The sequence below is a fragment of the Alligator mississippiensis genome, chromosome 2 (genome assembly GCF_030867095.1).
Source record: "Alligator mississippiensis isolate rAllMis1 chromosome 2, rAllMis1, whole genome shotgun sequence".
In the NCBI taxonomy this organism is placed as follows: domain Eukaryota; kingdom Metazoa; phylum Chordata; order Crocodylia; family Alligatoridae; genus Alligator; species Alligator mississippiensis.
In genome coordinates, this window is record NC_081825.1 from 13,828,347 (window position 1) to 13,971,462 (window position 143,116).

Sequence of the window (143,116 nt, forward strand, 5' to 3'; positions counted from 1 at the left end):
CCTTTGGGGAAGCGGCTTGATGTGCAGAGAAGCAATGACAGCTTCCACTTACCACAACGGTTTTGAGTTTTGTGTCTTGGAAAATAAGGCCTAAAAATGGGTTTAGGGATCTGGCAGACAACAAAGCCCATACACAGTCGCCTTAATGCATACCACTGAGACTTTCAGTGCAGGAAAGTGCTGAATAAATTACAACAAACCATTACACAAGCCTACCTAACTATAAAAATATGAGTATGTATGAATATGAAGGCCTGTTATTGCCTCCTTTGATTAGAGTCTATCACATGATTAAGTACAAGGACTCAAGATAACATCCGTTATTTTGGGTAAGTATCCATTTGCTTTAAAAGCTAGCCAAACTCCAAAGAAAGTAGCAATTTTCTTTCCCAAAGACCTTCCTTTAGAAAGCAGAATGCGTTTATTGTTCTCTCCTTCAACACAGCAGCATTTTAAATTTAAAAAAACCCCAAATAAAGAGCCTGAAACCTCAGGCCTCTTCTATGCCAATATATTATCTTACAAACTGTTCCTATAGAATCAGGCCTGTGGGAATCAGTAATATTCCACTGTCCTGACTTTACTGGAAACACTATCACAGGCCAGTTTTTTCAGTACAAAACTGCATTACCATTTTTGAAGGGGCAGGATGGGTGTGCAGGCTTATGGTGACTAAAATTGCTCCTTTCTGCAAAAAGGAAACTCCATCTTACTAACACGTGCCATTTTTAGGCACATACAAAGTTTCAGTTTCACAGATTTTGCATGTGAGTGCCTAAGCAAACAGGTGGGCTCCAACACTTACGTTAAATTTCAACATACTTGATTTTTTTTTTTTTGCCATGTCAAAAATGAAGTAGCGGATTCAGCCTGGGTGACACTGGCAGCATGAAGTCTCACATAAAGTCCTTCAAACTACGCAAACAGGGGAAGATTGTCAGCTGATGCATATTGTCATAGCCCTAGTGAAGTTGATTTATGCCAGCTGAGGACTTACCTTGCTATGGATTAAGTATTTTTATTTTTAAAAAGATGACTTGGAAAGGCAAAAATTCCTGGCATTAGAGTTCTTTATTTCAGAACATATAACAAACCAAGTGATGGCATTGTTGACACAGCACCATGCAAAGACATGAAATACAATATATTAAATGAGTACCTTGTTCGCCTGCTACATTTGCAGTCAGTTCAGGCAGGAAGACTCAGTTTTCCATTGCATTCTGCCCTATCCTTCCCTGAATCGACAGCTATGAAGCCTGGTTTATTGCCTTCATTCCTGACCAAGTGGATTTGCCACAACTGCAAGACACGCTGCCAATTTTTCAAATGCTTCCATAAAAACTGGGTCAAGTCTCCCAGCTTTGCCCTTGTTCACACTGATGCCCATCTGATGCAACTCCATTGATTCAAATAGACTTCCATTGATGGAAGCTACGTGGATTGACAGGAGTGTAACAGAGCAGACTTTGGCCCAGAGGAACAAAGTCACCTCTGTGCAGAGGATCAGACACAGGTCCATGTACCACATGTCCCAGCATGAAGGGACACATTGACCGTGGCCTCCCTCTGCCCAGGGGTGATTGTCACACACGGAAAGTAACTAGGCAGTCTGTACTATTAAAACCCAGGATATAAAAAAATAAAAAGGCATAAAACACAGAACCAAACAGGTTCCAAATAAGGCATCAGCAGATCCAAACTGGCTATGCTCGTATTATGTGCCTCATTCTTCATTCTTCTCCTTGGCAAACAACATAACACAGACTTGTGGTCGCCTCACTCCGACCCCCAACACCGTAAGAGCAACCAGATGGGTTCAAGTTCCGTAAAAAAAGTGTCCTTTTTGGTAAACATTTCTCAAAAATAAACACAAAAGTGTTAAGCAATTTTAGTTCAAATTATTTTTTTTTTTTTAAAAAGAACCTTCCTGTAAAGTAAAAATATATAGATATATAGAAATAGAATATATTTGTTTAAAAAAAAAAAAAAGAGAGAGAGAGAAGAGAGAAAGACATTCAGTATCGTATCAGTGGATTCGGTTGACATTCTATCCATCCTCTTCTGTCACGATGGTCGCTCGTTAAGGCAAAATCTCAGATTGGCACTGATGACAGCAGCCTACAACTGGCCAAAGGCAAAGGAGAGACCGGTGTCAGTGGCTCGGTCTCTCACGCATGCGGACAGAGCCATCCTCCATTCCAAAGTAAACTGCTTCTGCCATGTTGATGAACAGGCCTGTTTCCACCACGCCTGGGAATAGAGAAATCACAGGCAAGTTAGTGATCTCCTGGTCTAACCCGATCTGCTCTAGTCCTTTCATGTTAGGTACTGAACTATTAATTCATTAACACGGCATCCAAAGTCTACCGTCTTCATGTTGCTAAGCTTGCAGGCTACAGGCAAGCCCTCTGTCCTTAAATTATTGGGCATAAACCAACCTAAATTTGAATGGGAATAGAAGTGGGTAATCTACTTCCCTCAAGACAGGCTGTGCCATTCACTCATAGAAAATGAGGGTTGGAAGGGACCTCAGAAGTTCATCTACTCCAAGCCCCTGCTCAAAGGAGGACTAGCCCCAACTACATCATCCCAACTAAAGCTTTGTCTAGCCGGGCATTGAAAGCCTCCCAGAATGCAGCTTCCCCCACCTCTCTGGGTAACCTGTCCCAGTATTTACTACCCTCCTAGTGAGAAAATTCTTAATATTTAACCTAACTTCCCTTGCTGCAACTTGAGATTGTTGCTCCTTGCTCTGCCATCACTGAAAACAGCCCAGCTCCATCCTGTTTCAAACCCCACTTCAGGGAGTTGAAGGCTGCTATTAAGTCTCCTCTCAGTCTCCTCTTCTCTAGACTAAATAAGCCCAGTTCCCTCAGTCTTTCCTCGGAAGTCATGTGCCCCAGCCCCTGAACCATTTTTGTCATCCTTCGCTGGACTCTCTCCAATTTGTCCACATCTTTTCTGTAGCAAGGGCCCAAAACCGAACACAGCGCTGCAGATGTGGCCTCACCGGTGCTGAATAGATTAAAAGGGCTCTTGCACCCTGTTCTGGACCAGAGGCTCCTGGCTAGTAACACCGCTCCAAGCAAGCAGGCCGCTGACACCATGTGGGACAACAGTCCTGTCTTACAGGCACAGCTGGTTGCATAACACACTGTCACCCGTCCAGCACTTGTCACCGTAAAACCCTGTTTTCAGTTGCTTGTGACCTTGCCAAACAAACATTTGGGCAGAAATGTTCCACGCTGAGTTTCTGCCTCCTGTAGGATTTTCTGGGGAATTTGAGCCAAAACGCTTTAGTCATTTTCAAGAATGAAGGTAGGGCAATATACCTTATTTTACCCACTTTGAAAACATGCTGGCCACCTTTCCTTGAACATCTCTAGCATCCCCATGCTTCAGAGCAGAGGCCTGAAACTGGGCACCTGGGAATTTGAATGTAAGGGGATGAAGCTTTGCCAGCGATGCGAACCCGTGCCAAAATCTGAACAGAGTTATGAGACCTTGCGGAAAGAAACCCGCTGTTCACACATAGTTCGCAGAGACTTGCTGGAGTTCAGCAGCTAAACCCGTAGAAGACTCCAGTCTTACTAAGCCAGCTTGAACCTCACAAACCCTAAGCGTGCATCATCCGCACAGGGCAAGCAAGATGCTTTCAGCCCCAGCCTACAAGGACTCGGATGGACTTTCCCAGTACAGGCTGCTGCTCTCAGATGGGATGGGATTGAGATCAGGGGCTGGTCTCTGAGGTGCTCTCCAGGATCATCTGCTGACATCTGGGCAGTGAAGAGGAAGAAGCTGTTTGATTCAAATGCAGTGGGGATGATAAATCAGATCTACAATATTGTAGAGGAAGGCCAGGAAAGTAGGAGTCTGGAGGGGAAAAACAAATTTATTGGGTAAGACCAGGTGCTAGAAGGGACAGGAAGGTGTCAGTGGTGGACTGGATGAGGGGACGGGATGAGGAGCAAGGGGCAGGGGACCAGTAACTGGCTGGGCAGAGATCAGGACATGGATCTGGAGCAGGCCTGGACACAGCACTGGATGAGAAACCTGGGGAAAGAGCTAGTGGGAATAGAGAATATGGTCAAATGAAATGAGATGACAGACTGAGAAGTGAAGGAGAGAAATGGGACTGAGCTGGGCAAGACTGGAAAGGGCAGATGCTGGAACTGGAAATCTAAAGGGAGAAGAATGGAACTAACTGGGTGAGGAGACAGGGACCACATCAGCAGCCTGAAGAGTGGAGCTTCAACATGACAAAATACGGACAGCAGAACTGGAACAAGGGGCCAGGTAGGGGTTGAGACGAGATCAAAACAGGGGCAGGTTGGACGGGATGGGACAAGAGTCCATGCCCAGAAGAGTGCACTCCACTCTGGGACACAGAAAGCAACCCAACATCCCAGTCTCATGTTTCCTATGCTCTCAGCCGCCACCTGCGTAGCCAGCTGGAGAAGCATCTCCTTCCCCTCAGTGCTGCTCCATGAGGTTGTAGTGTCACTGGATACACCATCACTTGCTCCAGGAGCTCAAGGGGCTCTATGTAACAGGTTTAAAGGGTCTAACCCCACAATTATCAGCCTGAAGTCTTGCAAAAGAGCCTGGTTTTCTCAGCTGGTGTTTAGGTAACTAAGTAAATAAAATGTTTTTAAAACACCTGGGAAACATCATGCACAAAATGCCCATGCAAACTCCATTTCACCTCCTTGTGCAGTTGAGCTGTGATTTAATCTCTAGTTGCAGGAGCAGACGCCATCCTTTCTTCAGGATCCCCAGTTTATTCAGTGCATAGGACAGGTGCACTGAAGATGACCGGAAGAGGTCTTGACTTGTCTCCCAAACTGCAGCTTTATTTGCTCCAGGCTTTGGAAGATGTGTAGAGAATAAGGCAGAGATTGCAGAAAGGATGGACTTCCTTCACCACGCAGCCTATGTCACCCCAGATAATCAGAGTCTCCCCCAGTGTCTGCTGTAAGTGTCCTATGCAGTGCAAGTCCAGACCCTTAAGCCAAACCTTGCCCGAGCTGCCAGTCATCACATGTTCTCCATTTTCTGGCTACCTGACTTGGTACCCTGGGGCCTGAACTACAGAAGTGCCCAGGCACCCACAGCTACAACATCCCAAGGGTGACAGTGGTCAAGTACTCGGGTTTCCATAAGCTCATATTGGGCACTTAATATTTCTGACCTGGGTCTCTCACTATTTCTACTGTTGAAGGACATCGGAGGTTCAATCCACAGACTAGGATTTGTGTGCTAGGTGCTTAGCATCTGGGTCCACGTCACCACTTATAATGGGGAAATTCCTCAGCATTTCAGGGGGGAAGGGAGTGAAAACAAACCCATTGGTAAAGTGCTGGAATACTGTAGCACAGAAAAGCCCAAATAAATCATTCAGTCTTCAGAACAAGGTAATTGCCAGCAGTGAACAGGCCTTGGAGCCACTGAACAAAGAGAAAATAAAATGCTGAATAGGTGCTCAACAGGTGAGCACAATCCTGGGTACTAGGTGAGCCAAGGGGTGTGGTAGGAGAAAATATTACACTAATCCATAATCAGGGACTGTATTCAAATGCATAAGTAGACATGAGCCAAAGCCAGCTTGTCCAAGCAGGCTAAATTCTGGTCTTTCCTAGCTAAGCACTTACCTTTGCACCCTCAGTAATGTTCTTTTAACATGGGGGGAAGGTATGAGCTGACTTATTACAAAGGGATCCCTGAGGCTATCTGCAGTTGGCAAGGCTCTGCAATGCTGGAGCCTGGCTACGAGGTTCTCACCAGGCGCAGGGGCTACTTGCTGAGACCCCCTGCTGTCAAAAAGCCATGTGCTCTGAAGCAGGCATCTGTACAATCGAACCCCAAGCTCATGCCTTACAGGACAAGTGCCACAAAAGGGCACAGGAAGAGAGGACAAGGGTAGCAGAAGTATTGTCAGTGGGAGCTCTTCATTATAAGGCTCACATCTTCATAACCTTGAATTTTTACCTCTCCTGCCCTCTCAGAACTCTGGGTTTTTCCTGAGCGGGGCATATTTCTGAACAGAGAATAGAAGACATTGCAAGCATAAAGGGAGATGGATAGCAAAGGATTCTCCCTGCCAGTCCTGAAACCGTCCAGCCCCACCTGTGAAACACTACACACAGAATTAGGGGGGAAAACTTTTCTTCCTAGTTACTTTAGTCTTGTTTTAGCAGCATCTCTTCCTGAGGCTCAAGATTGACATCTACCGGCTGCTGGAAGTAAGTGCAGAATGATATCCAGCTGTCCACGAGGCCTGAACAGGTCAAGATGGGTGAACTCCTATCCCCACTGATGTTGATAATGATTAGGCTGCTGGTGTGTTGAGACTGACACCATTGCATCCATCAATTCAGTGTCATTCTTCCTTTATACGCCCTCATCTACAGACCTATTGAATGTCTCTGGTCATAGATGTCAAACTCTGTGGGGCAAGGATGGCATGTATGGTCAGTGTTCGTACAGTGCTTGGGGCGCTGCTCTATGTCTGGGCTCCTAGCCATCAGGGCCATACAAACATACAATAACTGAAAGCACAGGGAGTTTTACCATGGTCTCCAACGGTGCCTGGTTTTTGCTTGTTACTGTTAATGGGATGCAATGGCAGAGAAGTGAAGGTCACTACCTAGATGTCCAGAGGCGCGAGCTCAAAGCTTTGCCCTGGGCTTGTGCCAAAGACTGCCTCCAGTCAGGCCAGCTGTAAATGGTACCTTATTTGAATGAGAGAGTGAAGGCAACTGGGCATGATGCTAGTTCATAGGAAAGTTGCATCACTCCCTTGTGTGTCATTGGCTACACTGGCATGCCTGAGCCATGCTATCCCAAGGGACCGCTAGCACAGGATGGACCTCTGACCTATCTACAGCATGTCAGAGGAAGCCGATGACACCTTGCTCACTTCCAGCTAGTCAAGTCCTGACCAAACTCAGCACTGTGTAAAGCAAAGATCAGGTCTAGATTAGTTTTGTCCTTCATATCTGTGCATTGTGTGTGAAACAAGTCACATGCCCTGGCTGACACAAGGAAGAGCCTGGGTGTAAAACCACAGCTATGCTGATAGAAAAGGGCTTGCATTACCTTAAATTCCAGAATGCCTCTGTCACCTCCTACCGTATCTCCACTAGAGGGCTCTGCCAAGCAGTACTGTGCCTGCAAAGCAGTACTATGCCTGCAAAACGAGCCCAACGTGCATCTTGCCCACTGCTTATAATCTAGAAGGCGAGTCCAAGCGATGAGACTGGAAGATGGTCACTACTTTGCAAGACTCGGGGTCCCAGGGAACATAATTCAAGATATGTTAGCAAGTGAAGCAAGTCATAATGTGAGTCTGTATGCCAGGAAGAAGTTTTAGGGACAGGGAACTACTGGGGGAAACAGGAAGGGGGCAGGAGGCAGAGGGTGCTGGCTGAGCCCAGGCAGGGTGTGGGCAGGAAAGCAGAGCAAGCTGAGTAAATTAGAAAGGGCAGCAACCCAGGGCTTCAGGAGAGAGGACAAGAGCTTAATGAGAAGACAAAGGACACTGGGGGAGATCCAAGGCAGGGAGGGACAAAAAATAAATGGCTCTTGAGAGCCTGACTGGTAATTAACTTGAATGGGTCACAATTAATTTACAGATAATTGACTTGCTACGCTGGACTGGGGGGGATGGCCACCAGGAGGGAAACTTACCATGTTTCCTCTCTCATGCGCCACAGGTACTTGAAGCAAGACAATGGACTGGTCCTTCTGTAGGATCCCAGGACAAAAAGGCTTTTTTCCCAGAAAAAAGTTATGCTTGTTTACAGCCCAAGTTGGGCAACTCATGGGAGCCATTCACTCAAAATGGACAGTTCAAAGCGTTACGACTAAACTAACAAAGGCCCCTGCACCAGTACAGGCTGGGGGCTGATTGCCTGGGCACAGCTCTGCAGAAAAAGACCTGGGGGTGACAGTGGACAATAAGATGGATATTGGTCAGCTGTGTGCTGTTGTTGCCAAGAAGGCTAACAGTATACTGGGCTGCACTGGTAGAAGCGCTGCCAGCAAATCAAGGAAAGTAATGATTATTCCCTTCTATTCAGCACTGCTGAGGCCACATCTGGAGTAGTGTGTTCAGTTTTGGGCCCCCCCCCACTACAAAAAGGATGTGGACAAATTGGAGAGAGTCCAGCAGAGGGTAACAAAAATAGTTTGGGGGCTGGGGGACATGACTTCTGAGGAGAGGCTGGGTTTATTTAGTTTGGAGAAGAGGAGACTGAGAGGGGACTTGATAGCAGCTTTCAACTCCCTGAATTGGGGCTTGAAAGAGGATGGAGAGAGACTGTTCTCAGTGGTGGCAGATGACAGAACAAGGAGCAGTGGTCTCAAGTTACAGCAAAGAAAGTTTAGGTTAGATATTAGGAAGAATGTTCTTACAAGGAGGGTAGTAAAACACTGGACCAGGTTACCCAGACAGGTAGTGGAAGCTCCATCCTTGGAGGTTTTCAAAACCCAGCTAGACAAAGCTTTGGCTGGGATGATCTAGCTGGGGCTGGTCCTGCTTTGAGCTGCGGGTTGGACTAGATGTGACCTCCTGAGGTCCCTTCCAACCCTCATTTTCTATGATTCTAGGAGTGTGCTCACAGCAAAACCAGAAGTCACCACACCCCCCTATACCTATGATAGACTGCACCACTGGGCCTCATTCAGTCTTAACTCTGAAGACATAAGCAGGCTCGTTAACGTCAATAGGACAACTCACATGCATTAGCACCAGAGCTTTAGGGATGCCATATAGCAGATAACTCTGTAGGGTGGCACAGGGGGCCTCACTGGAATGACAACCATTAAATAAGGGAAAGGGAGGCAGTAAAAAGCTACTGGCCCCACTAGGGACAAGCCTACGACCTGAATTATAGAGCAAGAATCAAATGATCTACTTCTCTCTTCTGATCTGAAAAGGACCATTACAAAGAAATAGCCTAACAATGAGCTTAGTTAGTTTACAAATGGGAGACTTTTCTTTTTCTCTCACATACCACTTACCCTTAAATACGTCATACACCTTGTCTGGGCAAGGCAGAATAAAGAAAAAAAAAATTCTTTTCCAGAGTCACAGCCAAACACTGACCCTTGGAGCAGTGGCAAGGCCTACTCCGCACCTGGCACACCCTCCCTTTCCTGCTTAGGTAAAACCTTGTAATACCCGCTGCTACTGAGCTGTCAGCTCTGATGCTGAACAGTGGACTCCGTCTTTTATAAAAGTAGCGTTAATGCTGCTGTTACAACTATATTCTAGGTAACTGGAATAAAAGTTCTCTTGGAAGCACGCTTGGGTACCTTCTGCCTTAAGCTGCTTTATACAGTCGTTGAGTCTAACTGCTGTATCTGACTTTCCATTTCAGTAGTACATGAAGCAATTCTGTACTTTGGAAGAGTTTCAGAATCAACTTTCAATTATTTGCTTACCACCTTGAACAAATGCGCTATAGACATTTTTGAAACTGTGCTGCCGCTCAGTGGTGGATCTAGTTATTGCAGCTACTTCCATTAAGAAAGCAGCACTTTAATTCATGCAGACAAGTTTCTTTCTGGACCTAAGACTTAAGTTCTGTTTTTCATCTGACAAAAAAGGCCATGTGGAAAATTCACCAGGGCCCTTGTTAGAGCTACACAAGAACAGAGGGGGGAAAAAAAAAAAAAAAAAAAAAAATCAAACAGCCCTGAATATTTTTTTCCTTTAATGTAACCGGATACCCAGAGCGTCATCTTCCTCAAATTCAAAAATCTGATGTTGCGGCCCTATTTCTAGCCTGTATATGCTCTTTCTAAACTTAGGATAGGATTTCCCCAAGCACTAACTGGTGCAGCCTCCAGTATGGACACAGTTATCCCAGCACAGTTTACTTGCTTACTGCAGAGTAGCTGCGCTGGAATAAGCACTTGTGCACTGATCAGCTCTTTGGTGGTGGTGAAGTTAAAAGCAGTAGAAATTCAGAGATGAGCCCTTCTGATCCTCAATGGGACAGTCATCACAGGCAGGTCTGAAAATCCCACTCCTGTGTGTCCCACTCCTGTGTGTTTGAATCAAGTCTGGTCTACATGGGTAGTAGAGTAGGAACTGCTGCTCTTAATGACTTTACAAGGATTTATCTAAAAGCACTGCTCTGAATTTACATCACTGTAAATGAAAATTCACTCAAGCCTTTAGGCTCCAAGTCAATAAGATGCCTGGACACTGGCCTGAGTGAATGTTGTTTAGTCCAAACCCATCAGACCAAGAATACATTTGATCTTAGCCAAAAGGACACATGGCTAGTCTCACTGCAATCACATTCTTAAAGTTTGGCATGTGCCTCTATTCCTTGCAAAACCAGGGCATAAGGACCTGACTGACCAGAAAGCTTTAGCCTCAACAGGTCCTTTAGCTGCTTCACTAGAAGTGACCAAATAAAACCCCGTGTAGATGAAGTTATAGCAGTACACTTTATTCTAGTTGAGGAAGCAAAGTTAGCTGTTCCATTATAAGTGAACTGGGGTTCAAAGCACCTCAACAGTTTCAAAACATAGGACATACACACACACACCCAACTACCCAAAAGAGATAAGTTTGGTATAACTTTTCCAGTTGGAACCAGAATCTCAACAGGGCTTTTTTAAACCAGATAGACTACCTGGAATCATTTTGATAGTTGTGTTCACATCCTTCCACTTGTGGACCATGTCAAACTTCCAGTCCAGTATGAAATTCCCATTGTCCGTCACCACAGGGCCCTAGGGAAAAGGTTGCATTAGTTAGGGTTACCATACGTCCAGGTTTTCCCGGATGTGTCCTCTTTTTTGGCCCCCTGTGCTGCATTGGGACAGGTTTTTTAAATGCATGCCAAATTTCTGGGAGTTCTTCTCCAGGTCCATTTTCAGCACGGCCACCGTTAGGTAGTAGTTCCCAGAATACCTGCACAATCAGGAGCTGAGTTCCTGATTTTGCTTTGCTCCTCTGGTGGGAACAGGGGGAGGGTGATCAGAGGCAGCAGGGAGAACAGAGGGTCGGGAGCGAGGGGCACCGGCAGATCTGGGGGGCGAGGGCTGCAGGTCCAGAGTGAGGGGCACCGGCAGGAAGGGGTGGGCAGGGTATTGCTGTTTGGGAGTGAGGTGCACTGGCAGGGCTGGGGTCAGTGGGTCAGGAGTGAGGGGCGTAGCAGGGCTAGGGGGGCCCTAACTTGTCAGAGAGGAGCAACAAAATGGGCAGGGGTAGGGCATCAGCATGTCACTTGACCCCCCCAATCATATTCCCCCTTTCCCCTTTCACAGGCACCCTCTTTTTTGGACCTGGAAATAGGGTAACCCTGCCATTAGTTAACCATGCAGTGTCTTTTACATCCAGGTGTAAAGTGAGCTGCCCACAAAGCTTTCCACTGAAAACAAATACTTCCTGTGGGACATTAAAGTAAAGAAAGCAGCAATTATAAAAATCTGTTCTTAAGCCACTTGTTATGCACAAGAATTATATTCAGTGTACAAAACGGCACACGAGTCTAATACAATGTGCATGTGTATCTGCATTTGGTGCACTGTGCCTTCCACCCCCTCAAAATCCGACTGGGAGGCAAGCAAGTAAATACACTTGGAAGCTGAATCTGCTCCCACTGGACTTCTCTCTCAGCTTTTGTGGTGCAAAAAAAAAATCTGTTAATGAAGGGCTTTCAGTCAATACCCTGCACATCCTATTACAGAGAGGGAAAGGCACAGCTAATTAATTAACCAATTTAAGTTTGACAAAGGGAGTCCCTTTACATAGACTAAAACTATTTGATTATCTTAAAGCTGATCTGGGCAGTGAATCAAAGAACCTCCCTCCCCCCCAGCATGTAACAATGCCAGTTTGCTGAAAAAGTGCAAAGGGCTGCACTCCAGGAAGGGGTGGATCCAGGATCCAAAGACCATCCCTGCCCCACTAAAGCCAAAGGCCTTGCCCAGCACTCCCTCAGGCTCAGAGGAAGTCATCAAGTCCCTTCCTGGAGGGAAAGCTGGTGGGAGCTCTAGGATGCAAGACACAAAGGCAACATGAGCAAATCAGAGTGAACTTTGGACTGGGGTTTTGCTGGTTGCAAATGCAGGTGCCAGGATATTGGATGCAGGCTGTAATAAGCTGGAAGCAGAGAAAGGCAGGGGAACAAGTGAGCATGGCCCCAAAGGGAACCGTTCTTCCTGGGCACAGGTTGCTGGACGAACAGCCCAGGAGATTCGAAAGCAACCAAGACACCAGCTACTTGTTTCTACTGTATTTAGGGAAACAAATCATGTTGCACCAAAAATACACTCAATTTTTACCCTCAACTCTTCATGAGAAGGAAAGTAATCCAAGAAGACCATGAATTATGCCAACTGCTTGGGCAAACAGAGCACTTTGTTAGGCAACACCTTGCTCCTTTCAATCCTCAGTTATTATCTGAGGAGGTATGTCCACACTGCAGGGGAAAAAGCCTGTTAACCCAAGTCACTCAACTCACATTGCAACACAACAGCAGCAAGAACAAGCCAGTCTGGATTTTGATTGGTGTTAGCAGCTCAAATTCAAACCCAGGGAAGCCTGGGGTTGAACCTGAACTGCTGACTCCAGTCAAGAACAGGTCTTTGGTTTCACCTTTCTTGTCCAGTATAGACATACCCTAATTCTGACAAAATGCCTGAGAAATAGGGGTAGGTACTTAATTGATAAGGCAGTTAAGTCACAAAGAAGATAAAAGATTTTCTTAGGATTGAATAGTTGAATCACTACCGCAGTCAGCATGGAAACTCAAAAGGTTCTGGCTCCCAGCCACTTGGAAAAAGAGATTACATATGGCAGGAAGCCATGGCAGTAAAGTCCTCCCCAAGTTCCTAAAACTGAAGGGATAAAAATGAGTCTAGTATTCCCAGAGTACTGCTCTCCCTCAGATTGCTACCGATTCTGAGAAAGCCACAACGTGTACCTGTTACAGAGAAAAGCTGTGCAACTCCTTATGAATAAGAGTCCTATAGACCTGAATATTTACTTTAATTGATGTCTTGCCAGGATACCTGAATATTAACAGAAAAATCTAGCACTCAGCATGTTTTGTGAAGAGTGGTATGAAAATTTAACCATGGGTCCATGAGCAAAGAGAAGTCATAAGGTAAAATCTGTATCAGACCATTTCTAAAGATTTATTGTACTATATGGAAAGGCCCATCTGTATTGCAGGAAAATTTGGCTATACCAAGACACTGGACGGTCTGAAAAAAGTAACTATAGAGCACTGGGTGAATCGTTCAAGGACAGCTCTGGATAAGGGTTTTGCAATGTTATGTTACTCTTAGAGATATTCAGCATGACGTTTAGACAACTGAAAACTGTCTAAACATTGCGGTAGATTTAATATTTTAGCAAAAAGAAAAAAAAAAAAAAGGTTGATTGTTACAGAATGCCTCACACTCCTTCTCAATACACTGCTTTGAAATAACTGTGAGAAGTCACTGGTTTCCAAAGGGACACACAGATTGTGAAGATTACTTCCCCCAGCCATGTTTCTCACAGACACTGTAGATAAACAAGACCTTACTGTGCCTAGGAAGGATGGTGAATCCAAACACGCCTAGAATAGGGCATGAATCCACACGTAGGCATATGCGTGTACACACACACACACACACCCATCCACCCAGCCCTCATAGAAAAGAATAAGCTACCTTTTGGCATCTTAAGCACTACGAACATATGGGACTGCACCTGATGACCCAGGATGTCCCTTCCAGCCCTATGCTCCTGTTTCACCACACCCAGAACAAACTCACTGCTGGGAGAGCAGCTGGAGAGAGACTTTTGTCTATACTTACTGCTTTGCTAACTGCCATCCTCAGCTCAGCAACACCACCAAACTTCTTTTCCAGGGCCCTGGTGACTGGCACATAGGCCATCGGGATGACTTCGATGGGGATTCCCTTCTTCCACCGCTCTCCAAGGTTCTTGGAATCTTTTCTAGGTGGAGACAGTTGGACGCAGGATTAGTCCATCATCATATATTTAATGTCAGACTGAGTTTCACTATGCATTAACACAGTAAGGCAGTTCCTCTGGATGAAATTCATGTGGGCAGGGCCAGCTCAGCTAAGTCCTCATAAAGCCACCAGTTTGAAATACTTGGGCAAAGAGATCTCTGCTTAATTTTTGAGGGTCCTACAGATTTAAGCAGAAGAGGGCAATGAAAGGCAATAACTAGCCATGTCAGAAAAAAGGGCGCATCAGCTATCTAGATCAACTTGCAAAGACATGGGGGATGGTGAATTTTGAGATAAGAGTGCTGCATAATTTGGCAGTTCTTGAGTTTTGTAATTAAAACCTGAGCCAAATTCAACTCACAATGTGTTCAGCCCACTGAAGTCAAGGGGCAACCTCCCAATGACCACAGAAGCAGAACCATGCGACTACTCAACAAACAGGCTCACTGAATTCGACTATGGCTGAACTTGACCCTCTGTCTCCACCTTGTAGGGATAAAATCCAGCACATTTCACCTGTAGTCTGCAATAACAATGAAGCATTTGGCATAGCCTGCAACAATCTTCTCCTGTGTCAGACAGCCTCTGAAACCAAAGTGAGAAAACAAACACATTCAGTTGGACCTTGTCGTGGCTGGATGGCTGATACAAAAAAAAGCTCCCCAGAATATGAGACAAGATGAATTAAGCTCTTTGATCCAGTGCAAGTTCAAGTGCTTCTGAAAGTTAGCAGACCAACAGCCCTGTACCATGAGGTGTGGGGGGAAGGTGGAGGCTCATAGCTCATTTCCAACATAGGGGACAGTCTCTGTCAATTCATGCTGGGGCAAAGACATAAACGACAGAAGACTGTTCTTTCCTCATTTTGTAGGTAGTCTGCAGGTGTTGGGTAAGAAGCAATACTGGAATAGGACAGAGAAACCTCTGTGGCTAAACCTGCCACAGGGATCACCAGGCCTATGAGCCTAAGACCCTGCACGAGCAGGGAATTCACAGTGAACTTATTCCCAATGGCCCTGCACTGAGTGAGATATCCCCACTAACTGCAAGCAAGCCACCACCCATAGCAATTTCTGCCAGTATTGCTGGACACCAGCCCTACTCCTTGCCCCACGTTTTGTGCCCACCTTGTCTATTTTGATTCTCAGCTCCATGGGCAGGAACCTAATTTTCACATGGCCCCATGCACAGCAGGCCTGTTTCAATTTAAGCCACTCGAGGCCTCAGTTTCAATTTAAGCCACACCAGACCCCTTTCCAATATGAGAATTATATTCCTTGAAGCTGCTGGATTTCATTATTGCTCTGCCCACATACTGGATGGCTTTGCTTACCCACCACCTTTGATAAGATTGAGGTCAGAGTCCACTTCATCAGCTCCGTCGATGGCAACGTCAAGCTGCGAGAAGAGAGAATGTGGCTTGAAAACTTTGGGGAATAAATCAGGCCTTCTCAAGAACTGGCACAAAGCAGGCACCTGCTGTTTGTGCAGCTGTGCAGGGAGTCACAGAGCACACGCCGGCTATGAGGTGCTCGCATCTTGCCATATGGGACGGGTCCAACTGAGACAGGTGGTCAGACACTACATGGAGCCCGCACAGCGCCCCACATGCCAGTGTCTTCATAACCCAAACCCATACACCCACTGCTGCTTTCCAGATGTTTAGGCAGTGCTTCGAGAACTGGCTTTGGGAACAACAGTGCAACTGAATACAAGGCATCTTGATACAAGCGTCTGGGTATGTAATTACACAGACATGCGCCCACAGAAAACCCATCTTGAAGTCCATCTGTAATCTCTTCCACTCCCAAATAGACCACCTCGAGCAACTAATCCTCTTCAATATGAACATTGGTCAGGCTGGGTCAGCACCTGAGGGGAAGTCTCCAAGGGGAAATAATCCAGGGACCACTACAGAAAGGGGGTGGCAATTCTGCAGGTGGCATTTTTCCTTCCTGCTCAGAACTGCACCAATGGCACAGTCACAGGGCATAGGGTTTGGTGGTAGAAGATATATCAGGATTTGGAGATGGGCCACTGAAACTCCTACCTGCCACTGAAGAGCCCTCACGGGATGAGCTGCTAATCCAAAACCCTGGCCAAAGTCCTACATGGAGCATCACCTTTATATAAGGCTTGTGAAACTGGGGGGAAGGAACAGACTGGCTGGACTCAGCCAGTGCACGCTTCCTGCCACTCAGACAGCCAAGCCTGCTCCCAGACTGCACACCTCCACCTACTCCATTTGTCTGTGCTCAAGGGCCATCAGATGGGGCAAGGTTCAGAGACGCAAGCAAACTAGGATTAAGGAAAACCCATTTCTTTGTATTGGGCCTTCAATCACAGCCCAAGCTCTTGTCCCCGTGGGACAAAGGAGGGTGCTTTGTCCCAATATACCATCCTGGCCCTGCTTACACCAAAACATTGTCACTGGAGGCCAGTCAGATAGAGATGAGATCTCATTTCTACAGTTCCCTTACCTCTGGGTGTCTGTCCAGGTCACTTAGGATTAAACCATTCTGCAGGATCAACTGCCGTGCCTAGACAGGGAAGATAGAACAAGTGCTGTTTACCTCCATATGCATACTGTCTCCTAGGACCTGCACCAAGGGCACAGATCAGCTTTGTGCTGTTGTTCTTCCAACTCCACGGAGAATTCCCTCTCCCCATTCTGAGCTTCCCAAAGCACACCGTCCTGAAGCAGGAGCAGCACAGCAAGGCCATGCCTTCCCTAGGCAGAGTTGCAGTGTTCCCACCCCTACTCTGAATTCAAGTGGTCCTGTCTATAGAGAGACTGTGTTTGGACTCCTGGGTCCTACTCTTGACCACACAACCATAGTCCCCACTGGCTTTCTGGGGAAAAGGGCAGATGGGAGAGTCTCTTTCTTCTCCAAGGTCAAGAGAAGAAACTAAGCTCCTAGGCTCCATCCTGGAGTCTTCCACCAACTAGCTGTGCTACCCTGGACAAGTCACATACTCGCTCAGCTTCACTCACCTCTTCTTGGTAACAGGAGGGTAGCGATAGCCACCCCACACAAATACTTAATAGTTAGGAAGTACCTTTTGTTACCATATGGAAATTTTCTCTTTTAGTACAGAAACTGCAAAGGATAAAACAATAGGTTCCTTGACACATTAAAAAGCTTGCTAGATTTTGTTATTCCCTGCAGCAGGGCTCCTATCCACCCTCTGACAATGGTTTCTTGCCCCCTCTAAAAAATTCAGTCTGTTATTGTCTTTAAGTGGATCTCAAACTTTTTAGACTCCAGACACCCATCCATAACTGTTTTTTGAATTTAGCAGCACCCCAGTTCAAAAACCCAATTTCACTCATTTTTTTACTACAATAAATAATAGAGTAATTCTTCCATTGCAAAGGACTCAGAACAACCACAACAAGTCAGAATATTTTTTAAGCTATGGACTCCTGTTTGAAATCTCTATGTTTATTCTTGTGAATCACATGTAGGTGTTTGCACACCTAACAGTGCAAATATGACAAATGACAGAACAAGGAGCAATGGCTTCAAGTTGCAGCAAAGGAAATTTAGGTTGGATATTAAGAAAAACTCTCTCATTTGGAGGGTAGGGAAGCACTGGAACAGGTTACCTGGACAAGTGGTGTAATCTCCATCCTTGGAGGTTTTTAAGGCCCAGCTCAACAAAGTCCTAGCTGGAATGAGCTAGTTGGGGTGGTCCTGCTTTGAGCAGGGGAGGGTTGGACTAGATGACCTCCTGAGGTCCCTTCCAACCCTAAATTTCTACGAAAAATTGTGCAACACCCTTAAAAGGATCCCACAATACCCCACAGTGCTGCAGCTGAGAATCACTGCCCTAAATAACTTGCATTACCCAAAACAAATTCACTCTTACTGTTAACTCTGTTCAAGTCAAAAGTTCCTGCACCACTTTTGGGCATGCTATAAAACAAGGATGTGACACTGCAGAATAATCTGGTCCCTGATTTACAAGCTGCTGCTGACAAGTTAGGTCTCTTGATTATTTTCTCTTGTACTGTAGTTGTGAAAAGGCTGGTTCACGTACAATGAGAGGTGACTTGAATCTTTTCTAGGGCAGTGGTGTTTGCTTTCCACTCCATTCTAGATCAGACCTGGGCAGGCTTTGAGTCAGCACAGAGCCATTTAAGTCAATGGAGTGACATCAATTCCCATCAGCTGACTATCTGCCACACAGGCAAGTCTCCAATGCTACAGCGCTGTACTCCCGATGATGGGATGGGGAAGCTGTTTCAAACAACATGGGTTTGTAGCGTCAATAAACAAATGCATGAGTAAGAGGAAAAGCAGCTGTAACCGCATGGCACTTGCTCAAATCTAGAGGATCAGAATGAAAAGACTTTCCCTGCAGGTACCACAAGAAGCTTCCTGATGTGCCGCAAAACCAAACGAAACTACCCAACAGCTGCAGTCTCACCGCTGGCCTGTTTCTGCAGCTGTTTAATTAGGTGGAAGCCCAGAGCAGCTCTCAGTAGATGGAGACCTACAGATTGTTGCCAGGAAACAGTCCAGTTGCTAAGTTATAAGCTCTCAGTGGATACCTAGTTGATCAACACACACATACACACCTCTAAAGCAAAGTGGCAGATACATTCAGCCCAGTCTCTGTCTTGTTCCAACAGGTGCTAACTCCAACAGGTGTTCACAGCTGTTCCGTGACTTAAACCGGTGTTGGAGAAGGGGAGTGAATTGGGCCCACTGACACCGACACTCCTTTGCCTGGGACCTCAAGCAGTCCTTTATAATGTGCAAAGTGGGAAGGAGGTGTTGCTGTCAGATCTGGAGCCTAACGCTCACTTTGCGCAGGTGTACAGGACTGAGAAACTTGCTAGACAGCAGAGTATCTTTTCACTTGCCTCTGGAAAGTTTCAAACCACAAAGCCAATGAGAGATTTGACATCTACCTTGTCACCAACCCAAAATGCAGGCGAGAGTCAGCACGCTGTCTGGTCTACTGAGCAAAACGAATCCAGCTCCTAATAATCAAAATGTGATCATTCCCTAAAAGATGAGTTTAGCTCTATCTATGCAGCCATATACTCTCCTGTTCTACCTCTCTCCTGTGAGTTACTCCCCCCACCGTCTCCCATGCAATGCGGCTGGAGTTGGACGTCATCCTGGAGCAATCGTTTTTAGGAACAGGTGAAGAGGGATTGCAAGGGGGGGGGGAGGGGAGGAGAATTGGAGGGAGATGGAAGAGGGAAGGAGGGCAGGCAGGAAGCAGTTGCATCCCTTCCTTTTTCTTCATTTCTTCACTCAAGCCATCTTCTTTTGTTTGACTTCTAGTCCAGAAACAGAAGTACAAGTTCCGTATTTATAAACGAAACCCTAACACTTACAGTTAACACTTAGAGGCCTCGGTTGAAAGGCAAAGGGTGGGGAAAGAGGCACAGAGGGGTGACATGACTTGCCCCAGGTCACCCAGCAGCTCAGTGGCAGAGCTTGGCACCAAACCCAAGTCTCTGGACTCTAATCCCAGAACCTGTCCCCAGATCTTTTTAACACTACAAATGTATCACCTGCCATGTGGACCCAGTGCAAAAGAAGAGCCCATGTTAGCAGACAAAGCCTCTTATTTCAAAACACTCTGGCAAGCTGCAGGACTGAACTAAGTGAACCAGCTTCTGTTCAAGTGGAACAGAGGAATGACTTTCATAGTAGCTACAGTCAGGAGGGACCTGACCAGATCGTCTAGCCTGACCCCCTGCCACAGGCAGGAATGAATGCTGGGTTCACAAGACCCCAGACAGGTGATCATCCAATCGCCTCTTGAAATTGCCCAAGGTAGGGGCGAGGACCACTTCCCTGGGAAGCTGGTTCCAGATTTTGGCCACCCTAACTGTAAATTATTGCCTTCTGATCTCTAACCTAAACCTATTTTCCATCAGCTTATTACCATTGTTCCTTGTCACCCCAGGTGGTGCTGGGGAGAAAAGGGCTCTGCCTATTTGCTGATGATCTCCCCTGATGAGTTTGAGGCAGCCACCAGGTCCCCCCTCAGCCTCCTCTTGCTGAGGCTGAACAAGTTCAGGTCCCTCAGTCTCTCCTCGTAGGGCCTGTCCTGCTGCCCTCTCACCAAGCAGGTGGCCTTCCTCTGGACCCTCTCCAGGCTGGCCGTATCTCTTTTGAAGTGTGGCGCCCAGGACCAGACGCAGTACTCCAGCTGTGGCCTGACCAAAGTCGCATAGAGAGGGAGGATCACCTCTCTGGACAGGCCTGAGATGCACCCTTGGATGCATGACAAGGTATGGCTGGCCTTGCTGGCTGCGGTCTGGCATTGGCGGCTCATGTTCATCTTGGAGTCAATAATGACTCCAAGATCCCTTTCTGCCTCTGTGCTTTCAAGAAGGGAACTCCCCAGTCTGTATGTATGCTGTGGATTCCTTCTCCCAAGGTGCAGCACCCTGCATTTGCCTACGTTGAACCCCATCCTATTCCCATCTGCCCACTTTTGTAGTCTGTCTATATCTAGTTGCAGCCTCTCTCTCCCTTCAAGCGTGTCCACCTCGCCCCACATCTTAGTGTCATCAGCAAACTTGGACAGCGTGCTTTCCACCCCCTCGTCCAAGTCGCTGATGAAGATGTTAAACAGTGCAGGCCCGAGGACCAAGCCCTGGGGGACCCCACTGCTCACATCTCACCAGGTTGAGTACAACCCGTCCACCACTACTCTCTGGGTGCGCCCCATCAGTCAATTTTTGACCCATCCAACTGTGTAGCCATCAATGCCACAGTCGCTTAATTTATTGATGAGGATGGGGTGAGAGACAGTGTCAAAGGCCTTCTTAAAGTCTAGAAAGACTACGTCCACGGCGACACCATCATCCAAGGATTTAGTTACTTGGTCATAAAAGGCAATCAGGTTGGTCAAGCAGGACCTGCCTTTGATGAACCCATGCTGATTGCTCTGACTTTGTTCCAGGGCAACCCTGTGTCAGGAGGCCAGCTAATAAATACAGCCTGCAATTCTCGTTATTTAAAGCAGCTGCATAGTCCAGTTGTTCCCTTGAACATAGTTGGCACTAAATTACGCTACAAATGTTTGATGTGGCTCATGACCAGAGAAGAGAAGACTGAGAACAGCAGAGGGAGAAACACGTTTCTTTTGACTGGGAGGAACCCTTGCTCCTTGCAAACAGAAAGCCAAGATTTCATCGTTGTAACTTCCAAGGTTAAACACAAACCACAACCTCTCAAAGCTACGCTTCAGACCAGGAAGCTGCAGAAAGTTGCACGCAATCATTTTAGATGAACTGTCACTGCTGAGAAATAGTATGACTGATACCAGGAACATTTTACCTGTTTTTTCCCATTAGTTCACAGATGGGGAAGACAAATATCAAGGGTAGCATTTTAAGAAAAATTACAATCATTGTTAATTTAAAAATAAAACAATGCCAGCCTGATTTTTTGCAACACACTTGCATTGTCTGTCGCACCCAATATATTTTCAATTCATTCTTACTGTCTGCATTTAGCGGCAACTGCAAATCACCAATTTCTCTATATGTTGTCATTATTCATATTACAGGAGCTAGATTGTACCCCCACTGTGACAAACACTGAATAAAAAAGCCTAGCCAGATAGTCTCTGCCCCCCAGAAGCAAACAAAACGTACAGGCAGGCACAGGGTGGGATGACAGGCAGCAAGGGATGCAGTGACTTGTAAGTGGTTACAGAGCAGATCAATGGCAGAATCAGCAATAAAATACAAATCTCCTTATTCCCAGCCCAGCAGCCTAGCCACAAGGTCACACATATTCTGCTGACAGCCCACGCCCTTCCTGAACCAGGGATATGCCCGATAACACAAAGGAGATGGAGGGGAAGTGCTATGCCTATTCTACACTGTATTTCTTTTTCAATGGCAAGGAAACTGAGGCACAGAGAGCAACAACAACTACATCAAGCTCTGTGCTTTTGCAGCAAATTTCTCTTCGCTCTGAAACACAAAGCCTAGTAATGCAGCTGGCCAGACGTATATTCCCTGCAGAAGACTGCACAGCAAAAGAAAGATTAAGCCGATTTCTCCTAAGGAATTTCACGTAGCAGCCAACTACATGCACTCCTCCATCTTCCTGAGAGCATTTGATCTAGCCTGGGCTTGTGCAGGACAACTGTTACAGCATCTAGGTCTCCAGAGCCTGCTACAATCAATAAGGACCTGACCTAGAGGAAAGGTTCCCAATGCAACAACATTTGCAGTACTTCTGTGCAACACCGCTGAATAGAAGGTCTTGCTCTTCCACCCAGGGACATACTGGTTGCCAAATTTGGGGTTGCCAAATTCTTCCCCTGGATCAGGTTGGTACAGACTATGTGGGTGTGTCAGGTGGTGCAGGGACAGATTGCCTGCCTCCATAGCATAGGGCATAGTCCTTTTTCTAGGATCTTCTGAACACATATCAACTATTTCCCTGCTGTTGCAGTGATGAGGCATTTAAAAAGACCTTGTCTCCCTGACTTCAACTGGGGCAAGTTATAGAGCAAAGGTGTCAAAAATACAGCCTGTGAAACCACACCATCCAGACCCCAGCGCTGGCCCTGGGTCTCGAGCTGATGCACACATGGTGTGCGCCAGACCGGTCCTTTCCACTGGGCCAAGGACATGAGGCTCATGCAGTGCCGGCTTCAGGACCTGCCCTGCACACAGCAGCCATGTGGGGCCAGTCCAGGATGCCCTACTGCATGCTGAATCCAATGTCCACTCTGGGACACGAGCTACACAGTACCCGCTCCAGCCAGTCTAGGGCAGGTGATATGCAGTGCAGTCCCATACTCAGAGCAAATACTGGATTTGGCACTCAGGAAGGGAGGGGGGCAGAATCTGTGGGCCCCCCACATGCCAGATCCCGAACCTGCTCTGGCCAGTCCAGGACTGTGCTGCATATGGTGCCCACTTGAGCCGGTCTGCAACCTGTGCTACATGCAGCACTTGCACGGAGTTGGGAAGGGGGAAGTCCATGGCCCCAATCCAGCCTGTAGACTGATCCCATGCCACACATCTGACCCACGGGTCGTGTTTTGGGGAATGGGGAGTGACTGTATGGTGATTTGGGGGGGTCCTTTGGTTCATGACTGCCTGTGAACACAGGGGCCTCTCCTGCTGTGTTCCCATCTACGTGGCAACCTTTGAATTACAAATATTTGAAACTTAAAGCAAAAACATCCCCAAAGCTGCACGGGTTTCTGCCATGAAAAGAGATTTGTGACAATAAGCACCACTCCACCTGTACATCATGGTTAGCCATTCACATGATCACCTGCCAAAGCTGTGCTTTATTCATGAGCTAAGACACAGGATCAGCTGATTCAGAAAATGCCCTGGTACCACCTCCCACCTAACTGTAGATGCGGGAGTCTTATCTGCTGCAAAGGGGGAAAGTGCTTTTACCTGAAAGGATGTAGGGACGCAAATAACATTCAGGTTTTCTTGCTGAACTCTTTCAGCTGTAGGAAGAAGCAGACAGACACATCAGGTTTCTCAACAAACATTCACAATCAAGGAAAAGGTTTCATTTTAAGAAACACTAACTCAAGACCAGCCTGACAATTACTTGCAAAGGAATAAGCCAGGCACCAATTGCTTCCAAGTGCCACCCTGTGCTGGGTACACCATAGCTTTTATTGACAATATCTAAAGACTGTCTCAGCTAATGACCCATCTCATCTCAGAGCAGTAAAATAGCAAGAGCTGTGTCCCGTCACGAAAGAACAACTCATCACCTGAGGAATGAAACCCCATATCAGACCGATTCTACTGCCTGCCTGTAAATAGAGGAGCTGTTGGCGAGTAACAGCAGCTGCTTAGTTCGTCATTTCAGGGCACCCTAGTCATATATAATACAAACATTTAAATCCATGGCAAGGAATGGTTAATGGAACAAAATCCTGCATTGCCTTTAGGAGATAGGAAATGTTTCCCTCCTCTGGTTAACTTCAAAAAATTAAGTCTACTATTAAGATAATTGCTTGATAATAGTTTGCCCATAATTCAAGTGTAGGCAAATCCAATGGTTCGACTGAGTGAGGGCAGTTCACTGATACCTTATGAAACCAGGGAGGGGGTTGGCGTTTCAAGATCACCGGCAAGTTTTTCTGGTGGCAAAAGTCACGTGGCCTGGAGGCTTTCATCCTACTGTTACAGTCATTCAGCAAAGCACTGCTTTGTGGGCCCCATTGCTCGGGCAGAAGGTGAGAGGGTACATGCAAACAGGAAAACCAATAACCCTTTATTTGTGGATCAATGACCTAGCTTATGTTTGAATTAGAGTAATCTGTCTTCAGCAACAAAAGCAGGAAGCAGAGCTTCCAGTTCTAAAAACATTTTGCAGGTAAAGCATTCAAATATATAAACCATATGCCCCGGAGTCAAATAGGTGCAAACAAAGTCCAGGGTGTGTGCAACCAACAGCACTGGAAGTCGTCAGGGCACATGCAAGATCTCAGAGAACTGGACTGACGGGATATCCTAAATGCCCATGTTGAATAGAGGGAGTCCTCTACAAACAACTCTCTTTATCCGACAGTCCTAGTTCCCAACTGCGAGTCGTTCTGTTTTGTGTCTGAAGACAGTTAAACAGAACTGACTGTCCAGGGTCTCCATAAAAGCAGCACTTAGCTGAAAACATTGTTTGCATGTCCTTCCTTCAAGAACACTTGGATCTACTGAGATTCTACTGAGATCTACTGACAGGACAAGAAGCAATGGTCTCAAGTTGCAGCAAGGGAAGTTTAGGTTGGATATTAGGAAAAACTCTCTCACTAGGAGGGTGGTGAAGCACTGGAACAGCCTGCCTAGACAGAGTTGGTGGAGGTTTTTAAGATCTGGCTAGACAAAGCCTTGGCTGGGATGATCTAGTTGGGGCTGGTCCTGCTTTGAGCAGGGGGTTGGACTAGATGTGACCTCCTGAGGTCCCTTCCAACCCTCATTTTCTATCATTCTGTGATATAGCACTGGGCCAAGACATGGCACTTTCTGGGAAAAAACTTGTCCTAATTGACACCTGATGCAATCTGTGTAACTGCAGGGTATATAAATTACCAGATGGCTTGTTTCAAATCCTTAAAGTACTGATATGAATTACCTCATCAGGCCACTCCATGTCACTAGTAAGAAACTGAGGAGCATCAACAGTGCCCAGATGGGTAAAGCTAAAGCAGAAAAGCTAAGGGAGTAATTCAAAGCCCCACGCAGTGGCAGAGCTAGACGTAAACTTTGGGAGGTTTTAACTCCAAACTTGGGCACAGGTTAATTAATCACACGGTCTGGCTGCATGGGCAGGACAGATGATGCACCCATGCTTAACCATAATTAACAAAGCACCAGGTCGAGTAATGCGTCAGCTTAATGCCTCGGGATTGATCTTACTATGACACTGAGATAAAAGGCCAGTTTTCCACCTTCAGCTTTAAGTAAGACACACCAGCCGGCCTCAAGCACAAGAAAGCAGTTTGTTGAGAAGGCAGCAAGTAATTACACTTGTTGAAATCTGGATTTTATTACCACGGGCTGCCAGACAAAAGGATATTACTAATGCTAGAGCAAGTGAAGGTTCGTACCATACCTAGTCGATGCACAGCATGAACAATGGTTGAGCCGCTCCCAATTCCAAGGACTTGATTGTTCTGCAGATCGGAAAAAAAACAGAAGAATGTTTTTATAACACCCGGCCTGTCACCAAAAGCAAAGAACATATACCCAGGAACCTGGTTCAGCAATGCAACTGGACTGCTCGTTTCAGATACAGAAAGAAAAATACTGCTCCTATGGGCAGACAAACCAGTCGATATTGGAGGTATGGCCTGCTTTTCAATTCTAAGTATCTTACCATACTGCGAAGGGCTGGTGCTAATTGTATCTCTCTAAGATCTCGTTTTCAAAGGCACCGAGCACATGCAGCTACCATTGGTTTCAAATGGATTTTCAGGTATCCACACTTCTAAGTAATCATCAGGCCCACGGCCTCTAAGAGAAATCAGAAGCATCCTATTTAGGCCACTTCAGAACATGTCTAATGCTTGACCTAGGTATGAAATGGTGAGCTCTGAACATAGGATTTGTCTTGGGCCAGAGGCTTATCACAGCACAGAATACAGAAGGGTTGAGGATGTCTATTGTAACTGCTGCCTACAACACTTGTGGGTACTCCACGTTCATGCAGGCTTGCTCTTAAACCAGGGGTGGGCAAAATGCAGCCCAGGGGGGCTGGATGCGGCCCACCAGGTCATTCTATCTGGCCCATGGGGTCCCTAAAAAATACAGAAAATTAATATTAATCTGCCCTGGGCTGCCTGTCATGCAGCCCTCGATGGCTTGCCGAAACTCAATAAGCGGCCCTCCGCCCGAAATAATTGCCCACCCCTGTCTTAAACAGTCCACTGTTCAACATTGAGTTTTTCTAAAGCATCTCCTAAAACCAGCAACTCAGTTTACTGGTGAGAGCAGTTCACTGCTTCCTTGGAAAACTTGAACGGAGGCATCTTTTCCCTCACCCCCGCCGCAGAAACACTGCAGGTCTTCCAGATGCCCATTATTTTGCAGGAGAATCAGTCTATGCACAGGAGGAGGTTCAAACAAGCACCCCATGAAAGAAGCCTACTTTTCAAGGAAGCCACATGGTAAAGCACCGCTTCCAGGAACAATATTGTTAGTGAACAGCACTGTAGCAGTAACTCTGCTATCCAAAGCAAAAACTGCAAGAGCACTCCCTGGAGGATAACAGCAGATCAAAAGAAAAACCTGCTTGCTCTGTAGAAAATACGGTGCACCCTGGGCCCTTCTCATGCACTTAAAATGCATGAGTCTTGCATCACAAGCCATGTTTAAACGGTTCCAAAGCCTTCCGCTTCCAAGGGTGGGAGCCTGCTCAGGACAACGATTAACACACAGCGTGCTATCCACACTGTGGTCGGGCACACACGTATATGTGATAACAAGCTGGAAGGAAGGAAGGACTTACTGCATGTTAACTGCTCCACAGTAACTAGTTCATGTGTCTACTCTATTCCTAAGTAAGTCGAAGTTAAACTGCAGGAATTTAGTAGCTGTTTCACGTGCTCTTTCTATCCCATGGTAAGTAAAACTATAAACCAGGACAGTATACCCCTAAATTAAACAACTGACACATGGCAAATCTCTCCCCCATCTCAATACAATATCATTTGTTGCTTGATTCAGACTTTTAATGCAGAAACGTATTAATTAAATGTGCAGTGAACGGGCACTGCTACGTCACAACCACGACCCACAATGCTGTATTCTTTGCAGTGTAGAGACACTTTACTAGGTAGCTAAACTTGATGAGAATTAACTCTGGCTCATGCATACATACACCTGCACATTTTGTACATAAGCAAATTCCTTGGTGAAAATACAAAGCTTAAATTCACTTAAGAAGCAAAGCATTACCAAAAAAAAACAAAAACAAAATCACAAGATGTTAAAGTTTAATCTTGGCCTTATAGGTTCATTCCTTGCATACAATTTAATGTACATGCATTATTTAATGTAATAGCAAGGTTCTCTGCTGTTAAATGGTGCATCAAGCTGCCCTGCTGTGCCCAATGATCCAACCAAAGCTGGCAGGGACTGCGTGGAGCTGCCTTCAGTCTGCTCTTTTCCAGGCAGAACAACACAGACCTGGTTGGGAAGGCAGAGGGGCCAGCAGAGCACACCCCCAAGGAGTTAAAAGTTTAACTTGTCAGTAATGCCAGTAAGGAAGTTTTTGTTAAACTTTCTGAACATGGCATAAGACTGGGGCCTGCCAACTTTACCTTGGGATCCTGCTTCCCCACCGAGATCCACCTCGGGAGAAGCCCAGGCCAGCGGATCATACCTGGATATTTATTCCCTGTGGTCCCAGGGACAGCACAGCAAAATGAACACAGCCACGTCTCACTTTGCCAAGCGCAGCCAACGCACAAGAAAGCCACGCGCCTCCAAAGGGAGGACAAGGTTAAAGTCAGAAAGAAGAACAAACCGACAAGGAGACACAGGGAGAGGCTTTTTTTGACCTCAGATGTTATCTCCGCATTTGGTAACAGACTGCTACAGAGAAAAAGGTCTTGCATCCACCCCCCTCCACCGCACAAGGATGAAGGGAGCTGCAACAATTCAGGCAAGAAGGCCTGTTTAGATATGATCTAGATTAGGACTAAGTCCTCCCCGCTGAAGAAGTGTCTGACAGTGAGAAAACTAGCATGCATTACCCAGCTCAATGTAAAATCGCAGTGGAGACCAGGCTGAAGCATTTAACTGAGGGCCTGGACAAGCACACCAATGGTAGCACGCCAGACAGGCCTGCAGCTATCCCAGGGAGAGCTGGCGCAGCAGGCAGCTGTTACTGCGCCGCACCCCTAGGAAGCAGGGGAGCGAGTACCAGCCTTTTAGTATCAGGTAAAATTACCCTGGGATGGACATGGACAGACACAGCCGACAGCGGTGTAACTTCTAGGCATGCTCATATTAGCACCAGGGGGCCCCAAACTCAAGCTGGGACCTCCAGGTACTCGCAGGATAAAACGAACCCCAACAAGCATGCATGAGAAGAGAGGCCAAAGCGTGTGGATGAGTTCGGGGAGTCTTCTGGCTGCTGGGCCAACATCCAGAGACACACGACACTGAGCTGAACGACGAATTGGAGGCGATATTCCCTGACACCAGCTCCTGCGCAGCGGTGAGCTGAACCCCTTCACTGACGGACGTTTGCAGAGCATTGAAGCAACAAATATTACGCGAGGCTACGGCCTGCCCGCAGACGCAGCCGGGCTCCGGACTCTCCCCCGGCCTGACACTGCACGCACCTCCCGGACACCGCACGCACCTCCCGACTGGGCAGGTTTCCCCCTGCAGAGGCCCAAGCTGAAGCAATGCATGTTGCTAGCAGGATGCACGCTTGGCCAGGGGTCGCTGAGCCGCAGGTCAGCCAGGAGAGACGGGGCGCGGGTTCGAGTCCCCCCGGGGGCGCTCACCTGCACGTGCCCGTCCACGGCCGCGCGGGCCGCCTGCCTCTTCGCCGTCTCGGCCATGCCGCCGGGCAGGGCGGCTCCCCGGGCCGCCAGCGTCCTGCAGAGGCTGCCGATCCACGCCCCGGGCCGCATACCGGAGCCGCCCGGCCGGCCGTCCGGCTGCGCGCCGAGCCCGCCTGGGAGTTGTAGTGCAGCCGGCGGCGGGGACTACATCTCCCGCCATGCAGCGCGGCTGCTCGCGCCCGGCCGCCCCGCAGCGGTGCGCGCACCAGGTGCAATCCGGACGCGGGGTGTGGGTCGGGGGTGCAGCGTGCAGCCGTGGGTCTTGGGGTGAATCTGATCTCTCTTATTGCACCAACTTAAATTCAATTAAACTAGAACTCTTGGTTCCAAAGTGATACTTTTGATTAGACCAACTGGAAAATGGATCATTTTTGAGGCATTGAATTGATGCACCACAGGCAAAACCCCAAGTCGCTCTCAGAAAGTTTGAACTGACGGCTGGGTTTGCTGCCAGCACTCTGCTAGGATGCCTCACCTCCAAATAAACACTTCAGTTTTGATGACCCAGCTCTCACTCTTTCACTGACGTCTTAACAGCGAGCAATACAAAGTAAAGACGATTTATTTGCAGGCTTCTCTGCATATTTTTTTCACTGGACAATCGTTTTTTCAGCAAGTGCAATCATTTTGAGCCAATATGATACTGTAATTTCATATTTAAGACCTGGCAATGCAGCTGATGCTTGCCCGCCAGGCATGGGCAAGGGCATGTGGGTGCGCCTGGCAGGACAGGATCCGTGTGGGGCATGGCTGGGAGCTGCGGTGCCTTGCCCCAGGGGGTCCCCGGCACTCAGTGCCCTCCCAGTGAGGATGAAGCCCTCTCTTGGCAGGGTAGGAGCCCCTGCGTGTCAAGAGCGTGGCATAGCCTAGCTCGCTCCTGCAGCCATACAGCTGAATGCAAGCAAAACTCAGGGGCATCTGAACCCCAAGCCTTTGGGCTTGGGCCTGCGCGTAGGATGCCTGCCGAATGATTTGGAGGGTTGTAGATTGGAAACATTTGAAGCCCCAGTTTGGGTGGAGGATGTTTGCCAGTAGCAAGGCCACATAAGCTTCTTGAATGACTCACGGATTTGGAATTGATTTTGCCGATTTGTCTTGGAACATGAAAAATTATCCTTTAAAAAATAAATAAATAAAGCATGGCATAGGAGGTGCTAGGGGTAAAGACATCCCCTCACCTTTGCAGGAGGTGCGGGCAAGCCTGGCTCTGACACCCGACAGGATTCACATGGCCACGGCTGGCAGACGTCAGGTGCTGCTGCTCACCTGTCGCTAGATGCCAAGGACAGGCCATAATGCACAACTGCAGTGCCTCTCACTGGCCCCTGCCCAGCTCTGGAAAGGATGGAAATGCCTCTGTGCTCAGTCACCCCTCGCGCCAAATTCCCCCATGGTTTCCGCAGCCAGCTCAAAGCACTCCTCCGTTCCACACCCCCTGCCAGCTTTACCATCTCTCTACCCAACAACCGCCCCCAACCCCCCCATGTCCCCATTTTTGCCTTTTGTGCTGTCCCTCCTCACCCTTTTGCTACTGGGGAGTGACAGCCTCACCCTCTGTGACTTCTGAAAAGTCTCGTCTGCTTCCAGCAGCTCTCCAAATCTCAGCCCTGTGTAACCATTAACTCATGCAGAAGTGGGGCTGGAGGGGACCTCAGGAGGTCATCTAGTCCAGCCCGCTGCTCAACCATCCCTAACTAGACCATCCCAGCCAACGACTGCTTTTAAATACTTCCAAGGATGAGAGTCCACGCTCTCCAGGGGGATGCTTAACCACCCTCGTAGAAGCTTCTTAACGTCCAACCTGAACTTCCCCTGTCGCAAGAGCATTGTTCCTTTTTTTTTTTTTTTTTTTTGGAAAAGGAAGATGTATTTGATCCCTGGAGCAAGTTCCAGCCCAGCTGGGCCATTCACACTCCTGCTTCTCACTTCTCACAATCAGGCAATGAGCAGCACATGGCTCCTCCAAACAGGAGGAGACCAGACAGGTAAATGACCCGGACAGAAATGCATGTTCCGCATGATCTGCAGGGAAAGGTGGCTTTGGGGCTAGGGCACAATGCCACCTAGTCTGGACTCATGGGTCCTGTTTCCATTGTTCCTTGTCCCGTTTCTTGTGGCTACAGAGAATAGCCTCTCTCCTTCTTCTTTACAACCACCCTTCGGGTACTTGAAGACTATCAGGTCCTCTCTCAGTCTTCTCTCCTCCAGACTAAATAAGCCTAGTTCTTTCAGCCTTTCCTCATAAATCATGCTTCCCAGGCCTGTAGTCATTTTTGTTGCCCTCCACTGGACTCTATCTAGTCTGTTTGCATATTTCTTAAAGGGCGATGCCCAAAAACAGACACACTGCTCCAGACAAGGCCTCAACATCTGTGCTTATAGCTATTAACACCTATTTTGTTGCTTGCAGAATACTATATGAGGCCATAAGGTATTAATCTAGCTTTCTGGCCTCCTCTACCCCCAGTTTTTATATGCCACCCAGGCCAGGTCGCATTTCAGAGGCAGGCTTAATATCACTGCTATTAAGCCCCTTGCTAATTACTGGTCTCACCCCTTTACTTTTTCATGTATTGCCTTTTTTTAAGGATAAAGTCAAAGTATATATTTAATTAAGTTGACTTTCTCCCTGCTGCATAGCTGTTTTGCCTGCCATCCTCCAGCACAGCCACGTCACTGGGATATTCCAGGATCACTTCACATGGAAGAGCCATGTTAACCAGCCCAGTGCTTCCAGCAGTCCCAGAACTGGTGATAGTTTGTTCACCAGTGAGCTGCACCTCTTGTACTGAGGTGGAGTTTTAGCCTTGATTTTAATGGGGTCCTGGTATGAACCCTTTCTGTTTCAATATAGGGTAAGACTATAGACAGTCTCTTAAAGAAAAGCACTTTCTTGCAAATATTAGCCTGAGAATCAGCTGCAGGCGATAAGGAGCTGATTGCTTACATATGAGCTGTGATGCCCTTGCTTGTACAGCCAGCTCGCCCTAGGCAGCTGGGGAATTCAGGGTTCAACCTCCAACAGTTCCTTCAGCAGACTGCAGAGAAGCCTCGACACTTCAAGTCCTTTTATGCCCTGCACCAAACTGCATCAGTAGTTTTCCCACTAGTTCCTTCCAGGTAACACCCCCCTCCCCCCCCCCCAAGCTTCAAGTGTAACCCCGTAGCAGCTTTTAGCTCAGCCACTTTAAAATGGCACCTGTTCAATCCCAAACCCAGGGCAGCCTAACAAGTCACTTGTTGCATAGATTAAACCACTAATGCTAAAATCAGTTAGCTGAAGTAGACTGCACAGTCCCAACGGCAAAGTATGACTTTACAGGACAGAGCCAGCCTGCATGGGATGAAGCACAAGGGGACATGAAGCAAAGTGTCATGGGGATGAAATACAGAGCTCCCCAGGAGAGGACACAGGGACAAAAACATGGCACAGGCAAAGAGGGACAGAGCTGTCAGAGACTCTCATTAAACAGAGAAAGGAGCAAAGCCAAGACCCAGACATGAGACATCCTGCATGACCGGATTCAACACGAGAGACAGGAGAGAACGGGGAACGGGGAATCATCGCGTTATGTCAGTGTAAATTGTTTCGAGCGGCCGGAGCCGACCCGAGGATCGGTAGTTTAATCGGACGTCAGGCGGGCCAGCAATGGAGAGGCGAGACAGCTTATTGGTTTTAAAAGATTGTTTTTACTTACGCCACGTAGAATGGCAGCACAGGCCTCGAAGTAGCTTGCTTGCGTTGTCACGGATAGCAAAACGAGTGATGAGTTAACGAGTTTACGAATGAAAAGGAACCTGCAGGATAGCGGGGTACATCAAAAGGACCCAGTGACGGGGAGATATTGGTGGGTGATCAGTCCGCCAAGTTTCCTCGATCGCGCTACAGAGTTCTCCGTGGTTACTCTGCCGCGTGCTCAGAGGTCTCCGACTTGGGCGGAAGTTGCATGAACTTTTATATGTCCAGAGTAGCCAATAATGGACTGAATACTAATGAGGCGGAACATGACCAAATTTAAAAGTAACTGCGGTTATTCAGGACAGTTCTATTGTGCCAGGGCACTCAACTCATTTGGTTATGACATAAATAAGGCTTTCCATAACCTCTGCTTTGTGCCTTGGGGCGCTTTGGTGAACAGATATTCCCCCAGATCCTGATGAGCACCCCTGATAAACTTATAGGTGGCCACCAGATCACCCCTGAGCCTGCGCTTTTCCAGGCTGAAGAGCCCCATGGCTCTCAGCCTCTCATAAGGTCCATTTTCCTGACCTCTGATCATGTGCGTGGCTCTCCTCTGCACTCTCTCAAGCTTCTCCACACTCTTTTTGAATTGTGGGGCCCAAAACTGGATGCAGTACTCCAGCTGCAGCCTCACCAAGGCCGAGTACAATGGGAGAATGACGTCCTGGGATTTGCTTGAGAAGCATCTATGGATGCAAGCCAGCGTTTTGCTCACTTTACTAGCCGCAGCATCACATTGAAGGCTCATGTTCATTTTGTAGTCAACCATGACCCCCAAGTCCCTTTCATCTGTAGTGCAAACCAGCGTAGCACTGCCGAGACTATAAGCATGCTGCAGGTTTTTCCTCCCAAGGTGGAGAGCCTTGCATTTTTCGGTGTTGAACACCATCAGGTTCTCATCCACCCATTTCATGAGCCTGTCAAGATCCACCTGGATCACCCTCCTGTCCTGAGGTGTGGATGCTTTACCCCAGAGTTTGGTGTCATTGGCAAACTTGGTCAGTCCGCTTCTGACACCAACGTCCACAACATTAATGAAGATGTTAAATAGTATAGACCCTAGGACAGAGCCTTGAGGGACCCCACTGGTGACTGTGCACCAAGACAATTGGCTCCCGTCGACCACCACCCTCTGGGTCCTACCGCAGAGCCAATTCTCCAGCCAGCGGATCGTGGTGGACCCGAGGCCACAGTTAGCCAGGTTAGCCAAGAGGTGATCATGGGATACCAGATAGAAGGCTTTTTTAAAGTCAAGATATACAACGTCGATCTCTTTCCCCTTGTCCAGGTGATATGTCACCAGGTCATACAAGGAAATGAGATTGGTCAAGCAAGACCTACCCACAACAGACCCATGCTGGGTATCCATCAGGATATTGCCTTCAGCTAGACTGTTAAGGATGGCCTCTTTAATATTTTTTTCCAAAACCTTCCCCAGGAAAGAGGTTGGGCTGATGGGCCTGTAGTTTGCCGGATCTAGTTTCCTCCCGTTCTTGAAGATAGGCACCACATTGGCCTTCTTCCAATCTTTGGTCACCAGAGCACCAGGCGTTCTCAAAGATCCGTGCCAGGGGCTGAGCTATGATGCTTACCAGCTCCCTGAGTACCCTTGGGTGTAACCCATCACGGCCGGCTGACTTGAAGGTATCCAGCCTGTCAAGGTGTTCCCTCACGAGGTCAGCTTCAATGGAGGGCAAGGAATCTCCCTCACCTGGGCCTCCCTGACCCACAGAGGGCCACTGGGTTTTATTCCTGCATCCAGTGCTGTTAGATTTGGCTTCAAGTACGTCTCAGAATGTGTGTGTTTCAGTGGACATCCACCAGTCTTTGCAACACGCATCTTCACTGACTTCCAGGGTAGGTTAGGGTTTGAGTAGATGCAAGAGAGTCTCCTCTAGGTAGTGGTATATTTGGCAGGGAGAGAGGTGCGAAAGGGGCAAATGCCCCAGGTGCTGACCTGGAGGGATGGGGTGCAAAGAAAAGTGGCTGCTGCTGACAGCCACGCGTTAGCAAGGGTGAACTGAAAGTTGCTACTTCTGCTTTTCCCTGGGTGCCTGGCCACATCCCTTCACTGCTACCTTTAGGCTATTTTAAATTTTGATACTCACACAATCCCTGATGTAGCTGCTGCATAGCATCAACCCAAGAAACGTTTAGGTCATTTAGAATGTTTTTCCCCCTTTGAGTTCCAGCCACAGTCACCTATATTTGCAAGGAAGTAAGTTCGTACGAGCCTGTGTTGGCTGACTCTCACCATATGTCTACTTCCTTGGCATCCTCCAGAGTGCTGCTGAGAAGCATGCGCGGCCCACGTACTCCCACTCCACACACATCAACCTAGACATGAAACAGAAGCTGCCTGAGGTTGCCCCACTGCTGTTCTTGACGTCTCCATCTCTGCCATGCAGAGGTAGATTAAGATTCATTGGGACCTGGGTGTCCCTCCCACATGGCCTGGGCACCTCCTGACCCATGCCCTGCCCTGCAGCCGTGGGCTCCATCCCTGGCCAGTGCAGCTGGAGCGGGATGCGCTGCCCACTAGGCCCAAGGCAGGAGCTGTAGCCACCTCTGCTCACAGGTCCGTGATGGAGCTGGAGCCCAGGGCTGGTTGCACAGGACCCTGCACAACATCACCCTGTGGCCAAGCAGCTCTGGAGGTGCGGAGCCACTGCCCTCCATGCACTGTGCTTCACACGCTCCGGGGGTGGCCCTTCACCCCGCTGCAGCTCAATCTGGCTGCAGTGGCATTCAGCAAATGCACAGGATCACAGCCAGGCCAGGCTGGGACCTGACTGCACTGGGGCCACCCCACTGCTGGCAGATCCCAGCCGTGCACTGAGCCCAGCTGTGCTCCAGCTGCTCCCACAGCTCTGGCGCAATCACCCCCTGTGCTCTGCCCGGTACCCAGCAGCCACAGCCCACCATGTCACGCATGCCCAGCCTGGCCCAGCCACCAGTTTCATCCGTACTGAGCTGCCCCCGCTTATTCCCATGCCCACCGTCCAGACGTGTTTGGCACGGACCCCTGGGGCCCAGCTGGCCCATGTGTTAGTATGCCTATGCTGCCATGCTTTTGTGGTGATGAGCTGTCTCAGGATGGTCTGACTGTCTCTTTTCGGGGTTTGGGTATGCGGAGTGTGAAAGGCTGAATGGGATGTGCTTTTCTTGAGAACGCTGCAGAAGCAGCGTAGATATACCTCAGAGAGTAAGTGTGCCCAGCATCTACCGAGACGCTTTGCTTTCACAAAAATGGGAGGGTTTCAACTTACCACGTGTAGGCAGTACTTCCTGTCAGCGTACATTATCCCTAATGAAATGCCATACTAAGAGCAGAGCAGCCCAGATGACGTGAGCTGTAAGAGGGGGTAAATTGTCCGTGGATTCAGATGAGGGCTTTGAAGTGCGGAGCACGTGCTCCAAAGACCTACACCCTGCATTATACAAAATGCCAGGCAGCTTCCAAGCCTGACTGATGCTGAGAAGGCAGCTCTCAGTCCACAAACCAATACGTGTAGGGAAGTCCAAACTAGCCCTGTAAAAAGAAAGACACTTTCAGGAGGGAAGCAACCAAGAGTGCCAGTGGGTAAGGGAATCCTTAGCAAGCTTAGCTGGATTAGAGATATGACAGGCTAGGGGACATAGCCAAACTGGTTAGCTAAGGGTTTGTCTAAAAAAGCTATAGCATTCTTAGCCTAGCATAATTCAAGTGGTACAACTCCCCTATTGCAGTTATGGCAGCTTAAAAGTACTTTACAAACATACAACTATTCCTAGACAGAGAGGGGCATAATGATCCCAATCAAAGTCACCTTTATACTTGATTATGTCCTAACTAGGGCTTTTACCAGTATAGCCATTTTGGTGAAAAACATGCCCCTGACCAAACTAGTTATACTGGTATAACTTTTAAGTGTAGGCCAGGGCAAAGATTTAATGTAGGGCTGCAATTTATGTCTTTATTTGTACTGTGATAGTGTCAGTGATATAAGGCAGGGCACCCTTGTGCAAAGTGCTGAATAAACACAGCTGAAAAGTGGCCTCTATGCTAAAAGACTTGGAGGAGTTTAAAATCCCATTTCTTGACCACCTGGCCATTGGGCATGAGCAGGGTTTAAAATCAGACTTCTGTCTGAGTATTTTTTGCTTTCTTTTTGTATTACAAGTAACACTTCAGATTCCTTTAGCTAAAAGAGATTAGAGAAAACAATATTTATTTTGTTTCTGTTCTACATGTTCACTTTGTGCATCTGAGAGCCTTTTGTGTGGTCAGGGTCACTGTGTTCCTGTGTGGCCAGGTGAATTCCCTTCTGTGGTATTGCCTTCACAGCAAAGAAGAGGGGCTCTTGCCCCGTGTTTGCCAACTCTGATAACTAACAGAAGGGAAAATCCTGACCAAGAAAAGGCAATGAAGGGGGGTGCAGGAGCTGTAAGGGTGTCTGCACCTGCTCCAAGTCTCTCCACACACCCCCCCCGCCCCCTCCCCAGGGTAGACAGACTGCCACAGAAGCAGCAGCTGGGGCTTTTTTAAATCCCTAAAATAGGTGAGAACCTCCAGGTCACTCTTCACGTCCCCTCCCTTACCCTCCATGCTCAGAGGCATGTCCCCTCCCCTCCCCAGCACGCTGCTGCTTCTGCTGTCCCTCTTGCTGCTGCAGAGCCATTCCAGTCCCCTCCAGTCAGGCTGTGTGGGCAGCCAGACTCTGCCTCACCACTGCACCCGCCCTGAATCCCCCTGGTGATTGTCACGTGTTAGATATATTAATTATGTGCATTTTTCATCTAACGAGTGATAGAAGACAAGAATTGTACCTGAAAGTACTCTTAACTCATTTTTTTATAGTTTCATAGTAGGTAGGGTTGGAAGGGACCTGAGCAGATCATCAAGTCCAACCTCCTGCCATGAGCAGGAAAGGATGCTGGGGTCAAATGACCCCAGCAAGGTGACTGTCTAGCCTCCTTTTGAAAACCCCCAGGGTAGGGGCAAGCACCACTTCCCTTGGAAGTTGGTTCCAGATCCTAGCGGCTCTGGCTGTGAAGTAGTGCCTCCTGATGTCTAGTCTGAACCTACTCTCTAACAATTTATGGCCATTATTCCTTGTTGCTGCCAGTAGTGCTCGGGGGAACAGGGACTTTCCCATTGCCAGCTGGTCCCCCTTGGCAAGTTTGTAGACAGCCACCAGATCCCCTCTCAGCCTTCTCTTGTGGAGGCTGAACAGGTTCAAGTCCAGTAGCCTCCGCTCATAGGGCCTGCCCTGCTGCCCCCTGATCATGCGAGTGGCCCTCCTCTGGACCCTCTCAATGCTGTCCACATCCCTCCTGAAGTGTGGCACCCAGAACTGGACACAGTACTCCAACTGGGGCCTGACCAGTGTCACATAGAGGGGGAGGATCACCTCCTTGGACCTGCTCGTGATGCATCTGTGGATGCACAAGGTACGGTTGGCCTTCCTGACCGTGTCCTCACATTGGCGGCCCATGTTCATCTTGGAATCAGTAATGACTCCAAGATCCTTTTCTGCCTCTGTGCTGATGAGAAGGGAGTTCCCCAGCCTGTAGGTATGCTGCTGGTTCTTCCTCCCTAGGTGCAGTACCCTGCACTTGTCAGTATTGAAACCCATCCTATTCTCATCCACCCACCCCTGTAACCTGTCTAGATCTAGCAGCCTGTCCCTCTCCTCCAGCATGCCCACTTCTCCCCACATTTTAGTGTCATCCACAAATTTGAACAAGATGCTTTTCATCCCCTTGTCCAAGTCCCTGATGAAGATGTTGAACAGTGTGGGCCCAAGGACCAAGCCCTGGGGGACTCCACTGCCCACCTCCCTCCAGGTGGAAAAAGACCCGTCCACCACCACTCTTTGCATGTGGCCCATCTGACCATGTAGACATCAACACCACAGTCCCCTAATTTCTTCATGAGAATGGGGTGAAAGACAGTGTTGAAGGCCTTTTAAATGGACTCATTCTCATGCTGTCCCTGTCTCTAAGCCTAATACCCTAGTCGTACACCAGTCTGGGTAATTATATTCTGCCCCATTAAAATGTTATGCTGCATTATCAGATTTAGAAACATATCCTTTGGATAACACCTTTTCAGTTCCTGTCTGTGTTATATAGTGTTTTGATCTATGGCACTATATAAAAAATTACACGTCAGTGATATTTGTGTGCAAAGTGATTCTTATATGTATAGTATGTCTGAGGTCTTATGGATGGGAAGCACCCATTAAATTAGCATCTTTTAGATTCACGTTCATTCTTGCCACCAGAAAGAATGAGATTTTCAAGTGTAATTACCAGTTATCATTTAATTTACACTTGTTGTAAGACAGAGAGGCCACAAGATGGCATGTTACCATTGTCACTCCCCAGATTTATTAGCTATAAAAAGCAGGTTCCTCACTAAAAGAGTTCATTAAACCTCATGAAGTCATGATGGATGGAAAATTCCTTTCAGGCCGAGCTCAGCTTCTTGCAAATACAAGTTATAGCCTGCAGGTTATAGCCAAATAAATGTCTGGCCAGATATTAAGTTAATACTATCCCTGGCAAACGTAGGTCTCATACAATTCATTCATCTGCAACTGAATGGGGAATCTGTATGACACAGCAGGAAGCTTTAGATTTTCTTGGCACAGTTTTGATGGTGCATAATTTTGTGTCTTGTGTATTCTAAAAGTGGTGTTTTTAACAACTTGTCTATATCATTGTCAGAATTGTTATAACTCGCTTGTCAGAAGAGAAAAGTAATAGATTTTAAATTACTGTTATTAATTATTATTCACATAACTGCAGTGCTTAGGAGATTTAATTCTAGAGCAGGGCCCCAGAGTGTTAGGCACTATACAAACACAGAACTAAACATGGACCGTGGCCAAATGAACTTACAATTTTCATATAAAACAAGAGACCTAAGATGGATACAGACAAATGGGCGAGAGCTGTAAGATTTTGTCACTGGGTCTGTTATTGCCTACCCAAACGGACGTGAATAATCAGAACTGTTGAGTGGATTCCCAGAAACCGCTGCAGCAAAGGAATTAATCACAAACCATGATTGAAGGCTAAGTGATGAATGGTGTTTGTGCTCGAAAGCTTGCAAAAAAAAAAAAAGATTTTTTTTCCCCAACTATTTGAGTTGGCCTAATAAAAGATACCAGATTTACCCAAAGAACCTTGTTTGGCTAAACTGGAGCATGGGTATACTCTGAAATGTGTTCCTTTCTGTTGCCCTCTGGCATTGATCTGTAAACAAGTGACACGGCAGAGAAGAGATATTTGAACAGCACTAATACATAATGAAGTTCACTTTGGACTCAATCATAGCACTGCACTTCTGCTAGAAAGATAAATTCAAACTCCCTGGTCCAACCCTGCACACATGCAGTAATGCTGCTCCTAAATCCTTCCTGCGCAGTGCCTATGCAGCTTCCTCCTGCAAATCTCCAGTGAAGGAGATTCTACCACTACACTGAACAGTCTATTTCATTGCCTTACTCTTCTGTAGGTAAAGAAGTTTTTTCTGAGATCTAATACAGATCTGCTTTGCTGCAATTTAAAGCCATTGCTTTGAGTCTGTTCTTCCTCTGCTTTACAGCTGCCTTTCAGATATTTGTAACCTGTTATGTCTCCCCTTAATCTACTTTTCTCCAAGCTAAACATAGTTCTCCCAAGTTCTCTCAGCCTTTCCTCGTATGACTTGCCTTCCAACTCCTTTCTTATTTGTCACTTGCCTCTGGATCCTCTCCAACCTCTCCACCTACTTAAAATGTGGAGCCCAAAACTTAACACAATAGTCTAGATCATTTTTTTTTCCCAACTTTTTTGTACCGGGACCCATTTGTAAACATCAATGGCCAGTCCTGCCCCACAACCCCGGGCCCCAGTCCCCCATTGTGTGGGGCAGCGGGTGGGTGTGTGGGGCATGGGGTGCCCCAGGCAGCCCCTTGCAGGCTGGAACTCTGCCAGCCTGCAAGGGAAAAGCCAGTTTCCTATGCTTTTCTCCTTTAAATAGAAACCATTTTTTAAGTTTGTTCACCACCCTTTCATATATTCTTGCAACCCACTTTTGGGTCACAACCTATGGTTTGAGAAATGCTGGTCTAGATAAAGCCAAACCAGTACTGCATAGAGTGGTACTATCAACTCCCATGTCTTAAAGCTAATGTTCTTATGGCTGTAGCCCAAAACAGCATTTGCTTTCTTTTGCAACTGCATCACACTCCTGATTCAGCAAGGCGGCAGCAAGATCAGGAAATGAAGCAAAAATCAGTGGAGTGGTAAATAAGGGTGTGGAGAGGACAGCCATTCAGAGTGATCGTCCTTTTTCTGTCCTTGTGACAAGGTGTTTAGCAGAACGTGCAGATTTGTTGGAATCTAAGCACTTCTGCATAGCCTCCAACTTGCAATCTCTGGGCTGTTAATCATGCACCTTGGCACCTGCACCACCCCAGCCCCCTCAGAAAGATCTGCATCAAGTATGAATAGGCTTAGTAGGATTCAATTTTTACCAATAAACATCAGTTCCACTTCACACTCTCAGACCCACAGAAAAATATTGTCATTGGTAATAACCGAAATATATAGAAGGGCAACTGTAACAAGAAACCCTTACCCCTGCCAGCAGTGAAGACAGAGGGTGGAGGGGCAGAGGGGTTAAAGACCTAAACTGCATATAGCATCATGAGTTGACAATCAAGCAATTAGCTGCTGGTATTGGCCTAATGACTCACCAATTACACAATTAGTTGCTCCTTCACAGGTGCAGGGAAGTAGGCTGGAGGGAGATAACAGGCTACAACAACCCCCTACCCAAATAGTGAGTAGATAGGTCCTGCCTGGGCAGGGCTGGTTGAATACTGAGGCCAAGGGTGGTTGCCACCTTGCCTTGTATTCCCAGAGCTCTGGGAGTGCTGCCTGCCCAACTCTTTCCTGATAAATGAACAGGATGATTTAAAGCAGGTATGCTAGTTTATGGATATTTACTTCTTACAGCTTGATGCAATTTTCCCCCCTTTCTAAAGCTTTTAACAGTAGTGTCACTCATTACTAAATTGTCTGCCTCCCCTTATTTTGTGCAGGCCTGAAAGTCTAAAATCGACAAAAAAAATCTAAGTAAATGCTTAAAAATATCTATTGATAGTTGGATGAATAGATAAATATTTTTTTTGGCTGTTGACACTATAAAAATTGAATTGTCAAGCCTACAGATGAAACTGGGCCCACTCAAAAAGGGAGTATGTGTAGAGTCAAAAACAAGATGTGGGCGTACGGCCGGGAAAGGTGATACACTCATGAGAGACGGTGATGTGGCATGATGTCCCATGTGATGCTGCAGTAAGAGGAGCCCGTTCGGTCCTTGGGGCTCCCCTTTCTGCACATCCAAGTACAAGCCCAGGGGTGGGGTGGGGATGGGACAAGTGACCTCTGCCTGCAGGGAGGACGGCCAGCCTGTAGCATGCAGGTCATGTGGGGGAGCAGCCTCTGCCTGTGCCACAGCGGGGAGGGAAAGGAGCAGCAAAGACAGGAAGCAGAACAAAAGAAGGAGGAGGAGAATGGGATAGTGAGCAGACAGCAGAGCAGCACATCAGACAGGGAGTGGAAAGTGGCAAAGCAAGGCAGGGAGCAGACAGCAGAGCAGCAGATCTAGGCAGGTGGAGCAGCAGAGAGCAGAGCAGTAGATCTGGCAGGGAAAGGGGTCAGAGTGGCACTTGGAGGGTCCAGCCCTAATTAGTGGTGCACCAGCCAAAAAGGCTGTCTACTCTGTCACGCACCCCAATCTCACGATGCTCCGCAACCTCACCCGGGCTGCCAGTCCCACCCCCCACGTGGCGGGGCGGCCCCTGCCAGCCAGCGGACGAGTCCATTCCGCTCCTGGAGCGCGAAGGCTGCGGGCCCTTTAAGGTCCGTCGCCCCCCCCATCTCTCCTCCCCTCTTGGGGCTTCCCGGGCTGCTTCATTGAGACAGCCTCTCTCGACACTCAGAATCGGCCACGTATGAAGCGCCAACCCCGGCCAATCGGGAAGGGGCGGAGAAAGCGCGCACCCCAGTCGCCGGGCTACTCTCGCCCAATCAGCAGTGGGTCTGGAGAGTCAAGCGGACTAATCGGAGGGGATGGCGGTGAAGTCTGAGCTCTCCATTGGCCAGCGCGGCGCGGGAGGTGGGCCCAAATACAAATCCCGTTGGCCGGGCCGGTGTGTTGACAAACAGCGGTTGACTGAGGAACAGGGAGATGCAGCCCCTTTCCCTCCCCAACGGGCCAATAAGACGCGGGGAGCGGTATGAAGGACGTGCGCTTGGCCCAATGAGCTTCTTTCATCGGGAGAAGGCAGCAAGGTCGGTTGCGCGGGGGAGGGGCCGGGACGTGGCCGGGGCGGGGCGAGCCAGCGAGCTCGGTTGCGGCGCGTGGCGGCGGCGGCAGCAGCGGCGGGTCCATGCTCTAGCGGCCGCTCCATGCCGGGGGCGCGGGGCCGGCGCGCTCCGGCCGCCCTCGGCCGCCTCCTGCTGCTGGTGCTGGTGCTGCTGGTGCGGGGCGCGGCGGGCCGCCTTGGCCGGGCGGGGACCGGCTTCGCGCTCGGGGCGGCCGCCGCTCCCGCCGCCCTCCCCGCCGGGGCCGACGTGACCGTGGAGGACGACGAGGCCGGAGTGACGTCCGCGGGGCCCGGGGAGCAGGAGCCCGATGACGAGGAGGAGGGGACGCGGCCCGGCAGAAGGTGGGGGAGGGGCGGGGGCGCGTGAGGGGAGCAGGTGGGGGCATACTTGGAGAGGGTGGGGGAGGGGCATGTAGCAAACAAGGGGTGGGGGGAGCAGGGTGCTGGGTCCCCGTCCCCGTGGCCTCGACCTCCCGGGATGACCTCTGCAACGGCCGTGCTGAGGCCGTGGCTGGGTTCCTCTGGCCCTGCCCTGGCGCCTGCATCTCCTCCCTCCTCCCCACCACATGTTCAATTAAGGGTGCGATAAGAGCAAGCCACAAAGTTTATCAGCTTTTTTGTGGAATAATTCTGCAGCCGCTCGTTTGCCTCGTCAGACTGGTCGAATGCGGCTGGGTCGCTGCTCGAAGCGGGACGAGCCCCTGCGAGTGCGACGTGCGGTTGCGTCGCGTCGTACGCACCGTTCGGTACTGGCGGAGCAGCACGTGCATTAGAGCTGCGCTTCTTTTTGCTCAGCCTGTAGTACTGACGTGCGCGAGGCAGGAGGGAGCCTGTGGGACATGAGTCCTACTGAGGTCCCTTCCCACCCTCACATCTATGAATCTGTAGCTTTCTTCATAGTGGGCTTTTCCATTGCTTTGCTGCTTTCCCCGCCCCGGCCCCCCTCGCAGCCTGCAGCTGTCTTCCTTAAACTTAGCTAAAACCCCTGAAGGAAAGATCCTGGTGGCAAGTAAGAGGGAAAACTAACCCTGAGCTGCACAAGCGGAGGGGGGGGGGAGTCAGGCATTACATCATTGTGACTGCTCATATTTTTGTTCCTTAAGCTTAAAAAGGAACCAGGCTGTGTAAAACTGAGAGATGTGAAGCTCTCAAAGACTTGCGTGTTTGTACTGGGCAGGAAACTGGCTGACAAACTCCTTTTTCTGACGGTTTCTCCCCTCCCCCTTGCACAGTTAGGAGTCTCTTTTTGTTGTAGTTGTCATTATCTCATTAAAGATCACAACCTGGTTCCCATGTACTGGTTGCGGAAGGGGGGAATAACTGTTACTTTTTTCTATCATGTAACCTACTCTCAAAATGCATGTTACACAGTAAAATACTGCAAGGACTAATGAATTCTTAGATTCTTTTATGAAACAGTTGATTTAATAATTTGAAACTGAAAATCAGATGAGGACACTTACTGGTAAATGCACTAGGTTTAGATTTATTGTGAAATGGCAGTAGGATGGCAGTGTGGTTAGAGCTTCCTACTTCCCTTTGCACCTGAAGCGTTGCTGTTAGGGGTTTGGTAATGTGCGCTTGGAGGATGCAGTCTCTTTGTTCAGCTGTTTAAGAGCAGTTGAGTATAATGTGGTACTGCTTGAAGGTAGCTCTGTTCTGGCTGTGAATTGCATGAAGAAAATCCTCCCTGACATTTCAGGAACTGATAAATGAATGCCCTGAGCATTTTATATTGTAGCTCATGAGGATTTTTCCTTTTTCTAGGAAACTGTAAATGGCAAGGGTTGTTGAATTATAAAGTTAACTGATGCAGGTGCTTAAAACGTCACGCATAAGTACGCTCTGCACATAGAAGAGCAGTTCTTTCAGTGTATGGAAGAACGTGAAGTTGACTGATAACAAAGTTGGGTCTTTCAGATACTGGATTTAAGGAAGTACTCTCATTAGTGCCCCAAATAGCTTCTCTTGTATTCTGGGGTTGGGGGGGGGATGAATTATGAACAATTTTTTGTAACCTTTTTATGAATAAATAATCCCTTTAAACAAATACAAACATAAGAGGCAAGCTTTAACCACAGAAATTGCTGACGGGGGGGACCTAGTTGCAATATATTTTTCCCCAGACTTAGTTGCATTTGATCTCTCAGGGTCTCTGTACCTGTGCAGCTCAAGTTCCCATGTGTTCAACACAGTGGACTGGAGTTTTCACGTGCCCATCTTCAGTGCTGTACTATTCAGTCCATAAGCTGATCATTTTTAATGTGTTAGACTGTTTTGCTTTGTATCTGTTTCAAAAGTCTGCAACTTGTGATTTTGTTTTTTCTCTGCCCATTTAAATGGAGAAAACGGTGCTAACAATACTTTAGTAGCAGATCAGTGCTCTTTTGCAAAAGGAAATTGAAAATTGGTTGGGAAATAGGCTTTTGGTGTACATAATAATGAATTTAGTTATCTGAGTGGAAACAGTTTAATATTATGAGAAGCATCTGGATGTGGTCTAGTTCAAATCTCCTTACGTAATATTGATGTTTAGTCTCTATTGCTTTTGGCATCTCTTACACTAGCAAGATGAAGTTGTGTGGGTGCCAACTCTGCCAATGATGTTTCTGGAACATGTTTCTTTCAAAAGCACCTTTCAGATCTAACTAACATGAATTAATGTGTAGAGCTGCACCCATATATCGGTCCCATATCAGATCAGCACCAATTATAGGGGAAAATTGACAGCATCAGACATCCAGCTTTTATTTTGCCTAATGTGACCGATTTTCTAAATGCCCCGCGCATGCGTACAGCATGCATGCAGCTAGTAGTACAGCCTAGTGGCTTGGGGAGAAGCATTAGCTGGTAAGTCTGTGGGGGAAAGGGTGGGGGGGGGCAGATCAAGGCCCCCATAGTGAGGGAGGGAGTGGGGCACAGGCAGGCGCTGCCAAGGCAGGGTGTAGGATGGACCTGCAAGCAGCTTGTGCTGGGGGGAGGCAGCTCCTGCTGCTATGAACACCCTGGGGTGGTATGTGCCCCCAGATCTGCATGTGGGGTGGGGCGGGCTGTTGCTGTGGGCTGGGGCCGGTGCCAGCGCCAGGCTCTTCCCGGCAGGGGTGTTGGGTCAGGCTGCGCTCGATGGGTAATAGCTACAGTGGGGGGCTATGGTAAATTTTGCTATGGCTGCAGCCATGGCCCCATGCAGATCCAGGGCTGCAGTCCCACCTTGTGCGCACCCCTTCCTGCAACCCCCTGGATTAGCTGCTCATGGCTCTGTCCCATGGCCCACCCTGGCTGGGTAGCATCTGCCCCTGCCCCAGTCTTTCCTTCACTATGGGGGGCCTCAGTCTTGCCCCCTTCCCTCCCCACATCCTTTTCCCAACACCAGACTTACCAGCTGGATGATGATCTTCAGGCTGCCTGGCTGCGTATTGGAATCAGATCAATATCAGCTGATACGGCTCCTTAAAAATCGGCCGTTGGTATCAGCCCAAAAAATCTCTATCAATGCACCTGCACTAATGTAAGTATTGTTGTGGTCATGTTGCATCTTTTTATTCCAAAGTACTTGATTGGATGTCTGACTTAAGTGGTGCGTTCAGGAAGCATGCAATCCTGCCTTACAAGTCCACTTATAAAACTGCTATTCAGTTGCGTTCAAAATGTTTTCAATCAAGAAAAAGCTTGTGATAGTTGTCTTGTTCCTGAATAATTCTGTAGTTCTCTAAGCTTGGTCTTCTAAGCGTGACCATTATGAATTTGGCATAGTATGCTGTGGTAATCTGATGTAATAACAGTGGCAAGTATGATTGGAGAGAGGTTTTTCAGAGAATCTCTGGAAGCAAAGCAACTACATGGTTTATAAACCCTCGAGGAAAGCAGCTATTTTTAAAGCAACATCTACTTGTCAGAAAGTCTCGCTAGTGCCACAAGTAACTTAAGACTAAAATATCTGAAAGTAAACGCTTACAAAATGTTTTATAGCTTTTATTTTGTTAATCGGTCCTTGACAAAGGCCAACAAATGTGTAATGATTGGGGGGGGAGGGGGGGTTTGTTTTATTTTGTAGCCAGTCACTTAATTTTAATTCTAAATGTAGCAAACTGTAAGATTTAAGAATATATCTGAACTGATCTTGTCTTGTGACTCTAATCTAGTCAAACAAAGTAATTATGTTTTTTGGAAAGAAGTATTTGCTTAGTAGGTGAGGCTTATGAATAAAGTCCATTTTATTGCCATCATTTCCTTAAACCTTTTTTTTTTTTAAAGCTTTATCTCCGGATAGGAAGATAGAATCATAACTGGGTGGAAAATTTGGGGGTAGCCAATGCGTAGTAACCAAACCAGTTTTCTAATGACCATATGTAACTGGTGCAGAGATTCTCTTTTTCCTTTCTGAAGATGAGATTTTTCTTTCAATAAGCAATAAGAAAACTTACATCATGGTACATTATCTTCCCAAGAAAATAATTGCAGATAAGATGTTTGAGTTCGTCATGAAGAAAGATGCTTGTGACTTCCATCCCTTGTCACTGGTTATGTTAGCCAGGTGACTTTGGAATGGATAATGTTTACCTCTGGTAAAGCAGGTGTGTCAGACTTGTCTGGCCCAGATGGGTGGCCCAGAGCCGGTCCATGGGTGGGATTAGGCCCCTAGACTCCCTCCCCCATCCTCAGCATACCAGATCTGGCAGTGGCTCCAGCCAGTCTGGGAGCATTGGTGTGTGTGATGTGAATTGCGAAACAAATGGCATGTGTAGTCTGGTTGGGGGCATGTAGTGTGGACCCCAGACTGCCTGGAATGGGCACCTCACTGCATGTGGTGCCCACCCTGGCTGGACTGCACCACATATGGTGTCTACTCTGGGAATGTGCCATCCTCAGTATGGGTCCTGTACTGCCTGGAGCAGGCACCACATGTGGCACAGCCCTGGAGCAGGCATCATGTATGGCACAGTCTGGCCAGGGTGGGCATATTGTGCAGCACTGCACCTGTTCTAGTTTTGGGATCTGCACACACCAGCCCCTCCAGGCTTTGTGCCATGCAGGTCCCAAACGAGCTGGGCCAGTAGCTGTATTCTGTATGCTGGGGGTGCCAGGGGTCTGTGGACCTGATCCAGCATGCGGACCTGCCTCACTCCCTGTCCTTTAGGTCTGCTGAGAATCCAGGACAGCGCTGGGAGCTGGATGGTGGGGTGGTGTGGGACAGATCCAGCCTGTGGGCTATATGTTTGACACCTTTGTGGTAAGTACAGGTGATGTGAAACATGTAAAAAAATACAGGGAAACTAAGCAGGCTGGGGAAGGGATGGGACTGCTATTGTTAACTTTTAAAATTTGACTTTTATCTACACTACACAAATGCTCAGGGCAGCTTACAATAACATATACTTTCTTATTTTAAAACACTGTTCTAACAAAACAAACTCCTCATGCTGTCAGAGGCAGATCTCTTCCCCCACATCTCAATCCTGGCCCAACCTAACCTCTCTTCCCAAACCCGATTCACTATCTTCATTTAAAAAAAGGGGGGGGGGGAGGGTGAGTAGACAGGAAGGAAGTAGTTTTGTGGATAACTGGTTCAAAATCTTTTGTCAACATCACTTTGCAGCCAGAATAAAATAGACAAACAGACATCTCTAAATCCTGGCTAGACTACTCCAGTTTGTTTGGTTTGATTTTTGTTTTGATGTGCCTGAGGGTTGGTCTGATCAAAATGAGTCTGTGGATAAACCCAGAGTAGTCACCTTTGTTTAAATAATTTTGATAAACAATGAATGAAACAATAAAGCGTGTGTTTTGAGATCTTGTTTTTTGAACAAGCCTTGTCTCAAGTTCAAGCTGAATTCAGTTATACAGACTTGTCTGTAGGAGAGTTGTCAAGTGTGTGAGTGTTTGTTTAAGGTACTTGAGATGGGTATGTTGCTTTCAGTCTAGTTCATTATTAACGGAGTCCTGAGGACTAGACACTACAGCAGTAATTTTTTTATGTACAGCAACTGATGGTAAGTTCTAGTACTTATGTTTCTGGCAGAAGAGTTGTTGATGCCTGCCTTAGTAAGTTATTTCTTGAAGGAAATGCAGGTATCAAGTTTCATATTTGACCCCTTAAAATGTACTGCGTTGTTGTTCATGTTGATGATGATCTAGGACATAGTCTGTCTCCGTAACACTTCTACATGCGCATGTGCTGCCGAGAGGGCAGGAGGCAATTGGCTGCACAGCCTAGCCTGCACAGGCCCAAGTTTGAGCTGCTGCTGGGGAAGCTTGTGGTGGCAGGGAACATGCCCCAGCCACCCAAGCACCAGGGCTTCCCCATGCCTCCCGGGTGGGGGGGAGGGGAGGGGTCACAGTGATGGCACCCCCCCCCCTGCATCTCCCCCCAAAGCCCCCCAGAACAGCCAGCAGAGAGGGGGGAGGTGAGGCAAGGAAAGGCAAAAAGGGGGTCATGGTGGCAGCGAGCAAGGGGAGCAGGAAGGGGACCCAGACAACAGCCAGCTGGGAGGGGGAGACAACGGAGGTATGCCACATGGGCCCAGGGAGGCAATGGGGGGGGGGAGGGGGGAATCATGGTGGTGACTGTTGTCAGGGCTGGGCAGTAGCGAAGGGGGGGACAGGGGAGTCAGTGGCAGTACCCTCCCACCTCCCAGTCCCAACAGCAGCTGGGGGTGGGGGGTGCCCTACTGTGAGGCAGAGGCAGGCAGGGGGAGAGAGCCCCTGCACCTGAGGCTGGAAGAGGAGGCAGCAACAGAGGGAGTCTACATGGATGGATGGCCCCAAAGGGAGAGCGAGGGGCAACAAGCCACCTGCAGCTCAGTCCCATGCCCGGCCCCAGGAGCATGTTCACTGCCCTGCCGCACTCCCTCCCTAATGTGGGGGCCTAAATCTGTGCACACACCCTCCCGGACAGACTTTCCAGCAGGAGGCTGCTGTCCATGCTGCCAGGCTGATTTCCAGTAAATCAGTAAGGCTATGCGAAGCTTCAGTAGCTGATTTTCGATTTGGAGGAGATTCGGCCACTGAATCTCCGAATCTGAATTGAATTTGGAGACCCATCAATCTCTCTGAATCCATTTTGGAGATATGGCCATAAACTGTACAGGCAGGCACTGCAGTGCCAGCAGGAGCAACTGGATGAGCCCCAGCTCTCCTTTCTCTCCCTTCCCCCCGAGTGAGGCAGGCAGGCAGCCCCAGGAGAAGCTGTGGGGGCTAGGGGGAATGTTTGGGAGCTGGGGGATTGAACCAGGAGCTAGGGGGAAGCCCCTGTTAGTTTCCCCAGTTCCCAATCATCCCCCACGGCTTTTCTCAGAGCTGCCGGCTCAAGATGTGGCTCATCCAGTTGCCCCATCGCTGGGGTAAGGCAGGCAGTACTAGCAGCCCTGGGGGAATGATTGGGGAACTGGGAGATTTAAATCACTTCCCCAGAGCTTGCTAGCCCTGTCTGCCTCGACCCGGCTTGGGGAGCAGCCGGTTCAAGCCAGGACTTGTCTGGCTGCTCCCGCTGGCACTGCCTGCCTGTATAGTCTTATGGCTGAATAAGATTCAGTGCTGAATATCTTCGGATTCAGCCGAATCGAATCGGGACAGTGATTTGAATCACTGTCCCGCCGAATCTAAAACAAATACTTTCCACTTTGCACAGGCCTATAGATTGGCTATTGGATTGGTATCAGCCAATATGGCTGGTTAATAATTGGCCATTTGTATCGGCCAAGAAAGTCCTTATCGGTGCACTCCTGTAGCTACAAAATGTAATCTTCTACCTTATGGTGGGCCAAGTGGAAATTTCTGAATTACAGGATTCAACCTGGATTTATTTGCTAAAAAAGATGTAATTTGCAGTCAGAAAAACATTATTTTTAATACCTATTTATTGGAGAAAATAAACTGGTTCAGCTACTTTGTTTGACTCTGAATGTTTCTGTGGTTTGCAGATCACTAGTAATTATCAGTACTTTGGATGGGCGAATTGCTGCACTGGATCCGGAAAATAGTGGCAAAAAGCAATGGGACTTGGATGTGGGATCTGGCTCACTTGTATCATCCAGCCTTAGTAAGCCAGAGGTAAGACTCTTTTTTAATTACTTTTTATTTTTACCTCTCCTTTCCTCTTAGGCTTTGCCTACACTAGACTTCTCTTCCTCACCCCCCAAAATTGCCTACCATTTTGTATCTTAAATGCAACTGCAGTATTGTAATAACAATGAGAGTTTAAGAGGTAGGGAAGGAATCTAATATGGACAGAGGTTTTAAGATGCACTTATCTGTTTCTATAGCTCTAATACATCAGAGTTGTAAGGGAAGTGTGCAGTTTGTTTAATGGGAACAAGCTATTGCTTATGTATTGTTTGAAGAGGCCCAAGGATCTCTTCTGATTTTACTGTCTTACTGTTAAACTGCAAATAGACATTGCATTTTTTCTAGGAGAAAGCGTTTTATCCCACAGCCATCCAGACATGTAAGACTATGATCCTACTTTTTTATCCTGTACTCTTTGACAGGACTTTATTTCCTTTCACTTTTTTTTCTGGAACATTGCAGCGTGCACCTGTAAAGTTATGGGTCATTCCGTAACAATCTGGCCAGCCATTTAATGTTAGAAGAGCATCAGTGAAGCTTGGAAAGGCTACGTGTATGCGATGATGCTGGTCTTGTTTTGATCTGGGTCAAAACCTGGGACCATCAGGGCTGGGTCAAATGTAATATCTATTTACAGCCTTAAGTATTTTTTTTTCTGTTGTAGTAAGGAATTGTCATCTCTTCCTGTTAAGAGAAGCAAAAAGAAGCCCTTCCTTGCTTTTGAAGATCCATAGTCTTTTTTTTTTTTTTTTTTGTACTTTTGCTATGTATTCTATTTATATAAGCAGGTCTTCCTACTAACAGTGTAGTGGTTTCCAAACAGTTTGGATAATGCACTGATGTTGACCCTCAAATTTTTTGCTGGTAATCATGAACTTTACTGAAACATGCCATATGAAGGCATGGGTAATCTGTAAGTCACAGTTTGGAAACCACTGAAGTAATGTATTGAAGCCATGCATGGAAATAGTCTGTATAAAAGGATGCTTGGAAGGTTGTATTTCTCCTTGTTCACACTTTCTTTAGCCATCACAAACTGAATAAACTTAGACTGTAAATTTGAAGCTTTCTAATCTTCCAAGGAGTGACTATTCCAGAATAGTATTTTATTAAAAGTAGTAGAGGAAAAACACCCTAACTGAAATGGAGCTTAATAAGCTTATGAATAGGATTATATGATGTAGCTACTTAATATAGCAGGGGATTTCAGCTTGATGACCCAAGAGTTTCCTTCCAGTCCTATGTGTTGAGCTAGATGACTAATGAGATTTTGGCATTGCAAGAACCAAAGAATGAACATCGAATAAAACGGTGAAAGATGTTGGTTGGTTGATTTTTTTTTTTTTGATTTTTTTTTTTGTACTAATATGGGTTTGTTGTTCTCTAAGCAATTTTAAATAGTCAACACTTTTTAACAACAGTTTTCCTTTTAAGACTTGTATCTTTTTTTTTTGTCTAGTTCAGGTATGAGATCTAGCGATTATATAGTCTTTTTGACTCCAATTCAGTTTGCAAAATAAAAAATAACATGAGCTGACATTCTTAAAGTGTGAGGTGCAAAACAAGAGGACCCTATTAAATGGCAAAAGGGGATGTAGATCTAATATTTTAAAGTTTTTCTTGGACTAGGAAGTGGAAGGAGCAAGGAAACTTGAGAGAGAGAGGTAGTCATCCATTTTATATTTGAGGTCGTCCCATTTTAATTGAGATGCTTTGTTGCTCTCTCCATTTTTTTTGTACTGAGTGCCCTATGAATATGTGAGTTGATTTCTCCTGTCAGGCCAAATGTAGATTACTTCTAATTTAAATTGCTGACCTTTGAAATCAAGGTACTAATAATCATCTCTTGAATTTTATTGTTTAGCATGGACTGCTGCTGTCTTGTCTTTATTTTCTTCTTTTGCACTTCCGTAACTTCTTTGTAAAACTTCAATTCCTGACAGAATAAGAAGTGTAAACTCAGCTTTTTAAAGAGATGTATTTAACCCATCTTGAAGTAAGGCATTTTGGTACCTCCTAAGTATCTGGTCCGTAAGCCTTGAAGCTGACTTAATTTTCATCGTCTATTTTGTTGCCTTTCCAATATTGACATGACATCAGCAATTCAAACAGCACCAGGCTAGCAAGTGCAAGACAAGATGATGATAAATGCCAGGGTGTTACTGTTTAATTCCCTCTAAATTAGAAATTAATTTCATATGCCATGGAACACTTCAGTCAATTGAATATAAATTATTCTTGTGCTTACTTGCCAGACAGTTAATTTGTCATCTCCCTGTTGCTACAATTGTCAGCGACTATACACAACTGCAATAGAGAACACGCTTCCACTCAATGTCAGTTATGTCAACAAGTATTGAACAGACACACATCTCAGTTTGTGTCTAGATAAATAAAGTCCTCCAGTCTCCTTAAAGCTCTGGTGCAAATATTTTTATAAATGAAGTTTCCAGAGTTTAAATGCAATATATGCAAAATCTATCAAAATAAAACAAAACAGAATTCTATTGGGGAGTTAGGGCTGAATGCTCCAAGCAGTCTAACTCTTGTAGAAAGATTTATATTGCCTTCAACTGCTTCCAGCCAATCATGTTGAATCCTGAAGCTTCAGGGATAAATCCTGACCCCTTGAAATGGTCTCTAGTAAAACTTTATGCTGACTTAATGAGTTCACAGTCTTTTGTTCCTAAAAGGTTGCTTTCTTTTGCTTTCTTGTCTTTGAAGCTGTTCTTAAATACTTGCTGCAAACCTTTGAAAGGGTCATTCTTTGTTGTCTTCAATGCTTCAGTTGAGGCTTCTTTGAAAAATGACTTCAGTATAAAGTATCACCTTCTAGGTAATGCAATGTGTGTACACAGGCCAGAGGCTAGCAGTCTACAACCATGAGCTAGATCTGGCCATTTGCAGCACAAACCCCCTTTGCCATGTATTTCTCCCCTGGATGGTGCTAGTGATCTCTAAAGCACCCCATCCCTTCATACTTTGTGCCTTCCTGCAGCAGCCTCCATCTGCCTTCACTAGGATCATTAAAAGCCATTCTTGTCTATGGTGCAACATTCTTTGTTCTAGTTCTTTTCTTGTTTTCTTTTGTGGAATCAAATGGGCACCAGAGTCTTGACACCTGGGAATCGGTTAAGTCGTCTTAACAATTAGTCAAAGACCATTCCACAAGCTTTGTGGAAGGCCAGGTTAATTTTTTTTGAGGAAAGTGAAGTCTAAGCCTTGTCAACAGGGAAGGGCTTTTTCTAGGGCCACCTAAAAGCAGCTTTCCTGCATCCATATATTTCGGGGTGAGCGGACAGTAGTTGCAATTTTAACACTGGATGCTTCTGGTTGTCTGAATGTACTTGGTGAAGCAGTTAAGCTCTCTGTGCTGGATTGCATGTCTGGGGGCTGAAAAACAATTCAGGCTTCATTATAATGACCCAGGGTAACTTGTGCAAGGTGGCTATTTTTTTGGTGCATGTCTCTTCCCAGAAAAAGAGAAACCAACTGAAACTTTTTGTTTTGTTCTTGATAGAGACTCCTCCTACTGTTTTATGAGAGCCTAACCTACCACTCGGAGTCACCAGAACACCCTATTAGCCTGAATAACAATGATTTGTTTTCTTGTTCATTGTCAGTTTCCATTTCATTTTTTTCCCTCAGTTGCGCACATACTTAAATCGCTGTTTACAGTGTCCAGCAAAAGGCTATGGGATACTTTTTGCTTTGAAAAACAGAGTACTCCAGGGTACTGTCAGTCATGTTTTGTTTGAGAGCCAGATTATGGTAACTTTTATATACAGAAATTGCTGAATGTTGTGCACACAATTTAACCTGCATGTCTTCCCCCCCCGGCCCCCCAGTTTTGATTCTCAGAAATTATTGAGAAGAACAGAGTAGATTGATTTCAACCAAGAGCACAAAGAGCCTACCAAGAAGTAAACTGTCTCTGAAATGTATTGCTCCCGCTAGTCTTGGGTCTGACTTCTGTTTATCTTTTTACTTTTATCGAAGAAGCAAAATGATACATGTGAGTGACTCTTTAGGATTACACTTTTTTTTTTTTAATGTACACGTGTGCATCTGAAAACCTTTGGGAAGAAAGAAATCTGCTATATATACAGGCAGCTTCTACTTGGCAAGGTACAAAAGCTGCCTACACCTTGGAAATTTATTACAAGGGCAAATGCTATGGTCTTGAGACCCATTTTAGACCTACTGGATGCTAGAAGTTGGTTCCCTGGGTGCCATATAGAATATATGTATCTGAAGATAGACAACCTCTTTCCCAGGAACTGGAGAGTAGAGCTGAAAAAGATTTCAAGTTGAACAAATGGCCTAAAATAATTTTAGTGTAGTATTTTCATATTGCATCAACTTTTATATGTTTTTTTGTTTGTTTTTTTTTGTTTTTTTTTAATATTTTATAGATTTAAAATGTTAAGTAGATTGACTTTTTTGTATGCAATTTACTTTGGTGCATAAATCTTTTTGGGTGGTGAGTTACACATTCAGTTCTAATTGTTAATTGATGCCCAAGTTGTTGGAATGGATATTTTTTTCCTTTTTAAAAAATGTTGTAATGTACAAACTTGTATGAAATTATCCAACTAGTGAGGATTCATATTAATGTAGAGGAGACGCAATTTTATGATTTTGTGTATTAAAATGTTGGCTTGATCTTTGGCTAATTTTATTCAGTTCCGAGGTTCCACTTTTTATAAGGTGGGGGAAAATGATACCTTTTAATGTACTTCTGTTGTAGGGAGTAGAATAATTGCTTTACAACCTTGGAGAATTGAAATATGGGCTACTGTACTGCAGAAGTTAATTTTTTTTTTGTTATATACCTCTGCTTGGATCTCATAGGCATCAAGGATAAATAACTTAAAAGATGGGAAATCATTCAGTCACTTTTAGTTTAATGGCTACATATTAGGATTTTTTGTTTGTTTTTAAAGGCAGATTGCTTCCTGTACCTGCATGCTTTCTTACTGATGTTTAACATTTTGGTTAGCAGTGATTGAGGTCTGATGACATTTGTTTCATTGGCGTGTCTGGAAGCAGGAGTGGGTAGATCTTTACTAGTGCATACAGCCTAATCCCAGAAATGACACTTTGGACACTTAGACCCTTTGCTCTTTCAAAGGGTAGTGAAATATGGGGGGCGGGCAGGGATGGGACTAATGACAACTTTGTCTGCACGATATTTAATTTTTACCTTTTGGGACACATCTTGTCAACTGGCTCCGTTAGTCACTTCTGTAATTTATTCCTATTAAAAAATAGTTTTTACAGTGGAGTGTCTCCTGTTTTACTAACATTCAACACTACCTCCCCCTCCTTTATTTTATCACATCATTCTATAGTGCCTTCAAACTTCACATTGCCTACCATGTCCTTTTCTTCAGTTTGTATGTTAAATACGTGCCCAAGTTTATGGGTATGAACCTTGCCTAAGTTTTTCATCACCATCCCATTTAAAAAAAAAACCAAAAAAACTTTTCAAATAAGAGCATGTTTGTAATCATAGCTGCTAGTGCTCAGACATAGAACGCTAGCTTTTTGTATAAGTTTAAGTGTGACAGCTATGGGCCCTCCTTAGTGAGGAGGTTCAAAAATAGTCTGGCCAAGAAGAAGAAACAGCAACTCAACAGCCTTTCTTGCCACATACAATCAGTCTGCAAGGGCAACATTTCCCTGCTTTGCTATTTGATTTCATTTCCATTACATACACATTTCTGAGACAACACAGGAACTCTTAAAGAGTTCTGTTTTTATGCTGCCTGTCTTACTTTTTTTTTTTTTTTTCACTAGCCTCCAACAAAATAAAAATCTGTGGGTGAACAGAACTGGGTCACATTATTGTTTTCTTGGTTATGAAAGCATATGGGTAGTCAGATATTCTGGGACTTCTGTGATGGGGGACACTCCATTCTACCCCATAAACTCCATTCTGCATTTTTCCTTCCTGTAATTCTGCCCTGTCCTTCCTATTTCCCATCTCTTTCCCCCTGGAAATAGCTGTGCCTCACCTCCTGACATCATCCCCCCAATTCCCACCTTGCTGTCTATAATAGGGTCTCCTATAATAATAGATTATTGAGTGTACCCCATTTACAAGCTTGTCTGTTGTCAAGTGGGTAAGGATTCATGATGTTTATAATAACCTGGAGCATTGAGCACAGAGGTGGTTAGCCATGTTAATCTGGTGAGGCAGAAGATATGACAGAGTGATACCTTGGAGACCAGCCAAACAGACTAGTTAGTCTCTAAGGTGCCACTCTGTAGCATCTGTAACAATGAATGTCATTAGGAGAATATATCAGTCCAGATGGCATCTGTATGTGGTGATATCCCAGCTTGTGCTAAGATTTTGACTTGTAAATGAAAGCAGAATGAAACTGGAAATAAGAGAAAAATTGATGCTTGGGAAATTATGCCTAATGGGTAGATAAAGTGAGCTGGGCTATTCTGTTTTATCCTTCATTTTGATATTCTTTAACATAAAGACTGGGGATAAAGTCCTGCCATTATGAAGACTAGTGGTCTGAAAGAAATGAGTCTTACCACCATGGTTGCTGCCTCATGGAATTAGGGACCCTGAAATCCAGCATGACACTGCTGGGCTGAAATCATCTGGACTGTGACAGATCCTCTGATAAGATGGCACCAGTAAGGCAACCAGCGGACATCACCATCACACACAGCTTTCTCCTCTCTTGTTTGGCCTTTTCCTTTGCTTTTTCCTTTCCCCTGCTCACCGTCCCAAATTCCTGGCCCCTCCTAAGAGCCTTGTGCACTAGATATGGCCCATGGTCTGTATTTGTCACCCCTGATCTAAAGGGGGAAATAATCCTTTATTCCTATCCCAAAAAGAGAAATTATCGTCTAGGTTCATAGATGCTAGGGTCGGAAGGGACCTCAATAGATCATCGAGTCCGACCCCCTGCATAGGCAGGAAAGAGTGCTGGGTTCAGATGACCCCAGCTAGATGCTTATCTAACCTCCTCTTGAAGACCCCCAGGGTAGGGGAGAGCACCACCTCCCTTGGGAGCCCATTCCAGACCCTGGACACTTGAACTGTGAGGAAGTTCTTCCTAATGTCCAATCTAAATCTACTCTCTGCTAGCTTGTGGCCATTATTTCTTGTAACCCCCGGGGGCACCTTGGTGAATAAAACCTCACCAATTCCCTTCTGTGCCCCCGTGATGAACTTATAGGCAGCCACAAGGTCGCCTCTCAACCTTCTCTTGCGGAAAAACACTTGTTAACAGTTTTCTAAAACACTTGTAAACAGTTTTCCATGTCAGACTCTCTACTGTGAAAGAGAATAAGTAGTATTGTTAAAATAAAAACCTTACTTAACATTTCACAACCCCAGTTTTTAAATAGTTTCACATCATTTTCTGTATTTGTTAAAATTATTTTTCACTGGAGATTTGATCAGTAACACCAGACAGTGGTTTTATAACTTCCCGTGTAAACTGTAGGCATTTCTCATTACAATGGCAAGGGATCCATATTGCAGAGCATGCTTCTGAAACGGAAAGGGTTTTTTTCTGAGCAATGCAGGCTGCATAACAGCATCTATGCCACTGTTCCCACATGAGTGGTGTGTAGTGCCTCCTTCCTGCTGTGTGCTTGTACAACTGAACGGCTGATGCAAAGCCTGCCTGAGGAGATCTAAGCATGCTTATTCAGGAACAAACTAGGTTTTCTCTTTCTTCAGGTGGCAGTTGTCTTTCTGAAAAGTGCATGAAATCTACCAGGTAATGGGGGTAAAAAGAATTACTAGCTTTAAGACAGAGCTTGATAAATTTAGTAGATTATAGAAAACTTAATCTAGAAGTTTCTTTGTTAGGGCATGTCCTTAAACCATCTCTAATGTGACCACGTAAAAAATACGTAAGTGAAACTGGGAGATGCGAAGAGTGGCTTATTGAGCATAACTACTGCACAAGAGCCACATACTCTTATAGTTCTCTTGGTCTGAGCAGTTTGCAATGCCATCTTTTCCCTAGGAGATGCATTCTTCAGCTCCGAAGATGAATTCTCAGGTCTCATAAGCACATCCCTTCCTCAAGCTCCAGCTTCATCAGTCCTTGGGGTTTTCAGGGATCTAAGACAGTTGAAAGCTAACAGATATACCAACTTTGGAAGGTGCCCTAAATGTTACTCTTTCCTACAAGAAAATAACAGACCCAGACAACATAATACATTCCTGTGCACATTTCCCTGTCTCAGTTCCTGGCCACTCCTAATTGTAGGTCAAGTCCTCCAAAGGTCCAGTCTATAGTGCTGGAGCAGCTGGTCCTGGAATGCATGTTGTTCAAGTCCACAGACACGTTCCAAGCTTGGGAGGCTGCCAGCATGGCCTGTGCAGTCCTCGTGCCCACTCAAGCGCAGTGGAATGATAATCGTACAAAAGTACAGCTAGGAAGGTCCTCAGCACCTTATCTAGTCCTTTCCTATCTTTGAGGCAGGATCATTCTTATCTGAGCTATCCTATACAAGTGCTTTTCGAACCTGTTTCTAAAACGACACAAATGTTCCTCTTGCACATATTGCCAAAAAAAAAGAAAGCCCCATAACCTGCCACAAGGCAAAGCAGGGGGATGAGGGCTATCAGTGTCCCACTGTTGCAAGGGTTGTTAAAATGCGCTCATGAGATCTGAGGAAGAAGGACATTTCTTCCTGTTCTCTGCAGGTCTTCTCCCTCCTCCTTATGGCTGCCCTTCAGATATCTGAATATCGCTGTCATGTCCTCTCTTAATTGTCTTTTCGACAAGCTGATCTTGAGACTCAGGACTCAATAGTAGGCACAAAAGAGATGAACTCAGAATAGTTTTACTGACATTTCTGGGCTATGGACTCATACGGACAAGATAAGATGTGCTTGAACCCCCTCCCTACCCTAGTAACAGTGTCTCTGAATTACGGACTCTCAGCCACTTTCCTTCCTCAGCCAGTCCTGCTGGTAAACAGCAGCTTCCTGTGGTGACAGCAGCAAGCTTTGGACATCTGAGGTCCATCCCTGAATTTCACCCAGCTTGTGTTGGCATACTTGATACCTGTTTTCTACAAAAAATACAATCATCAAATACAATCTTGCCTAGTGCAGGGGGCTGGACCTGATGATCTTGCAGGATGCGTCCAGCCTTTACTGTCTATAAATCTATGAGCATGGGAATTACATTTGTAAATGGCTTATGGCAGCCTCAGTCCTTCAGATTTTTTGATGGGTGTTCACTTGCCTCCCTTCTTTTAATGAATTGGCAGCTTTCCCTCTGTGCCCATCTCAACCTGTCATGGAATTTGTGTTGTGCCCTCCTTCCCATTGAGGCGTCTAGACAGTGAATTCCCTAGTAACATATGCCATTTCTGATTGTTAGGTTTGCTCTCTGTTAAGGCTGCTACAAATTGCATTACCTCACCAGCCTGCTTGGTGATTGTGCAAATACTAATCCTGATTGGCTGCTTGGGGTGGTCCTGCCAGCCAATGTAAGAACTTTGAGTTAAAAACTCTTGATAAGCAAAAGACTAATTTCTTATGTAGAGATCTGTCGTTAGCAGGGTGCATGGTTTTAAAGTGAAAACAAGTCACTTAAAACTGGTGTGCCATATTGCTGACCAGTGAAGCTGAACAAATAGCAATTTACATTGACAAGTTCAGAGGAACGTGTAAGTGCATCATGGTAACCTACATTTTCTGTGCCAAGAGATTTGCAGCTGACTGCCTGGGTGACTCACTCCTTGGATTAGGAGATGAGGTAATGCTTTTGAGATATCGGGTGATGTCATTCCTCTACCTGAGTTGCATGCCGATGCTGCTTTCTGTTGCTCTCAAGGAAAAGTCCCTTCTGCTTCTGCAGATGCACTAAAGAACAATTCAGATCCCTCTGTTATGACTTCCTGTACTGACTCTCTAAATGTTTAGAGTCTTGCCAGATACAATGGTTTAAACATCTTCTTTGTCTATATGTAAAATGTTTATGCCACTTTTAAACTCGGGCTATTTTAAATTGGGAGAGAAGTTAAAAAGGCAGTCCAATGCCAAAGTAGCTCCAGAACATTTAAGTGTAGGTATACTCTACAGAGAAATGTAATGTGTTCACAGATAGAACTGCGTTAAACTGGTGGTGTGATGAAGTCAATTTTAGTTTGGTCTCTGAGTTTGTTGAAAACCACAGTACAGAAGCTAGTTTAGTGCTTTTTCTGTTGAATAACTGATTAAAAATCATAACTTGCACCAAATGAGCATTTGTTGTTCAGTCTTATTCCTGCTCAGTAATATAAAGGTGCATATGGGTCTATGGTGAGCACATACACCAGTGGTCACCAGCTGGTCAGTTGCGATCGACTGGTCTATCCCTGCCCTGCACAGATCTGGGAGCACGTGCCCTTCATGTCCTCCTGGGGCACATGCAGTGGTGGGAGCTGCCACCCCTTCCCTGCACCCTCTGAATGAGCCGCTTGTGGCTCCATCCCATGCCCCACCTCTGCTGTGCAGTGTCTGCTCCAGCCCCACTCCCTCCTGCCCACCCTTTTCTCCCTCTGCCTATGGGCATGTGTCCCCCCCACAATCTGTGCTGGGGGCGCAAAGCCCAGTCCACAGCAGTAGCCACCTCCATCCCTCACACAGATTGGGGGGGGGGGGGGGCATGTGCACCCTGGGCCTCCGCTGGGGTGCATACAGCAGCGGGAGCCCCCTCGTGCACCTGGACAAGCTGCCAGGGCTCCAACCCTCCCACTACCCAGCTGGGCCGGGGCCCCACTCACCCCTGCCCTGCCCTACTCCCCCCCTCACCATGGGGGCCTCTGTCTGCCCCCCATTGCCCCTTCCCTCCCCCACATACTGACCTGCTGGGTGGTGGGAGCAGTAGATCCTAGGTTGCCCTTTACTTCAAAAAGTGATCTTCACCTGAAAAAGGTTGGAGACCACTAATATGTCCATTCAGTGGGACCACTTATATGGGTAAGCGCATAAGTAATGAGGGAGCATAAATGATGGTTTCACAGTTTGGCCCACTGAATGAGTTTCCAAGCACTAGCTGTCCATGTCTCTATATTCCTATTCCTGTTCTTTATCGGAATCCTGACACTTGTATGTTTGGGGAGAAAAATTATTTAAATGCCTTGCTATGGCTAGCATAAAGTAGTTTAACACCCCCAGCAGTACTCTTCAGTGGTTTGACTGACACTAATGTCTGGAAATAGTCAAGTGCCAATGGACATCTGGATTTGCTTGTTTTTAGCGCTCAGCTTTTTGTTATCAGACTAAAATGTTGTATTCCTCATAAAAATATATATTAAATGTTAATGAAGAGATTAAAATATTAGAAAATCTGACTCGTAGCCTTAACTTGTTGGTTTTGTTTGATAATCTGAATGCTAACGAATTATACAAATTCCATTACATTTACCACATTAGCACCTAAAAGTGTAGGTTCTATTATATAATCTTTCATTTTTAGGAAGATGCCTTGGAAAACCTTCCAGTCTATATTTCAAAAGAGCAGCCTTCCTTAATGACTTTAAATAGAAACAGCAGTTAGTTTCTTTTTCCATTTGCTCACCTTTTTGTTAGATACCTGTAAGTATAACTTGTTGAGTTTTTGTTTTATTCGTATTACTTGCATATATTTGCAGTAAACCAATATTTCCCGTGCACCACACTCTCTTATACCCGAAATGGTGTTACATATTTTGTCTCTCTTGTCTTCAGCTGCTAGATTTTAGAGGAAGGATCCTTATTCTGCCTTGTAAAGTACTTCACATGAGTAGGTCTACATTTTGATTATCCTTTAAACTGTTTTAATAAGTAACTGGTTTACTCAGAAAGGAGTTGGCCAAACTAAGCATCTGGTTTTGGGTGAGGTTCTGCTTTTTTACTTGCTTTCTTAACTGGAACAGCTTTAACCATTTAGAGGATATGAGATTCTTGCAGAGTAACCTATTTTGGTATACCCAGACCCGGAGATGGGATACTTGTGTAGGGCTTGCTTTTGTCAGTGAAGCCTCTTAATTGCTAAGCTTTTCATGCCTGTGGGAAACGTACATGAATTTCACTGTCACTAAACATAAATTTGAAACGTGGACTGAGGTGAAAATGAAATCAGTCATTAAAGACACACTAAGAAAATATAAAATTCTGACTGGTACCATGTTGTTTTGTTTTTACTCTGGGTAAGACTACTTTTTTGTTGCTCAATTTTATTTTATTCATGCATTTAATTTGAATGAGGCTTCATTTACTTTAGATAACTTTATTATGCAGATTTAATTGCTGTATAGTTTTCCAGCATGCTGCCCAAGATTAAATGACGGTAGTATCAGTAGGTGTTGGCTGAGATTGTCTAGTTTAGGCACTGTTATAGATGTCATTTTGTCTAGTGGTGAGACAAGGGAGGTAGGTTCAAGAATCTGTCATTGATTCTGTCACTGTTACTGCTTCGTAGCTTTGGACAAATCAGTGAAGATTGACCTTTAAAAGATTTTATCTAATTGGAAAGCAAAGCACATGTGTTTTCCTTTTGGTTCTGTTGAAGCTCCCTGGTGGATTTCCTGCATGCTTGCTATGGCCTCTGAAGGGCATTGAATCCTAAGCAAAGACTTTCATTATACAAAACCTTGATCTGTTATTGAAATTAAATAGGAGTTCAAAGCTTTATCTTCTATAAGCAATCTGAGTAAAAAAAAGTTCCCCTTCTTAGTTGCTCAACTTTTGTCATTAGAGTTTTAACACGAAGTAATTTCACTGGTTGACCAGTCATCGTGAAGCATCAGTACACAAGAAGAGGGTGCTTAACCCCCAGTCTGTGGGCCAGGTCTAGCCTGCAGAGCCATGGCATCTGGCCTATAGGGCTCCCCACAAGTCTAAAAATTTGTCGGTGGTGGAGTGGTAGTATAATTTGCCACTCCCCCTGCCAAATGTATGGGCCCATGGGGAGCCCTGCAGGACAGATAGTGTGACCCTGCACACAGCGTGGAGTGGCATCAGGCAGGAGGATCCAGGTATGTGGGGTCCGATCTGGGCAACACCAAGTGAGATCCAGGTACGCAGGTCCTAGTCTGGGCGGTGCAAGGCATGATCCAGGTAGCACGATGCGTGATCCAGGCAGGTGGGGCCCAATTGGGTGCAGACCCCATAGATCTGGCGTACGAACTGGCCCTGTACCACTCATCCAGTCAGTTGGGCCAAAAAGTTGAGCACCGCTGCACCAGAGCACTTTGGTGTTAATGTAGATTCCCTGAGCTTCCGTTCTGAGACTGAATCTACAAAATAAAATGTAAAAAAGGATACAAGTAACAACACATATAGGTATTTGATTCTTCCTTTCTCCATTTCATCACTCTTCTTCCTGGTTCTTCTTAATGTCTTGGGGTTGTTGGTTGTAGCCGTGTTGGTCTAAGGGCATAGACAGGGTTCTTTGGGTAGAGGTGATATCTTTGATTAGACCAACTATATCATTGGAAAAAATGTTCTTTGCAAGCTTTCGGGCACAAACACCCCTCTTCAGGCATAGTTAGAGTCTGAGTACACGATTCACCAGCAGACTCTCTCTCTGCCTTAAAAAGGGCGTTTGTGCCCAAAAGCTTGAAAAGAACAATTTTTCCATCGATTTAGTTGGTCTAATAAAAGATAACGCCTCTACCCAAAGAACCTTGTCTGCCTCTTAATGTCTTATGCTTTTCCATGACTCATGTAGATGGATTTGGAGACCTACAAAGTGCTAGACCTGTACTTATTTCTAACATGTTTCTATTTTAATCATGCAAAAAGCAGTTTCAGATGTTTTCAGCAATTAGAATCAGAAAAATGAGGGTTGGAAGGGAGCTCAGGAGGTCATCTGGTTCAAGCCCCTGCTCAAGGCAGGACCAGCCCAAAATAGATCATCCCAGCCAAAGCTTTGTCGAGCTGGGCTTTAAAAACCTCCAAAGATGAAGATTCCTCCACCTCTTTGGGTAACTAGCTCCTGTGCTTCACCACCCTCCTAGTGAGAAGGTTTTTCCTAATATCCAACCTGAACTTCCCTTGCTGCAGTTTGATGCCATTGCTGCTTGTTCTGTCGACAGTTCTGTAACTTGTACTGAAAACTCCTCCAGTCTTGTGTATGCCTTTCAGTTCCTGACATAAATCCTTATTTTGGAGTCTAACTGGGAAGAATGGATATTTTATTTTTGGTCATTAATATACATGAAAGTAGCTGTTTTCTTTGCACTTAGCACCTCATAGTATTTGATTTTAATGAGCTTATGTTGTTGAGCATTGTTAAAATAGACAAAGCTCTGCCATATTAAGCCACATCCTGAAGAGTTCAGCGTTTGCAGATCACAGTTACCAGCTACCCTTTACAGAGCAGAGCTGTGGCAGCCTCGCAATATTAGTTACGGTCTATCATTTTCATAATGAGTCTGTTAATGAGTCCCTAAGTACGCTTTAATAATGACTCATGCTTCCGAACTAGAATCTCTACAAAAATGTGAATGTAATGGTGCCTGAATTCTTCACTCCTGCGAGGATTGTTTTGTTCTGCTATATATTTTAATGCCTCTCCCCCACACCCGTGTATATACTTTGCTTTAGCTAAACAGTATCTTTTCTGGTTTTTTTGTTCTTTTGTGAAATGAGTATGGAGGAAGTGTTAGATCTAAACATAAGTCAGAAATGAGATGTGAAGTCTAAATTTAATGCTCTTTAATCCAAGCATTGCTGTGACTGGTACGTGGGTTAAGGTACTATATGCATACATTCAGTAAATAGAGAATGTTTCACAAAATGCCTCAGATTTCCCTTGTACAGGGTTGGAAAGAACCTGCATTGGAAAGAACAGTTGGTCTAGTGGGTAGCAGCAAATGGGCTCTGAAAAGAGCAGGGGGCAAAGGCACTGAGTTACCTGAAAAATAGTGTAACCGTTTTGAAAGCATCACAAAACTGGAGGATTGAATCCATACGTAGGTGTTCACCCTTCTGTGGAAGCATGCTGCTGTTTCCTTTTATCATCACAGTGGACACAGACTAGATGAGTGCTAGTCTATGAAGTCTTTAAACTTTAGGTTTCAAAAACTTAACGGTCCCTTAAAGGGTCCCAGATCTTGCGGGTTTATGTCCCATCATAGGAAAGTCAGGCACCCTCCCTGTACTTCAGCTGCTGCCACCACTTCCTTTGCTGCCAATTGTCTTGTGGCCCTACTGCAGCTACTACAACAGATTCCCCTCTGAAGTGCCAAGCAGTTGCAGCTGAAGTAGCGGGGTGCAAGAGAATTGGGGGTGAGCTAAGCAGCAAAAGCTGAAGTCTCGCTGTGGGGAGGCACAAGAGTAGCTGAGGTAGGGGATGGCGATTGCTGATTGGCACCGTGGCCTGCAGACGCCTCCCTAAGACCCCTTTGTACTACACACATTGGGGAATGCTGCTATAAAGCCTGGACCAAGACATGGAATTGTATGTTTCACCTCACTTTTAGGAATTAAACATTGCAATGTTTCTGGCTTTCTCTTGGTGTTGCATGTGTGCTTTGTTGGGAGATACGTTTAAAAGTAGCTAACCTTCCATTTTATTCAATACTTGTAGGTGTTTGGGAATAAGATGATCATTCCTTCCTTGGATGGGGACCTTTTCCAGTGGGATCGTGATCGAGAGAGCATGGAAGCAGTTCCTTTCACAGTTGAATCTCTTCTTGAGTCATCCTACAAATTTGGAGAGGATGTTGTTTTAGTTGGGGGAAAATCCTTAACAACATATGGGCTGAGCTCCTATTCAGGGAAGGTAAAAGCTTGATGCCAGAGAATTTGTTGCATTTCCATATGTGCATTTTAAGAACTATTTTTTCAAATAGCGTTCTTTTTATTAACAATTTTTTATACTCTGAGATTTAATTCTAATGTAGAACTGTAGCATGTAAAGACCTTCCAGTTCATTGATCAACAAATCTGACAAAGGCTGGATTTGGAATAAGGTTCACCTTGATAATATGAACAAAGTGTAAATGGTACATGGATTTTTGTTTTCTATCATGTAATCTAAAAACCTGATAAATGAGACCACTCTGAAAAGCAAAAACAGTGATGTACCATATGCAAATATCTGTCTAGACCTGTGCTTATTTCTAACATGTTTTTCACTTCTTGTACTTTTATTTTAAAACTAACACAAAGTTGAAAGTTTTAAATGTTTTTTTAAATCAAAAAGTAGCATTTTAAAAAATCAGAGAAAATTGCCCACATTGTTGACGCTTTTATTTTTGTACAAGTGTGTCTTTGTCTTTCTACTTTTTTAAGCAGTTCTTTCAACAAGATTTGATACATTTTTATTGAAATTTTGTTTTTGTGAAAAACACTTTTGGTGAATGAAAATATTGACACATATTCCAAAAGTACAGGATGGAAAAACTGAATGTAGGATTGCAAAAAAGTAACACTACAGAATATATATTTTTTTTGCTTTCAACAGAAAAATCCTGCAGAATTTTATTCTACAGAACTAGTTCTCCCCTTTTTTCCAGCAGCCTTAATTTATCCAGCCAGGTGCTTTATAGCAACAGGTTTAACACAGAACATTTTTCAGGAATGACATATAAAAAGGTACTAAAGATAATGACATTGCCTAAGGTTCCAGCAACAGTGGGGTGCATGAGATCACTTGAAATCTCTGTTTGACAGTAGGGACATGTTAAGGACAGATGAATGATCTTGGCTTCTGCTTGGATTTCTTGTCAACATTGATAGCAGCCCACCCTTTCTTTGTCACAGAATTTCAGTGATATTTTCCAGGCTGATATTGAAGAAGGGATGAAGGCTTCCTAAAAGCTTTTTAAATTTTTTTTTTTCTGCTCACCTTCCCAGTTAAAGTCACGCCCTTGAAAGAGCTGCTTCTGTGGAATTGGGAATGCTATAGTCAACTAATGCACTGCTGTTGTGGGGCAAATGAAGATATTCTTTCCTGTTGGTAGCTGTTCTCCAGGATAATTTAGTTAGTATTGAATCAGTTTGTGAGAGGGTTTACAAGATTTTCTTGCAACTCAGGATATGAAGGCAGAAGGTAGGGCAGGGTGGCTCAGAGAGGCATGTGCTTTCACAGGAATGAACCGTTCGTAGTATTTGATGAAGTAGGTTGTTGCTTATGAAACCTCATGCCTCTCTGGAGCAGTTGGTCTCTAATGTACCACCCTATATTACCTTCTGCGTGACTTCAGATTAACATAGTTAACCTCTTCTTTGTTCAGGATATGATGGGAAAAGTGGAGAAGTACTAAACATAATGAAGTTGTAATTTCTGTGAATTGCCACACAGAAGGACAGACAGTAGCGGTCTTAAAATCTTTCAAAGTTGACTAGTAACATTTGGCTGCTCCAAACTACAGAGCCTTTCTGAAAATTACAGTACTCTGAGCACTCATGATCTGTAGTTCAGGCCTTGTTAACATCTCTTGGGTTATGCATCCAAGAATGAAGAACCCTAAAACCTCTAGTTCCTTTTTCAGTCTTAGCCCAAGCCTCTAAATCATTCCACTGTTGAAGTACTAACATTTTTGGAGAAGTGCTAACTTTCAAAGTCCGTGTTCTGTTATATGGTATGCATTCACGTTAGAGTCTTTCAGGTATATGTGCGTTTCTTATCTTGTCCCTTAGGTGAAGTACATATGTTCATCTGTGGGCTGTCGCCGCTGGGATGAAGATGAGACGGACCAAGAAGATACTCTTCTTCTGCATCGAACGCAGAAAACAGTCCGTGCTGTTGGGCCACGTAGCGGCAATGAGAAGTATGTAAAAGTACAGTTTCTGGTGTCTTAGCACTGTTTTGCAATAGGGTGGCAGTAATGATCAGAGGGAGGAAAAGGTAAAGCCACATCTTACGTTCTGAGATGTTTGAGGGTTTGACTTTGTTTTACCCTTATTGAATTGAGAATTCTGCTGGATTTTAGCTTCTCAAACACAACGACCTGTCAGACTTTGCCATTTGGACTGTGTAACCTCTGTGCTCTGTGTTGCTTTGCAAAAGTTTCTTTAGCTTCAGTTTCTCTCAGTTTGAAATGAGTTGGTAGGACAGGATTTCCCTGTATATTTAATATATCGCTTCTACATTGTCGCAAGGAGTTCTCCAATTCTGCTGCATTAGCACTACAGTCCTTCCAGCTGTCAAATGTATTTTCCAAGCAGCAGATCAGAATGTGTGTTTACACTGAAGCATGTTGCTGTTGGTTTATTTCTGTTATTTATTACCAGTGTTCATATCTTACCTCTTTTCTTTAGTTACCACTTTAAATATATATACTCAGTGTTTGCATCTTTCACTTTAAGTGTAATTTCTTTAAACTGAAAACACGTAATTCTTTTAGTGTATTCTTGTATGACCCATTCTCAAATCCCTTTATTTTTGTTGCTCATTTCTGAACTCTACTACAGCTTCACTTCACTTCTTACAAAGCTTTTTATATAAACATCTATAAGCACCTATTCCATAAATTTAAAATTAAAATTACAAAGTACAATATAAAAGGCTAGTTATTTCTCATAAGAAATGGTAAATATCCCCCAGCTAGTTAGCTTAAAGTGCAGTCCCTTCTACATACCCCAAATTCTTAGTGGTTGGCACAGGTACTCTGCATTGTGCTCAGAAGTTTTACAAACCCAGGGTTGGTCTAAATCTCCTAGTCTGATCAATTCAGAAGTTCTATCATTCTGCGTGAGAATCTGGTTTGCTGTGGCTTCTCTGAGATTGGTGGTGGCAAGGAAAGACATTGTAACAAAAAATTAGAGATTATTTTCCTGGTAATATTGCAGCTCTGGTGTGATGATTATGAGAGCTTTCAGGTTAGCTAAGGAAAGACCAGCTTATAGGAGAAGAAAGGTAAAAGTAGCGCATATATATATATATAAGTGCTGGGCCTTGACTCCTGGTAAGTTGACAGAATGGTCTTAGGAATCTTTGGACAACCAGATGTATTGTTACTCATGAATATATATTTTCTCCCCTTTGGCACTCAAAACAAACCTGCTGCCCACATATTAGTGTCTGCTGTGTATATCCTGATGGACATAGCATAGTCTCTATAACATAAATATTAGAAAAATATTCCTGTCTATTTATAAATATAGTTCTCAGTATTTCTAACTTTGTACAATATAGTAGATCTCTGGTATCCAGTAGAGCTGTATGAAGCTTGTCGCTGATTCAGTTCGGAGTAGATTTGGCCTGATTTTGGCAGCCGAATCTTTGAATCAGAATTGAATCAGGAGACCCATTAATCTCTCCAAACCTAATCGGAAGCCTCCAGTTCAGTATGGAGACATTCGACAGTTCGGTCATAGACACAGCTTTTTATGTTTTTTCTATGTACCTCGAGGTAACAGGCATGGCTCTGAGATGGTGTGCGCGCTCAGTACTTCTGATCCAATTCTGAGTCCGCTGCCAAGTGTCCAGGGGACCCCACCTGGCTCGGCAACTGGTGCCTCCTGAGTCTGGGGAGGCACCTGGAGTCCCACCACAGCCAAACGCCAAGCTGGGGGGGGGGGGGGACATCCCCTGCATGCTTGGCAGCAGATGACGACCCCCCCCCCCCCCCCCCCCCCCCGGGCATACTGTGGAGTGACAGCCAACTCTTTTTTATTCTAAGTGTAGAAAAAGGTTGGCTGCCGCTCTGCAGTATGTCGGTCACTTCCGGACTCCGGTTTGCCAGTCCTCAGTTTGGTGGTCCATGGTTTGCCAGTCCATGATCTTAAAAGGCTTGGAACCCCTGGGTTAGAGCATGAGCGATGAGGAGGTCTGGTTATGTTTAAATCCTATTCAGTGAGACCCATGCCTCTTATTTTTTTTGTTCCTTTTCATTAGTTTTAGTTCAATATTTCTTTATATGTAAGGAAAGCAGTTATATAAATGAGAGTTTATTTTAAAATACTCCATCTTAAACTGTGGTGTATTTGTTGTTTTTAGCAGTTAGACAAGATTTTGCTTGATATACAATTACAGTAGTTTTTATCTGACTGATATTCCAGTCCTTAGTGCTTGATTTCTTGCCCAGTAAACCAAAATTTATCTCTAAAACCACTAATCCTGCTTAGCTGACTGTCTTTAACTTTTTAATATATCATTTTGGATTGAAAAATTTCTGCACTGCCTTTGTGGTTTGCGCTTTGGAAATAGTCTAGTTTGGTGTGTTAACACTCCCTCTAGTGGTGCAAGGGTAGTTTAGCAGAGCATCACAATTATTAGTGTAATGTGATTACCGCAATTTCATTTCCATACATCTCAGGTGGAGGTGGTGAGGGTTGGGACTCCCTTTTAAACCTTGTTTCCAGAAACCTTTTTTCTTTTTAACTTTAAGGTGGAATTTTAGTGTTGGTCACTTTGAACTGCGCTATGTCCCAGACATCGAATCAAGAGTGGGATATATTGAGAGCAATTTTAAATCAAGTATAAACAAAGAAGAGAGTAAAATAATTTCGGATGTGGAGGAGCAGGAGGCTGTGATGAAGGATACAGTGATAAAGGTCTCAGTAGCCGACTGGAAGGTTATGGCTTTTAATAAACAGGGAGGACATCTGGAATGGGAATACCAGGTACTGAAGATGGCAAAGTATTAAATGTATAGAAATTGAAGTTTTACAGCCTTATAGGAAAACGTCATGCATCTTGAATTAGCAGGCATCTGTCCAGGTTAAAAGCTGCATGTCTCCCTATACATTTTTTATTTAATGTTTGTATTTTTGACCTGTTGATCAATTGCAAATTGAAACAGGGGCTCCAAGGGTAAGTGTTTCTTAGAACAAATCTTGGGTTAATTTAAGAAGTAAATTTTAAAATTACCCTTTTCATACTCCTTCAGTTTTGCACTCCAATTGCTTCGGCATGGCTGGTTAAAGATGGCAAGGTTGTTCCAATCAGTCTCTTTGATGATACAAGTTACAGCTCTGACAGTGAGATCCTAGAAGATGAAGAGGATCTTGTGGAAGCTGCCAGGGGAGCCACAGAATCCAGTGTCTATTTAGGTGAGATGCCTAATGCCTTCTATTGTTACCTTCTTGGCCTAGCAAAGCCGCAGCAAATGGGTTGCTTAAAAGCCATGGATTGAGGTGAGAAGACCCTGTTAGGTTACCTACTCAGATATGATAGATAGCACAGGCCCTTTTACTAGTAAATCTTGTACTGAGCCCAGTAACTTGGCATTTAGGTAAAGCATTTTTTCAGAAACACAGTCTTTATTTGAAGACTTCAACAAATGGAGAGGACACTGCTTCCCTTTCTAGTTTGTTCCAATAGTTAATTATCTTTGTTCTAGTTCTCACTTTGATTTTTTTTTTTTTTTTTAATGATTAACAGTCACATGTGGTTTAGTTATTACCATGCTGATTTTTTTGCCTTGACTGGATGAACAGAATTTCTAAGATCTGGTTCTTAGTGCAGAAATACTGTTCCAGATCTGAAATGTGCAGTGTGTGAATAATTTTTGCTGCTTTTTTAAATTTGCTACGTCAGTAAAACATCCCGTCAGTGAGATTCTTGACTAGCAAGTTTGTGGAAACAGAGTGCTAGAAGGCATGAGCTTAGTTGTATCAAATTTACTGAAAGCTTTGGGCAAAAACTCTATGGAGAAAACGTGGTTACCTTTGCCCTGCTCTAATTAATGCAAACAATTCATGTAAGCTCCTAGCAGTTGTATAAATAACTCATTTGATTATTTTGACTCGCCTGAGGGGGAAAAAAGTATTGGTGTAAGGGTATGGGATTTTTAGTTAAATATTTAGTTCAAAACGAAAGAAAGAGATGCCACACTTTCAAAATGCTTTCCCATTTTGACTAAAATATATATTTACATGTATCTTGTTATTTGGGTAGTATTTATAGAATTCTGAACCTTTTTTAAAGCTAGGATTTAGGTAATGAGAAGTAGCATTCCTGTTCAATATGGACTTCTGTCCTTTTCAGATCCCTAGCCTTAGTCATATTAAATCAATTGTTTACACTGACCACTGTGACAGAGTCACTATATATAAATGGTGACAACAGGAAGGATTGTGCTTTTTTTCCCCCCTTAAATCTTTCTGCCACTGCCGCATGGTGGGTAAATGTGCTTCCCCGCTGTGTTTGTATTAGCCTTTTAATTTCTGTAGACACCACGCTTAACACTATTATTACTCTTCTCATCAGAATGAAGGTCCACACATCATAGTGTTTAAGGGCAGAATCAAGACCACACCTGAAGCACTTCTAGTTTAAGCATTGGTGTGCTTAAAAATATGGTACTAAGCCCCAAAAGGGTGCTTCAGAAAGAGGGAGTAGGCTCACTGTGTAGCAAATAATGCTTGGTTGTGATGATGTGCAACGTTAGTGATGCATATTTTTTCTAGCATTGCAATATAGATAACACCTTCTCCAAGTGTTAAGTACATAGTACTTGTTTCTTTGAGTGAGACTCCCTTGAAATGCTTTATTTACTTAAAAGGAACTACATACTCTTCACAATGGGGCTCTGAACTGTAGCTGCATTGTGTTGGGACAGTAGGAGGTGCTGAACCACCCGCCTCACTGTGCCTGGCCCAAAACCACACTTCGAGAGTCTCCCTTGGGGCGCCTACATCTGGCCGACCCCCTTCCTGGAGACCCTGCAAGCCTGCGGTAATGCTGCCACCACCCGGGCACTGGGCTCTGTTACGTCTCTGTGCAGCCTGGGGTACACAGACCCAGTAGACCTTGGGGTTGCTTGGCCCACCATGGTATTTTGGGGTGCTTCTTTTAACCTGAAGCATTCAAAAGTTAGTCTCCTGTACCACAGGAAAGTAAAAATGCCAAGCCCACCATAGCTAGCCAAGCAAAGGGAGCTGTAAAGGCTTGTTTCACCCTTCTCCCCTCAGATTCACAGCCAGGCATGCTGTAAGTTAACTTTTATTGATCAAAGAGGGACAGAATGGGGAAGGGGTACAGGACAGAGGAATAATAAAAGAAAAATGCCTTGAGTGAAACAGAATGTTTTGAGCCTTTCATCAAATATTGAGTTGAGTGACCCTTTTCATATGTGTCTCAACTACTTAGATCTAACTTCCTAACTAGTCTTCAGGCATACTCACTGAGTCATGTAGACGGTAGCCTGACGTCCCTGCTTTAGTTTGTTCCAAGATGCCTGCTGGAGCAAGAGAGCCCCCAGACCAGGTGGCCTGACCCTTAAATAACGTTTTTTGACCTCATCACCTGGCTCCAATTGGGACCAGGCATTATTTGAACCCTGCTCATGCAGACTAAGCATTTCAAGAGTGGTCAGCAACCCCTGGTGAAGTGACCAGTCACCAAACTGGTTCCACAGGTTCCTCAGAGGGAAACTTAAGACAAAAGAGTCTGGACACAGTAAGGGGGGGATGGGAGGAAGCAAAACATACAGCGCAGCCAAGATACACAGCAAAACCGACTGTGCATCACATGCATAACTCCCAAGCTGTGCTTGTCTGAGGAGCACAGACTGAGTAATAATTGGATAATCATTTCTCTGCTTCTGAAGGGAAAATTCACTTGGGCATTATGGAGCTGTTCTTTAAATCCTCCATTTTCTCTCTTGAAATGCTAGGAGTCTTAAAACTACAGTCCTAATTGTGCAACTTGGTGCTGGGGAAAGAGCTAAATCTTAAGGCAAATATGCTCTCTGGTTTATTACTCAGGAATGTATAGAGGCCAGCTGTACCTTCAGTCCTCAGTCAGAATTTCTGAAAAGTTCCCAACCAACCCAAAGGCTCTGGAATCCAGGAACGACAATGCAATTATCCCTCTGCCCAAAATTAAGTGGAAGCCTCTAATTCGTAAGTAACAATCTCGAGGTCTTTGTGTTGTCACCATCTGCTCTGAAAAAACAGTTCACTTAGTGTGATCTCCTTAAACTGTAGATACAACCTTCCATCTCAGATGTGATGATTGTGAACTACTTCAGAATCCACTTTTGTGCTTTATTAACTCTTTTAGTCTTAAAAACAATTTTGCTTCGTTATAGGTAGTGACAATCATTTTTTAGTAGTCAAATCTTCCACTGCCTCTAAATCAAAAGGATGTTCTAGTCCCATCAGAAATGAAAAATATATTTTCAATGCCACAAATTTCATTTATTTGACTTGTGAATTGGCGTATAGATTTTGTTTGGTTTGGTTCTGGAAGCAATGACTTTTTTAGAAATGCGTCTCCTGGTTACTGTTTTATTTGCACAACTGTTCATTTTTTTTTTTTTTTAATTTGTATTTTTCTATTGCTGCGCAATTGGAATTCTCCAGGAAAGAGTTATAGTGAGGAGATGGTAGAAAAAGGTTTTTGACATTCATGGCTCTGTAAAAAGAATTTTCCTTTCTTTGACTAGATTCTCCCTCCAGGACTCCTGTATTGGTGGGGTCTGATGAATTTGATAAATGTCTCAGCAACGACAAATACTCTCATGAAGAGTACAGTAACGGAGCACTTTCGGTTCTACAGTATCCATATGGTATGTGTCAGTAGCAACTTTTGTTACCTCTTAATGCATGAATGAATGCACCTGAAACAGACTAGGAAGTTGGGTCAGTTTATATATAAAAAAAGGTCCAGTAAACATTCTTTTTTAAATCTGAATCATTAAGTACAATAAACATTTGATCTCCTGAACCATTGAGCAAATGATAGTTATGGGGAAAATGCATGCACTGAATTCTTCAATAGTCAAGCATACACATTTCATAAATTCTGCAAAGGAAACCTGGCAGGTTGTAGAGTTTATGGATTTAGGTAACTAAACTTGTACAGAGTTCGATTACTTAAATTTCTTCAATATTGCCATTTTTTAAAAATCAGGGTATGTATAAATAGATAATACAGTATATTTTAATAAAAAACAATACTTCTTAAAATACTTCTCTGGTGCAGTGTTTTACAACACTAAGGACAAACTTGTTTGTCCACAGAGAGAATTTCTTAATAGTTTGGTGTAAATAAACTTTGTATTCTTTTTCTTTTAAACAAAGACAATGGTTATTATTTGCCCTATCACAAAACAGAGAGGAACAAACGAAGCACTCAGATCACTATTAGGTTTTTTGACAATATGAACTACAAGAATATCCGTAAGAAAGATCCTGTTCTGCTTCTGCATTGGTGGAAAGAAATAATTGGCACCATTTTATTCTGCATTGTGACCACAACTTTCATTGTGCGCAGACTCTTCCATCCCAATCCTCATAGCAGAGTAAGCATCTTATTTTAATCCTATTACTTAATCAGTCTTTGTTAGCCTTTTCTCTTGGTTCCAGGCTTAAGTGTACAGATATGTAAGTAAATTATTAATGAAATTGGGGAAAGAAAACTTGCTTTTTTAACTGATTTAAAGAAGGCCATTGGTTGTAGGATATAAGATTTGCTTAGTAACTGCATTAAGTAAATAGATTGCTTTAGTCATTTTTGCAGTCTTCAGAAATGTTTATATTGAATTTTTTTCATCTGTATGCTTAGCAGTATAAGGCAGTCTCTGTTTTTCTTGGTAGTGTAAAGGACTTGTTTTTAACTCTTGTCAGCAGCGGAAGGAATCAGAAACACAATGTCAGACTGATAATAAATATGAGTCGATCGGTGGTGAGAGTAAAGATAACAGCTGGAGTGACATTAAGAACTCGGGATATGTGTCAAGGTGAGATTCATTCATCCCAGTTCAACAGAATAAATGAAGCACTAGTCCATGTGAGAACTAGTTCTTTCTAGCAGATTCTATCATTGATTCTTACCTGCTCTAGTTTTCCTGTCCCATATGAAAACTGACAAATGTTAATGCAGCTCATAAACTTTGGGCCTTATCTCTGCATTATCAGTGGGAGGCTGCAGTTATGGTCATTCTAAGCACTCATCAGGTGATCATATAACATTTGTATGTGATAGTCTAATGATAGCTGCCTGCAGAAACGATGCCAGGAGAATGCGGGGCCTGGGGCAAAGCAGCCTGCGTGGGCCCCCACTCCCCATCCCATAGCATACTTAGGCCAGGGAGCAAAAGCCCTGGCACACCGGATGTGGCGGGAGGGCTGGCGACCAGAACTTCTGGCCAGAACAGGCAAAGAGACGTCTAACCTGCCAGGCGGGTGGGTGGGCTAAACTTCAAACATGGCAGCCACGGCCTCTCTGCCCAGCTCTGCAGGGCCCCCCAAAGTGCAGGGCCCAGGGCAGTTGCCCCGATTTGCTCCCTCACCCATCATGAGACAGCCCTGGCTGCCTGGACTGAAATGATAAAAAGATCCTTGAAGTCTTCATATCGGTGTTTACCTCTCCTGTTAATGTGTTTATGAATTATAGTGAGAACGAGCCAGATGTTGCTTTAATCTGGAAGGTGGGACAGGAGTTTGAGACATGCTGTAAGCAGCTCTGCTTGTTTTTGAAGAGCACTAAAAACACGTGGGGGGGAGATACGTCATCTGTAGAAAATTTGGACTAATGAAAAACAGGAGGTTGTATTATTGGAATGCCACCAGTGCATCCATAACCTACTGAAGTTAAGAACTGGAGCCTCAAATAAGGAATGGAAGGAAGAGGGAAATGGTTGGTTTTTGTATTTAGAAGGAGTTGTGTGTGGAGGAGGAGACCTTGCAACAGCAAGCATTTTGAGAAAATGGCCACTTTGGGGGAGGGAGTCTATAGAAACTACCGAGAAAACTGACCCTGGTTTGGCTGTGCGTGATGAAATGAAAACTTAAACTAAAAGTCTCTAACATTCACAGTAAGCAGAAATGTAATGCTCTGGAAAGTGTGTGTGATTTGTTTGTATAGCAGTACCTCCTATAGGTTGTAGTTGAGATTAGGGGCTATGCTAAGCTCTGTACAGGCACATGATGTAAGTCAGTCTTTCCTCGTGAGCTTTCAGTTTCCCATTGACAAGGCAAGGTGAGAGAGGAGAAGCAAAGGCGCGGAGAGGTGAAGTAGCTTGCCTAGCATCTCGGAGTCAATCCTGCCTTGGTTGGCTTTCGCCTCCCCAAATACTCGCTAACTAGTTGATTTCTTTTCAGATATCTAACAGATTTTGAACCAATTCAGTGTCTGGGTCGTGGAGGATTTGGAGTAGTCTTTGAAGCCAGAAACAAAGTAGATGACTGTAACTATGCTATCAAAAGGATCCGTCTACCTAACAGGTAATGACCAAACTTTTTCATAAAAGTTAATGAACTGTGGGTTCCAGACTTGTACTGTTATGAGCAGCTTAGCTGATCACCTGGACCTCATTAGATGAGGATAAATAAAGTAGTTTTTTATTGGGCTTTCACCTGATTGAGTCCTAGCATCAGCGCTGACTTATGTACTCCAACAGAGTGCTGGCCCTTTTGCCTACATGTGTGAAGTGCTGTCAGGATCTGCTTTTGCAGTAGGATCCTTGAGAAGATGGTGATGCTGCATGAGAACTGCCAGACTCCATGAAGAATGGAGCCTTTGGGAATGGGACCTTTTATTTTCAGCACTACTAATTTGCTTGCTTTTCCCCATCTTCTCCTAACTTTCTGCTTCACCTTTTCTTCTCTCCCCTTCCCCTTTCCTCCCCTGAGCTCACTTTTCTGATTCTTAATTTGTTTCATTTTCTGGTTCCACAACCCCTGCCTTTCTTTCAGCCTTAGGTGGTCAAGTCAAGCTGCTGAATTAACCTACACAGAGATTACAGCACTTCCTTTTAGTGTGAGATGGGAGACTACTTCTGGAAATCTCGAGTTAGAGCAGCAAGAGGCAGGCCAGTAGAGCAAGGGGAAAACTCTTAAATGAAGCACTTTTTAAATTATGTTAAGAGAGTTGTAATTCCATACATGTAAATTTAGGATAATCATGACTTGCTCTTGCAGAGCTCTGTTGTGCAAATACTATCTAAACTAACTTTTTAGATTTTTTTTACTACAAATGTTGTATTTTCTGGTCCCATGGTGAGGATGAACAGAATTGAGGGAACAGTGGCTCTAAAGAGGGCACTTGCCATTTAATGTCCTTGATGCTAGCATGGTTTAACTGTGTGTGTGTGTGTGTGTGTGTGTGTGTGTGTGATCTGCTTTCTCCATAAACAAACAGGAACAAGATGAGACATACCTAGTCTCGCCCTTTGTTATCCTTTAGTTGTTCAGAAAGAAAATACTAGGTGTGTTTATAAGGGCCTAAGCATAGCTGCCCCTACAATGCTTCTTGTCCTGTAGAGTAAGACTGGGGCTTGAAAACAGACATGTCTTATTATGCTTGTACAGAGCACTACCACTAAGACATTCCATACTGGCATAGTCTGTTATGGGTTCATCTCTAACACATAGATAATCTGCAAAAATGCCTACATAAAACAGTTGCTTTATACAATTTCATCTTTTTTCCATCCAGGGAGTTGGCTCGTGAGAAGGTGATGCGTGAAGTTAAAGCATTGGCTAAACTCGAGCACCCGGGCATTGTTCGATATTTTAATGCATGGCTAGAGGCACCACCTGAGCGATGGCAGGAAAAGATGGATGAACTCTGGCTAAAAGATGATGGGTAACTTGTTTAGTTTTATTAAGTGAAATTGTTCAATGGCAGATTAAGAGAACTGATGCTTTGTACCAGAAGGATACGAAGTTCAGTCAATAAAAGAGATAGCTATGCTTATTTCAATCTAAAGTTGCATATTTATATAGCAGATTGTAAGTATATTATATCTGGTGTAAAGTTTCTCTATCCTTTGTCATCTTCCCTGTTATTAAGGTTCTTGGAGGGGGGCGCTGTCCTAAAGCCCTTTATTTGATTTTGGTGTTTGAGTCTGTGAAGTTACACACTTTTTGCTGATGTGATTTTAAACGTTCCAACTTTAGTTTCCAAACTACATATTCCAAAGAACTTCTGCTGTCTGTTTGGTTGTTCACTTTGTTTACTGGTTGATTTGTCTTAGATCACAGTGCTTTGATCCATTAGTAGGTTCAGTGAGTTAACACTGAATAGAATTCATGTCCTGTAGTGGCAAATTTATAAAGTATACAGACTGTCAAGAGAGAAAAATGGAATTGAGTATAAGAGAGGAGAAATATAAAAATGAGAATGAAGACAGAGAGGAAAATGGAACAACAGTGGCTGAAGATAGAAAGGGAAAAATAAAAGTTTATGGACCACTAAGTTCTTATTATAATTTTGGAGTTCTTTGAATAAATGACTTTTAAATTTATTGTACACCATTAGCAGTTTGCAGTTGGAACCTCAACGAATCGTGCTTGTAATGTCAGCTTTAACCGTTCTGATAGTTTAATCCTTTTGTGCTACAGGAAAAGCTTGATAGCATGTGGAGAGCTCAGAGGTGCTGCCTGGTAAAATTTCATTGAGGGCATTTTAAGATGCTTGCTGGATGAAGTACTCCACAGCATATTTCTAGCATAATGGGAAAACGATGTTCTCAGTAAGAAATGTAAATGAAGGATAGAAACAGTAACTCTCGCTGAGTTTAGTAATTGTTATTAGCAAGCTTCTTTCTCCTATCAAACTTAATGGGAATGTTTAAGCAAACATAGCAAAGAATTAGTCTGCAGAAAATGTATTTAGGGATAAAAGTTCTGGTGTATTGATCTGTATTTATCTTTTTTTTAGTACTGACTGGCTACTCAGTTCTCCCAGTCCAATGGATGGGCCATCATTTAAAATAAGAACAGAGCCATTCGCTTCCAAGGAACACGTTGAAGTTATTACTACTTCGTCCCAGAGAGTTCAGTCTTTCTCTGTCGGGATTGCTTGTGGCCAGTCTGATTCATCCGGGAGCCAGTTCTCTCCACTGGAGTTCTCTGCTGCTGATAACAGAGACTTACACAAGTCAGGAGATCCAATGTTAAACCTGCAGGACAGCGTACTTACAGACTGTGATGTAGAGGACAGTATTGATGAGAACGACCCAGGCCATTCCTTTGAACTTTGTCCTCCATCCATGGCCACTGTATGCCTGAGAGAGAGGACCTCTTCCTCCATTGTGTTTGAGGATTCTGGCTGTGATAATGCTTCTGCTAAGGAAGATAACAAAATTGATACTTCCCATGATGACAGCCTCTCTGAGGAAAAAGCAACAAATACAAAAGATACTGATAACAGGAAATCTCCTTCACGTTCTCTGTCCATTTCTCCACCAAGACCGACAAGTTTAAGCCTGGACCTTTCTAAAAACACTGCAGAAAATGTCAAACCCTCCTCACCAAAAGTGTATCTGTACATCCAGATGCAGCTCTGCAGGAAGGAGAACCTCAAGGACTGGATGAGCAGAAGATGCTCCATAGAGGAGAGGGAAAGGACAGAGTGTCTGCAGATATTCCTGCAGATAGCTGAGGCAGTTCAGTTTCTCCATAATAAAGGATTAATGCACAGGGACCTCAAGGTTTGTATGGACAAGGATTGCTGTTGAACTCATGTTAGCTTTCTAGCTCTTGAATCTTTTACTATTGAGCGTGCTCCAGTGAGTTGTATATGCCACTGTTGCATGGTGAATCCCCATCACAGTTGTCATGGTGCCGTTGGGCAGGTGTTTTCTTTCTCACCCTCTGGGAGCTTATCCTTATTGCAGCAGTAGCTCCAGTTACCCACATTCAGGTCAACTCCTCTCCCTTTAATCTTGCTTACAGGAGAGCGGTCTCCCTGCAAAATACTCGAAGGACCCAGTGTGGTATAATAAGCAGCACTGTGTGACTGACCTACTGCATTCCTTGCTAGAGCTTCAGCAGCACTTGCCTCAGGTCACCAGATGCAGTAGACCAGGGCTGTCCAAGTAGCAGCCTATGGGTTGTATCTAACCTAAAAGGGGCTGATGTGCAGCTTGTGGACTCCTGCCTGGTTGCTGCTCCTTTCATTGCTCCTGCTTTTGTGGTGGCGGCTAGAAGCACAGGGATCTCTGGGACAGGGAACTACAGCCACAGACAGCCCAGTAGGCTCGATAGCCAGACAGCAGGGGAGCGCCTTGGGCTGCCCATTCAGCAGGGTTGGGGGTTGCATTTCTCGGGGGGGAGGCAGTGGCAGGGTGAGTGGGCTAACACTGCTTGTACAGCAACGGCAGGGTGGAGAAACTCACCCATCCAGTGGCAACAGCAGGGCCAAGGTGGGGAGAAGTGAGAAGGAGGCTCATGCAGCAGGGGGCTTCTGTATGATGGAGCTCCAGGAGCCCACGTGGAAAGTTGCCCCTGCAGCATGTGGCCCAGGGCCGTGACTCATGTGGTGTGCAGCTCCTGACCACTTTGAAGCTGGACAACCCTGTCATAGGCAATATCTCCTACCTCCTGTAGGGGTGTTGTGGGCCTTAGTAAATGTTTGTCCAGAGTTTTGGAATTGCATTACTCCAAAAGGTAGTGACTAATTATTGCAATTAAGAGTGCTTTATTGGAATCTTCCTAAGTGCCACAATTTAGCATGCATTCATTACTTAGTTTATGCTTCCTATTTCCAGAGTTTACTTGACTACCATACATCTTAGTGTATTGTTGAGCTATAAGGTAAAGCAAGTTTCCATTTTAAAACCTGTGCAAAATGAACCAAATCACACTAGTTTGGCAGCCTATTGCTTCTCTCTGCTTACAAGAGGTATAAAAGTTATGTGCTAGAACATCAGGAGAAAAATTTTAAGTGTTCTGGATGTAGTCTTTCTGGACTTTAGGAAGGCCTTCGACACTCTCTCACAACATCCTCATTAAAAAATTAGGCAACTGTGGTGTCGACGCCTACACAGTCAGATGGGTCGCAAATTGGCTGGAGGGCCGCATCCAGAAAGTGGTGGTGGACAGATCATTTTCGACCTGGAGGGATGTGGGCAGTGGGTTCTCCAGGGCTTTGTCCTCGGGCCTGCACTGTTCAACATCTTCATCAGTGACTTGGACAAGGGGGTGCAAAGCACCTTGTTCAAGTTCGCGGATGACACTAAGATGTGGGGAGAAGTGAGCACGGTGGAAGAGAGGGACAGGCTATAACTAGATCTGGACATGTTACAGGGGTGGTTGGATAAGACTAGGATGGGTTTCAATACGGACAAATGCAAGGTGTTGCACCAGGGCAGAGGAAGAACCAGCAGCATACCTACAGGCTGGAGACCTCCCTTCTTGTCAGCACAGAGGCGGAAAAGGATCTTGGAGTTGCTATTCATTCCAAGATGAACATGGGTCGCCAACGTGGGGATGCGGTCAGGAAGGCTAACCGCACCTTGTCAGGCATCCACAGATGCATCATGAGCAGGTCCAAGGAGGTGATCCTCCCCCTCTGAGTGACACTGGTCAGGCCACAGTTGGAGTACTGCGTCCAGTTCTGGGCGCTGCACTTCAGGAGGAATGTGGATAGCATCAAGAGGGTCCAGAGGAGGGCCACTCGCGTGATCAAGGGGCAGCAAGGTAGGCCCTACGAGGAGAGGCTACAGGACCTCTGAACCTGTTCAGCCTCCACAAGAGAAGGCTGAGAGGGGATCTGGTGCCCGCCTATAAACTTGCCAAGGGGGACCAGCAGGCAATGGGAGAGTCCCTGTTTCCCCAAGCACTATCGGGTGTAAAAAGGAACAATGGTCATAAGTTGCCTGAGAGTAGATTCAGGCTAGACATCAGGAGGCACTACTTCACAGTCAGCGGCTAGGAGCTGGAACCAACTTCCAAGGGAAGTGTTGCTCGCTTCTACCCTGAGGGTCTTCAAAAGAAGGCTAGACAGTCACCTAGCCAGGGTTGTTTGACTTCAGCACCCTTTCCTGCCCATGGCAGGGGGTCGGACTTGATGATCGGCTCAGGTCCCTTCCGACCCTACCTACTATGAAACTGAATTCCAGCACCAATGCCAAACACAATAGTTCACCTCGTCTGAAGGACCTGTAATCTTCCAGTATTCTGAAAAGCATTACAACTGGAAAGAAATGTTGTACACTAGAGCTATCCAATTGATGGTCCGCAAGGGGTTATGTCGTGGCCCTTCAAGTCCTAGCCCCTCTCCTCACTCACCCTGGCTGCAGCAGCAGCTAGACTCTGGGCTCCCCTCCCTCTTCCAGCTTCTGCTCCTGCTCCACATGGCCTGGGGTAGCTTATGCCCTGCCCTGGTGCACCCTGTGAGCATACACCCCTCATTGATGCAGCTTGTAGGGCATGCAGCCCCTGGCCTCTTAGAACAGTGGTTTTCAATCCATGATCTATGGACCCCTGGGGGTCCACAGACTGTCTAAGGGGTCCACGAAAGATGACTGTGATCAGTCAAAGTATGTGAATACCCACACTTACAATTCAAAGAGGTCCACACCTCCATTCAAAATTTTTTAGGGATCCACAAATGGAAAAAAATGGTTGAAAACCACTAATTTAGAAGTTGGACAACTGTGTTGTACACCATTAGAAAGCTGTTGCAATATTTGTTTCTAGTCCTGGTGATTTGAGATACAGAGATCATGCATACCTCCAGTTAGCATTATACTTTTTCCTTTCCGGTTCTGATCTCAGTTAGCGACTGCTGTCTATAGAACATCAAGCACTTGACAAAGCAGAATTTGCTGTTAAATACCAAACTTAGTTACTGTTTGTACCTTCATCGGGGCTCCTACTGAAGTCTCTGAGACCCTGACTCTTGCACTGTTGCAGATTGTATAGGCAGGTAGCTCCTGTTCTCTGAGGATGTAACAATGCCAAATTTGGACATGGAATAAAAAGATAAATTCCATTTTTTTAATCTTACCTGTGATGTAGCTTTTCAAACCTAGAAAGAGTAACTATTTTCTACATCAGCAAAAGCAAGTGAAGAGCAGATGCCTTTTCAGATTTGCTGAGGAAAGGAGTTGCAGGGTAGTGAAACTGCTGGTTTAAAATTTATTCATAGATTCATAGATGTAGGGTCGGAAGGAACCTAAGAAGATCTTCAAGTCCGACCCCCTGCTCTGGGCAGGAGAGAAAACGGATCAAATGACCCCAGCTGGTGTTCATCTAGCCTCCTCTTAAAGACCCCCAGGGTAGGAGCCATCACCACTTCCCTTGGAAGTTGGTTCCAGATCCTAGCTGCCCTGACAGTGAAGTAGTGCCTTCTAATGTCTGAACCTACTCTCTAACAACTTATGGCCATTATTCCTTGTTACTCCAGGAGGTGCTTGGGGGAACAGGGTCTCTCCCATTCCCCACTGGTCCCCCCTGGTAAAGTGCAGCGCCCAGAACTGGTCACGGTACTCCAACTGCAGCCTAACCAGTGTTGCATAGAGGGGGAGGATCATCTCCTGGACCCTGTTTGTGATGCATCTGTGGATGCACGACAAGGTGCAGTTAGCCATCCTGACCTCATCCTCACATTTGTGACCCATTTTTCATTTTGGAATCAATGATGACTCCAAGATCTCTTTCTGCCACTGTGTTTTCGAGAAGGGAGTTCTCCAGCCTATAGGTATGCTGCTGGTTCTTACTGCTCAAGTGCAGCACCCTGCACTTGTCAGTACTGAATCCCATCCTATTCTCATTCGCCCACCACTGTAACCTGTCCAGGTCCAGCTGTATCCTGTCCCTCCCTTCTAGCATACCCAGCTTGCCCCAAATCTTGGTGTTGTCAGCAAATTAGAACAGGGTGCTTTTCACCCCCTTGTCCAAGTCACTAATAAAGAAATTGAACAGTGCAGGCCTGAGGACCGAGCCCTGGGGGACTCCACTGCCCACCTCCCTCCAGGTCGAATATGACCCGTCCACCACCACCCTCTGAGTGCAGCCCCTCAGCCAATTTGTGATCCATCCAACTGTGTAGGTGTCAATGCCACAGTTGCCTAGCTTTTTAATGAGAATGGGGTGGGAGACAACGTCAAAGGCCTTCCTTAAGTCTAGAAAGACTACATCCACCATGATACCTGCGTCCAATGATTTTGTGACCTGATCGTAGAAGGCAATCAGGTTGGTCTGACAGGACCTGCCTCTAATGAACCTATGCTGGTTGCACTTGAGCATCATCCCCTCCCGCTGGCCCCTCGCAGAGGTGCTCCTGGATAATCTTCTCAAAGAGCTTCCCCAGGATCGAAGTAAGACTAGCAGGCCTGTAGTTGTCTGGGTCCTCCCTCTCCCCCCCCCCCTCCTTTTTTTGTTAAACCATTCAGTTCCTGAGCAAAAACATACCCAGATTTGAAAAACTTAGAATCAGTCTAAATATTTTCCTTTAAAATACATTTCTTTAAACTCAGATCTTGATCACAGAAAGTTTTAGTTCTTGAAGAAAGTGATAAGAAACATAATTTTCATAAACGTGTGACGGTACATTGCTGTGCAAATATAAAGAAAAGTTGTTAAAACAGCACATTGTCAATATGTTGTGGCTTTCTAGGGCGCTTTTATTGAGGTGAGTGTTCATGCTGGTTTCAGCATACAGTGTAGAGCTTTGGGGTTGGAGCTCTGTTTTTTTTAACTAGCAGCTCTGAGTTGGGATCTTGTTGGGACATCCTAAAAGCTTTACACACTGGCAGCAAGATGAACAGGATGGTTTATTTTTCTTACTTGGTATAAACAGCCTAAGGTTCATAGCAGTCCTTGAATGAATAGCTTGCACACTTCAAAAGAAGAAAACTAAACTGCATCTTGCAGTGAAGAGTTCAGAATTTTTACAGGGGAAATTACCCTTGGAAAAAGCAGTGAGTGAATTTATTTACTTTTCTGTGGCTCCCTGAAGTTCAGTGGAACAAATTTTGCTCTGACCCTGGGGTTTGTCCAAGTTGCAAGTCACAAAGTCTCAAACTTGTATTTATAGTAGTAAGTAAGTAGAAACAATTAGAGGGGAGAAGAGGATGCCTGTACTGATTTACAGCTACCTGTAGCAGTAGCGGAGGCCAGTTTCTGGACAACTCCTATGGACTTCATGTAAATGGATTGGAAACATCTGAAAACAGAAACTCAACAGAAGTGCACGCACTCATATTTGAAAGATTTAGCAGTTGTCTTTTTTTAAGAATGTGTCTTAAGCTAATGCTGCATTTCCAGAATTATTACAATCAATACTAGCATTTGAGAGTCACACTGGTGTGAGCTAGCCTGATGTCAAGGTGGCAGAAATGGAAGCTATTCTCCCTGCTGGCCTGAGATGTCACATTTGGACTTTATCGGAAAGGAATTGGGCACATGAACGTAGAAGTATGTCTGGTAGTTTTTAGAATAGGCTTAAGGTGAGCTGAATCTGGCCTTAATATCTTGAAGGCAATGTGTGACACGAAAGAAAGCCAAAGGTCCTGTTGGATGGGGCTTGTTACAGCCTTGGGTTCCACTCCCAGTGCTAGTTATACCAGGCCAGTTAAACCAGCTTCTAGAGATGCAGTTTGTTCCATTGGTTACATGGAAAAGCAGACTTATGTGCCCTGGAAACATCCTTGTCTTGACCAAAGAACTTGATAGAACCATTTCTTTGGGCATCTGGCTGTGACAACCACATCCCTCCAGCTTATTTTCTCTGTGACCTGTTATCTTCGATCAGAGTCCCCAGCCCAATTTTATTTTTCTCTTGAGCAGCCATTCCTCGTCTACTCAGTGACTCGCTGTCATTTGTCCATATTTGGTAGTTTAGCTTCTAGCCATCAAAGATGCATTATAGGGAACTGGAAAAAAATAATCTGTTCTTTGGATTTGAAGGTTTATTTCCTCGTTCCCTTTTGTGATCTTCAAGAAATGAGCAAGATTTCATATTCAGCTTTCCACACGCTTGCAAGTGGAAGAAAACTTACAACTATGCTGTGTAAAACCCAAATGCAGGAATCTGTGCCCAGGTGGCTACTAATTGAAATAAGGATTGTGTAGAGGTAGAGAGAGTTCTTCCACGGGGGTGAAGGCCATATAAATAACTTTATAGATAATCCAGGGATGTTCAGTATTTTACTAGATATTAATTATCCTGCTGTAAAGAACATCTGAGGTTGAAGGTCAGGGCATTCATTTAGGAAAATATTGTAGGAAAGACCTTGAGGCCGAAAGCTACATTTCATATTTGGGGGGTACAGTTGTTATAGACTTTACAAAGTGTCTGCTGTCTAGGTATTTCTGCTGTGGCCATCACTGCTGTCAGACTTTTTAATAGATAACGTGTTTAGTGAGACTCGTTTCTCCTCTCTCCTTTCCCTGTCTCACCCAGTGGGTGGCTGTTGTGAAAAAGCCAAGACTGAGAGCTTGGCATGGGAGCTGAAGGAGGTTGGATTTGCAGTCATTCTTTATTCTGTGCAAGATCATTTCCAAACTTCAGATTTATTGAGAAAGCTCTTTTGGCTGGCTCCAGGATTTGCTTTTCTCAGTGGAAATGTCTCATGCCCTCACAGCCTTGAACATCCTGATGCTTGGAAGGGAACAGATTTCTGCACCTCTTCATACTAATCATATCACCTCTGTCTGGCTCTGTTCCCAGTATTTGGTTCTGATTCTTGGGACTCCCTTTCTCCGCTTAAAATAACTCCTTTTTATCTGGAATGGGGTGAGGGGAACTCTATTGTGGATATTGTCAGAGTAGAGAGTTACAAAAGTATTTTAAAAAATACAGTTGCAGTGCGTTATTTAGAAGTAACCTTCCCTTATTCAGATTCGTAGTTTCATAGTTGGTAGGGTTGGAAGGGACCTGAGCAGATCATCAAGTCCGACCCTCTGCTATGGGGGGTCTTTCAGCCAGAGTGCAGCCCTGTGTATATATATCAGAAATAATTGTAGTTATGGGTCAGTAGCTGTCTGGTTTTCCTTTGCTCCTCTTTATAAAGCAACTACATTTCAATATGTTTCCTTCCTTTCTTTTTTCATGTCCTTGTGACAAGGTATTTAGCAGAATTTGCAGATACACCATGAGCTTCAGGTAGTAAGAATTGTTTCCTGACAGTTCATAGTGCAAAGGCAGAGTTGAGATGCTGCTGTTATTGACCGTGTATACATGGTCCATAAGCTGAATGCTTCTCTGCCTAGATAGCTGGGATTCTTAGTATGCCTTCCTAAGTAAATTGTTTTTTTTTTATTTTCTACTCCAGTGTTGCCAGTGCTTTCTTTCTTAATTAGACTTCTTGCCTAAAGCTTATGAAGAGAAGAGGCTTTTGCTTCTTGTTCCTGTATATTATTTTATTTTGTCTGTTGGGTTTTTCAGCCTTCCAATATATTTTTCACAATGGATGACATAGTGAAAATTGGGGACTTTGGACTGGTGACTGCCATGGACCAAGATGAGGAGGAAGAATCTGTTCTTACACCAATGCCAGCCTATGCCAGGCATACAGGACAAGTGGGGACCAAACTTTACATGAGCCCAGAACAGGTGAGGCTTTTTCAAGCTTAACACATGGAAGTAACTAAGAAAAGTACTTGTAACTTGGGGCTTCACTTTCTTCCTGGCCATGGACATGTAGAAATAGTGTCTTCTGGGTGATCACAGAATTCTTAGTAATGAAAGAAGATAGGTTGCCCGTTGAATGTATGGTTGACTTTGTGATGGCTGCACTCGTGTAATAGCCACGCTGTCCTGCCTTTTGCCTGTTCTTAGTTTGGAAGATTTTAATTTGATCTGTTAAGAATTAGTCACGTGCTTCAGATGGGGCCATCAGTCTGAATTGAATTTTGATACAGGTATTTTCAGCACTTTTTAATTATTGTAAAAATTAGGTTTGTGAAAATAATGTACCTGAGTAGAGATGATTATTTTGATCCTCTCTTTAAACAGGACAGGAAGGTAAAACCTGAGTAGTATATAGACTCCATCAGCCCTTCACAGAATTAATCATGTGGGTGTGTTTAACTGACTACTGTTGTATGATTCATAGATTCATAGATGTTAGGGTCGGAAGGGACCTCACTAGATCATCGAGTCCAACCCCCTGCATAAGCAGGAAAGAGTGCTGGGTCTAGATGACCCCAGCTAGATACTCATCTAACCTCCTCTTGAATTTTTATGTGCGTTTCTGAATTCTGTGAGCTATGCCATTAACGTGAACCTGATTCTGGTTTTCCAGATTTATGGGAACACATATTCACACAAAGTGGACATCTTCTCTTTGGGACTGATTCTCTTTGAGCTGCTTTACCCCTTCAGCACTCAGATGGAAAGGATCAAGGTAGATATACTTGTAGAAAAGAAGCATTCTTAGTTTTTCTGTTTTTATTTAAAATGTGCTGTGTAAAAATGTCTTAACATGCATTTGTAAGAGTTACTCAGCAATAAAACAATGCAGCATTTGCTTTCAAGTATAATAAAGCATAGCTTTAGTGTCGGCCTTGAAGCAGAACACCATGTAGCAGTAGGCATGAACTGCACACACGAACAAGTGGAACAGATTTGAGGCAATCATTACTTAATGAGAGTTTTGATGTTGCTGACCTATGTAACAGAAGATGAGGAACCAGAACTTAGTGGAGCCAAGACATTGGATTAGTTTCTGATTTCAGAATAGCCACTGTGGCTTTGTTGGAGTCTTGGATCTGTGCATGCTACTTTTTCTTTTCCTCCTTCTCTTTTCCTTTCCTCAAACACCCAGTGAAGTTCTGGTTACTTTTCTTTTTGTACAATCCCAGTCAAGTCACAACTTCCATACCGCAAAGCATGCTTTCTAGCAGTTGGTTGATTTTCATTGATTGTGTATTTTCTTAACCATGAATTTAAGGATTGTAACAGTTTTTGCTACCATCTACTGGCTTGTAATTCTCACTGAACAATGTTCATTGGAACTGCTAGGAAGAGACAGCTCTTAGAAAATTGAGTGTAGATTCCTTCCTCCTCTGTGGGAATTAGGTTCACAGAAGGAGCTTTTGAGTTTTCCCCTGCATTAGAAAAACAGTGCTTGTAGGAAAGGGAAGGCAGTTTGTTTTTACCGACATTAGTTACTCAGCACTATATGATTGATTTAAATTCTCTTACAAAGCGGACTGTTTTGGCATAGTCTAAACTGCCTTTCACATATCTGTCTCTGAGCATGAATCTGACCTGAAGTATTCTTCCTGTACAGGCATTGCACATCTATGAGTAACACGGCCCTTTTACTTGTAGATGTCCTGAGGAAAAAAATATTAGTTTAGCTCGAGTCATTTGTGACAGAATCTGCTTTGAGCTCATCTTTCCTTATACAAAATAGTAAAACATTAAACGTACAGGGTCACATACGCCATAAAACACTTTCCTTTTGATTTTCCGGCCAGAATCCCATGCAGCAAGTAGAAGAGCATTGTCCTTCTGCTTTCTGCTCTAGATCCAGAAACAAAACTGCACGGGCCAAAGTTCAGATCTGATTCCACAAGGCTAGGGATAACAGAAGAAAAGCTTTTCTTTTTTCATTTGTTTTCATTGTCATTTCTCAACATATGTTTGGTGACCAGTAAGTTTAGCTAATTGCTCAGGATGCCATTCTGTTACATTCATATTGTATTTATTCCCTCTCCCATTAGCTGTCTCCCAGCCACCAATTGTGCTGCTAATAAAAGCTGTTCAGATGACTGCCTGAGCAGTGAGTGCTTGCCTCCAAAGCCAAGAGTCCTCTGCCCAACCTGTTAGCCAGCTCTACTGTATCCCAATAAACCAGGGGCAACAGAAACAAGGGACTGAAAGCGTCACAAGGCTCAGGGAGGGGTGCTCCTCTGCCCAAACAGTACAGCAGAGCTCAGGTAGAAATGTGCCTGTGGCAGAACAAGTTATTTCCAAACTGATCTGATTGGTCCCAAGACTTTTTTTGAAGGTGCCATTCAGTGCCAGGATTTCTGTGAGTTTTTGTCATGAAACTTGGTTTCTCTGCAGTGCCAGTAAGCTGGCCCTCGCCCACCAGCACGACCAATCATACGTTCAGCTTTCCTCAGTTCCTGTCCCATCATACTTGCCTGACTTTACCCTTCTAATTTCTCAAATTCCACATTCACATCTTCGTAAAAGTAGGCCTGTTTTTATAAGAAAGTCAAATGTAAAGCATAGTTCAGGTACAGAGGCTTGCCTCGTTACATAAAGCTTGTTGAAATGGATTGCTATGGAAATTAGTAAATCAAATTCATTAGCAGCAGCAGTGGAATATAGCTTGTAATTATATATAGTAGAGTGGGGGAAATACTACCAGTAGAGGGAGCCAAAGCAAATGAAATGAAGTAAGCCCAAACTACTGGATGTGAGCTGTGTTGTACACTTACATGTTTAGAATGAATAAACAAGTGACAGTTAAGTTCATTTGTCTGTGAGCATTAAATCGATGTGAGCATCCCCCTGTAAAAGGTATAGCTCATGAGCATCTTAGTCATAATACAGATAACCCCGATGTCCTTAGCAGTACACTGTATATAATACTGCTTTGTTGACAGTATTAGGTTGGACCTTGGGGGTGTGAATGGGTTTAACACGGTTCACTCTGAGCTCTGTATCCTGGGTGTCTCAGTGCAGGTCATGCACATCCTGGGAAGCATGGACATGTACATCTACATGCACAGTAATCCTAACCAGTGATAGAAGTCTAATAAGAAACACTGATTTTTCTCTAGTTTATCAACATCCAAAACGTGTACAGGATGGATTTGTTTGCATGGTACATTTAAGATGAGTTACTATCCTAACTTTGAGCCTGGACAGATGGCATACTTGTACTGTTGTACTTTATATCAGTTTAGTACACATTGCTAGCACAATTGGCAGCTATTACAGAGACTGGCCACTAGATGACAATGAAGCAGGTAATATCCTGGTTGCTGTAAATCAGTGATTCTTAGCAGAGGTACTGCCAGATCCTTTGAAGTGTGAGGAGATACGCAGATATGTACAGGCTCAGATTTGTCTTTGCCTAGCCAATCTTCCACCCCAACTGCCTGTCCCTTGTGCAAGGAGGAAAGCACTGTAATATATACATTTTGAAATTTGATGTCACTCAATTTACAAAAGTTATAGAGGGGTACCTCAAGCCCTGCAAGGGGTAATTTGAGCCCAGAAACATTGAGAACAACTTCCTGAGACAAAAAGCTTCTCCATGATCAGTTGAAGACAGATGACAACTGTCAGTATAATGTACACCAGCAGAACCTTGCCTGGCTGAGGCAGTGACCTGTTGTAAAGGTTTTTAATTGTCTGTTCCTTTTTACACTAGTATAAAAGTGCAGTCTCCCCAGACCCTTTGTGAGCAAGAGCTTGAAGAGCGAGATGTCTAATACCCTCTTTTTTTATATCATTACAGACATTAAGTGAAGTAAGAAGCTTGAAGTTTCCACAGTTGTTTACTCAGAAATGTTCACAGGAGGTAAATATATTTAATGCTGGTTCAGGACTGCCCGTCTGCATTCCAGTTGCTTTCTCTTTAGGCAAGTGAAAGGGTCTTAGCTCTTCCGTTTTAGACCAGATCCTCTTCCAGGTGCTTTACTGTGCCTCAGATATGAGGGTATTAACTTTCAATCAGTGCCTTAGCCTTTATATAAATATTTTTGCTTTGTGCAACTTTATATTCCCAGTGCTCAGCCTGCCCGGTTTTCCTGTACTGCTGATACAGCAGCATTTCCTTTTCCCATATGTCCCAGCCCTCTTCTGCTTGTGCCTGAATCCTTAACACAAAAACTGCATAGGTGAGAAGTGGTACTACAGGTGAGCCGAGCCGAGCCTCTAAGGAGAACGTTGCATGAACAAAGCTACAATGTGAGGCAGAGCAGAGGGAGGGTCATTTCAGATGAAGTGGGGGAGCTTGCAGACCCCCAACATGAGAAAAGCTAAGTGATTTCCAGATTCCTTTCTGACTACTGCAGCTCAGTACTCAGATGACACCAGCCTCCCTCTGCAACCACTGCAGCCAGACTTCTGGAGAGATGAAGTCTGCTTGGAGTGTTGAGTTGAATTGAGATTAGTGATGCTTCACTTCTTGGACTGTCTGAGGAGCAAGAAATATTTTTCTGCTTTTTAAAATTAATCTACCCATATGTTTAAAAAGGAAAATGTTGGTGTGTTCTTTTAAAGCTGCTTCATGTGCTTCCTTAAATCTCAGAATTAAATGCACAGTTAAGTGGAGCGTAAAATTAAGATACAAGATCTGTAAATTTTCAAAAATGTACCAACCCTTTGAATCTTGGGGCAGGTTGGACCTGCCAAGTGAGCTTTTAATCCCTGCTCAAAGGATAAATCTGTTGCCACCATACATACAGTACTGTGCCAAAGAATTAATGCACAGGGTTCTTGGAAAGCACTTTGGAGCATCTTGTTGTTTTTGCAGCCAAAATTAAACAGTTGGTGTCTGAAATGTCACATATCACATTTATTATCTTTTAGTACGCTATGGTGAAGCATATGCTTTCGACAAACCCGATCGAAAGACCAGAAGCTGAAGACATCATAGAAAACCCTGTATTTGAAGACTTAGAACTCCCAACAAAAACGGTGCTTAGGCAGAGGTCACGGACAATGAGTTCATCTGGAAATAAGCATTCAAGACAGCCAAGCAAATGATTCTGCTTACTCAAAAGATTTCTGAGGGATAATTCAGCAGGTGGATCCTACGTCACAGAAGATTGATCTCGGAAACAGTTACGCTATAACTTTGATTTTGCTCTTAGTTTTGTAAGAAACAATCCAATCGGAGTTCAGTTAATCTTGTTTGCTCTTGTTTGGTGACTCAATGAAAGCCAGTTACTAATTTTTTTCACATTCTCATCTTTGTTATACCTAAGCCCACATGGATGAATCGGTCCAGCGCACTGCCTGCCCTCTACGTTGTTGACCTTATTTGTGTTTGGATCCTGTAAATATCAGCTCTCTGGGGAATGGAAGAGATCTTTAAGATGTAAATAGAATTAAAATACTGTATTTTTATAAAACAAATTACAGTCTCTAAGCCTGGTGAGTACGTGTCCTAAATGCTGAGATCTTGAAACAGACCATGAAAATCCATGACTCCATTTCTTCTTGTTGGGGGGTAAGTTGGGAATCTCCACTATTTTCAAAGCAAAATACCATGGCTGTATATACTATCACCATCCATAGCCAGTCCTTAGAGGATCCTGTGGTTTATATTTTCACACCACAGTAGATTTTAGTGAATGCATTTTGTACTGATAAGCCTATAAGGGGTTGGGGGAGGAGCATTTTGCCATAAAAATTGGTCATAGGTACTGGTTTGAAGAGCCATAGTAATACATAAGCATATATCAAAAAGTTGTGATTCTGGAATTTTTAAGACAAATGAAGTCATAAATGTCTTATGTAATCTTGTAGATTTGTACTTTTTTAAAAATCAACTGTAGACATTTGTGTAATCTGCTAATTTAACTGCTTAATACCATGCTTTTTCTCACTGTAAATATGTTCATTTTTATTTATAAAATGCAGAGTCAATCCATATGGGTTGGAGGTGTACAGAATGCACTTACTATGGTTGTCAAGTGCATTAATTATTGTGACTTCTTTCAAGTCTAAATGATTTAATAAAAAACTTTTTTATTTAAAATGTTTAGTTGCTTCTCTTTAAAAAAGCAAAAATTATACACAACAGACACCACAGATAGCAGGTTTACATGGTTTGAAAAGGACAAAAAGACAGTTCTTGTATCTTACTTAACTTTTCTGCCAAGTTTAAAATAATCAGATTTGGCCCAGTGCAAATTAATGTTTTTAAGATTGAGATGGCCTTTTAAATTGTGCCTGAGATATTAAGTGAAAAGAAGAGAGTTGGGAGAGAGAGGGACTTGAGATTTTGGTCTGAGTTTGTGAATGAGTTGGTTATGGAAGCTTGAAGACCATCTCTTGAGCTTTGTTGAAGATTGGAGTAGCATCCATACCTAAACTTGCTGATGCATTTTTCCACCTCATTTCAGTAACTTACAGGTTTGTTTGGTATTTTTTTGAAATCTTGGTCCTTGACTGAGGACTTCTTCCCTCTCTCTTTCTCTCCAAAAAAATAAAATGGCACTAGTTATTTTCTCTCATCATGTCGCTATATTGTATGGCTAGAAACCTTTTGAGACTGAACTCAACTGCCTGCAACATCCAAATTCTGCAATTGTATATGATGGCAACAGCAAATGGCTTCTTTTCTTCTTTTATGGCTTGAAAGTGTTTTGGACAGTGGGCTTGTCCAGTGAAGCCAGTTTGTTTTCAGGGTGTAGCTTTGCTGAACTTGAGTTAGATTCAGGAAGGTCTGTAGCAGGGGTAGCAGAGTGAAACAGATGTGTGGTCTTCCCTCAGATCCAGCTAGTAAGTGCACGGGGGAAGGTTCACTTAGCGGCTTGTGATCACCAGCATGTTTCAGTCCTCATACCAGCAAGATTTTGTTACCGTCCAAGTCTGGTCAACTTAAATACTCTTGATAATTCAGCAGCTGCGTCTTTCCATAGCAGTGGTTCTGTAACATGTTAGAACTGCTGCCTTGCATTTCTCATCTGCCTGTCTGGTCTCTCTTGTACACCTTTGAATCTCCTCAGTGACATGCTGTATGAGTTTTCTAGATGAATATTTTATCTTACTCTGGTTTTCTCCCGTCTCTTCTGTATGTAAATAGCTGGCAAAGGTCTCGGGGCATGGTAAGTTCTATTTACATATTAAACATGACAAGTCTCCTCAGAGACAGCACAGAAGAACAATGCCTGGACTCACTAATAGTTCACATTTACAAAGAGAATGCACACAATTTCTGTACATTAAGACCATTTCCCCTACCTGTATGCAGTCCTTATGAAGCATGGCTCTGGTATCCTCCAGGTTTCAACTGAGTTTTGAAAGTTTATAGTTTTCAACTTTATATATCTGAAGACAACTGGGGTGAAATTCAGGCTTGTGCGGAGATGGCCCCAGACCTAGCCACTGCTGAAGTTGTTGGAAGCAGTACCTGGTGTGTGCGCTGGCTTTCTGCACTGGAGCAGATTTCACTCGGGACTAAATCCTGCAAAACCCCATGTATGTGCTCTGACATGAGTAGTTGCACTGAAACTGAATCAAGTGGATTTTGCTGAATGTGGGCTGTACTGACTTGCTGTGAAGTGCATGTGCTGTTCCACCCATATTCAGTGTTAGTACATGCCCAAGCTAAAAACAACACAATTCATATTGGTTTTATCAAGTTTTTTTTCTATGTGAACACATCACTGGGTGCATCTACACATGAAATTAGTGCTCCCAAATAAACTCCAGTGCAGTTCATGCCACAACTTACTGCTCCTGGGCACAACATTTACACATGAGACTTGGACTGCAGCATGTTGAGCGGTGCAGTCCTGGCTGGTAGGGAGCCGGGGGGGGGGGGTCAGCTGACCAGAACAGAGCTGCTCTGCCCAGCTCAGCATACTGCGGAGGGGCTTGCTGGGGTACGAAGGTGCTCCAGGGTGGGGCTAACCAGCAGACAGATCCCCACATTGTAGCACACTTGTGCCCCACCCATCCCCAGTCACCATCTACATGTGCATTGTGGTGCACTAAATAACTCCACCATAGGATAGTACTTGTATCGGGCAGTACTATCCTACAGCAGAGTTAATTAGTTTACTCTGGCCTAATAATGCTGCATGTGTAGCTGGTGATACTTTATTGCAGCACTAATTAGTCAACTCCATAGTAAAGTGCATGTGCAGATGCCCCACTTTGTAGGAAGAGTCAAAGAATTGTAGAGTTGGAAAAGACCTCAAGGGTCATCTAGTCCAACCTGCTGCACAAATGAGCTGGTCCTAAATACAACAAATGCTCTTGCAAACCTGGAATGAAAGAGATCCCACAAGTTCCCTGGGCCACTTGTTCCATTTCCTACTCTTCTTACAGTTACGGAAGGTTCCCCCTTCCCGATTTAATCCAAATCTCTTACTGCAGTTTCAACCCATTGCTTTGTGTCTTCCCACTTGCAGTAGTCTTTCAAATATTCAAAAATTGCTACCAAGTGCCCAACCCTTAGTCTCCTCCAATTAAATGCATGAAGACAGATGGGAAAGAATCAGGTATGGTTTACATTTCAACCCCTTTATCATCGTCACTTGCCTCTGGATCCTCTCTAGTTTCTCCACATCCTTAAAATGTGGAGCCCAGAACTGCACACAATATTCCAGCTGAGGCCTAACCAACACTAAGCAGAGTGGAGCAATCACCCCTTGTATCTTCTGTGCAATGCTTGTTAAGGCATTTCTTTTTAATGTCACTGGATCACATTGCTGACTCAGGTTGAATCTGTGATCCACCAAAACCCTCAGATCCTTCTCAGCAACACCGTTGCCCAGCCAGTTATTTCCCATTCTGGCTTTTTGCACTCTGTTTTTCTTCTCTAAATGTAGCACCTTACATTTGTCTTTGCCAAATTCATTTTTATCTAGTTTTCCAATCCATGGAGATTCTTTTGAATTTGAATCCTGTCCTCCCGAGTGTTTTGAGTTTTGCCATCTGCACCCTTCATCAGGGAGTTCTCTTTTGACATCCAAATCCTTAATAAAGACCTAAAACAACACCCAGAAGAAACTCCATGGAACCCCAATAATTTATTTTAATGAATAGTAATTTTTAATGCAAAATAGCCCAATTGGTTATGGAGAGTTTAGCGGGGAGGCCAAGGTCTTTTCCTGTTTTCCCACGCGCTACTAGTTTTGTGCTAAGCACAAAAGAGCATGAAATAACAATGGCATTATCATTCCTTGCATTTCACACAAATCAAAGCCAGTTGATTTGTAATATGCACCCAAAAATGAAAATAGTTCAATGAATAAATTTCCCACCCCCACCCAAATGCTCTCCAGTCACTCTGCGTGCTTTCGGTCGCATCCTGCAATAAACAGCTTGGACCTCTTACTGCTTTGTCTTGTTTTTCAGGGTTCCAGAAGACAATGGCACTTTAATGCTGTACTCCAGGTCCTGAGCAGTCTTAGTAAAGGTGGCTATTGAAACCATGTCTTCTCCAATGTCCACCTGAGACCTGCGCCTGCAGAAAAGTAGCTTCTTCAGAGCCCGCTGGAAGTCCCGATTCAGGAAAGCATAGAGCATGGGGTTAATGGTAGAATTGCAATAACCCAGCCAAGTTATGATCTTAAAGGTATCAGCCAGGACCGAGCTGGTGGAATCAGCCCCTTTAGCAGCTAGCCATACATTCAGGACAAAGTACGGTAACCAGCACAGTATAAAGACCGAGATGATGATGCTAATTGTCCGAGTGGCTTTGTTCTCCAGCTGTAGATTGTTCGGCCGCTTGCTGTTGGGGTGGTAGTGAATCTCAAGGGCCTGCGAGACTATGCGGGTAGCTTTGAGCCGTGACGCTCGATAGATGAAGAAATACATGCTGCACATGACCATGAAGGGGACAAAAAAGGCCAGGGCAGAAGCGACGATGGCAAAAGTCCAGTTGGTGACAAAGATGCACTCTCTGCCAGCATCAAAATCTACGCCAGGGATCTCATTCCAGCCTTGCATGATGGGAAGAAAGGAAATGAGGGAGGAGTACACCCAGACCATGCAAGTCATCACAATGCACCTAGGAATGGAAGAGCACAGGGGCACAAGTGAGTTCTTATTTGAAGGATGACAGTTTAAAAAAATCCCAGATCTTAAAAGAGTTTGCAAACTCAGTGCAAGGCCACACCGGGTGTTTGCTTCCAAAAAAGGATGACAAAACAAAGAAGAAAGAAAAAAAAAACTTGGTTGTTACAAAGATGAAAGTTGATTGTATTTCTGGTGCTTTTCAAGATATATTATGCCATGATTTTATTTTATTTTTTTTAAACATTGTTTTTTAAACACTCTCCATGACAGCCCTGGCAGGCATCATCAATCAGTGGCCCTGAAGGTCTTTGAAGAGGTAAAAAAGAGAGAAACCTTCTTTGCAGTATTTAGCACCAAACAAGATCATCTTCAAAGCTTGTTGCATTTGGATCTAGGGATTAGATACAGGATGATCTCAGCTAGCTGATTTGTCTACACTGCAGTAGATGCACCCTCTGTAGCTGTACTGAACTAGTTTAAATGGGTTAACCCTGGTATTATAGCAGTCTGTGTACCGTAGCAATATGGTGCTCATTCAGGACTTCTCCCTTGGCCCTCCACCCCTCCCCTGAACACACAGGTGTACACACATGCACACAGAGCTGGGAGGAGGAGGGGGCTAGGCAGCACTGAAGTCTTATGTTACAGCAGTACCACAGCCAGGTAGTTCAAAGCTAGCTTGGTTTTGTTCACGTGAGGTGCAGACAAGGCTGTGACTGCAGTGAAAATGTCCTCAAAAAGTCTTATGACCCTTTGCCTCAGTTTACCAAGAGCCCTGGAGTGACCCCCCACTTCCCATTCTCAATGTAAATGATTAAAAATTTTAAAAAAACTGGACACAAGAGTCCTGCTACCGGCTGTAGCTCTAATCCTGCTGGAGAGGCAAGTACAAATTGACTGACTGCAAGATGGCAGGGCCAGGGCATTAGGAAGGTGCTTACTCCCGCTCTCCCCATTCAGCAGCCCTTGTGTATGGGCTTCCAATGGAGCTGTCATGGGAACTTAAAGCTAATTGCCGTGTTGGTGGTGCTACTAGATCAGGACAGTGACGGTATCACTACCTACATTTTTCTGGGGGTTATTTCCTCTTTGATGCAGTTCCCTCCTGAAATGCAAAGGGCGTGCAGGGTGTCCCTTGTGCCCGGGGGCAGGTATCGCAGACAGAAATTTACTGTGAGCCAATTATATTTTTAAACATGTCCATGAATTCAAAAGAGGCATCCACAGAAGGGCACCCAAGCTAGGTTGGATGTGCATCTTCATGCAACTCTCCCCTAGATCATCCTCAAAAAAAAAAATAGTGCAGCACAGAGGCTCTAAGTGGTGCAAACATCCTTTTATCTGTATTGATCCGATTTTGAGAGCTGGCTGCAAATGGCTTATTGGGGGCTGCCATGGTCCATGCTGAATGTGGATCAGACAGCCAAGGGAGAACATGGAAGTGGTTGGGCACTTCAGAGGAGCCCGACTGGGTGTGGTTATCAATGAAATGTTATCGAGGCCATTGACCTGAGTGCTGATCTCGTACACGCTAGCACAGCTTGCATTACTGTAATACCCAAGTGCTTCCACGCTTACGTTAATGTATTTATCCACACACAGAGAAGTGCTCTTATCCTCAGCTTAAGAGATGAGGATCGGAGGCACAGTGAGATATAAAACAATATAACACAGGGTGAAAGTGGGGCAGGATTCGCTGCATGTCAACTGCTCCATCCGCAGCAACTGCCCATGTGTGCACTCTGACCCTTTCGCATTGAGGACTAAGCTACTGCAATGTAGCTTCCACTTAGCACGGGGTAAGAGTGCACACAGGCAACATGCAGTAAAGCTCCACCTCTTGTACTCTACAGCAAGTCCACGTTTGTGTGCCCGTACCCCAAATGACTTGCCCAACAGCGCACACAAGTTTATGGGAGAGTAAGGAATTGAGCCTAAGCCCCCAGCTAGCATCGAAACACTGGACCATCCTTCCTCTTCATCCTCACCTTGGAATTCTTCTGTCTTACCACCTGCAATGCTCAGTTCCTATTTGAATCATAAGACCAGAGGCACTCCTGTGGCTGTGTTAAATGCCCAGCAACATTTTAGCTTCCAGTCAATAAACCCTGGCAACTGTGAGCATCTGTCAGAGCCTGGAGCCTCCTCTCCCCTCCACAGTCATTAGAGGAGTCAGTCCACTCACCTGCCACGTGACATCCTCTTCGAATAATGGTAGGGGGTCACCACGGAGCAGTATCGATCCAGGCTGATAAAGCACAAGGTAACGATGGACGCCGTGCAGAACATGACATCAAAGGAGATCCACACTTTGCAGAACAGCTTCCCGAACAGCCACATCCCTGTCACCTCATAAATTATACTGGGGAGGGGGCGGTGAGGATGCACAAAGAACATGGTTAGGTAGATATCTGGGAAGGATGCTTATTTGCTTTCAAGGACTTTGCTTACCCAAAAGCAACGTGAATGCCAAGCCTGGCTGGTGAGGTACTGAAGCAGAGGTCCCACATGGCAAAATTCAAACTATAAGGCCCGTTCTCATTGTTTAGCACACGGGTGCTCAACTCTAGCTCGTGAGACAAATATGACCTCCAGAGTCATGGTACCTGGCCCACAGGGCCCCTTACAGATCAGGACATTTGGTGTCATCGGAGCAGTAGTAATTAATACAGTCCCCACCACTGCCAAATTCCCAAGCCCCACGTGGTGGGTTGGGACCAGACCATGCCCATCCTCCACCTTCACCCCTCCCGGCTGGGCCATTCCCCCTCTCCCCCGCAGGGCTGGGTGAGGCCAGGCTGTCCCCTCCCTCCGTCCCTTCCTCCCCTCACAGCTGGATGGGGGCCTGCCATGATCACTCCAGATGCCAGATCAGGATCACATCCTGGATCCAGCTCATGGACAAACCAGACGCTGCCTATCTGGCCAAAATGTTTAGCATCACTGAATTAGCACATTAAATGTTCTGCTGAGGCAAATACGTCTGTGAAAAATACGTCCCTGTATCAAATCATTGCCAGTAAAGTCAAAGGAGCTGTAACAAAAGACTGACCAGCAGGGATCCGGGCTTTCTGTTCACCATGGAAAAATATGGTAACACCTGGATTTTCTCATTTTAAGGAGGAAAACCCAGGTTTTCTTCCTTAGAGGAGAAACATGTGGGAAGCGGTGGGTTTCCCCTTGCAGGCAGGCAGAGTCCCAGCCTGCAAGGGGCGGGGGCAGCGGGAGGAGGGCAGTCAAGCAGGGGGTGCCATGTGCACGTGCGCGTGTACACAGACATGTGGCCGCCAGGCAGCCTGGAGAGCAGCTCCCGCAGATAAGTCTGGCCGCGGGGTGGGGTGGAGTTGAGGCCCCCGCAGTGAGGAAGGGAGGGAGTTAAGTGGGGCTGGAGCTGTGGGTGCTGCTCAGCTTGGGTAGCACGTGGGGCCCAGGGTCAGCATGCACAGCCACAGGGCCTAGGTGGGGAGCAGGATGGAGCCACAGGGAGCTTGTTGGATGGGGGGAATGCAGCTGGCTCCCTGCTGCTGTGCACACTCCAAGAAGGGGCATGGGGGGGCATGTGCCCCCCAGATTTGTGCATGAGGTGGGATCAGGTGCAGGCTGTCCTCCACGGGCTTCGGCTCCCCGCTCCGCAGCCCTCCCCTGGGGCCTCTGTGGCCCAGTGGGCAGGACCTGGCGTGGCAGAGTGGGACCGGGAGGGGGAGCTTGTTGCCACCACTAGGACTTTTGTGTTGCCATGGCAAGGTGCCCCTGCCCACCCAGCAGCAGCAGGGGTGCTGGCGCGGAGTTGTGCCAGGGCAGCACTGAGCTTCCCCACCCAGCCCTGCTCTGCCCTGCTGTGCCGGGTCCCATCTGCAGGGCCAAGAGGCCCCAGGGAAGGGCTGCAGGGAAGGGAGCTTGAGCCCACAGTGGGCAGCTTGCTTTGCCCCCCGCCCCAGATGGGCTCCGCTTTGGCCGTGCTGCCCATGGGGGAGCGGGGATCTGAGCTCTGCTCTGCCACAGCACCTGCTGCTGCCTCCTGCAGGCAACAACTAGGGCTCAGGTGCTGCTGCAGGGGCTGCAGACCCAGGTCCCTATAGCCCTGGCAGCTGGGGAACCCCTCCGGCTGGGCTGGGGGGTGGGGGTTGGGAGCTGTGGCTGGGAAGTGAGGGGCAGCAGCAGGGCCAAGGGGCTGTGGGTGGAGAGGGAGAGGCACCAGCAGGGCTGGGGGCTGTGGCTTGGGAGTGAGAGGCAATGGCATGGGCAGGGCACTGACACATCAGGGCTACTCAGTGCCACAAAGCGTGGGCAGGACAGCTGCAGCTGAACTCTCATCCTGGTGAGCAAAGAGCTCTGATTTTCCATGATAAAAAACCCAAAATCTAATGCCAAAATTTATAGGTATTTAGAATTGATGTTATTATAGTAAATAATACAGTAATATTATTATTATTATTATTTATTATTCAGGCACTGGTAGGCTTCCAGATTGTTTTAAAATTGTAAATATATTAATAAAACATTGTGTTCAACTGATACCTATATAGAGATATAGTGGCATTTCATTTTAATCATGGAAAAACATAGCTTTCGGCGGGTTTAATCAGAGAATTTGCAATTTTTACGCAGAGAAAGCCAGGATCCCTGCTGACCAGTAAGGAAGGTACCAAGCTGGTGGCAGGAATACAAAGGGTTAAGTACCATATGCTGTTGCTATAGCTCTTGACTGCATGCAATTTACTTCTTCCTACTTTTACCAGCTTTATATAACTCCTTCACTGCTCCTGAAATAACTCTTGGACTGATTTTATGGGAAGGCAAACAATTACCTACTTGCATGAGGCTTAATTCTCTTCTACCTCGAAACTATACAGCTCCATAATCACTTTGCGCTAAGACTGAAGCAGCTGCACGGACCATGGCAGTTCCCTCGGTGCTGCCTTCTAGAAAGCAGGGAGGGAGACAATTCTTGGAGGTGCTTTTTCCTCCATAACATCTGGTTTGGGTCTAATTACTATGAATTACAGGTACTTTTCAAGGCTATGATTGCTCTAACACTGCAGAAAGCTATGTGCACTAAGAGCACTGCATGTGTAACAGACCCATCTAGAGCTGTCAGTCAGGATCAAGCCCTCACCATGCGGTGCTGTACGCATACATTGATCTTTCCATGGCCCTCATTAGCATATTATCAGAGTATCTCCCAGACTGTAACACATTTAGAGGCGGGGGGTGCTGCTACCCCCATTTTACAGTTTGAAAGCTGAGGCACAAACCCACATCCACAAAAGGATGCAGGTATTTAAACTCCAATCAAGTCCACATTTTCAGTGCTGAAATCTCCATGTCAGATTCATAGATTCATAGATGTTAGGGTCAGAAGGGACCTCAATAGATCATCGAGTCCGACCCCCTGCATAAGCAGGAAAGAGTGCTGGGTCTAGATGACCCCAGCTAGATACTCATCTAACCACCTCTTGAAGACCCCCAGGGTAGGGGAGAGCACCACCTCCCTTGAGAGCCCGTTCCAGACCTTGGCCACTCGAACTGTGAAGAAGTTCTTCCCAATGTCCAGTCTAAATCTGCTCTCTGCTAGCTTGTGGCCATTGTTTCTTGTAACCCCCGGGGGCGCCTTGGTGAATAAATACTCACCAATACCCTTCTGTGCCCCTGTGATGAACTTAAAGGCAGCCACAAGGTCGCCTCTCAACCTTCTCTTGTGGAGGCTGAAAAGATCCAGTTTCTCTAGTCTCTCCTCGTAGGGCTTGGTCTGCAGGCCCTTAACCATACGAGTGGCCCTTCTCTGGACCCTCTCCAGGTTATCCGCATCCCTCTTGAATTGCGGCGCCCAGAATTGCACGCAGTACTCCAACTGCGGTCTGACCAGCGCCCGATAGAGGGGAAGTATCACCTCCTTGGACCTATTCGTCATGCATCTGCTGATGCACGATAAAGTGCCATTGGCTTTCCTGATGACTTCGTCACACTGCCGACTCATGTTCATCTTGGAGTCCACTAGGACTCCAAGATCCCTTTCCACTTCTGTGCCACCCAGCAGGTCATTCCCTAGGCTGTAGGTGTGCTGGACATTTTTCCTCCCTAGGTGCAGCACTTTGCATTTCTCCTTGTTGAATTGCATTCTGTTGTTTTCTGCCCACTTGTCCAACCTGTCCAGGTCTGCTTGCAGCTGTTCCCTGCCCTCCTGCGTGTCCACATCTCCCCATAGCTTTGTGTCATCTGCAAACTTCAGGTGCTGCTTAACCCTAGAGGCACCTGGAATCTGAAGGACCCTAAATTTTCAGCATTAAGATTTTCTCCATCTGAACCACTCCTGGGCATGACTAGACAGAGCTGGACAGCTTGACATCTCACTCGCATCTAAGCCCTGGCAGAACCCACAAAACTGGCGTCTCTCCATCTGTCTCATCTACGGGTTCCTGTTCTTCTTCCAGCCAGCGCCCCCAGCAACTGACTGTCTTCAGTCTGGGGTGAATTGGCTGCTGACACATTTGTGATCCCTGTCCGGCACACAGTCTCTATCCCAATGTACTCTGACAATTCTCCCACTTTAATGCATAACAAAGACATCCGTGCAGAGGATACAAATCCCCAGATACAACTCCCAGGGAAGTCACTGGCAATGGCCTCATGAGCTCAATGCCTGGATGTGAATGATCATGCTATAAACAGGTTATGCTGTAGGACTTCCTATATTCAACAAAGCAGAAACAAGCTTGCATAGCAACAGGTGACAGTGGAAGGTGGATAGGGACCCAGGAGCAGAGTCAAGGATGATTTTGGAACCTGCACTGAAAGTTTCCGAACTAGAAGAGTCAGGCGCTGCCATTGTAAAAGGCATGTTTCGCTTTCCTCCAAAAGCAAGGTTTTGTTTCCATCTTTAGTGACCTTCCAACACACTATTACTGTTACATATGGGCACCTTAATTCTTACATAATCAGGGTTTAAACTTAAATTAAAAGATCAGATTCACTCGCAGGCTGTGGCTGTGTCGCTGTGATGACCCAAATCATCTCCATTTCCAGTTTAACAAGCCACTAAGGGCAGTTTTATGGCTATTTTAAACACATCACCAGAGCGGCTCAATGCAGCCAGAGTGGACTGCAAGAAGATTTATCCTCACAACGCACCCCAGAGGCAGGGAAATGCTGCCATTTTCAGAAAACGGCTCAAAAGATTTACAGTTATTGGCTTTGTCCCTGCTTAATCTTTTAGCCTGGTGTCTATAGTTATAACCCTGAATTCGTCACCACCAGCAAAAGCACAGACTAAATACAAGGAAAAGAAATCCTTGAAATGAAATAGTTCTTATTTGCCTTCTCACTGCAGCCAGCTTTAAATAGCAAAAGACTCCCTAAATCTTCAATATATAAATCAGCACTCAGCGATCCAGACAGTTGGAAGTTACAGAGATTATCCTTTTATGTCAATAAGTGACTGAGGTAAAATAATTCTTTTGCAAAAAAACCCAAAAACCTGCCAGTCACCCTCCTCCAAAATCCAGAGGCATTTGGATTGAGTTGAAAGAAATGCAAAAGCTGATGCTGTTGGGATAAAAATAAAAAGAACAATGTAATCTTTGCAGTTGCATTTCAGATGTAAGAATCCAGGTGCCGTTAAACAGGTAAGTAGTTTTTCTAAATTCTGCGGGGTCACATTCTGTTCTCACAATGATTTTATATTGGTTTAACTGGTTTTGGATAGGTGTCTGGCTGGGGTCAGCTGACCCCAGCACTCTTTCCTGCTTAGGCATGGGGCCGGACTCGATGATCTGTTGAGGTCCCTTCCAACCCTAGCATCTATGAATCTATGAACTTCACTGACTTCAGAAGAGTTGCTATCAGTTCCAGAAATAATAAAGCTAGCTGGTCCATGATTTTACTTTAACAGTAGCTCCAGTCTGATTGGAAACAAGAGAGGTTTAGCTAGCAAAGCTTATGCCCTGGGCCACCATTTCCCAAACTTAGTGGACACTCACGTTCCCCCACTGCAGCTGCCACCACCACTTTCCTCACCACCAACAGCTGCTGATTGCTGCTGCTGGTGGCAATGGGCAGAGGGGAACCTGGTGGCCAGAGGAGCACCCGCTGCAGCAGGTAGGTGCAACGGGGTCCCTAGACCCAACTGCTGCAGTCACCACCACTGTAGCACAGCCTTTCCGGGAAGCCTCTATTCTGGTGCCCCTTCCAGGGCAGCCCCCAGGGCCGGTGCACTGCCCTCCCACTTCTAGCTACGCTACTGGGAAACAATGGTTACATTTGTTGGTGGGATGAAGTGTAGGCCTGGTCTTGCATTCCTTGAGCCCCCAAAACTCCTGCTGACTTCTGTAGTTGTCTTGGGTTTAAATGCCCAAGAAACATGAGTGGTCTATGGGCGTAAGCATCATTAATTCCCATGTTCTAGGTGGGGAAACTGAGACATGGGTACAGCCCAGGTACTGTACGTCACTAGACTTTATTGTCTCACATAGTATGTGCTCTGTGCGGTGTCACGACGGGCATCATGCCGGTACACGGAAATCAGATCTAACCGCACCAGGAGCTCTTACCTAAAAGGCATGACCAGACAAGCCACAAGGAAATCTGCCATGGCCAAGGACATGATGAACATGTAAGTGACGGTGCGTAGCCTCTTCTCCACCACGGGGCAGATAAACACCACCGTATTCCCCAGCAAAGTGATTACATCGATCAGGGTTAGGATCAGGCCAATAGCCACTTCCTGGAGACCGATCCCAGTCCAGTTGCCATCTGCTCTGACCAAGGAGGAGGCCACGGAGGAGGAGTTAGAGAGCAAAGATTCATTTTTGTCCACCGGCATCTTCTGACCACTGAGACCTGGAGCAGAGATGAGGGAACAAGACCTTTAAAGCAAAAATGAAGTCCAGGTTGATGAAAGGGAAGCAGGAAACAATAATTATGTTTCATTCACTTAAGAGGAAACCCACGCACCCTGCTGCGTAATCTGCCATCACGGTGTCATTGTTGCCGATTCGTAAGGAGTGTTTGTAATCCCGATGGGAACATTACAAAGGCACCCGCACCGACTGAAATCCATCGTGACAATTAACAGCTCTCCTGTGAATGAAAAGCACATCATTAGGTGAAGGCTGATGCTGGGGGGAAAGCACTGAGAGCTGGGAAAGCAAGCCAGCCATGGGCATCAAGCTTTAAAGCAGCTTTGCAAAATGCCCCTCACCTAAAGCAAAACATTGTGATGAGCAAGAAAAATATTGTCTTATTTTTATCTTTTTTCATCCTATAGGCAGGCAATGTTTTCTGCATTGGCTGTATACTTATGTAGCTCTCTGGTCAGTATAACTGCATGTCCTCTTCTGTAGGCAAGTCAAAGAGGATATTCACAGCCATGCAACTTATTTCTTTAGCTCCAGCTAGAAAAGTTCGTACAAGTATCTAGAGCTCCCTAGTTCAGCTTCCAGTCATGGTCAAAATGACGGTTGCCCTCTTTCCCCACAAAAGGGTGATTTAAGTTAGCCTGAATATGGAATTTCCATCCTGAGAGACATTTTGAAAAAATAAGTTATTTTTTTCATTCTTTATCAAAATAAGAAGTTGAAATTTGCTATGGAAAGAAATTCCAAAAAATACTTAATTCAGAAACAGGGAGTCATTATTTCCCCGATGATGAGACAATCTACATAAAGTCACTACAATAATGATGAAGCCAGAATGAAGTAAAATGAAAAAGAGAGCCAAAACTAAAAAAAATGCATATGCTTTATTAAAACTAGCATTCTGAGTCAGGCAGAGGAAGGTGATGCCATTTTTATTCCAACCTGGAATGAAAAAAACAATTCCTTACAAAACAGAATGACCAAAAATGTCAAGTTTTTAAATGAAATATTTCTAATCCTTTTAAAACAGGATTCCACCTGTTGGAGCTGGAAACTCTGGCCACTCTAGCAATGGAGAGATTTGCAGCTTGGGAGCGGGGACTCTCGCATCCAACTCCAAAGGCAGCTCCCAAGTGCCAGACAGCCCATGAAACCAGCTGTCCCAGTAGTCAGGCATGCAGAAGAACCAGCTATCCCAAGAGCTGGGGGTGGTAGGAATCCTGCACCTATGGCAACCTGCCAGGTTGTTGTTTGAATCCTAAAGGTTTTTGTCTAGAAATGAAAATTGAATAGATTTTTGTCCCGTTTTGAAAAACTGGTACTTCTCCTATGGACAAACATTCCAACCCCAAATTCCTGAGTATGATTTTTGAGCACATGGAAACAAAAATGAGAGTCAAAAACCATTCAGAAGCATCTCTGCACTAAGCAGTGAGGCAGAAGGCTGGAGCTTCACGTTCAGCCATCATGTTGAGGGCATAGGGGAGGTCAAAGGCGAGGGGATGAGGAGCAGGCAAGCTCAGGGGAGCAAGGGTCCACACCAAAGCTGAGTCAGGGGATAAGGAGAAGGCAGGTCAGGCTGCTGAAACCTGATATGTATCTTATAGACTAACTTCAGTCTATAGCATTTCTACCCTGCCTTTTCCACTGAGGATCTGGTGGAAACAGATGTGATTCTGTGAAAAAAAATGGATTCCTATGAACCTGTATTTTCTAACAGGAAATTTCATAGATTTCATAGACATTCAGGCTGGAAGAGACCTCGTAAGATCTTCGAGTCCAGCCCCCCACCCAAAGGGCAGGAAGTCAGCTGGGGTCATAGGATCCCAGCAAGATAAGCATCCAAATGTCTCTTGAAGGCATTCAAAGTAGGTCCTTGAACCACCTCTGATGGCAGTCTATTCCAGGCCTTGGGAGCTCGGACAGTAAAGAAGTTATTCCTTATGTCCAGCCTGAATCGGTCACGCAGGAGTTTGTGACTGTTCGACCTCGTCATCCCTTGGGGAGCTCTGGTGAACAGACGTTCCCCCAGAGCCTGGTGAACGCCCCTAATAAACTTATAGGCGGCCACCAGATCACCCCTGAGCCTGCACTTTTCCAGGCTGAAAAGTCCCATGGCTCTCAGCCTCTCATCATACAGTCTGTTTTCCTGACCTCTGATCATGCATGTCTCTCTCCTCTGGACTCTCTCAAGCTTCTCCACATCTCCACATCCACATTTTTTAATTGTGGAGCCCAAAACTGGATGCAGTACTCCAGCTGTGACCTCACCAAAGCCAAGTACAACAGGAGAATGACATCCCAGGACTTGCTCAAGAAGCATCTATGAGTGCAAGCCAGCATTTCACTTGCTTTATTAGCCACAGCATCACACTGAAGGCTCCTGTCCATAAAGGCATGTCAGAAGTAGAATTTGAACCCACGCCTCCATACCGAGACCAGAACACCCATTAGAAGGGAAGACAGAGTCTTGAGTCTGGCACTTCAGACCACTCGACCATCCTGACACATACAAATGGCTCTATCAATTTTTTTCAACCAGTTCTAATCATGACAAAGCATCTGCTGAGGAGCTAAGGGGACTAAGTCAGACCCTGTCCCTGTCTAAGAAGGTAGGAGTGGAGGAGACCTTCTGGATTAGAGACTCCACACCCTGCTACTAGAGGCAACCACATTACACAATCACTTTTGTAGGTAAGTCAAGGTCCATCTTAACACTAATTAGGTTTTTGCCCCACTACTCTAATTAGAAGGTTATTCCAAGATCTCTTGCCTTGAAAAATTAGAAACCTTCTTCTAATTTCCAGCCTAAATGTATCAGTAGCTACTTTAGCACACTGTCTTTTCTACCATGCAGAATCAAACTAATTAAAATGTAGCACCATCAAGTGAACTCATTTCTTTCTCACACAGGGTGTATCTACACATGCATTTGATGCAGGAACAGTTTACTTGTGAGCAAAGTACTCGCGAGTAAATGCTCCCAGGCAAGGAATGCTACACGATTTAGATTTACTGCTAATGGCAGCCTGCTGCTGGGGCAGGGACAATGTCTCCCTGGCCTGGCAGCAGGGAGGTCCTGGCCCAGGCTCCCTGATCAGGGGCAGAGGACTTGGAAAGAGCTTCAGGAGAGGGTCAGATCCCAGCCCCCTACCCCAATCCTCCAGTGGGGCAGCTAGCAGCTAGCTTGCTGCTAACTGCTCCGCTGAGAGATCAGGGCAGGGGTCTGGGACCTACCTCAGCCCTGCAGCTCTTTCCAAGCCTTGTGTCTCTATCACCCAACTGGGTCATGGGGCTGGGAGCTGCCCCTGACCAGAACAGTTCCCAGCCCCCACTCCATGATCGTGGAGTGAGGGCTGGGGAGCCTGTTCCCCACCCAGCTCCGTGATTGTGGAGCTGAGTGGGGAACAGCCTGGGGACCCTGTTCCCTGCCCAGCTCTGTAATCATGGAGCTGGGCAGGGAACAAGCTCCCCAGCCCCTGCTTATATTCCAGCCCCCGCTTTGCCATTACAGTCAGGGAGTAGGGGACTGGGAAATCCTTATGTCCAGCACCAGCTCTGCAGTCATGGGACCTGTGCTGGGAGATCCTCAGCTCCCAGCCCCAGCCCCCAGTTGTGGATAAGGATCTCCCAGCGCTGGCCCCATGACTGTGACTCCCTCATTGCGATCTCGGAGCAGGGGGCTTGGAGCTCTCTACTACCCGGGCAGGGGGACATAATCCCTGCCTGGGCTCCAGTGGCAGAGCCCGCCCCAGCAGCAGGCAGCCCCTCATGCCAAGGAACTATCTCCAGCCCCCTGGCAGCCAGCTAACCAGGAGCAGATTTGTTCCCAGTCAGGCATCTACAGGAGCGCTACTGCGCAGTAAGTAATTGCAAGCAAATTTGCTACTTGCATTTGCGGGAAGCAAATTTCTCATGATTAGTGAGGTTTACTGTGCAGTAAGTGTGTGCACGTGTAGACACACACACTGCATAGTAAAGTACACTACTGCGCAGTAGACACACCCGCTGTTGTACTTTTTAGAGGGGAGGGAGGGGGATGTACATTAGGTCAGGACTCTGAAAAAAAGATATACAAGAACTACGTCTTTTAAGGCTAAATATAAATGCAAGTCAGCTGTTAAGAAAACATGACTTTCTCCCTTTTGGTACAAGGACCGTTGCATGGTATATAAAAATGATGTAGTATGTGAAAGTGCTAATATAGATGTATCTGAAATGGACTGATAGGAACCAGCTGCTGTTCTGATTTGAATCCAGGCAGACAGACATTACAGTCCCAAGCTAAGAGTGTACATTTGATACAGCAATTAGAACCATCTCTATAGACTCAACTGGCCAAACCTGATGCTTTGCTGCAGTGCCAGCGAATCACCTTGAGTGGTCTAAAGCGACATGGCTCATTAAGCTTCTTCCAGTCAAATGCTGGAGAGTGAGGTGATTGCAAAATGATACACCCTGGAGTCCCGCACACTAACAAGCAGAGGGAAGTGGTCCATTAAGTTGTCTTCAATCATGATACCACTGCGGTCTGGTGTGCTGAGCCATGTCGCTTTAGACCACTTACAATTACTTACTGCGCAGTAGCGCTCCTGTAGATGCCTGACTGGGAACAAATCTGCTCCTGGTTAGCTGGCTGCCAGGGGGCTGGAGATTGTTCCTTGGCAAGAGTGCAGGTGGCAAGACAGCTCACTACAAATCCAAAGGCAAGTTTGGGCTACATGCTGGACCTGTGCCAAATGCCCTCCCTCACCACCACCCTCTTCCCCTCCAGCTAACCCAGCTGTAAATGGGCCCCTGGTTATTAAAGCTGGGGAGCCAAAGGTGGCTGAATGTGATGCTAGCTGCGTCATTCCCTCATCTGCTGGCAACTACACAGACTTGTGTCACTTAACCATGGGACTCCTATGGGACACTAGGCTCAGGAGCGCCTTTGGGCTCCAAGGGGGTGCTTTTCCCCCCCGTTATGCTAGAGGTGCAGACACACTAGTGTGCAGTACTGACAACCAGTAGCATCACATATTTTGATCATGGAAGAGAAATCCCTCAGACTAGGAGTCTTTGCCCTCTTTTTTTTTGTCCATGCCTGGTCAGCCATCACCTCTTTCCTCCTCTTTCTGCTAAGGAGTGTCATGGGCCAGGGCAGCAGGCTTGCCACCAGCTGGCCCTGGCTACTGAAGTCACTTGGCTACTAGTGACTTAACTCCCCCTGCCTGGCCCCAGTGGCCTGCTTTTAAGCATCAGCCCTTTCAGTGTCCAACAGGCTACTCAACAAGATAGATACTGCCCCGCCTAGCTTTGGGCTTCTGACTCCTCGCTCCTGGTTTCCTGTGCCCTTGGTCCTGTTTCCTGACTTCATCCTAGTTCCTGCCCATCTGTCCCTGGTTCCAGACTCCATCCCAGGTCCCTGTGCTTCCAGACTGCCTTGCTGGCTCCTTGGGCCCTTGTGCTCCAGACCCCTGCCCTCGGAGAACCAGCTTGTGGCTTAGTTAGGCTTTCACCCACGCTCGAGTATTGTACAGTCAGACGCCTACTCCAGACCTCCTGTCCAGTGACACCAGTCCAGATCCCTGCCCCCTGTTCCTGTCCTCCCCCCCCACCCCCCCACCCCACTCTTGATTTGTGATCCCAGTCCTTTAAAGTCCTTTTCTCCTGACCTGCCTGTTCCAGGTACCTTACATAGTGACACCAGTTTGGATCCTTGCTTCCTCTTCCTACACCCCCACACCTGGCCCATGGTGCTACCCAAGGTGACAGCTTATGTCCCTTGTAGACCTCAGCAGCACGGCCTGCTTGTTCCTGCTCCCCTAGGCTGTGACCCCCTACGCCCTGAATGACTACATCCAGGTGACACTCCTAACCAGCAGTGCCTGTTCTGCCCCCCCGAGGGATGATTATTGGTGTGGAAGGGGGCTACCCTAATGTTTCCAGGGAAAAATCAACTCCTTCCCCGGGTTGAGTTTTCTCCCAAAAAGTTAGTCTGTGGGATCAGACTCTATGATGGGAAGATGTCTCTGGGTTACACTGATATTCTTTGGCCATACAAGCTCCGCTGCATTTTAAGATTTGGTGAGCTAGATTCTGTCCTCTCTGTATAGCATCAATTTAGACCAGTGGTTAACCTTTTAGACTCAAGGCACCCCTCAGAAAGTGCCTGTTTATAGCTTTCACTCCTTTTTTGACTACAGAAAAATAGTACTTGGGGGTCTTTAAGAGAAGGCTGGATAGGCATCTGGCTGGGTTCATCTGACCCCAGCACTCTTTTCTGCCCAGGCAGGGGGTCGGACTCGATGATCTGCTGAGGTCCCTGCTCACCCAAACGTCTATGAATCTATGAATAAAACAATTCCTCTGTTGCAAAGAACTCAGCAAGCCCACCGCAGGTCAGAAAGCTTCTGGCACTCCGGATTCCTGTTTGAAATCTCTGGGGTTATCTTGTGATCATGTGTAGGTGCCTGCACACCTCACAGTGCTACTACTACACAACTTCCTGTTTAAGAATCACTGGGCACATCCACACATTCAATAATGTGCTGTAATTATGGCGCATTAAGTTTCGTATCTACAATAACAGATGCTAACAATGTGATACTAATCGGCGCTACTGTGCATTAGCGCAGATGAACGCTTTCTAAGTGACGCTTAATGGCCATTGGACTAATCTACTGTGCATTAGCATGGTTTTTGCCAGTCGTGCTAATGCATAGTAGAATTAGTCCAACAGACATGAAGTGTCTTGTGTAGACATGCCCACTGACTGGAATAACTCCACCAACTTCAGTAGTTTCCTTGGATTTACACTGCTGCAAGTACTAGCAGGATTTTGCCCAACCTATTCAACAAGCAAACAAACCAGCCCCAAAAGAAAGGCTGATTTTGTGTCTAAATTGATGCCTTTTGATGAAAAGAGAGAAAAGAAAAGCACCATGGTTTCAGCACTGATGGCTCCATTCACTACAAACCTTAAAAAAGGAGTAATACTAGAAACACATCTGCCGTCAACCTCTGCCACCTACCAAACCAACTGAATACAAGTTTTAGCATTAGCACATCCGAGTGTGTAATTTTGCTTCCTCGGGATTCTAAGAAATGCATTCTTCTTTTTCCTAGAATCGTCTTGTCGCGGATTGAAATGTGTCCAAGGCTGTGTGCTTTTTGGTGAGCTCAGTGTCTGCTATTCGTTCCAGTGCTCTGCACTTTTGTACTATGCTGGTGCAGGCTAATATCAGACTGCAAGCCTGCTGCCACCCCAGGGATCTGCTGTGAATGAAATGCATGTATCAGAAGCTGTCCTAGCAAACATACTTTAAATCATTACACCTTCCCTTCTGCTTCTCTGCTCAACCTTGATCTGTTTTTCCTATTTGGAGGGTAAGTTTCTTGGCGAGAGGATGGTCTTTTAGAGCGAGTGTGTGTGCCTGTAACAATAAGGCCCTGACCTTTCTTGGGTCCTTAAGGGGCTCCCATGCCAGAAATACTATACTAGCAATATTCTCCTCTGGTACCTGTAAGGATCCCAAAGGAAAAGAGACAAAGTTTTCCACAAGTGCCCAACCTGAGGAAGCAGCTGGGAGCCATCAGAGGGTGGAGGCTGGGTTGTGGCAATGCTGCTCTCTCTCCCTTCTGAGCACTAGACCTTGGCAGCACCACCAGCAGCAGCCAAGATGGAAGGAGAAGGCGCTTCCACCCACGCCAAGCAGATTTTGGAGCTTGGATGTAGCCATCCCACTCTTCAGCTGTTTAGACAGGGGGATGCCAACTTGCTAGTCTGCCATCTTACCAGGAGGAGCGACGCAGGTGACTGAAAGAATAGCTGCACTTCTCCAAGCCCACTGAGCTGGATCCTGCCTGCTGCTGCCACTGTGAATCAGGACTGCACAGGTGACATCCCCGTGTGAGCGAGAGGAGAGGCAGTGCCTATTGGCTTTGCAGAGGCATGCACTCACGTATCATATATCAAATCAAAACACCTCCTCCCATCTCCAGCCAGCCTCACACCTACAAAGCAGCAAAGATAGCCCTCAGAAATGCTGTTCTTCCCTCCTTCCAAAACCATTCCAAAGTACAAAGAAAAAGATCAATTCCTCCCTCCGCACCAAACACTCTGAAATGTAGGGCTTCTGCAGGGTGTTCTTACAGCAAAACAGCCGAGGGCAGAGGCAACCCCCAGACCTAACACCCACACTTCCAAATGGGACTACTGTCTGCAGATGCCCAGCTGGAGACACTTCAAAGGGCCCAGATATTTGGTGGGGCATGTACTCTGCATTTTCTATAGTCGCGCCTTTTCAGGGGTCTCAAACTGGGCAAAGTCATTATGCCTGCAGAAGTCAGGCTTAGACCCTCCATGCTAACAACACACTGACACAAAATGCACTGCCTATCCAGGACGGCCTCCCCAGACTGCAGCCGCCACAGCATCGCCTGCAGAGAGCACCAGTCAGTCTCTCTCACAGCCAGGACTCAAAGCCATTTAGACCCGTTTCTCAACCCATGGGTCGCGACTCAAAAGTGGGTCACAAGAATATATGAAAGGGTCACAAACAAACGTTAAAAATGGATCAACAAACTTTAAAAGTGGATTCTCCTTTAAAGGAGAAAAACGTGGGAAACCATGACTTTTCCCTTGCAAGCTGGCAGAGCTCCAGCCTGCGAGGGGCTGCTTGGGACTCCCCTCGTCCCCTACACCCACCCCTTGCTCCACACAATGAGGAGCTGGGGTCTGGGGTGGGGGCAGTAGGTTGGGAGCGAGGGGCGCTGCGTCAGGACTGGCCATCGGTGTTTACAAATGGGTCCTGGTATAAAAAATTTGAGAACCACTGTTTTTAGACTCTTTTTAGTTTCAAGCCAATACTTGAAAGTTCACCTGAAAAGATCAAATAACAGCCGGCGTAAGTCACGGGGAACATGGGAAAAGGTGCAGAGCTGCTGCCTGGAGACACTAGAGCTCCTGCCAGTACCCGCCTGAGGGATGGTTAATTAAAATGCCCTAATGCAGCGGTTCCCAAGCTCCGACAGATTGCGCACCACCAGTTTAAAACAATACAACCTTAAGTACCACCAGCAAATTTTTATCATATAAAGTAATTATAATAAATCTGTTAACACATACCACTGACAGGTTGTCTGCGTACCACTGGTGGTACACATGCCACAGACTGGGAACTGATGCCCTAATGACTGGGGGGTTGAGAGCTGCATCAGATTTCAGACCTCTCTTTTCTTCCCTGGTCATGCTTCCCAGTTCCCAAGTCAAGGGCAGCTGATGGATAACTGAGCAGATACCTCAAAATCCACCACCTCTCACCCAGATGACCTTTCCAGCCATAGCACAAGGTTCCCCTTCTCAGCTGGGGTCACACACGGCTACTCACACACCCAGCCAAGTGCTCCCTGCTCCCAGAGACACACACATCCTTGGTGCTGGGAGAAGAACTGCTGCAACTTAACCTGGGAACTCGGAGCAGGTCCACGCACTACCTGTCACCTCCCGACTTGTAAAGCAGACACAAAGGCTAAAAAAAAGGACTGGTTTCATCCTGGCTTAATCCAGGGCTGTCCTAGATATCGATCAGCATCAAAACACACTGGGACAATTGTTCATGCAAACAGCTTGCATGGCAACAACCTCGAATTAACCTGGGGCAAAATTCAGATTGGGACAAGGAGCAGTAGCAGCCTTAGGGGAGGACAAACCAGGTGACTGCCCAGGGCTCCACACTTTAGGGGGCCCCAAAATGTTGTAATATTCTCCACTCCAGTTGTAATAAAAATTAAATACACTGAACATTTGTATTATCAATATTGTATTAAGATATTTTCATGGCAGTTTCATGGATAGGCCAAAGTACAATTGAAACTGAAAATGTCTGACTTGCTTATTGGTCATCAAAATTAAGCCTCTAAGGGGCCCCAAATGATTCTCTTGCCCAGGGCCCCAACAACCCTAACGCCACCGCTGCAAGGAGTGTGTATGCCTATAGGATCCCAGGCTAGAAATCTCTGTCCCGGGACAAACCAGCTCTGTTTCTATAAACTCAGATATTTCTTTAAGTCTCACGGCAGGACAAGAAGCCCGTACCTCTGTAGGATCCCAGGATAAAGATCTCTGCCCACGGATAACCCAGCTCTGTTTCTATAAACTCAGATTTAAGTCTTATAGCAGGACAAGAAGCCTTACCTCTATAAGATCCCAGGCTAAAAATCTCTGCCCTGGGATAAACCAGCCCTGTTTCTATAAACTCAGATATTACATGAAGTCTCACAGCAGGACAAGAAGCCTAGATCCTACGCTGAAGATCTCTGTCTCAGCATAAACCAGCCCTGTTGTATAGGCTCAGATACTTCATGCAGACTTACAGTAGGACAAGGAGCCCATGCCTCTATAAGATCCCAGGCTAAAGATCTCTGTCCCGGGTTAACCCAGCCCTGTTTCTATAAACTCAGATATTTCATTAAGTCTCACAGCAGGACAAGAAGCCTGTACCTCTATAAGAGCCCAGGCTAAAAGTCTCTGTCTGGATAATCCAGCCCCCTTGTATAGGATCATACACTTCATGCAGACTTACAGCAGGACAAGGAGCCCATGGCTCTATAGGATCCCAGGATAAAAATCCTTGTCCCGGGATAACGCAGCCCTGTTTCTATAAACTCAGATATTACATGAAGTCTCACAGCAGGACGAGAAGCCTGTACCTCCAGGAAGATCCCAGGCGGAAGATCTCTGTCCCGGGATAACCCAGCCCTGTTGCTCTAGGCTCAGACACTTCACGCAGACTTACAGCGGGACGAGAAGCGCGCACGTCTGCAGGGTCCCCGGATCAAGATGGCTGTCCCGGGATACACCAGCTCTCCTCCGTGTCCCGGCTCGGGCACTCAAGGCGGGACACGGCTCCTGCGACGGACCGGCCCGGGGCTCGGCTCGGCTCGGCTCAGCCCCCTGCGCCCGCGCTGCCGCCGCCCCGCGCCCCGCTCACCTGCGGGCAGGTGCGCCCCGCGCCCGCCCGCGCTCCGGCAGCTCCGCCCGCGGCACCGCGTCTCCCGGCTGAGCCCGCCTCCTCCCGCGGGGAGCCCTGGCCCTGGCCCTGGCCCTGGCCAGCCCAGCCCCGCACACCTTCTCCCTGCCCTGCCCTGCCCTGCCCAGGGAGCCTCTCCCCTCTCCCCCTCACCAGCCCGGAGACGTGTCTCCGCCAATGCCACGGAAAAGCCTCCACGCCAGAGCGCCACGGCCGTGCCAGCGGTACCACCGGGCAGCCGTGATCCGCAAGCATCAGCTTCGCCCGACTCTTGCCCCCCCAAAGCAAGCGCTCGCCTGCCAGCTTAGTGAAGGCCTGAGATCTCATCTCCCCGCTGTGATGAAATGGGAGTCCGGGCGAGTGTGTACAAGGGACCGACAAGACAACTCCGTCCATGAATGGCAGAAAGGCTGTGTTTGCTGCAAGCATTCCCTGTTAAATGGGCCTGAAGCAAAGCAAAGTCCAGTATATTTAGTTGTAAAAGCAAGAGTATCTCACCAATTCAGGTAGTATTAAGGCTTAATAGTTCTGAGGTAGTCTCAGCCTTGCCAGCGTCTCAAGACGTGGATCTGTCCAGGTGCAGCATCAGTTCTTGTGTTGAGTCATTTCTCACTTTTGGAGCATGCCTTGTTAGCCACTTCGTTCCTCTGTAAAACCTTTGGTTTCTCTATAACCCCTGCTAGCTGCTTCGTTCGGTATAAAACCTTTGGTTCCTGTATAAAACCTGTTAGCTGCTTCGTTCAGTATAAAACCTTTGGTTCCTCTATAAACCCTGCTAGCTGCTTCATTCAGTATAAACCCTTTGGTTCCTCTACAAAACCTGTTAGCTGCTTCGTTCAGTATAAAACCTTTCAGCTCAGCATCTTCAAAGCATTTTTGTAGTTCGTGTAAATCAAGAGAGAAACCCAAGCAACAATTAACAGGCAAATCCTGTTAATCAAACTGGTCATTATTGGTTATCAGAAAGTCCCAATTTTGATTGAATTCCTCAGGAACAGGAAGTTATGAATTTCTACTGAGTTGGGACCTGTCGAGAGATGGATTAGCAAACAGGAAAAGCACAAAGTTTCTGAAGAGTCGTCCAAGGGAACCACTGAGGCAAAACAAGAGTAAATCAGAAGACACCTATCAAACCCCATGTGGAGTATGTCTCTTCCTGCACATAAACACCAGTTAATTGCAAAGAAATATTTCCTACAATAATTAATCAAGGGTTGACATTTCACACAGTCACATACCAGACACATAGGAGCCTGCTTAAAATCCTCATAGGCATAGTAAAATAAGCTGGAAATGATGCCTCATTATTTCTTTTCAGAAGGCCCAGCTGCAAACTTACATCCTTTTGCACTATGCAACCATCATTAATATTTTGTTTTATAACTTTTGTGAGTGGGCCCAGCTCAGCTTCAGCTTCACAGTCACCAGTGGCAGCCAGAGGAAGCACTGCAAGGACATGTTAAGGCATCAAGAAAACAGATGCCAACATCAAGAGCTGGGAGGAGCTGGCTGCTGACCCACTCCAATAAGCCGCAACTTCAACCAAGCAGCAGCTTGCTTCGAGGTGAGGCGAGAGCGTGGAGGAAGCACAAAGGAAAAGAACGGGGATCCCAGCCTGCAACCTACTTTCCCCTATGGAAAGACCTGCATCTTGTGTGGACAGATTGGTGGCTCAAGGTTTGGACTCTTAAGTCATCTCAAGACCGTCACTGAGCTTTGGGAGAGATCATCCTCAAATCGAGGGATTGCCAACAATGCCTTTCATGCTGGAGAAAACTGAAAAGCGAACAAGCCCTGTTTTTGGAATGGGAAGCTGGCCTGGAGGCCTCTCCTGAAAGTGAGGCTGGGGTACAACTTATGCACATGACCATGGGCGGATCTAGAAGAGGGGTGTAGATCATGGACTCATAAAAAATTAGGGTTGGAAGGGACCTCAGGGAATCATCTAGTCCAACCCCTGCTCAAAGCAGAACCATCCCCAACTAGATGATCCCAGGCAGGGCTTTGTTGTGCTGAGTCTTAAAAACCTGGAGCTTTCACAGCCTCTCCAGGTAACCCATTCCAGTGCTTTACCACCCTCCTCAAGAAAAAGCTTTTCCTAATATCTAACCTCAGCTTCCCTTGCTGCAACTTGAGACTGTTGCTCCTTGTTCTATCATCTGCCACCGCTGAGAACAGTCCAGCTCCATCCTCTTTCGAACCCTGTTTCAGGGAGTTGAAGGCTGCTATTCAATCCCCCTCAGTCTTCTCTTCTCCAAACCAAATAAACCCAGTTCCCTCAGCCTCTCCTCAGAAGTCAAGTCCCCCAGCTGGTACACCCAGGGGTGGGTGAGTGCTTGGTGTGAAGCAGTGTGTCTGTGTGAGGCATCAGAGAGCAGAGAGCATGGCTCAGGAAACGTGGCTTCAAGAACAGCCTGGGGAGAGCTTTTGGGCTAAGTGCCGGCTGAGAAGGGGCTGGGAGCATCTCCTGCTGTCTGATTCCACTTGTGTTCTGGGTAAAACAGGGCCGTGTGCCCTCTTTCAAACGAATTTCTCAGGGAATTGCCCCTCACCCAGACCCTCAGTTCTTTCCCTGGCCCTAGTCAGTCAACCCCAGGGAAGGAATTTCCTCCACTGCAGGATCTAAATATGACAGTACCCAGCTACTTACTAATAACCACAGCAGAGACCCAGCGCTCCATGCCCTGCACCTGCTCTGTCAGCTCCCATCTTCTCATGCCCTCATGCCTGCCACCTACCCCCACAGTGACTGGCATGCTTGTCTAACCTCATGCCAGTAATGAAAACCATCCTTGGCCACCACCACCCAGATCCTCACCAAATTATACTCTCACCTATTGTGGCAGACAACATCGATCCCCAATATTGCCAACTTGCACTCTACAAAAACATCGCACTATATATGGAGGCTAATTCACACCCCATTGTGTGCCACAATGCCTGGGATGACCCTGCTTCCTCTGTTTGGCCTCCCGCCCCAGTTGCTCAAATATTCTGTTACTTGCTTTTATACATGCTAGGAATTTGGATCTTTCCCTTGCTGCGATCTCTAACCTACTATTGGGGACTTTGCACCTCTACAGACCCGTCTGCCTCCTCTCCCATCCTGGAAAGGATGAATGATTAACTGAGGGAGTGGGGGAACATGGGACAACCTCTCTTGGATGAATGCTCCAGGGGCACATATTGTTCATGGAGCTGCACATGTTGCTCAGTGTTTAAAGGAGAGTTATCCATTCTCGTCATCACATTTTTGTAGGGTTTCTCTGCGGGCTAAATTCCACTTTGGGGAATGCAGTTCTCTCTGTAGATCCAGTTCTTGTCTTAGTGTTATGAAGCATTGTTGGGTATTGTTGAAATGCAGCTGTCTCTGCTTCTGTCTTCCATGCAGAGACAGCTGCATCTCACTGTTGAATGGGCTGCGCGATCCCTGCATACATTGCTTTGACTCCGTTTTCAAAAATCTGTGTTATAGTTGGGGGGGCAGAGGAACAAATTATATAAACATTGTCCATTTTTTATCATAATTGCATTCATAAAAGGTCACGGTCATATTTTATCTGAATTTTTAATAGTCTGAATAGAAATGAAGATACATGGTTTTCAACAGCAGCCTGAACTCTGGCCAAAGCATCTGTTTTTGAAGGCATGGGCATTACCAATAAGGTTAGCTTGTTTTTCTTTTCACAAATGTGGATTCAGTACTGATGAAAAATACTGGATCAGGAGCCCTGGTAGCTGAAATCCTCTTGTTAGTAGCAGACTTGACGCAAGTGTGGAGAGCAGCAGTGCTAGTTTCCCCGACCGCCGTACCTTGCCTGTCTCCAGGAGCGATTATTTATGGAAATGAAAGAACATGTTATCCTCCAATTTAATTTCATCATTGGTTTCCCTTCAAAGCTAGTCAGCCAGCAGGAGCCAGTTATGGTGATTCTTGTGATATCAGACCCTAGCCACCCAGGATACGAGCAGGATCACACAGAAGGATCCCAGATTTTGGTAGGCTCCCTGAATCTAGCCAAATACAAAATATCCTCAGCTTTATGATTACATTTAGAGCGCCGCGTCCAGAGCTGGTGTTCAGTTATTGCGAATTTTGTGCCTGAAAGCTTGTAAAGAACATTTTTTCCAACTATTTAGTTGGTCTAAGATATCACATTGACCCAAAGAACTTTGTCTGACTATATCCTTAGACTACACGGCTACAACCATCACCCTCCAGAACTTGAGTCCTTCTACCATTTTTTAAAATAAAATTTGAAAGCACGTATACAGAAAGCATGGTACTGCTTGGACAAATATGAGTTTCGAATGGCTGCCTTGGTTATGTGGAGGGCTGATTCAAAAATCAAATTTCCATTCCCTGGGAAAACCTGCAATCTGGTTTCATCCAAAATCAGGATAAGTCAACATCTTAGCATTTCTCATGAAACAAAATATTTTGTTTGGATTTTATTACAGCTTTCTTTTTTTGGATCATTTTGACTAACTGATCTGATAGGGGAGGCAGACTACTTTGTACTGTATTACCCATACAAGTCAAAGCAAAATGCTTTGACCTTATAGGGGACAAAAAAAGACATTTTGACCTTATCAAAATGAAACATTTTGATCATTTTCTACTGAATGCTGATGAAGTCCGTAAGTTCCCGTGATACATGTTGATTCTTTTAAGTCAACATCTTCTGGCTAAAAAAATGTTTCAGCAGAAAATCTTCAGTCTGCTCAATCCGTAAGTGATGAATTCCTCAAGATCTTTACAAATGAAAGCAATAAAGCTTTTACACAATATAAACTCAGCTGTGCTGAGAAACAGAGATAATTAGACCGGATGCAGCACATGCAGCTACACAGCTTCTGGTTCAAGAGATAGTGTGTGTGGGTAGCATGCTTAAGTTGCTGCCTAGCATAAGTTTGAGGTGAGGCTAGGCCCTGAAGCCATCCCTGAAAGCTGGGATATGGCTATCAAGTCAATTAGGGAGGTGCATGGACAATTCCACGCCTAAACAGGGATTTATGTAGTGCTTTTCAGCCATACATCTCTAAGTGCTTTGCAAAGAATGTATGTATCAATATTCCCAACATACAGAGCATGTCTTTGTGTGCACTTATGCTGGCTTAAATGTACTGTTGACTAAATCACTGTGCATTAAGTGGGAATAGGCTGGCGTCTACACATGCACTCATTAAAGCACATTAACACTGTGTGTGGACTGACTTGGGACTAACTTTAGTCCCAAGTCAGTCCACACATACAGTCTTACTGCACAGTTATGCAAAGGACTATCTCAGCCCCCTCCACCTCTGCTCCTCCCTTCCCCTCTCCCCCGCCTGCGTGCCCAGTCCTTTCATTTGCTATTGTATTCATCACCCATCATCATCATCGGCATCCTTGTCGCTCTCTTCAGACAGCTCACCTCTGAAAAGTCTGTGCTAGTCCCCTCTCTTCCATAGGAGGTCCAACAGCTCTTTCCCATCATCTTCTTCTGTCTTCCTGTAGTACCAATACATTTCTCTCAGTCCAATTTTAATACAGTCCTTGACTGGGAGGTCTGTGTGTCTGTTTATGAGCAAGTTCCTGGTCTTCTGCGGGGCATACCTGAAGCAGAAGATGAGCTGGTCGAAGTGGGCTGTTGGGCCCCTTGCTGCTTAGCCAAGTGCCCATACAGATCCATCTCTCTGGTCATGGTTATGAAACCTGTCACCACCAGAAGGAGTGTGCGTACTTTCTTCCACACCTCTCTGGTGCATGGGGCAGTCCCGGAAGAGGTGGTCAATTGTTTCTACCTGCCACCAGCAGGATTGCCTTGGCCAGTTGGATGGACTTCTCTGCCCTACACTGGTTTTCCATGCCTGCACGAGGCGTGCCCAAAGGGGTTCCTGCAAGTTCAAGTTTCTGTGCCCCTTCTGTAGATCCTTGTAGAAGATGCTGTCCCACACAGCCTGGCAGCTGTCACCAGGTAGTAAGTCCACAGGCGATATGATGTCTCTTGTCCTTATCACCTCTCACATCTTGCGATGGTTCACCAGGGTTGCTGGGTCCTTGTTGTGCAGTTTGAACTTGTCCCAGAAGCATTTCAGGACCTCCTAGATCCATGGAGATGCCATGTTGGTCATCGTGTACACCCACCACTATCACGGCAGCTGCCCTGCAAAATACTTTACAAAGCGGGCTGGTTTGGATTCTGTCCCTGCTGCCACAAGAGCAGATTAGTGCAGCCCATCTGAAAAAAAACATGGTAGTTCCCATGAAACACAGCCTCCACCCCTACAGCCGACTCTTTTTCAGTGACACATAGGGCTTTGTGCTGGCGCTGTGTGCTGGATCTTCTTTCCTTCTGCATCTTCTTCCACTGTTACCCAGGTTGATGCCTCAATGCAAAGTGGCATCCATAGACAGAAGTGTGGTTTGGATAGCAGCTTTAGTTTGGAGCATAGGACCAGTGTGGGGTAGGACACCTGAGTTACCAAATCCCATGCCCTCCTCTCTCAGCTAACTACACCAGGCAATGCATTAATCTCTGCCTAGAACTCCTTGGGTTGTTTGCTCCCACTGCTCCTACAGGAGGGCTATACCAGAACCTCACTCCTCTGGTATTTAGACACCTCCTAATTTCCAGCCTACATATATTTATGGCCAGTTTATCACCACTTTTTCTTGTTCCAACACTGTCCACAGAACTTTTCCCTCTCTAATGACGACTCGTCTGGTTTACTTACAGACAGCATATACCCCTTCCAGCTTCATTGCTCTAGAATAACCAAGCCAAGCTGTTTTAATCCCCTCTCCTGTGAGAGGCTCTCCATCTTCCCAGTCTTCCTAGTAGTGCTTTTCTGCACCTGTTCCAGCTTGAGTTCATCTTCTTTTGAACAGGGGTGACCAGAACGGAAGCTTTCTGATACTATTCAATGACATTCATATCTCCCTGTCTCCGCTGGAAATACCTCATCCGATGCATCCTTGCATCACATTTGCCTTTTTTACTGGTACATTGCTTTGATAGCTCACAGCTCTCCTGTGGTTGACTAATACATCCAGGTCTTTCTCCTTCCTCTGTCATTTTCAATTAATGGGCCTCCATCCTACAGCAGAAATTCATCCCATTTCTAGTAGTCCAACCTTCAAGGCCATCCAGTTCTTGCTGTAGGATACTCTGATCCTCCTCAATTCTTTATTATACTCCTACTTCCTGAACCAGAGCCACTAATGAAGAAACAAACAAGACAATACTGGTTCCACCCCCTTCTTTCGGGAGTCCCATTACTCATCTTTCTCCAGCCTCGTAGATCTCCTTTTAGCTATTTCCTTAGATCACTTGTTCTAACCCCTTTCTTCTCAAACTTAACTAATAATTTCCTATGTGGCATCATATCAAATGCTTTACTGAAGTCCCAATGGGCTAGCTTGCCACATTTCTCTTGTCTAAAAATCAGTTATCTCATCAAAGAAAGATCAGATTAGTCTGGCACCTATCTTTCAGAAAACTACATTGCTTTTTATCCAGTTTTCCTTCATGTTGCTAGTTAGTTTTTCCTTAAAACCTCATTTGAAAGCTTTGCAGATTCTTGAGCTCAGACTAACAGGTCTGTTGTTGCTTGCATTACTCTCCCTCTTCCTTAAATAGAAGTACTGCGTATGCTGTTCTCCGATCATATGATACCTGACTTGATAAATTGATGAAAACCCTCGCTTTTGGATGTGGAGTTCCCTGTGCTAGTTTATCAGTATTTCAGGATGGAGATTATTTGGTCCTCCCAATCTGAGTGCATCAGGAGCTTTGAATTTTGCTTCCTTTTGGCTACAGTAATTTATGTTTCTATATGCTCATTCCCATCACCTTCCTGTGTTTGGCCTCACCATAAATGAAGGTGAAACATTCATTTGTACCTTTGAGGGTTGGGGTTGTATTTACATAACTTCAGCACCAGCCACAGAGCCTAGCACACCAACTTACTATCTTATCCTTTTGCCCTTTGTAGCCCGTGGCTCTGATAGCCTGTTCTTTTTGGCTTCAAGTGCTATTTTGCTACACATCCAGCGATGACATCTTGCTGATCCAACTCAGGAACTGCTTTTGCCCAAACGTTTTTTTCATATTCCAACTGGCAGGCATTGATTTTATTTCAAAAGCAGAAGGTTATTCTTCTTTCATCAGAAATACCCCCTGCTGTTCTTCAGGCAACTATTTTCAACCTTTAAGAGTTTGATGCCCAAGCCTGCCTCTTCTGACATCAATTTTGAAGCAATACTGGGTCATTACAGTGAATATGCTGTCACTGCGGAAGGTTAAGCCCTAGGGTTTCTCTTCCTTGTAAAATGGATGACGCTTTGATTTATATTTCATCTGAGCCCTTAATACAAATCCTGCTCCCTTTGTGCTGGGGGCTGGCTTACTGAATTAAGGATTTGACTGCAACAAGATTTCCAGCACCTAAATGAAATTAAGGTCAAATAAAACAAAACTCACCTCTGTGGGCTCGTTCATAGGACTGGCAGTGGCATGGTGAACTGTTCTTCTTCCCAGGTTGATTCTGAATCTCATTAGTAAAGACCAAAAGTTGTTCGTGTCATACAGGCACTGCCCTCTTGCCAGTAAAAGATCACTCCTTACGCTAACAGTTCTTCATCCAGTCTAGTTTTAAGTGTCCCAGGAGCCAATGGTCTTCATTAAGTTGCTCGATAGGTCTATCTAGAGTACCTCTAACTTAGCACCTAGGGGTGCATCCCCACAAGTGTGCACATGAAGGGGTGCGTGTTTCCTGCAGGACAAATTGCAGTGGCACACATTTGCAGGGGCATGCCTGGATAAATAGCAGTGCCATATATTTGTGCCACTGCTATTTGTCCCCAGGCATGCTCCTGCACGTGCGCTCTGGTGTGCAGCAAAGCAACCGGGGTGGGACAGGGGAGGCTGAGGCCAGCACCTGTGCTGGCCCCAACAGCCTTACCTGCAGTCCTGAGGACCTCCTGGTGTAGCAGCAATGTTAAGCTGGCCACTCAGAGGCTGGCCAGCAGCCAGTGTGGCTTTGGCCAGCCAGGTTCCAGTTTTCTGCAGTGCACGCTGCTGCCACGTGAACCATGCCACTTTTTTCAGTGGTGATTTTTTTTTGACACTGGGTTATCCCAGTGTCAAAAAATCCCACCATGCTGCAAATTAGCAATGTAGCAAGTGCTTGCACATGTGCCACATGTGGTCTGTGGTGCCTCAAATTGCTTTGAGGTTCTACAAACTGCACATGCACACTTGTTGGGACATATCCCAGGAGCCCAGGTCATGGACCCAAATAGTGCTGTGCTAGGTGCTCCACAAACACAGAACAATTGTCACTAATCGATGCAAGGAAGAGTGGATCAAAACAGGAAACTTGTTATGCAAACATCTTCCTGCTTCTGCTCCTTGAGCTCAGAACAGCTACTCTCCTCTTATCTGCCTGAATGCCAGCCCTCTCTGCCCTTGCATTCCTGCTCGCAAGCTTCTTCCACCAAGCATTTCCCAGGGAAGCCAAATATATAAATCAATGTCCCCAAATGGACCCTTCTTTGCTTATGCAATCCTGCAAGATAAGGATCCTCATCCCAGCAAAATACCCATATGCACATGGCTTGCCTAGTTTTAAATGCGCAGATAGTCCTCCCCATGTCAGTGCTTTGTGGGGTCTGTGCCAGAATGCTCCACATCTTGAAGAACCAAGCCTTGAGCGGGCTGTATTGTCCTTCAGGCATAGGCCTCGTTCTTACCAGTTCTAACATATTAGTAGTGCCAGGTAGTTGAGTCATTCTGCTGACTTCATTGAGGCTACTTGGGCGTATAAACTTACACATCTGCTTCTTTGAAGGACAGGAGCCTTAACTGTTAAGACCTTGTTTACCCACAATGTCTGGAATAGCCTGCCATCGGAGGTGGTTCAAGCATCTACTTTGAACGCCTTCAAGAGAAATTTGGATGTTTACCTTGCTGGGATCTGATGACCCCAGCTGACTTCCTGCCCCTGGGGCAGGGAGCTGGACTCGATGATCTTCCGAGGTCCCTTCCAGTCCTAATGTCTATGAAGTCTATGAAGTTTTCCAGCTGAGTACATTACGTTAATAATGTTAAGGATGTCACATTTAGGTTCCACGTGGTTCATCCTACAAGCTCAAATTCTGCAAGCAATCATTCCCCTATCTGCATTATTTTTGTATCTTTATTCAGTTTGGTTGCCCACATCCACACTGCACTCTAGGATCTGTGGAGGCTTCATCTCCAGTCCCTGGTGCCATTCATAGTGGAGCTCTTCTAGAACTGGTTTGCAATGCATTGTGGAGTAGTGCATTTGTCCTTAACAGCCCCAAGGGTTGGATATTTTCACCCACCGTTGCATGCTGCTTTGTTGGCCTAGCATGCTGCTTCATTTGTGGGTTTGTCTGATGCAAAACAAACACACATCCATGGGAGGGTCTCCTCCTGACTGTGGCCCAGTGGTCTATAAGGTGGGCAGCCATATAGATGAACACAGGAAGATTTTCATGGTAGGCATACAAGGACCCTGGATCCAAAGTGTAGAGGAAGCATGCAGGACAGATTTGGACAACATGGTGCATGCTGTGATTTCTGCCATCTTTATTAAGCAAGCTGTGGGGTCTTTGAAGAAACTAGCTTATGGTGGTGGGAACATATCATTCTTCATATGTGTTCAGCAGCAGCCCCACGAGAAGGCAAACCTTCATGGACCCATACAAGGAGCTCACCAAGGCTCTCTGTTGGCAAGTCAACAGTCAGGCTGGCAGCAATGCTCTTATGCAAGTTGTTTAAGGACTGTGCATGAAATATTAGTTGTCTTTCAGAGAAGAGGGTGCCCGCAGCTGTTTTGGGACCAATGCTAACACACATTCCTGTAGCTTACTTCCTCCCAAAAGAACCACCCAAAAATGTAAGTACAAAGGGTACTGCTCCCATGTTCTGCAGGAGATGAGGGGCACTGTACCGAGGCAGGGTAAAATTATATGGTTTGAATCCCCTGCACAGAGGCAAAATGAACTGTTCCTTAACCACTAGGGAACCACTGGTTCATGAACATCAATGCAGGACGCACGGGCCAGGCACACACCACCAGGCTTCTGAGGAAATCAGGCATTTATGTATCTGCACAAGCTGGAATAGTATTTTCTCTCAATGGCAGTCACGAATGGTGCATAGGTTCAAAGTGTGATTTTGGGGACCCTACATATATTTTCCTATCACAACATATGAGGCCATGACTGGATAGCATAGAGCTGCGCATGAACATACATTTGCATTCCTGGCAGTTCTAGAATACACTTTTGGGAGGCTTAAAGCATGACAACTCTGTATGTTGGCTTGTGCCAAGCTGTGCCTTGCACAATGTTTGTGAAGTGAGCAGCACGGGTTTTTGCATGGATTAAAACCCAGATCTCCACAGGTCCTCAACCACTCTACACATCCAGACAATGCTCAATGCCAGTGTAGGGTCAAGGGAGGCAAAGGAAATTAGGAATGCCATATGTGCTTCCATCCATGCTACACATGAGTACTTTAATGAGTAATGACTTACTAATGGATGCGTTGTTTTGTGGATTTTGAGAGAACCATGGAACATGCTGTACTGATCTGCTACAGGCTGAAGAATTGCCTGTTGCACTTATTTTTTTTAAACTTCTGGGGTGCGTAGGCTGCTAATTTGCATGGGGAATTTTATCTCAGATGAATGTAAGGCTTGCCGTGAGAAAGAGTCTATTCTTCTCTAAATTAAGTACCAATTACCTGTAACATTGCTTCCTAGTTGGGGTCAGGGGTGCCTTTTCAGTAGCTTACTGAAATTTTTGGGTTTTTGTTTATTTTTTAAATATACTCAGACTCTTTTGGCACAGCTGGGGCTTCCATTTCCTTGTCATTGCACCGGCAGAAAGAGTGGTTTAACACAGAGGGAACAAATAGAAACGGAGATGTGCAGAGGAAAGAGCACGGGTGCAGATAAACTTGCCATCCACTACCAAAAAGTATTTATTTCTTGATCTCCAAAACATGATGCACCTGAACCAAAGAGAAAAGCAGAAGTACAATTACAGTGAGACATCCGTTCGCAAACACTCAAAAGAACAAAGTTGGTCTCGTTTGCAATGATAGTATCTGTTGCTTGCACTCTCCCTCTTGTTCCTTTTCCCCCTCTTTCATCCTGGGGCTACAGCAGCAGCTCCCAATCTGTGGTACGGATACCACCAGTGGTACTCAGACAACCTGTTCATGGAACGCATTACCAGATTTATTATAATTACTTTATATGACAAAAAATTGTTGGTGGTACTTAAGGTTGTATAATTTTAAATTGATGGTGCACCATCTATCAGAGTTTGGGAACCGCTGGGCTACAGGGAATGAGGGAGGATGGCATTGCTGGGCCCATCAGACTGAAGTGCCTGGAATGGGAAACTTTGTGCAATATTTTTTCCCCTCCAAAACCTGCGTAAATGTGTGTGTTGCACCTACTATATAGAAAAGGAAAGAAAAGCAGCATTCCAGGCTAGTAGAGGTGTTTCCTCAAAATTTAAGCTCACAGGAGAGTAGGGCTGGAAGAGATCTCACAAGGTCATCTAGTCCAGACCCCTGCGCAAGGTAGGCTCATCCCTGACTAAAACATCCCAGCCAAGTATCTGCCCAACCTGCTCTTGAAAGTTTCCAGGGGTGGAGATCCCACATCCTCTGTAGGTAGCCTGTTGCAATCCTTGACACTCAGAGTGAGGACGTTCTTTCTAATCTCCCACCAAAGTTTCCCTTGCTGTAGCTGGAGTCCATTGCTCCTAGTACCATCCCCTATGGCCAGAGAAAAAGCCCATCTCCATCCTCTCTTAAAAATCACACTGTAGGTATCCGAACACTTATCAAATTCCCCTTCAGTCCTCTCTCATCCAGAATAAATAATCCCAATTCTTTCAGCCTTTTTTCATAAACAATGTTATCCAGGCCTCTAATATGTGAAGGAGACTTTCAGAAGCCGGGACACAGGACGCACTAAGTGACTGAATCAGTCGTGTCACTTGGACCAGCCATATCGAATAACATAATCAAATGACTAGAATTCCTTATATGTGACAAACTTCAAGTTACTTCTGCAGAATTAGAGAAAGATCAGAAAGCATTTATAAATGACTGCAGTAAAGCACCATTTGAATGACAGCCGTGGACTAGCCTTCCCACCCACTGTACCAGCACTGTGAAATCTTCACAGGCAAGGGGGGAGGCGAATCAAACAGCTTGGGTTTTTTCAGAGACATCTCCCCAGAAACCATGAACACTTTGCCAAAAGACACTGCCTGCCTCATCTCCCGCTGCAAGACAGCTTTCACAGAGACTGACCCGCAAGGGCAGGGCAGGCTTCCAATGGCATTTATTATCAACAAATGTCACCCTCTAAAGAGCCCTATCATTCAGACTAAGCCCCTGCTTCATTCTTGCAAAACTTTTTGCACTGTATTTAAATTATATACCATAAAACCTCTATCGACATAGGTCATAGCACAGAATCATAGAAAAAAAAAAGACTGTGAGGGACCTCAAGAGGCCATCCAGTCCAGCCCCCTGCTCAAGACAGGATCATCTCACCCAATTGTAAAATTTGTTAAACAAATCTCACTCAATTGTTTAAACCATCTCACCCAAGTACTTCTCACTTGCTCTTAAAAGCTTCCAAGGATGGAGATTTCACAGCCTCTTTAGGTAATCTGTACTAGTACTAGCAATACATAAGACTAAAGATCTTTCTTTTAGTACTCGTGAGGTTTGGGTAGTCTTTTTAATAGAAATAATATTGCCTTACCCAGCCTGGTAAGAGGCATTTAGTGCTTAGCTGGTGCTGATTAATTATTTTTCCCTGCTCACTGATCATCTTGGCCAGAATAACCTAGGGGGATAGGGAGAGCGATGCCCTGTAGCTTCTCCAGTGGCTTCTGCCTTAAATGAATGCCAGTAACAACGCAAGGAAGTTGCCTAGCTTGACACTCATTACTAGTAAATCCCTTCTTTCTTTACCAAAGCTTCTTTCAAAACAGCAAATACACTGAATAGCACTTGCTGGACTCAGGCCTTGACTCTTCAGTATCCTCCCCTGGGATGGTTTCTGCAGGTTCACTGCTGGACAAGATCTCAGAGCCTTCTCCCATGACACACAAGTCAAGTCAGTCCCGAGGCTGTTGCAACAGCTGTGCTGCGCAGCACTGGTGATTCTTTGGGCAAAGTGACTTGGTGATGCCCTTCTCCTCTCCAGGTAGGGATGGCTGTTGGCTCACAGAGAGCTCATCCACCCCTTGACAAGTCTTACTTCTAATCCTGCTGGGTGTCCACACACCCTCCCCACCCAGGCTAGTTTAGGTGGAGGCACCAATTTAGTTACTGCCAACATGACGATAGAATCATAGAAAGTCGGGTTTGGAAGGGACCTCAGGAGGTCATCTAGTTCAGCCTCCTGCTCAAAGCAGGACTATCTCCAACTAGATCATCCCAGCCAAAGTTTTATCTAGCTGGGTCTTAATAACCTCCAAGGATGGAGATCCTACCACCTCTCTGGGTAACCTGGTCACTGTTTTACTACCCTCCTGGTGAGAAAATTCTTCCTAAAATCTAACCTAAACTTCCCTTGCTGCAATTTGAGCCCATTGCTCTGTCAGCTGCCGCCACTGAGAACAGTCCAGCTCCATCCTCTTTGTTACCCCCCTTCAGGGAGTTGAAGGCTGCTATTAAACCCGTCTCAGTCTTCTCTTCTCTAGACTAAATAAGCCCAGTTCCCTAAGCCTGTCCTCAGAAGTCATGTGCCCCAGCTCCTGAACCATTTTTGCTGCTCTCTGCTGGACTCTCTCCAATTTGTCCACATCCTTTCTGTAGTGAGGGGCCCAAAACTGAATGCAGCTCTGCAGATGTGGCCTTGCCAGTGCTGAATAGAGGGGAATAATCACTTCCCTTGCCCTGCTGAAAACACTCCTACCAACTCAGCCAGTATGCCATTAGCCTTCTTTGCAACAAGGGCACACCATGGAACAGGCTGTACTGGTTTACATGGTACCAGAGAGCAGACCAGGAGAGACTTGGTCTGATTGAGTCATGACAGATGGGGCTTGCCTAAAACAGAGCTGCAGCAAGTCACAGCAAGAACAGAGCCAGCCTCCCTGACCACATAAAGACATACTCCAAACCTGGAAGGCCATTAATGAAGCTACTCCAGGCTTGTCCCTGTGCTCTTGCTTCCAAGTCCCAAGTCTCTGGTGTGGCCAAGAACAACCTCACTGATGCACTTTAAGGTTTAAGCAGGCACAGATGAGTAGCAACTGTTTGGCCAGTCCTCACTGGGACCATGACTGCTGCAGCACAGACAGGCCTACAAAAGGAACAGCATCTTAAACAGGTTACTCCAAGTTTATCATGGGCCAAGGGGTGGTGTAAGCCTCCTCTCCCTCTTCTGACCTGCATAGTAGGACCTCAGGAGAAGAATGCAGGTTCATTACTCAGCTCGTCTACAAGCATGTAACCTAGACCACACAGCCGGGCATCTGGTTTGCATCCTCTGCCATTCTGTTGTGCTGCTTCAGGTGTTCACTATGCTCCCAGTACTATGATGCAGGGAACACCCCACTGAGCCAATGCCTTGGTCACGTCATGACGGTGGATAAACCTGCTAGTGTGGCTGAAATTGGGGAGAGTTGTGTATTTCCTTCAGACAGCAACCAAAACCCAGGTATGCTTCTCTGACCAGCTAGCTTCAAAGTACCAGGTCATGGCAGGATGGGCACTGCCAAGGACTGTGCTCGTGGGTTCAGTGCTGGCTGGAGGAGAAAAAATGAGGAACTAACTACTAAAAGGGAATTTAGAAATAAGTAGGCAGCAGAAAGAAAGAACTAAAGGGATGGAGACAAAAAAAATCAGGGAACTGTGGGTGCTGATAGAAACCTGCCTGTATTCACAGCCCTGTCATTCACAGCAATGTGGCTATCCCACTATGGAGGTGGCCACATACTGTGGTGAGTTCATGTCAGGAACCCAAGCAAAGGCTTTGGATTCAGCTTTCATTAGCCGTAGGAAATGTGTACAAGCGTTTTCACCATGGGATGGCTAAGGCCTGAATAGGAACCTGATCTGACAGCTGTCAGTGCAGACACACACTGAATGCAAGGCAGGATTGAAACAGAGGAGTCGGCTGGGGTGCCGTGACTTACATCGCTGATGCCTTGCCTGTGCCTGATCTGTAGGAATTCAGCACCATTCTCACACACAAGCAGCATTAGTTTTTTTAATGGCAAAAGCTAAGCACAGCCCCTTTTTACTGGCCTCTCACCATAAAAGTCCCAAAAGGTTCCTACTACTGAGATCTCAGCCTCATTAAAGTAAGCTCCCATCTGCAGTCAGAAATCTCAGTGTCATTTTTGGTCCTGCATGTCTCCAGGAGGTCATTATTAGCATGTCTTGCTACTTGCATAATATGCAACATTGAAAAGGAGCATACACAATCTTCGCATATTGTCCTCCGACTCTTGCATTTCTCACCCCAAGAGAATCAAATGGTGTAGTAATCTGTTCACTGGACTGCTTAGCAACCTTTACACTCAGCCTTAGGAAGCAGCAACCTGTGTGTTGCAGAAAACAGAGGAAGTAAAACATTTTCTTTATCAATATTGCTTACCAACCTGTCAGACCAAGTGCCTCTCAATCTGCAAGCCTGTATTTGACCACAACAATAAAAAAAATGTATGACAGCTGAGCAGATGTGGATGCCTGTATTTGGTGGCTACCGTACTATAAGTGGCAGGTTATACTATTTAACTGTAAAACTTAGGCTTTTTCTCTCGTTATATTATTAAACCCTGGAAAAATAAAATTCACATCAGACCTCAGTTCCCTCCACATAAGCCATGAGTAAAGCCAAGTGATTTTGTTTTGTTTTTTCCTGGATCTTTTCACCCAAAATGCAGATTTAGGCTGATAAAAACATTTTGTAAAATCAGGTCAGCTTCACCTTTTTTCTGTTGGTCAAATAACCCAAGGATAAACAGAAATCCCAAAGGCAATAAGATATTTAATCTTGACATCTTCAAAACAGGTTATTCATTTTTTTTTTTCATTTCAAATTACCTTATCTTAAAATTCACTTTTCTCAGGGTTTTGTGGTTGGTTTCTTTTTAAGGAAGCTTGAAGACAAAATGCTTCGTTCTGAGTTGAATGAAAATTTTTGGCTTTTCGGTTTGACAAACTGTTTTATTTTTTATGGAGCCATAAGCAAAGCAAACAACAATGAAGTGTTTGCTCCAGGAGTATTTCTTGTCTTCCTAATGGCCCAAGTATCAGAAGAGGAAGTGATGCACATTTTGCTAACATATCATGCATTTTAGACAACTGTAGGATATAGGACATCAGCTGTCTTGAATAACTCTCAGGGATTCCTAGCTCTTAGTTTGGGTTTAAGCCACTAAACACGTTTTGCCTCCATGTTAACCGAGCTCATCAGGCCAAGTTCTGGTCTCCTTACTTATGCAGGTAGCCCTACTGATTTAAGTGGAAAGCACTAAAAGAGGCAAACTAAATTTCATAGATTTCATAGACGTTAGGGCTGGAAAGGACCTTGGAAGATCATCGTGTCCAGCCCCAGCCCCAGGGGCAGGAAGTCAGCTGGGATCACAGGATCCCAGCAAGATAAACGTCCAATTGACTCTTAAAAGAGTCCAGAGTAGGTGCTTGCACCACCTGTGGTGGCAGTCTGTCCCAGGCCTTGGGGGCTCGGACAGTAAAGAAGTCCTTCCTTATGACCAGCCTGAAACGGTCACGGAGAAGTTTGTGACGGTTTGACCTTCACATCCCATGGGGTGCTCTGGTGAACAGGCGTTCCCCCAGATCCTGATGTACACCCCTTATATACTTACAGGCAGCCACCAGGTCCCCCCTGAGCCTTTTCCAGGATGAAGAGTCCCATGGCTCTCAGCCTCTCTTCATAAGGTCTGTTTTCCTGCCCTCTGTTCATGCACATGGCTCTTCTCCGGACTCTCTCAAGCTTCTCCACATCATTTTTAAACTGTGGAGCCCAGAATTGGATGCAGTACTGCAGCTGCGGCCTCACCAAGGCCGAGTACAGCGGGAGGATGACATCGTGGGATTTGCTGAAGAAGCATCTATGGATGCAAGCCAGAGTTTTGCTGGCTGCAACATCACATTGGTGGCTCAAGTTCATCCTGTGGTCAATTATGACCCCCAAGTCCCTTTCAGCCGTGGTGCTAGCAAGAGTAGCACTGCCGAGCCTATAAGCATGCTGCAGGTTTTTCTTCCCAAGGTGGAGTACCTTGCATTTTTCGGTGTTGAAGGCCATCAGGTTTTCATCTGCCCATTTTCTGAGCCTGTCAAGGTTGGCCTGGATCACCATCCTGTCCTCAGGTGTGGATGCTTTACCCCAAAGTTTGGTCTCATCAGCGAACTTGGCCAGTCCACTCCTGACACCAATGTCCACATCATTAATGAAGATGTTGAAAAGGATAGGCCCAAGGACAGAGCCTTGGGGGACTGCACTGGTCACAGCGCACCACAATGAATGACTTCCATCAACTACCACTCTCTGGGTCTGACCTCAAAGCCAATTCCCCAGCCAGTGGACTGTGATGTAGCCGAGGCTGCAGTTGGACAGTTTTTCTATGAGATGATCGTGGGATACCGGATCGAAAGCTTTTTTAAAGTCAAGAAAGATGATATCAATCTCTTCTCCTTTGTCCATGTGATATGTCACCTGGTTGTAGAAGGAGATGAGATTGGTCAGGCAAGTGCTACCCACAACAAACTCATGCTGGCTATCCCTCAAGAAGCTGGCTTTAGCCAGTTTGTCAAGAATGGTCTCTTTGATGATTTTCTCCAAGATCTTCCCGGGGATGGAAGTCAGGATGACGGGCCTGTAGTTCCTCATATCTACTATCCTCCCTTTCTTGAAGACAGGCACCACATTGGCCTTTTTCCAATCTTCAGGTACTTCGCCTGAGCGCCACAAGTTCTCGAAGATCCATGCCAGTGGCTGAGCCATGATGCTTGCCAGCTCCTTAAGTACCCTGGGGTGTAAGCTGTCTGGGCCAGTTGACTTGAAGGTGTCCAGCTTCTCAAGGTTTCCATCACATGGTCAACACCGATGAAGGGTAACAGTTCACCCTCACCCTGGCTATCCTGTACCGTGTTGAGCGGGGCCATCCCTTGGGGCTAGTGAAAAACCGATGCAAAATACCTGTTGAACGGGTTGGCTTTTTCCTGGGTGTCAGTTGTCACTCGACACATATGGTTTAGCAGGGGTCCAATGCTACCCTTGCTTTTCCTCTGGCTCCCCACAAATCTAAAAAAGGACTTTTTCTTATCCTTGATGCGTGTAGCCAGCTGGAGTTCAGTCACAGCTTTGGCTTTCCTGGTTCACTCCCTACAGGTCCGGACCAATCCAGAGTACTCATCCTTTGGGGTGGATCCAGCCTTCCATCCTGTATAGGCCTTTGTTTTTAGATGCAGGAGGTCCACTAGTTCCCTGCAGAGCCAAGGGGGCTGCTGTGCCCTTTTGCTGCCTTTCCTCTGAGACAGGATAGACATAGCTTGTGCTTTCAGGATCACTCCCTTGAGGAGCAACCGCTCTTCCTGAACTCCCCTCCCCTTTGGGTCATGGTCCCTTAGGGCCTTGCCAACAAGCCTCCTGAGCTTGTCAAAGTCAGCTTTCCTGAAGTCAAAGACTTCTGCTTTGCTGGCTGACTTGCCAGCTTTACGACGGATGGTGATCAGCTCATGGTCGCTGTCTCCCACCTTCCCTTTGATCGTTAGGTCGCTGATTAAGTCATCCCCCATTGCCAGTACCAGGTTGAGTAATGCTTTGCCTCTCGTTGGTCCATAGACTTCTTGAGTCAGATAGAGCTTATCCATGCACATGGGGAATCTTTAGGACCATTCAGATGTGGCCAAGTGCTCTTCTCATGAGATGTCAGGGTAGTTGAAATCTCCCATGACAAGCATGCACCGGGAGCATGCAGCCTCAGCCAGTTCCCTGGTGAATTCCTGGTCAAGCTCTTGATCCTGGCTAGGAGGTCTGTAGTAGACCCCCACCATTGTGTCCCCTGTGCCTTGTTCACCACGGATTTTGACCCAGAGAGTCTCCAATCATCCCCGCCTCGGTGCCAATGTCAGCTTGCAGGGATGCGTAGCTTTCCTTGATATAGAGAGCTATTAAATTTAATCCATTACACTGACATTCATAAAAGGAATGAACCTTAAAGAAGTTTGCTATTTCTGCCCTGCTCTTTCTCTAAGATTGGCAAACCATAAACAAATCAAACCCAGGAACAAAAGCAATAAAAACGGATATTGTAAATAATGGCCAGTTCACGTTCATGAATGCAAGAGACATATGTGCATGTGTCTCTTGCAGTCATGACAGTGAATATTATATATATATATATATATATATATATATATATATATAAAACATTATAGTGAATCTTTTAAAATATTTATATGTAACATTTTTCCCCTCCCTGATTTCATTTCCAACCCCATGCAACACAGGGACAATTAAAAACCAGCCAACCTAACCTTTATTACCAAATCAGCATGTTATAGTTCAATAAATCATTGCTAATTCAGTGCTCAAACTTGATTTTACCCATGTGAATAGTCCCATTGACTTCAATACACAATTGCTCGGCTGATTGAATTGACTTTGTCTCATGAGAAATGTAATTACCTGTCCCTGGTACTGAAACCACAACACCCCAAGTCCTCAGCAGAGAATTTGCCATCTGGTTTCAGCGCAGTCTGGTCTGCTACAGCCATGATTTTCTCTAGCCAAGAACAGTCAAGGCAGATTCCCACAATGAAGTGCACGACATGTAGAGTAACAATAATGCTTTGTAATGCCACAGCAATGGCAAACTCAGGGCAACCTGGCGGAGGTATAGAAAAATAAATGAATAGCACAGAGAACCAAACCAGATGCTCCTGTTTCCCCAAACTCATCATATATAAAGCAATAAGCTGAAAAACAAAACACTTGAAAGTCAGAAACAGAGCCATTTCTTCCAGTGTTTAATCAAGAGGTAGAATGTATAGGTGCTACTTTCTCTAGACCTGAGCGGTTGCTAATGGACTCTTTACTGAAGGTAGCGCTCCTCCAGGAGAGTTATCCAACAGCAAACAGACAGCAATCCAGGAGTAACAAGCAGCAACAATCCTAACAGAGCCATTAAGCAGCTGGCTGCTGAAGACTGCCTGCCCTCCCCCATGCCTGGTGGCTTTTTGTGTTCCCATGATGTTCTCCCTAACTTCTCTCCCTCTCATTCTGGAAGAAGGGAGCTTGCCTTATTACTATCCTGCCTTTCACCTCTGAGCTGTTCATAGGACAGCCAAAAGAGAGGGAAGCAATGAAAAAGCAACCTTTCTCCAGCCTGCAGCAGATGCATACAAAAAGATGCCCACTGTGAACTGAAAAGATCTGAATAGGAAAAAGGAAATCCACTCACTGACACGACTGGTTTTCTGATGAGCTACAACAACAAAAACATGTGTTTGATTCCAGGACGCTTCATGCTGTCAAGTAACATCTGTTTACAACAGTTGGGGCCAACTTTTTGGGCAGGTGTACCACAATTAGACTTGCACCTCCTCAAGTGCCATTCAAATCCACTTTCCCTGCCCAGTCTGCTGCTCTGCTTTCTGCTCCCTGCCCTGTGCTCCCTGCTCAATTGGCTGCTCTACTTTGTGCCCTATCTGCCACTGTGCTGCCTGTTCTTTCCCCAGTCTGCCACATGCCATGTGCAGGCTGCCCGTGCCACTCATGGCACCTGTGCAATGGGTTGGTTGAACACCCTGACTTACAACTTCATGTTAAGTTTCTGCTATAGATGCATTTTCTCAGATCTAAAAAGGACGTCTCATGGGGTCACGATACCCGCTGAGAACCACCATGCTACGGCAGCATGTATTCATGTCTCCCACTCCTAGGCAAGGGCTCTACCCACTCTGTAAAAGCTGGACACCACGGTCATCAGCTTCATTTTAGAAGTGGTCAGAAACCCAGTTACCCAGGTGTAAAGGGATGACTTTAGCCAGGCTTGTCTGACTTTTAAGTGGCCAGTGGCTGTGTGCTGTGCAGGCTGTACCAGTGAGGGCCACATGATGCGTGCCACACCAGCACAGGCCACAGGTCCCATATGGGCACCCTGCCTGCTGTATTGTACTGCACCGTGCAAGTGTTTTCCTGCTGCACCGTGCCATGTGGGGATCCCCCCACAGCCCACACCCCCAGCTTTTCCGCTGCAGGCTCCCTGGCTGCCGGCTCCTCCACTGTGCCATGCTGCATAGCACCCCAGGCCATGAGTTCCTCCAGCCCCATGGATGTGCCACATGGTACAACACCACTCATGGGGCAGGGGCAGAAGACCAGGGCAGGGGCTGGAAGCAGGGGCCAGAGGAGAGAGATGGAGCCCAGAGCCCTCTGCTGCTGCAGCTGGGGCTATTTGGGGGGAGGGAAGGAGGGGACAAGGGGGAACAAGTGGCTGGGCAGGAGCCCAGAAGCCACAAATGAACATGCAGTCCATGGGCTGTGAGCTGGCCAGCCCTGACTTAAGCTGTGAAGCCCAGCTCTGGTGGCTGCATAACTCAGGACTGTTGGTGAGCACTTACCTGCTGCCTGCCTGGGAGAGAAGAGACTGCCGATTCCCCACTTCTCTTCAGCATTTCCCATGACTCTGTGTGGGCTGCAGAGAACAACTGAATGGTTCCAAAATGTCACTGGTTGGGAACCGGTTCACAGATGTTACAGGTCAGCCGCGTCCACCCTGTAGTGAGCTCAAGGCTCTGACCGCAAAGTCTGATGCCCGCTGGTGGTCAGACCTGCATGCTGCGCTCCGCAGCACCTCTTGTTTCCCACCTGCCGTGCCTTTGATGCTAAATGCTCTGATGAAATTTGGGAGGCTGAAGTATCCTCTTTAGGTACTTCCCCTGTTGGCACCATCCTTGGGGCTTTTCCATCCTTGCCAGTCTCTCCAAGCTTCTCTGCCCATATCAGGGCTTTTTCCAGGGTGTACCTCCCCTTTGAACACAGTCCTCAGGGCTATTCACCTTTGCACACTTCTTCAGAGCATGTCCTCCCCCTCCGCACAGTTTACAGGGTGCTTCGCCCAGGATGGTGGAGCAAACATGCCATTTGCCCTCAGCACAATTATCCAGGGTGTGCATCCTCCTCTGTGCTGTTTCTCCAGGGTGTGCTCCCTCCAGCACTAGCACTGGGCCCCTGCCCTAGCTCTAGGGTAATCCCTGGGCTCACACGCTCTCCCTTAGCCACCCTAAGGGATATAGCACCCTACGGCACAGTTCTCAGGGCACCCCTGGTGGCCTCTGCCCACCCCTTACTAGCCAGTCCATGCCTCACAGCTGTCATCTCAATGGTTATCTGACCTGGGCTTTGCCCTTCCCTAGGCTCTTCCCCACTTCCAACTATCCTGGGGTTGCCTTTTCCCAGGGCCTTTCCCTGTTTCTGTTGGTAGCCTGCAGTTTGCCTTTCCCCCAGGCTCTCCCCTCCTCCCTCTAGACTTCTTGCTCATCGGATGGCACCAGCCCCACAGCCTCAGTCCCCTGTGGCCTACTCAGAAGACGACTCTGGCCTTCACTTTCAGGGACTCCTTTGCCAAGGCTAACAGGGACTTCTCTACAGCAGCTTTCAAAGGGCTCCTCTCTCTCCCCTCCCCTGCCCGTGTCCTGATGAAAACAGATTT

At 45.7% G+C, this 143,116-nt stretch overlaps 3 protein-coding genes across 11 annotated transcripts; 1 reads left to right on the top strand and 2 right to left on the bottom strand.

The window, feature by feature from the left end:
• Nucleotides 1–1,052: 1,052 nt before the first annotated feature.
• RPIA (ribose 5-phosphate isomerase A) lies at nt 1,053–29,152 on the bottom strand. Of its 3 annotated transcripts, none has more exons than XM_006262682.4 (9): nt 28,987–29,152; nt 25,581–25,641; nt 23,408–23,463; nt 16,476–16,535; nt 15,329–15,393; nt 14,512–14,580; nt 13,834–13,975; nt 10,653–10,752; nt 1,053–2,250 (listed from the first exon to the last, which is right to left on the bottom strand). In XM_006262682.4, exons 1-9 carry the CDS (start codon nt 29,113–29,115, stop codon nt 2,153–2,155), a joined length of 780 nt encoding a protein of 259 aa, XP_006262744.2. In that variant the 5' UTR covers nt 29,116–29,152; the 3' UTR covers nt 1,053–2,152. The 3 variants fall into 3 exon arrangements, with proteins under 3 accessions (XP_006262744.2, XP_019333769.1, XP_019333773.1); XM_019478224.2 differs by lacking the exon at nt 28,987–29,152 and adding an exon at nt 28,819–28,905; XM_019478228.2 differs by lacking the exon at nt 28,987–29,152 and adding an exon at nt 27,790–27,872.
• A 13,898-nt stretch (nt 29,153–43,050) lies between these two features.
• Nucleotides 43,051–95,505, top strand: EIF2AK3 (eukaryotic translation initiation factor 2 alpha kinase 3). 5 transcript variants are annotated; one of them, XM_059721452.1, is made up of 17 exons: nt 43,051–43,123; nt 51,078–51,207; nt 66,783–66,977; nt 68,840–68,970; nt 71,533–71,767; nt 72,034–72,196; nt 74,855–74,992; nt 75,538–75,660; nt 76,175–76,395; nt 76,691–76,833; nt 78,197–78,319; nt 79,533–79,682; nt 80,760–81,531; nt 89,217–89,384; nt 90,076–90,177; nt 93,256–93,318; nt 94,332–95,505. In XM_059721452.1, exons 1-17 carry the CDS (start codon nt 43,092–43,094, stop codon nt 94,506–94,508), a joined length of 3,066 nt encoding a protein of 1,021 aa, XP_059577435.1. In that variant the 5' UTR covers nt 43,051–43,091; the 3' UTR covers nt 94,509–95,505. The 5 variants fall into 5 exon arrangements, with proteins under 5 accessions (XP_059577435.1, XP_014463217.2, XP_019333787.2 ...); XM_014607731.3 differs by lacking the exon at nt 43,051–43,123 and adding an exon at nt 43,200–43,500; XM_019478242.2 differs by lacking the exon at nt 43,051–43,123 and adding an exon at nt 43,200–43,500 and having other exon boundaries at nt 76,724–76,833.
• Nucleotides 95,506–98,490: 2,985 nt separating this feature from the next.
• On the bottom strand, nt 98,491–119,317 carry LOC106737719 (octopamine receptor). 3 transcript variants are annotated; one of them, XM_019478248.2, is made up of 5 exons: nt 119,134–119,317; nt 108,450–108,575; nt 108,047–108,361; nt 101,686–101,862; nt 98,491–99,492 (listed from the first exon to the last, which is right to left on the bottom strand). In XM_019478248.2, the coding sequence occupies exons 2-5, from the start codon at nt 108,467–108,469 to the stop codon at nt 98,814–98,816; spliced, it is 1,191 nt and encodes a 396-aa protein (XP_019333793.2). In that variant the 5' UTR covers nt 108,470–108,575; nt 119,134–119,317; the 3' UTR covers nt 98,491–98,813. The 3 variants fall into 3 exon arrangements, with proteins under 3 accessions (XP_019333793.2, XP_019333814.2, XP_019333796.2); XM_019478269.2 differs by having other exon boundaries at nt 108,047–108,335; nt 119,134–119,316; XM_019478251.2 differs by lacking the exon at nt 119,134–119,317 and adding an exon at nt 119,048–119,133.
• Between the last annotated feature and the right edge of the window lie 23,799 nt (nt 119,318–143,116).

Coding starts and splice junctions, on each gene's coding strand:
- RPIA (XM_006262682.4), bottom strand. CDS start 29,115: ATGCGGCCCGGGGCGTGGATCGGCAGCCTCTGCAGGACGCTGGCGGCC. Junction 15,394..16,475: donor ACCTGGACAGACACCCAGAG/GTAAGGGAACTG, acceptor CTCTTCTCGCAG/CTTGACGTTGCCATCGACGG. Junction 13,976..14,511: donor ATTGTTATTGCAGACTACAG/GTGAAATGTGCT, acceptor GTCTCCACCTAG/AAAAGATTCCAAGAACCTTG.
- EIF2AK3 (XM_014607731.3), top strand. CDS start 43,241: ATGCCGGGGGCGCGGGGCCGGCGCGCTCCGGCCGCCCTCGGCCGCCTC. Junction 68,971..71,532: donor CCACGTAGCGGCAATGAGAA/GTATGTAAAAGT, acceptor TTTAACTTTAAG/GTGGAATTTTAGTGTTGGTC. Junction 76,396..76,690: donor ATCCCAATCCTCATAGCAGA/GTAAGCATCTTA, acceptor TTTTCTTGGTAG/TGTAAAGGACTTGTTTTTAA.
- LOC106737719 (XM_019478248.2), bottom strand. CDS start 108,469: ATGGCAGATTACGCAGCAGG. Junction 108,362..108,449: donor ATGGCAGATTACGCAGCAGG/GTGCGTGGGTTT, acceptor TTTGCTTTAAAG/GTCTTGTTCCCTCATCTCTG. Junction 99,493..101,685: donor AAGAGGATGTCACGTGGCAG/GTGAGTGGACTG, acceptor TTCCATTCCTAG/GTGCATTGTGATGACTTGCA.